Below are 144,179 nucleotides of genomic sequence, written 5' to 3' on the forward strand. Positions count from 1 at the left end.
TATTGAATAATAAAAAAGGTTTATAACTTTTCTTCAGTTGGAAGGGTATACTGGTGAAAGTCTAGCGAAACAAACTTTAAAGTTTCTTACTGCAGACTGTGGTTTAGATATTCAAAATTGTAGAGGACAATAATATGACAACGCATTAAACATTTCCCACATTGAGTTTGAATGAGAATGCGATCTATGTTCCAGGCATGCTTAACCAACGAACCGATATCAATTCGTTACGATAATTAACGTTAAGAACGTCAAATTAACGAAATGATTTTCTTCGTTTTCTGCCATATCAAAACGAAATCAAATCGTTTATGTTGATTATTAATTTCAAACTATGCTGGCAAAACTGATTGATGGCGGAGTCATTAAGGTGAAAGCATTAGCCAAGCTGATTGCAACTTTTCTCATGAATTTTGACAGTACGAACTTATCTCAGAGTATTTTTGACATTACCACCAACGAATTACACAAACAAAATACATGGAGTTTGTGTGTATGTCCGCTCGCTGTTACCACCTTACGGCTTCACCATGGCTATAGCATTGCCAGCACAATTCAAACATGAAATATCACGTTTTTGTTAACGTTTTTAACGTTAACGAAAGCTTTTCGTTTCCGTTAAAAACGAGATACAATTTATCTTGATAATTTCTTTATCGATAATATTGTGTGTAAAAGTGTTTCAACGGAAACGGTGGAAATTTTTTGATAAACGATTAGCTTAACGTTGAGGTGCATCCCTGCTATGTTCCCTGTTCCGCGCATTCCCTTAATTTTGTTGGAGAGCATGCAGTGAAGTGCTGTTTTTATGCAGTAAATTTTTTCGGCATTATGCAGACATTATATAAATTTTTTCCGCATCCACCTATCGTTGGAGCGTATTAAAAAATAAAATAAACAATTAGAAAACTTTGAAGATATTGTCAACTACACGCTGGGAAGCACATTCGAATGCGACGCATGCAGTTTACGATTCATTTGATATCATATTAGACGCTCTATAAATCATTGCTGATGATGAATCACAAAATACTGATACTCGTTATGAGGCGACGTGTATCGCGAATAAAATGCAAAAATTCGAAATTGGTTTCATGTTGATTTTATGGAACTCTATTTTGACTGCTATGCGTTCAGTGAGTAAGTCATTGCAAAGTGAAAAATCAGATTTGCAAATGTGTGGTGTTTTATACGAATTGTTAGAAGAGAGTTTAGTTTCATTCCGTGAAAAGTTCAATGATTTCGAGGAAAAAACAAAACAATTATTACCTCGTGTAGGTTATACAGAAATCGTAAAGGGTACTCGACGTAAAAAAAAACCAACCAATGACGGAAATGCTCCAGAAGTCCAGAAGTATAATTTTTGCCTCGCGATGACTTTAGGACAAAAGGTTTCCTCGAAATTATCGACAATCTTCGCAGTGAAATCAAACAGCGTGCGGAAGTGTATAATGAAGTTTCTCATCAACTTTTCTCTAAGTTATGGAGACCTCCACGAAGCTACAAATAACTTAGTTCGTTTTTATTCTAGACATTTGGAAGAATTTTTTATTGAAACGAAACAATTCTAAAGTTACGTGAACTCCAGATACACTGATGCACAAAAAACTCATAGTCATTTGTATAAGATTCTAATGGAAGATCAATTAGCCGATGTATTTCCTAGCACAGAAATAGCTCTTCGGATTTTTTTAACATTAATGATCACAAATTGTTCTGCCGAGCGATCCTTCTCGCAATTAAAAATAATCAAAGCTGCTCAAAGAGCTACAACGCGAAAAGAGCGACTCGAGGTGTTAGGTATACTTTGCTTTCAGTCAGATTTATTGAACAAAATCGATATTGATGAATTTGCCGAAAACAAATGTAGAAAACGACATGTTTAAATTGTAGATAGTAATTTTATTGATATTATTACATTTTGACAATAAAATTTGTATGAAAGATATAGGGCTGTATTTTTTAATCGAAAAAAGAAGGGAACGGACGTGAAAAAGGGCCCCCAAATTGATGGTTTCCTAGGGCCACGTTGAGGGTTAATCCGGCCCTGGGCCAAGGAAAGTTTTTGTTACATATTTTCATCCGACTTTTTTTATTTTACTGTAATTCGACTATTTTGCGACAGATTTTCAAAATTCATATGCCATTATTTTTACCTTGAAAAACTATATTTCCTTTCAATGTCACCTTGAACTCTGAAGTCTTTTTCATACAGATTTGTCTGCTAAACCAGATGTAGCTCCTTAAGGTATGCTTCTCGGTTCACCAAACTATAATAAGCAACTATGTGAATACGACTGCAGTGTTCAAAAGGGCATTAGAAAAGATAGCATAGCAATTTTCTTGCAAGGAATAAATAAAATTTGAAAAAAAATTTCCGAGACCTTGTCAACATAAGCTTTAAATTTAGGGATGGTCTAGTTTAGAGTCGTCATAAAATCATATAAATTACCTCTAACATTTTTCAAAAATTTCTAATATAACGCTTTTTTCCAAAAATTCTTGGTCCAGGGTAGATAGACGTAAACCTATAACGACTTTCTAGGGAGTTTGACAGTTTTCACTTCACCCACAAGGCTTAAACTAGATTTATAGGCCTAGAGACCGGTTTAAGTTCAGTGGATTTAGAGTTTTTCCTGCTTTCAAAATTTCCATAGTTGAAGAGGAAGGGTGCTTCCCCCAAATTTTTTGGTTTTCTGACGAATTTCCTGAAAAGAAAAATTCAATGAAATTTCCCTTGTTCTTTTTATTTCAAAAATAAAAAGAGTTATAAGGGATTTTAAAATTGTTGGCATCCTTCAATTTTTACATATTTTTATATATTACAAATTCTGAAAAATGCTTTTTCCGTAAATACAATTTTTATACTCAGCTGAGCAGAGCTCACAGAGTATATTAACTTTGTTCGCATAACGGTACGTCGTAAAGGCTTAAACTAATCGAGATAGATATAGACTTCTATATATCAAAATGATCTGGGCGGAAAAAGAAATTCATTTAGCCACGTCCGTCCGTCCGTCTATCCGTAAAGACGATAACTTGAGTAAATTTCGAGGTATCTTAATGAAATTTGGTATGTTGGTTCCTGGGCACTCATCTCAGATCGCTATTTAAAATGAACGAAATCGGACTATAACCACGCCCACTTTTTCGATATCGAAAATTTCGAAAAACCGAAAAAGTGCGATAAATCATTACCAAAGACGGATAAAGCGATGAAACTTGGTATTGAATATCTTTACAGTATATGAGTAAAGTATGTCAAGATTCATCTCTAGTAATGATATGGTGCAACAAAATACAAAAACAAAAGAAAATTTCAAAATGGGCGTGGCTCCGCCCTTTTACATTTAATTCGTCTAGAATACTTTTAACGCCATAAGTCGAACAAAAATTTACCAATCCTTGTGATATTTGGTAGCGGCTTAAATTCTAGGACGATAACTGTTTTCTGTGAAAAAGGGCGAAATCGGTTGAAGCCACGCCCAGTTTTTATACTCAGTCGACCGTCTGTCCTCCCGTTCGGCCTTTAACACGATAACTTGAGCAAAAATCGATATATCTTTACTAAACTCAGTTCACGTACTTATCTGAACTCACTTTATCTTGGTAATAAAAATGGTAGAAATGCGACTATGACCACGCCCACTTTTTCGATATCGAAAATTTCGAAAAATGAAACAAATGCCATAATTCTATGGTTTTTTGACGCAAAATATAACTTTTGAAAAAACTTTGTAAAATGGTAATCAAAACTTATGAGCTTATGTGCGAGAAATTATGAAACATTTTGAAACGTTCTTATGTTCGCATGTATGTATGTATCTACCTTCTTTTACCAAATCTTAGTAAATAAAGTTCAAAATCACAAGTTTTACCTACATTTATTATTACAATTTTAGGCATAGAGCTAAAATCGTCCTTCTTATATTATTTTTACAAAAAAACAGATAAAAAAAAACAGAAACACTCCTTTACATACATACATATGTACCTTTGTAAAAATGAATTTATTTCTCCTCAACAATTTCCCAAACCTTCACGCGCCACCAAAAACGTCACAACGTCACAATTTCTATGTGCCATTGTAAGAGACACTCCAACTCCTATCTCAACGAAACTTCACAACACATATGTACATATGTATCTACGTATATATTTTATAACTAAAAAAGCAAAAAACTATTGTATAAAATAACAAAATTTAAATAATAACAAAAAAACACTTTCAGCTTAATTGTGTATGCAGCATTGAAAACAAAGATGAAATAACAAGCAAAAACAAAAAAATACACAAAAAAAATTTAAATAAATAAATAAGACAAGAAAATAGAAATAGAAATAAATTTGTGGTCGCGGCCCAATGAAATAACTGTATTTAAAGGGGCGTTACCAAACACTACCACTACTCGATATGGCAACAATAACAACAATATGAGCATGAGCATGAGCATTTAACAACAAACAAAGAGTCTACAGCAGCTACAACAAACATTCAATGCTGCCACCGAATAATAATCACTGCCGCAAGCACACAAGCCCATCTGTGCATGTATCTATGCTTGTGTAGGTGAGAGTGAGATAGAGTAAATACGAAATAATAAGGCAGAGAGTAAATTTCTTAACTCATCGGTGTATGCCCTCCTTTAACCGCCCTTCATTTCCACCCACATTCGCTTGCAGCGGCAATCCACGTGCTAACTCCATTTTACCTCATAATTCGTGTGCGCTTACTCCTAATTTTCATTTATACAGGGTTCTTAAAGTGGTATTGATTGTATAATTATATTAGTATTATTATTATGTCATTTTTAGTGGAGCTTGGAATAAATAGCAAATCTTGGAAGCCGATATACATATATACATAGCTATGCATATGTGAGTTTGTATTAAAAATAAAGTTTTTTGTTCAAAGCTACAAAAACAAAGTTTGTTGCATACAATTAGGCGCATTGCATGCTTTTTTACTGTTATTCCCGTTTCTGGTTAAATTGTATCGAAAAATTTAACATTGCTAGTCGGAATATTTATACATATGTATTACGTATGTCAGATTTTTTATATTAATCGGATTCCCCTTAAAAAAAGTAAGTTCTGACAAGCAAATAGTCCTTATTAAGGCCACTAACTTAGACAGACAAATATTGCCGAACACACGGTATTTTCCGTGCTGAAATAGTACGTTCCACAGCGAATTTAATTTTTGATGTAATTATCTACCAGGCGTGTGCCGATTCTTGGGATGGAGCAAGCGCAAAGGTAGAGGTAGAGGTAGGGGTGGAGGTAGAGATCGAAGTAGAGGTTGAAGTAGATGAAGTGAGGTAGATGAGGTAGACGTAGAGGTAAAGGTGAGGTAGAGGTAGAGGTAGAAATGCAAGCATTCACAAATAGGATGTTTTTTATACTCAGTTGAGCAGAGCTCACAGAATATAATAACTTTGATTGGATAACGGTTGGTTGTACAGGTATAAAAGAATCGAGATAGATGTAGACTTCCATATATCAAAATCATCAGTATCGGAAAAAAATTTGATTGAGCCATGTCGGTCCGTCCGTCCGTCCGTTAACACGATAACTTGATTAAATTTTGAAGTATCTTGATGAATTTTGGTATGTAGGTTCCTGGGCACTCATCTCAGATCGCTATTTAAAATGAACGAAATCGGAATATAACCACGCCCACTTTTTCGATATTGAAAATTTCGGAAAACACATAAAGTGCGATAATTCATTACCAAAGACGGATAAAGCGATGAAACATGGTAGGTGAGTTGAACCTATGATGCAGAATATAAAATTAGTAAAATTTTGGACAATGGGCGTGGCAACGCCCACTTTCAAAAGAAGGTAATTTAAAAGTTTTGCAAGCTGTAATTTGGCAGTCGTTGAAGATATCATGATGAAATTCGGCAGGAACGTTACTCCTATTACTATATGTATGTTTAATAAAAATTAGTAAAATCGGAGAACGACCACTCCCACTTAAAAAAAAAAAATTTTTTTAAGTCAAATTTTAACAAAACATTTAATATATTTTCAGTATATAAGTAATTATATTAACATTCAACTCCAGTAATGATATGGTGCAACAAAATACAAAGACAATAGAAAATTTCCAAATGGGAGTAACTCCGCCCTTTTTCATTTAATTCGTCTAGAATACTTTTAATGCCATAAGTCGAACAAAAATTTACCAATCCTTGTGAAATTTGATAGGGACATAGACTCTATGAGGATAATTGTTTTCTGCGAAAATGGGCGAAATCGGTCGAAGCTACGCCCAGTTTTTATACACAGTCGACCGTCTGTCCTTCCGCTCGGCCGTTAACACGATAACTTGAGCAAAAATCGATATATCTTTACTAAACTCAGTTCACGTACTTATCTGAACTCACTTTGTGTTGGTGTAAAAAATGGCCGAAATCCGACTATGACCACGCCCACTTTTTCCATTTCGAAAATTACGAAAAATGAAAAAAAAAATGCCATAATTATATACCAAATACGAAAAAAGGGATGAAGCATGGTAATTGGATTGGTTTATTGACGCAAAATATAACTTTAGAAAAAAAATTTGTAAAATGGGTGTGACTCCTACCATATTAAGTAGAAGAAAATGAAAAAGTTCTGCAGGGCGAAATCAAAAGCCCTTGGAATCATGGCAGGAATACTGTTCGTGGTATTAAATAAATAAATAAATGTAAGGCGCGATAACCTCCGAAGAGATCTAAGACCGAGCTTCTCTTCCAATTTGCGTCGTGCTCCTATTGATTTTCCCTACAAATTGGCCGGACAGGACCTACATGTTTTATGCCGACTCCGAACGGCATCTGCAAGGCAGATGAGTTTTCACTGAGAGCTTTTCATGGCAGAAATACACCCGGAGCGCTTGCCAAACACTGCCGAAGGGCGACCCCGCTTAGAAAAATTTTCTTCTAATTTAAAAACCTTATTTCTAAAATTTTGATGTTGGTTTGTCCGGGGTGCGAACCCAGGGCATACGGTGTGGTAGGCGGAGCACGCTACCATCACACCACGGTGGCCGCCATCGTGGTATTACATATATAAATAAATTAGCGGTATCCAACAGATGATGTTCTGGGTCACCCTGGTCCACATTTTCGTCGATATCTGGAAAACGCGTTCACATATACAACTACCACAACTCCCTTTTAAAACGCTCATTAATACCTTTCATTTGATACCCATATTGTACAAACGCATTCTAGAGTCACCCCTGGTACACCTTTATGGCGATATCCCTAAATGGCGTCCATCTATAGAACTATGGCCCACTCCCTCTTAAAATACTCTTTAACACCTTCCATATGATACCAATGTCATACAAACACATTCCAGGATTACCCTAGGTTCCTTTTACAACATGGTGATTTTCCCTTATTTTGTCTCCATAGCTCTCAACTGAGTATGTAATGTTCGGTTACACCCGAACTTAGCCTTCCTTACTTGTTAATACTGAGTTTTAATTTCCTAGATAAATTTTCTGGTAAATTTTTAGCATGGTATTTGTCGGTCTAAACGGGTTTATGCTGAAATGGATTTCATTGGTGTGGTTCGTCCCGAGTTTTCTTCTTCTTCTTGTAGCAGTTCTTCGCCCATTGAAATAGGGGATATTTCCCCCCCCAAAAGGACGAGAATTCATACATGAATACCGCTTTTATAAAAATAAAACAAAATTTATGAAACTTTTTGATGCCATTTCCTCTCATTATCTGGTTCAAATTGCTGAAGTCTTGATTGCCAGCTATTTTTGTAGTGCTTGTGGTAATATCCCCTAATGAACCTAGGAGGTAGGACCTCATCAAACAGTTGTATGTTAGGATGACTACGTTTCTGAGTATTTAACAGAAACTGTTCAGCATTTTGTTTATCTACTTTATGGGGAGTACACCAGCACCTCTGTGTAGATGATGTTTCGGCGACATAGGAAGACATCCCATGACAGTTCCGCAAGTGCTACCAGCATTTAAGTGCAACTGCGGTTACATTCCATGTCCAATATTTTCAATATTTTTCAGTGATAGTGTAAAGTTACGAGATGCGAAAAAACGTGGGAGACAATGATAACTCCTTGTGGTGTGGAAGGGAGGTTCGACATACAAAAATTAGACAAAACTGGGGATAACACACTACCTTGAGGTAGCCCTTGTTCAACTCTTTTTGGTTTAGATGTTGCGTTCCTGAATTGAAACGACGACTGCCGACCACTTAACTAGTTTGCGGTTATTGCCTGTGTCAAAAGCTTGTACCAACCCTAGCGCTTTTATCAACTCTAGCGCTAATGGCATATAACGCGTTAGCGGTGCTAAGTAATTTCGAAAGGCATGCGGGTGATAGGAAAGTAGCAGGTTTGAGGTGCATACTGGTTGGATACTGGGCCCAGGAGAAATATTGGCGATATGGTTCTCCTTGGCTAGCTAATATCGCAGGCTTTAGTGGCGGAATTTTCGCGTCAAGTGCAGGTAACCCAATACCCCATTGTCAAGGTTTTTAAGTATTAGCATTGCGTGTCCGTGGTAATAGGAGACGTGCTGTGTTTATCCTTATGTGCGCCTTGTTGGCCTGCCGACTGGATTTGTCAAGCGATGAATGCATTACTTATTTTCGGCCAATAGCTCTTTATCGCCGAAGGCGATGTCTATTTTGTAATTATGCCTAGTCGGATTTGAGAGAGACTTAACGGTTGACCATAGCTTACTAACACCGGCAGAGAAGTTACAGTTCTTTAGATGTTCCTCGCATTTTTCCGCCTTGTGTTTATTCACAAGCTGTCTGATGCGCAGGTTTATGTCCCTCATTTGAAGGTCGCGAGGTACTTGCTGTTTCACAAGTTTACGCTCTCCCGTGTAGGTTAAAGCCTCTTTTGAAAAGTTTGCCCGGATTTGCAGAATTATTTTAGTGGAAATAAAGCGAGCTGGTACGGATTCAATGACATTGCGAAAAGCACGTTCCCCAAGAGGGACATCAGTCGGAATTGAGAAAACAGTAAAATGTTGTCTGTCGACCCACTTTCTTTTTTTGAAGTTGATAAAAGTGCGGCGCTAAGGCGTGATAAATTCGGCTGATCGCTCCAGCCTGAGCAGTTGCTGGTCGGATGCTAATGTTAGCATCGGCTGCAAGTTGACACAGTTGAAAAGTCCTGCGCTAACGATGGTGATCTATCGCCTACCTCACGTGTGGGTCCCCGCCGTTCACTGTACAGAACGTCTTGTCCTCTATTTTGTACGCCAACATCTTACCCCGCAGTCAGCGTGCAGATCGTAATACCACAGATTGTGTTGGGCATTAAAAACGCCTAGAATAATATGATTTTCGCTATTGCGAAGAGCCCTGATAACAGGGCGATTACCATCTTCTCACTGTTATCGGGGCTTCAGTCTACAAGACAACATTGTCTAAGCGTGTCATCATTTCACCAACCGACTTCTTCATAACCTTCTCCAACTTCTTAAAATTCTTGATATCTACTTTTATACGTAACTAAAACCCAAACCTTGCGTTCGTAACTCACTTATGTACATTTCTCTGCGCTTACATACATACTACATATGTATGGAAACACATCTGGCCGGGCAGACATCTTCGAGCCGTAAGTGGTAATTGTGGATTTAATAGCGTGTACGTAACATGTAATGAAACGGAAGATACAATTATAAGCAAACTGCTTACACCTATCCTATTTAAAGGAATACCTCTTGTGTCTTATATGGAGGAATGAAGATAAACTTTCAACAATTCAAGCTGGATGGAGCCAAGCAAAGAGTGAATAAAATGGAATTGATAAACGAAAGAGTTTTTCTGATTGTTGTTTGTGTTGCTCATCAAGATTTATCACACAACTAAACTGCGCGTTGCATTGCTGTTTCACGGCTTGATTGAATGCCTCGCTGACTGACCAAAAGGATGCTTTTCGATTGTTGTTGCTTTACTAATATGGCTCTGAGTGTTTGCGTCTGTTACTGATTTGGTAGTAAGACGAAATGCTTAGCTCACTGCTCGTAGCACTCATAGATATTTTGTTAAATATGCAGTTGTATGTACTTATGTAGTGGCTTCTGTTACAACAAATATGTGGTAAGATTGATAGTAATCAATTATTTTTGTAGTTACTAGATACATATTTGTTAAATTACGGCGGCGCGTAAAAGTGGGCGGGCAGTGATCTATGGGAATTTTTTAAAGGTTTGCAACTAGGACAAGGATTGACTAAAGCTAATGATTTGATGCGCTATGATTATTTTTGTTACGCATACTTAAAAAGTATGAAATCAATGAGATATGTAGATATTCAGTAGCTTAGCCAACAAAAAATTGGGTAGGTGATAGAAAGATATAAGGAACACTGCGACAGCGATGCTAGCTTCGTGGATCGATACGCCTTTTGATGAGGTAACTTTAGTCCATTTATATAGGTGTGACAGAGATGACGTGAGGTCAACGTCCATAACAACAATTAAACTTATGACCACTTCTAATGGCCACAAAGTCAATTGAAGCTGTGACCATATGAAATTATCACAAGGTCAATTTTCAAACGGTTATAATGTCAAGATTTTAATGTTATCCTACTTTTCCGAAATGGTCATAAAGTCAATTCTTTTTTTCTCGAGCGGTTCACACCTTCATTTTGTTCAGTTGAACGAAAACATTTTTATTTTTTTTTTTCTTTCGGATACTTCGCTCTTTTCTCTATATTTTGGCCTTATTCTAGTGAAAAATCGGTCCAAAGAGGTCCCTTCTGAGATAAGAACTAGAGCTTATGATTTCTCAAACTTATTCGAGAAGAGATTTCTCACGAGTCTCGGCCTCGCACGTCATTCTCGAATCTCGAAATACTCGTAAAACGCACGAGCGTCTCGACATTCAATTTAATCGGTGCATTGGGTGTTTTATATGGAGCTTACGACTTATTCGGGAGTACAAGCGAAAATTTCCACAATACCAGAAGTAAAAAAAACACCAAAATGCACAGAATACTGTCAATACAGCGACTAACTTCAGATGCTCGCGAGATGTACGAGTATTTCGAGATACGAGGAATGTCGCGAGAAGACGAGTTCTTCACTTCTCGGGTCTCAAAAATCACGCTTGTGTTCGTAAATAAATCGTTAGCTCTAACTAAAACTTATTCAACTGAGAGTTTGGAGAAAATTTAAAATAAAAAAATCGTGCGAGTTTTTGTTCTGCATTTTCGCTTGCTGCGCTACTTATCCTAGCTCTGGTTTCATTACAATCAGATTAAAAGCTGAGCCGTTGAGGACTCATTTGAAATTAAAAGAACACCTAATTGTCTAACGCATCCTGCAGTAGTTTTCAGTCATAAGGTCAATTGATCTTATGTCACCCCACCATTGTCGATAGGAATGCATTCTGGGTCTGGGCCTGCGCAGACTTTGTGTGTTTTTTGTTCGCTGAAAGTGGGTATTACTTGACAATTGTCTACTGCGTCCAAAGTAGTACACGATTGATATTCCCTTTTATTTCTAGTAGGCCAATATCCACCACGGATTTATATTCCTCAAAAGTTACGTGGGTGCCAAATTGTGAATAAGCCGATTCTTTCACTAAAATATATCAGCAGTAACGCGTCTAAAATAAAATTTCCGTTTCCAAATTGTGCGTTAGGCCACTCAAATATTTTTATTCACTGAAAAAGCAGAGTGATCCGGATCTAAACTTTCTAATTAGAGGTGATTTCCGTAATGGTATTTAATCATTGAATCGTAATATATTGCATTGCGAGGGGTGCCTTCTAGATCCATCCTTAGTTGTGTTCAGGCGTCGACTCACGTGCTGAAGGGGTAGGGTGGTGCCTTCAATCTGGCAAGGATGCAAGAAACGGGGTTTGTTGTTATTATTGTTGTAGCAGTGCTTCGCCCAATCCATTAGGTGCGACGGCTCACATATTGCCATCAATATCCTCAAACGGGAGTCCAAGGAAACTTGTAGTTTCAACGGATGGTGGACCAGAGACAGAGGGGTATTAGAGGCGTTGGTTCCACATTGCCATTAAAAAGATGGTTAGTGCCATGTAGGGATACGTTGCAAGCAGGGTATACATTATGTCTGTCAGGTTCGATTATCGATAGATAAGAGTTTAGCCTGTGACAGTATCCAGATCGAAGTTGAGATAGAGGTGATTTAAGGGTATTGTACCGCAAGAACGCGGTTCGCCGCGCAACTCCTGCAATAGAGGTCCGACGCCTTTAGGTGGATATCACTGATGACCTCTTTGTGTTTTCTCCTACGTACGGCTGAGTTCTCAGGTGCCGTGTTTACTCAAAAAGCTTGCGGAGATTACTTCTTAAGTCCTGGGAGGCGGAGACACTTCAATCAGATGTCTGTTGTGATGCACAGGCTTCTGGGTATTCAACAGAAACTGTTTATTTAGCATTTCATTTCCCTCTATATATCGGGGAGTACTCTCGCCCCTTTGTGGTGTTATGGAGACATCTTTATTTTTAGGTACAATTGGGAAAGCATGCTCGCTAAAATGTAGAGCCTGATCGAACGTCACCCTTACTATTTTTGTGTATAAGACAGTCGGTAGCCAAATGCCGTCGATGTGAATGTCCAATATGGGTAAGAAACGGTCTCGGACATATGTGCTGACAACACAAAGTCAATCACTAAATGCAGCAGATATATCAACGATATGGGCTAGCTTTTCAATATCACCAGCGGTCTTACCTAGGAAAAGCGGGAAAGATTAGTGTTCGGGCACCTTTCCCTTACAATAGTAAGGAACGCTTTTATAAAATCACTAAGGCAAGTACTTGTCGGACATTGAGAAAACAGCTTTAAATCAAGTGGTTGATAAGCGCAATACAAAGCTATATCGCAGTAGAGCTTCCGCAACCCAATTGTAAACTTCACCTACGTGGAGAGAATCTTCTTACAAATATGAATGTATCATACACATATTTACCCGGCAAGACCCTGGCGACCCTAAGTTCCTCAAGAAACTAGGGGTGCTTGGCGGGATGGCCTAGAAGGTTTTATGTGGTCATGTTAATCGTTCCCGAGAGGGTCGAGCTAGTACCTTAATGATGCTTTGTTGCCATAACTTACCGTATCTATAGCCGGCAAAGGATCATCAATATCGATAACACTCTCCAAAACCTTCGAGGACTGTCTTTATCTTTAGTAAAACAAAAACAAGAACGATCTTAAATCGTACACTTTCCGAATGAGGTATTTACATATGTACCTGCGGAATTCACTAACCCTTTTTCATTGGGTTACTTACTTGCTGCCATAAACAGCAAACAATTGCAAATGTAACGCCTTAATGCAGGTCAAAAAGCCATTGAGTATATAAAGGGCATTAAAATAGAAAATTGTAAATCGTTTAATTTTTGGAAAGGACGACTCGCGAACATCGCCAAAATCAATAGAAATAAATTGTCACAGGTAGATGGTGCATATCTACATGAACATGAACATATATCTATGTATGAGTGGGTATGTATACATGTGTGGATGCGTGAAGCAAGAGCAAATGACTTTAACCTTCATTATTGTACTCGCACCCATAAAAAATATAAAATTCACACAAATAAGTAAATCTACATAAGTATTGAATATTATAACGGTTTATGTACTTGAAATATTTCTCGAGTTAATCCGGTCAAGTCAAATATTTACCAACGTCACGCGAAAATACCAAACAAATGCTCCTTTGTTTGTGACTTGTGCTCTCCTACTACATTTTAATTTACATACATACATAAGTATACTACTTAGATCTATACATACGTGTGTGTAAAAGTATGAAAGTTTATACTACAGATGCCATTTACCTACTCCTTTCAACTAAACTGAAAAAATAATAATCCTTTTAACATTTTATACTTCATAGATATTTAGATATAGAGGACTTAAACCGCTGCTCATTATAGCGACACCTACACGGGCATAATTGCTGTGGACAGTTCTAGATCAGCGATAGTTCAGGAGCAGGAAATAGGTACCTACAAACGTATTCGTATTTTGGCAAAGAGTAAGGCACATTTAATAGTTGCTAATTTTTTTGATGTATATGGGGTATTCCATCCCATTTTTTTCTTCTTTTTCTAGCTTACGAAAGACATTTCTCAGAATTTTTTCAAATTTTTTCATCCAACTCAAAAAAAGTTATGAATCTTAAAAAAAAACCGTTTTTGTATTCAAAATTCTATAACTTTTTCAAAAATTGAACGTTTGGGATCTTTTTTTCTTTTTTAATTTGTTTTTAAATGTACTTTTCGGAAAAGATCCAAAAAAATTTCGAAAGTTTTTTTTTTTTTGTAATTTTTCAGTTTTTCGAGATTTTTCGAATTTCGCCATTTTTTTTTTTTTTTCTCATAAAAAACTTCAATCAATTCTGCAATCATCCCCACTAATCCCGGAGTGGGCCGATTTTTTTTTTTATTTAATTGACATAAAAACTTTAAAAATTTTTTTGTATTTTTTCCGAAAAGTACATTTAAAAAAAATTTAAAAAAAAAAAGATCCCAAACGGTCAATTTTTGAAAAAGTTATAGAATTTTGAAAACAAAAATGGTGTTTTTTTAAAAATTCATAACTTTTTTTGAGTTGGATGAAAAAATTTGAAAAAAATTCTGAAAAACGTCTTTCGTAAGCTAGAAAATGAAGAAAAACTTTCAGCCAATTCTAAAGAGGTCGGGTTCAAAATTGGTCGAAATGGGATGGAATACCCCATATACATATGAACATCATTACTTACGGTATGGGCGAATCCAGAATGTAAGCTCAAGGTAAATGTAAGCGTAAGCGTGTTCCTCGCAAGTGGTATGCTCTATGGGGGAGTGTAGAATGTAAGCGTGAATGTAGTCACTACGTTGTAGCATAACAGACGTTGTAGAGTTGATACGAGCCAATCAAGGCCAAGGAAAGCAGCAGAAACGGAAGGAGAGTAATGTAAGATAAAAGAAAAGAAGAAAAAAGAAAGTAAAAGAAAAGAAAAGCAAAGAAAAGAAAAGAAAAGAAAAAAAAGAAAAGAAAAGAAAAGAAAAGAAAAAAAGAAAAGAAAGAAAAGAAAGAAAAGAAAAGAAAACAAAAGAAAAGAAAATAAAAACGGAAAGAAATCAAAAGAAAAGCAACGAAAAGAAAACAAGGAAGGATAGGACTGTTTTCGGCTGTGCCGAAGGCTTCAAACCTTTCATGAATGGGGCTCAACAATAATCATATCCCATTTGTAATATCCAAATAATCGGCTGTATAAGATAAGAAGCGATTTTTAAGATAAATATAAAATAGGTAGATATTTTGTGTGAGGCTGCAAAGTTTCACGTTTTTTGTGGACTGCATGAAAAAACTATGACCATGAATCACATATTTCAACAATATATGACGTAAGCGTATGTATTTGATGAAATTTGAAGCTTCTGGCCTTTAAAAAGGGGGTAGAAATGTCAGTTTATATGAGGTATATACCATCAATCTCTATGATTTTTTCAGCCAACAATGAAAGCTCTATACGTAAGCACTCGGTGAAATTTGAAGCCTCTATCTGTTAAAATACGGCAGAAATTACGAAAAGCTTATTATCTGAACAACCGGTTCTGGGGGATACTAGCTATATATACGACCGAACTCATCCATTTTTTCAGACAACAATATGTACAATATACAAAAGCATTTGGTGAAGTTTGAAGCTTCAATGTGATAATTGGGGAAAATATGACAAAAATCCTCTTTTCTGAAAAATCGGTTGTATGGGGGATATATGCCATAGTGGTTAGATCCGGCCGGTTCCGACAAATGTGTAATCGGACACATATGTATACCCGTTCAACAAATTTTGTGAAGATATCTCAAAAATTGAGAGTCTAGTTTGCATACAAACTTACAGACGGATATGGCTAAATTAACTCAGCTTTTTATCCTGATCATTTCGTCATACTTATTGGTGGGTCTATCTCTTTTCCTTCAAGGACTTACAATTTCGAGATTCGTGACAAAATTAATATACCATTTCATTTGCGTGAAAGGTATAAAAAGGAAAGAAATGAAAAAAAAAGAAAAGAAAAGAAAATAAAAGAAAAGAAAAGAAAATGAAAGAAAATAAAACAGAGGAGGGCGGGGAAAGGAAAGATTAGAAGTCAGTACCGAGGCCAGGACCAAACCATTTTTTCGAAGTGTTAACGGTTTGTTATCGATGGTTTATGAGCAAGTCATCCATTTACAAGCGACGATTTCAAGCTTCGTTATAGGTGGGTTATCGGGAAGGTATGGACTGATTATCGATTAAGTGTTATCGATTTGTTATCGATTATCCAACGAAAAATTATCAATATGTTGTCAAAGAGCTCTCGGCATGTTATCGAAAAGTTATTGATGTATAATCAAAAAGTTATCGACGTGTTATCAAAGGGTTATACATTTGTTATACAAATCTATCGATTTTTTATCAATAGGTTATCAGAAAGTTATCGTTTATTTATTGAAAAATTATTCATATATCATCAAAAAGTTATAGATTTGTTATCGAATTTTAACTATCTATATGCAATTGGCTCTCTGTCGATTGGTTACGGAAAAGTTATCGGTTTCACATTGGAGTGCTACCCATTTGTTTACGCGTGTTATCGATTTGTTATGCACGACTTATCCGTTTGTTATGAAACATATACCGATAAAACCAAAATATAAAGCGATGACATATCTATTATCCGTCTGGCCAAATGTATTCCACTCTGAGAATCCATTCACGTCCAGCAATAAGCTTTGACCCTACCACTCGGTAATAAGCAGGTTATTGACAGGGTCGTGCCAACTCATGTCTCGGTTCGAAGCAAGTGGTCACAGGGAACGTGAGTAATTGGTGTCGCCTATCACTCGCTATTTTCCCCGGCTCAATTAGATCTTTAAAAAAATTGGAACTATGAACAGCAGTCATACCAGTGCAACTCAAAAGGGTTTTTGGGGACTTGGAGGTTGTTTTGAGTACAACTATGGCCTCCCGAACGTACTGCGAGGTGCCTGATAAAAGAAAGGTTCAGTCACAGCCATGTGATTCCACTTCTATAACGCCATTACCCCCGTGTCACACTCCTCGATTAACAGAGCGCTGAAATAACATGCTTTCAAGCCCAACGAAATCACCTAAACACTGCCAAATGCGGCCAACTCCACCCTGCTGACGTCACTGATGCAACCAATACATAGTTCTTGATACAGGGTCATACTGTTACGAAGTTTGAATGCAGAGGAACACTACGATCACCTGGCTATACCCACTCGCTTCTACATGAGACAGACTTTGGCAAGCATCATAGCTGGTTTGCTACACGACGTCCGACCGCTGAAAGAAGGTGGATGATACTGCATCGATTCCATTACCAAAGCTAGATTTATATCTGTTGGGGGCATACTCAAGAAAGATTACTTGAACGGGGCTGACAAAGTAATTGAAAAACCTTGCAAAGCTTGCAAAGATTTTGCGCAGCTCGATAGTGCCAAATGTCTATCTATGTCGAAATTTTAGCGTAGGATCCAATGTGACTTACATGCCAGGCGCATCATTTCGACGCTACCACGTTTTTTTTTTTTCGAAGTATTATGAAGGAATACTGCGGGAGAGATTTTACCATGAGAATGTTAACATGGCGGCGAAGAAAGCCTTTGTGTATCCAATCACTTCCTCGGTTCTGGCAAGTACTCGTCCACCCGTTTTTGCGACTGACACTTTAAACAACAGGCACATCTCGATGTCCTGCCGCTGTATGCCACACAAAAATGTGGTTAACTGATGAAGATAAGCGGAGGAAATCTGGCGACCTTACCTTATGTTCTTAGCTCCTGTGCGCCTTACTCCTCCCTTCAGCAACGTCGCCATAACGACATGCTGGACCGGCTGGCTCGAGCTCCTAAGACGCCCTGGAAGGGGGCCAACTTAAGGCACGACCTAGCCGGTATATCAAACTGGTCCAAGTAGCCATCGCTTCGGTCTCAAAAAATCCCTATTTGAAGAAAATGCATGGGAGTTATGGTGTTTTTGAAAAATATTCTGAGATAGTTTTTGAACTGGCAGCCAAGATAGAGTGATATTCCATTCAGCAGTCGATATATTGCCTAGAAACTGAGCTCTGATATATGTAGCTGAATATCTTTGAGTACTCATTGCCTTCAGCAAAGTCGAAGAGATAGGTCCTAGTAGGTAGGTAGTAGGTAGGCTAAAAGCCCCCCCCCCCCCCCCCCCGCCCGTCCAAAGTGAACAAATCAGAACCATCCCAAATTGCTTGCACTTCAGGACTCTTTAGAAGTTAATCAAGGGCAATCGAATTTTTGTATATTTTTTTTTTTTTGTAATTTTATCTTCCATAGATATTTTATGAAAAATATTTAGGTGGAAAAGTGAAAAGATATGCTACGCTGCTTCCATTAACGCAGTTCGTTCAGTGCTTCCGGCAAATATATAACGAATGTCAAAAGCAACAACAGCTAATGTCCTTGGATACGGTCCGCATACATACAAACGTCATAAAACAATGATTAAATAAAGGAAAATATTTTCTGGTATTTACTTTTGTATTGTTTCGTCTACTGTTCGATCGCTATTCGGAAGTCTACAATATAATGACTTTGCACTTTGGTCACTTCATTTATGTGCAACATACCTTTGTTGTTGTTCTTGTAACTTAAGCCTTTCCTTGTGTTAAAATCGAGCCAAATTTTCACGCTGACTCCACCCATGGTCACACTAAGCAGAGGTTAACACCAATAGTTAACAACAATGCACCCAACAGAGTCCGATGGAAGGGTTTTTGCATCGTTATGCAGATTTTATGTTAATTGGATTTGAGAGATTTTCGCGTGTGAGCCATATTCTAGTAGCAAATATTTTGCCACTTTGCAACTCAAACTCAAAAGGAACGAAAGGATTATTTAACTTAAAACATCTTGTAGCAATCTCGGGGTTTTTGACAATTGACTTGCCAAAAACCATGTGGAAGTCATTTGATGATCTTTCTTCATTGAATGAAAATTACTTTGGACTAGCTAAGCATGTGACTTTCGTAGAATTTATCTTTCAAATAGTGCTTGTTTGTTTTAGATTAACCCTTTAAAGTCAAACAGATGATTTTAAACAAAACAAGTATGTTGAAGTTCGGGTGGGTAGAAGGTTATATACCCAGTGGTGGTAAGATCGATTATGACGAAGTCGGAATAGCAATCACCAGATTAAATAATATAAATATAGTTTAAAACAAGTAAGGAAGGTTAAGCTCGGGTGCAACCGATCATTACATACTCAGTTGACAGCTATGGATACAAAATAAGGGAAAATAACCATGTAGGAAAATGAACCGAGGGAAACCCTGGAATGTGTTTGTATGACATGTGTAACAAATGAAAGGCATTAATGGGTATTTTAAAAGGGCGTGGACCTAAGTTCTATAGATGGACGCCTTTTCGAGATATCGCCATAAAGGTGGATCAGGGGTGACTCAAGAATTTGTTTGTACGATATGGGTATCAAATGAAAGGCGTTAATGAGTATTTTAAAAGGGCGTGGGCCTTAGTTCTATAGGTGGATGCCTTTTCGGGATATCGCCATAAACGTGGACCAGGGATGACTCTAGAATATGTTTGTACGATATTGATATCAAATTAAAGGTATTAATGAGAGTTTTAAAAGGGAGTGGTGGTAGTTGTATATGTGAAGGCGTTTTCCAGATATCGACCAAAATGTGGACCAGGGTGACCCAGAACATCATCTGTTGGATACCGCTAATTTATTTATATATGTAATACCTGCCAAGATTTCAAGGGTTTTTTATTTCGCCCTGCAGAACTTTTTCATTTTCTTCTACTTAATATGGTAGGTGTCACAACCATTTTACAAAGTTTTTTCTAAAGTTATATTTCGCGTCAATAAACCAATCCAATTACCATATTTCATCCCTTTTTCGTATTTGGTATAGAATTATGGCATTTTTTTCATTTTTAGAAATTTTCGATATCGAAAAGTGGGCGTAGTCACAGTCGGATTTCGTCCATTTTTATACCAATACAAAATGTGTTCACAGAATTACGTGAACTGAGTTTAGTAAAGATATGTCGATTTTTGCTCAAGTTATCGTGTTAACGACCGATCGGAAGGACAGACGGTTGACTGTGTATAAAAACTGGGCGTGGCTTCAACCGATTTCGCCCTTTTTCACAGAAAACAGTTATAGTCCTAGAATCTAAGCCCCTACCAAATTTCAAAAGGAGTGGTAAATTTTTGTTCGACTTATGGCATTAAATGTATCCTAGACAAATTAAATAAAAAAGGGCGGAGCCACGCCCATTTTGAAATTTTCTTTTATTTTTGTATTTTGTTGCACCATATCATTACTGCAGTTGAATCTTGACATAATTTACTTATATACTGTAAAGATATTAACTTTTTTTTTTAAATTTTACTTTAAAAAATTTCTGTTGTTTAAAGTGGGCGTGGTCGTTCTCCGATTTTGCTAATTTTTATTAAGCATACATATAGTAATAGGAGTAAAGTTCCTGCGAAATTTCATCTTGATATCTTCAACGACTGTCAAATTACAGCTTGCAAAATTTTAAATTACCTTCTTTTTAAAGTGGGCGGTGCCACGCCCATTGTCCAAAATTTTACTAATTTTCTATTATGCGTCATAAGTTCAACCCACCTACCAAGTTTCATCGCTTTATCTGTCTTTGGTAATGAATTATTGCAATTTTTCGGATTTTCGAAATTTTCGATATCGAAAAAGTGGGTGTTGTTATAGTCCGATATCGTTCATTTTAAATAGCGATCTGAGATGAGTGCTCAGTAACCTACATACCAAATTTCATCAAGATACCTCAAAATTTACTCCAGTTATCGTGTTAACGGACGGACGGACATGGCTCAATCAAATTTTTTTTCGATCCTGATGATTTTGATATATGGAAGTCCACATCTATCTCGATTCCTTTATACCTGTACAACCAACCGTTATCCAATCAAAGTTAATATGCAGTGTGCAAAGCACGCTGAGAATAAAAACTAAAAAACACACAAATATGGTGCCGTTTTAGTATCTAGAATCCACTTAGATATTTGATGGTGATAGCACCGTAGCACAGAAGTTCGTGCCTCCGCTATTAAGGACAACTCGTTTTGTAGCGAGTCTTCAATAATTGCCGCTAAATGGGTCTAACTCTCCTTTGCACGCCTAGCCTAGGGAGTTAGAAACAAGCATACATACAAGTGATATATTAGCTTCACGTTAGGGCGTTAAAAGTGTTCTTTGCCCAGTCCACAAGAAAGGGGATACCGCAAATTGCGCCAACTATCGCGGAATCAGCCTTCTTAATATCGCATATAAGGTCCTGTCAAATGTATTGTGCGAAAAATTGAAGCCCACCTTGAATCGGCTGATTGGACATTATCATTGCGGCGTAAGACCTGGTAAATCTACCACCGACCAGATTTTCACAATGCTCCGAATATTGGAAAAAACCCGCGAAAAAAGAATCGACACACATCACCTCTTCGTCAATTATTTAAAGCTGCCTTTGCCAGCACGAAAAGGAGCTGCCCACATGCCGCTATGTCTGAATTTGGTTTCCCCGAAAAACTTATACGGCTGTGCAAAATGACATTGACCAACATCATCAGCTCAGTGAGAATTTGAAGGACCTCTCCGAGCCGTTTGAAACTTATTAATTGGATGCTGGAGAAAATTATACAAGCTGCAGAACTTAACGGCTCTCGAACAATACGCTATAAAAACGTGCAATTACTGACATATGCTGATGACGCTGACATCATCGGTCTGAACACCCGCGCCTAAAGTTCTGCTTACTACAAACTGGAAAAGGAAGCGGTAAAGATGGGTTTGATGGTGATTGAGGACAAAACGAAGTACCTGCTGTCATCGAACAAAGAGTCCGCGCATATGCACCTTGAAAACCATTCTACTGTTGGCAGCCATAATTTCGAAATAGTAAAAGACTTCGTTTATTTGAGAACCAGCTTTAACAATAACAACAACATCAGCCCTGAAATCCAGCGAAGATCACTCTTGCCAATAAATGCTACTTTGTAATAGGTAGACAATTGAAAAGTAAAGTCTTCTCTCGATAAACGAAAACCATGCTCTTCTAGTCACTTGTCGTACCCGTCCTGCTATATGGTGCAGAAGCATGAACCATGACAACATCAGATGAATCGGCTCTGGGAGTGTTCGAGAGAACAGTTATACGAAAGATTTGTGGACCTCTACGTGTTGGCGATGGCGAGTACCGAAGATTTCACGATGAGCTGTACGAGCTATACGCAGACATCAACATAGTCCAGTGAATTAAAACGCAGCGGCTACGCTTGCTAGGCCATGTTACGCGAATCAAAGATGACGCTCCGGCTAAGAAAGTATTTTTATCGGAACCAGCCTATGGAAGCAGAGTAAGAAGGAGGCCCCCACTCTGCTGGAAGGACCAAATGGAAAACGACTTAAACTCCCTTGGTGTGAGCAACTGGCGCCAGTTGGCAGAGCAAAGAAGCGATTGGTGCGCCTTGTTGGACGGCCATAACAGTTTAAACTGTTAAGCGACAATTAATTGGTTATTTACCGGTTCATAAGCAGGATTGCTCAAAGACGATTTTTGGCATATCAAACTTCTGTTATGAGGACGTGTCTACCGAAACAGCTCTTGATTCAATGTTTTAATTCATTGGTTGTACGGTATGGTGGTAAAGTCGGTAGCGATTTGGTCTGGTGGATAGCACTAGACACTTCTTCCACGGTCAAAAGTTGGTGAAGTCTTTGGTGATGATTGGAATAACCGAGACCGCTCGTACAACACCTACACTGGCACTAAACGCGATTCTAAATCTGTACAGCACTACGGCTTTGTGACGCGAGATATTATTAGCTGGTCAATTATGGGCACTCCAATAACTTCAGTTACTTCGACTTCATCCCTGGCAGGACAGGACTGTTCGCCAGCTTCCGCTCTCATATTCTCTCAAAGAATGATTGGAATGGGGAATTTATATGGGACGGGCGTCTGCTGAACCTGTTCACGGATGGGTTAATCTTAGACGGGGAGTTATGATGGATTATTCTGCCATTAGTTCGGTGTTAGCCAGAAGTTTAGGGTGTCATCAAGCATCTCCCAGGCGGAGTTCACCTCTATAAAGCATAAGGTAGATGGAATGTTATCCGCCGCTGTAACTGTTAGGAAATTTTACATCTACCAAGATAGAGCTATGAGGGATTGCTTACCCTCACTTAGGATGGCATCTAAATGATTTTTGATAAAAGTTATCTGGGTGACAGGGCAGAGGGATATCCCTAACGAACTGAACGTGTCTGTCAGTGGAGACTTTGGGATTCCGCTGGCTACTTGGTATCTGCTTCTATACAAGTGGATCTCGAGTCAGCTTAGCAAACGCTTGGCTGACACCTCCACTGCCGTGTGCCGAGGTCCTTTGTAACTCCAATCGCTCGGTGGAAGTATAAGGGTTTACAAAAGCTCATCTATCCATGGTTAATGGAGTGTTGGCAGGGCACTGTACAATGCGAGTTCATGCGGTACGCCATAATACACATAATGGACATCCCCAGCCGTGTTAGCTGTATGGAAGAAGACGAGATGAAATCATCCAGTCACCTTACGCTCAGCTGTTCAGTCTTTGCGGAGACGAGGCGCAAATCGCAACTTTTTTTTGCGCTATCCTAAGTTGTGGTAAAGGCGACAAAGAGATGGCGCTTGTCGATTCTTTTATCATTCATCGGTATACGCCAAAAATTGATATATCGTAAAAATTTAATAGATAATCAGCTCCGTTACCGTTTGTCAGTCTTTCACTAAGATATTAGGAAAGCATATTCGGCGGAAGTTAACCCGGTTAGCATACTTAAATTCCAATCTGCAGGCATACAGGCTTTAAGGTTGGTATATAGCTTCCCGGGAGTTTGTTATTATTTGCTATTCTCAATTCATTATAGATGTGTGGCGGAACGCATGTGAATCATCACAACAGCGCTGTCTAGCAATAAAGAAATGTTCACTCCATAACATATTCACATCATTTACGTCGGTTACCAGCTCACCATAATCATTTCTGCAGAAAACTAGGCATCTTTCATCACCATGATGCGTGATGAGCGTGAATCTATAGCTAGCGGCCTTTTTTTGCGTTGTAGCTCGATATTCCTTATAGTTGTTTTAGCAGGCCCGCTGGAAACCTATAGTGTCCACAGAAATATGTGGTAAGAGAGATTGCTCTCAGAGAGAATGTGTGCTAGCCGATAGGAGTAATCATCAGCTGTTTTTTATCGACGAAAACTTGCATTGTAACATGTGTCCGAGTCTATATTTGCACCCCGTAGAGTGCGACGTCGATCACGAGGTGATAGATTTGGTTATGTGTTCTTCGATTAGCAGCCAGCATAGTAGCTTTACTGTACCATTTTTGCTGGCATATGGTTATGCAGATGAACATTTTTTTTTTTTTTTGCGTGAGGGCTGAAAATTGCCTAATGCACCATAATTGCTGCCATCGCAGCAACCGTGTGTCCGTAGACTAAAAAACAGCCCCGGTTTGGAACCGTCGCCCACCCCGGTACTACATTCGCATTACTTCAGGGTGGCATTCCATACCTCTCTTAAGATCCTACTGTTGTCCCTGCGGCCAGGTTCCCGCTATTTCCTCTGAGTGTCGATTTAATCGCCACTGCTTCGCCTGCGCATTTCCCTGCGCTCCCTCGCAGCATCCATCAGGTGTGTCATGACTATAAATGCTATTTTGCTCACTGCAGTCCAGCACTCTTACCTGATACTAAATTTCTCGTGGTAGGTTCCTCCCCAAAAGCTCTATTTAAGGCGAGTCTTTCCTCGTGGAAACGGGGGCAGTGGAACATGGCGTGTTCTCCGTTTTCTAACTCGTTGACACACATTGGGCAAAGAGGATTTTCCTCTATCCTACGCTTCCATAAATACTCTTTGAAACCGCCATGTCCACTCAGTATCTGCGCGAGATGGTAGCTCAGTTCGCAGTGCTTCCGCACATTCCATTGAGCTACGTTCCAAACTAGCGTGAAGGTCCATATGGCAGCAGAATTTTCCAACTGTAAGACGAAATATGCCTTCCCTGCCCATCCTGAGACAAAAGTCGCCGAACATGATTTCGACGGCGGTTTTGCAAAAAAATCGACTAAACACGATATCTACATAGTAGAATCGAAGAACGTAAGGCAAGTAGTAGATTTTATGATGTCACAGTTTTTTTTTTTTTTTAATCCAACTGTCACGACACAAGCCGGATACCATTTAGCTTATGTCACACATGTTGCAACCGTTTTATTATAGAGTTTCTAAAACGCCCGTCACACCTGCAACACATCGAGTCTGTGCTTCTGAGTATAAGAAATGAGATTTCCAAGGAATTTTCTAGTTTGGTTGCACTGATGCAAATCTCGATTAAAGACAATTACGAAAATTAAGAGGCAAAAGATATAATACAACAATACATAATATATGTAGATATGTGTGTATGTACATATGCACATAAATAAAAAAAGAGTCAATACCAAAATGACATCAAAACGTTAAATGGCCTCAAAACGTTTTTTTTTTTAAATCGTGCATGTATTGGTGTTTTTCTGGTGACGTACTACACTCATAAATTGGGTCAAAAACAATTGAAAAGGCGTACAATAAATTTCAATAATACACATTACATTGTCTATTGGTCTTCTATGGCCGTCCAGAAATTTTAATTTATTACCAGCCATCATGAACTGTGAGCGCACTGTGGCAAATACAAGCCAAATAAGACTATAAAATAAATATTAAAACGGCAAATTGAAATGCCCATAAAAAAAGAATACACATAAACAATACCAATACATATGTATTAAAGATATATCCATGCAAAAAATGCGATTAGTCTAGGATGAATCCGGGATGAGTCGCAAAGGAGTATGCGACTAAAGCCAGTTTTGATCTCTTTGTATGCGTTGAACTGTTCCCTTTTGTTTAAGCATGTCCTATGATCGATAGGACCAATCCCCTTTGCACCCATATGATACACTTAGAAGACTAGTCCCTTTTCGATTCAATAAGGACTCAAATAGTGTCCAGTCGCATTTTTCATCAAATCTACTTGATTTACGTTGTTCCGCCTACTTTCCAAAGTGGAATAAAAAAGATTATTCGAAAATTTAACCCTAACTCCGGCGTAGTCGTTAAGTCCTAGTAATTTAGGTTCGCTATAGTGCTCCGCATTTTTCTTAAATAATACGATTCAATCACCTGTAATCTTTTTTATTTTACTCATTGTGTTGCAGTTTTTTTATATTTCTTAAAATGGGCTACATAAATCCCAACTGTACCCGAAAGGGACTACAGGGGATCAATTATGCCCAGATGTAGACGAAAGAGATCAATCGGAGATCAATCTCTCGCACGATTTGAAATTTTTTGCTAACATTCGAATTGCTAAACTGTTGAATAAATGACTCCAATATTCAGTATTACAAACTAGTCTTTATTAGAGTACTTTGGGCGTAGTACTTCACAATTAAACTTCAAAACCAATAACGTGCTTAAATTAAAACTCATTAATCATTCCTCAGCTTGCGCTGTTTTTATACTCTCTATTGCCTCGTACGCATATTTCTAGTAAGGTCTAGACGTTTCGCCTTCTAAAACTGTTGTATCTCCTGCTTGGTAATTGAGCTATATGCGTGTGCATGTGTGAGTAACACTTCGGCTGATGACTACACGTGAGTGATGTGTTCATATACGCAAGTGTAGCTTGCGTTAATGTTTTTTTTTTTGTTGTGCCTTTATTCACTAACAGCTTAGTGATGCTAAAATTCGGCACAATATGATGGCTGTGCTGCATCCACCGCTGATTGCACATCGTCATTATTGATTGCTTATCATCATCAAAAGGTTGATTTGGTCTTTTAGAAGCAAGGTACCAAAGGAGGCCAACTCTTTCTTCAGTTGTTTTGTCCAACTCTGTGGATATCTTCCCCGTTTCTTTGCCGCCAAAGTCAGAGGTCGATAAGTACACCTACATAATAGCCTGAACTTGCGCCGTGCTACTTTTTAATTTTTCCTACATATTCCCACACATTTCATGCCGACTCTGAATGGCGGAAATACACTCGAAGTTTTTGCCAAACTACTGCAGAGAGGCGATCCCGCTTTAACAAAAGCGTGTTTTCAAAAAACTGTTTCTAAATTTTTGTCAAAATTTTGCTTTGCCCTAGACTTGAACCCAGACGACCAATCGACGACTAAACGGAACCCCACAATTAGATACCGGGACTTATGTTATAAAATAACTACGCCCTCTTGGCAAATAATAGTAGTTTTATAGGACTTGATGCTTATATATCTGATAGCTGTGCCACTCCTAGTAGCTATAGTCTTAGCCTGGTGAGCGCATTATATGAACACGGAGTTTGCTTAAACGTTTTTTTCTTGCAGCTCATACTTCCTATATCTGCTGTTACTGGAGAGGCTTAACTTATAAGAATATGACGCTAGAAGGCAGTGTCCGGCTAATATGCCCATCATGAGCCTTAAGTCTTCTCTTCTTAGGGACATAAGAGCTTTGTAAATCTAATATCGTTGATATGCGTGTGATCTTAGAATTTTTGCAGCTCGTGCTTCTATTTACGCCTTTCCTTCTTGATAGCTAATATGAAACTCTTGTCTAATTTTAATTTCTCGCAGGCAGACTGGGATGTCTACCGACGATTCATCGAGTGCTGTATACGCCTTCGCCAACTCAGTGGCCTATTCGTTACCTTTGAATGTATGGTCCGGTCCGAGTGAAATGTCTCCAATGCTTGTTTTCATTTTTTTTTGTCACTCCTTCATGAAGTACTGTGTGAGATTATTGCCCTAATGGCCGCCAGACTATCTATATATATGTTGACGTGACTGCAACTTAAGAACGTTTCCTCCAGGACTCCCGCTACTTTCTTTACGGCTTCAATTTCCACATGATGCATGTGACCATACAGTCTCTTCGATTTATATTTGACGACGCTATACTGCTATGGCCATACCCGAGGCCTTAAACCCTGTTACAATTGTTAACGCTATATTCCTGCAGGCGTTAATACCCAAGAGGAGAGTGAGGGTGAATGGGGCCTTGTCCATCTTATCATCCTCTATCATGCTTGCAGTGCTGCGGAGGCTTTCTTCTCATGGAGTTTCTATCTAGTATAATTCCTAGATATTTTGTGCTGTACTTTTTAAAATGTAACGCAAAACGAAAAGTTGAGGCACTGTTAACTGATGGGGCGATGTCAAAGTGCTGAAGCAAAGCCTCGCGGCAATGATCTATGTATATGTGACAAGTGGCAAAGGAGAAATTGTTGTTGTTGTTGGTAAGTTGTTGCACCTAAATAGGCACATCAGAATTGAATTTTGATATTATTTTCTTTCTATTAAAGCAGCAAAACACAGAGGCGTGTTTAAGGAGTAACTTTGGGGCTTTGGACCGCTCTTGACCGATATGTCAAATGTTCGTACTTGATATTATTTTACACAGAAGAATGGGGAAGAAAAATTGCATGAAGACTAGGGTGCAGCATATTAATCGTAAGCCAAAAGAGAAATCCAGTGAAGTAAAAATTGCTGCAGATGAGCCTACTAAAACTTTTTCGCCACTAACGACCCTGCAGCACCAGAACAAAGTAAAGTAAAAATGTGCAATAAAATTCTACTGACGCGCTTATGTCTGCATAGCTCATCTGGGTACCTACGTACCTAGAACTACTCATGCAACAAGTGCAAGAAAACAACAACACAAAAGTACATGAAGAAAATTGCCAACTGTTGAACGCCGATTGAGGATGACATAATTTCTGTTTTGTTGCCGCTGCATTGTCTGAGCCTTGCAGCACGCCTTTGATTGTGCCGCACCCAGCGTTGTCGGTAGCAGCGCCCCGCAGTAGTCCGACAGTTGCCTTTGTCAACTACGACTTGTTAAAAAAAAGGACACAAATGTAATCGAAGCAATCCAATTGTTTCCAGCTATGTATTAAGGCTGATCATTGTCCTGCATTGAAGTCCTTTCGTACCCAATTTAACTGTGCGAAAAATGCATTCGATGCATCGATTTGTTTTCAATATCGCAGAGCAATTCTTAAGATGGTAAAGATTTTTAACATTTTTATTACTCAGACGAACTGGCGCGCTATTATGCAGAAATTAAAAAACTTGACTCTCACAACAGTTGGGTATAAGCACTGGAAAGACCTTTATTTAATGGGCATCTCACTGACATCTGATTGAAAGGGCTAGGAGATATACCTGCAAGCAAGAGATCCGGCGCATCAGAACTCAGCTATGCCGTTAAATGCCAGGTGAACCCCGTTCTCAGGGTCCAATACCCAATACTCGCATTTAAGGAAATCAGACTCCCCAGGGAGATGCGTATCACTCTTCACACACAGCTTCGATTTGAACACTGTAATATGTTAAAATCTTAAATAAATAAATGCAAGGCGCGATATGCCTCCGACGAAATTAAGGCCGAGCTCCCTTCCAATTTGCAACGTGCTAGTTTAAATTTTTCCTACGAATTGGCCCATAAGGCCCACATATTTTACGCCGGCTGCGAACGGCATCTGCAAGGCAGACGAATTTTCACTGAGAGGCTTTTCATTACAGAAATACACTCGAGGTGTTTGCCGAGGCGCGACTCCGCTTAGAAAACTATTTTTCTAATTGAAAAAACTTATGTATAGATTTTTGAGGTTGCTTTGGCCAGAACTTGAACCCAGGATCTTTGGTGAGGTAGGCGAAGCACGCTACCGACTCAGAGTTTCGCAGCATCATGAATTCGACTTCGGCATACTTTTTTCGAGCTTTTAGATTACAGAATACTAAATATATGTACGTCTGAACTTCCTAGCTGTAACCGTAGCCTAAATCGAGTGCGATCAGCATACGATATCAGCAAATCAGCCCGCCAACCGCAAAAGCTTTGTCAAACTCGACAAAACATAACGACAAGATATAAACTGCAGTGGATGACAGAGTCTTTTCGGATCCGTAGAAATAAGCGAGCGCTTTTTACCGACAGTTAGTACCTCCTCCTTCGGGGTGCCTATTACTAAAACCACCTCATATCATAATCTCTTTGTGTTTCCTAAAAACTGAAAACAAGCAAGGACGGTACGGCTTCTAAAACCAGGAAAACCATCTAGGTGAAACGGTCATTATCATTCCTCTCGCCATTACCGCCCATTCCTTTCCCTTATTACATTGCATTTGCATTTACTAAGTTTTCGGATGGTTACGCTACGGACATTCAGACGTCCTAAAATCTAAAGGTAAGGTTCAATAGTAATCTTAGCTTTAATTCACTTGCAACAAGAATCATCTGTAAAGTATTAAGTAGCATCCTTAAGTCTCTTGCTGGTACGCCTTCAAGCAATCGTGACTGATGTTCGTCACGGGGAGCGTGCTTTCCGCAAGGTTATTGAATCCGCCATACTTCCAACGAAGGCCGCAACATTAGCCAGAGCGTGGACCTTGTAAGACAGCATGACCCTGGCGACCCCAAATAAGCGACATAAACTAAGCACAACTACAAAATATCTATCGGCGATAGTGTAATGCATTCCTCGGTCGACGAATTCAAATGGCAGGCCATCAAACACGCACATAAATACAAACATAGCGCGTCTCCTAGGCCCACCGCTATAGTGGTTGAAAAAGCCATCAAACGTGCTAAAACATCTAAGGCAGTAGGGCCTAGAGGTATTGCCATGCCGATGCTTAAAAACCTCAGCAATGAGAGATTAAAATATCTAGCACACATCTTCAACCTGTCTTCGTCTACCGTAGTCATCCCCGAGAATGGAAAATGGCGTGGGTGGTACCGCTACTAGGGCCTGGGAAACCAGCTAGCGTAGGAGACTCATATCGTCTGATATCTCTGCTTCCACCAGAAGGGAAGACACTTGACGCCATTCTGCGCGCCTATTTCACAGCAAACCTGCAACTTGCCAATCATCAGCATGGCTTTCGAAAACTACATAGCACCATCACCGCGCTTTACCCCATAAACACACAGATTAATTGCGGATTGAATCAAGAACCCCTCAACAGAACAGCAGTCGTAGTGCTAGACTTATAAAAAGCTTTTTATACAGTAAATCACGGCTGCACGTTACTGCAAGACTTGGAAGGGTCCTTCCCTCCTAATAATCTCAAAAGCTGGACTGCAAATTAACTGTCTGAACGGTAGGCATCGGTGCAATTCAGGAACGTAACATCTGAACCCAGAAGGGGTGCCACAGGGTGGTGTCCTATCATTTTAAATTCTATGTATCGAAGCTGCCTTCGTACTTCGTTGCGAGAGTACTCCCCATTAGAGAGTGAAATGAAATGCTGAACAGTTTCTTTTGAACAGCAAAGGGCTTGTGCATCCCAACAGACATCTGATTTAAGAGGCCCCACCTCCCAGGTTGAGCCATATATAGAGAAATACGCAAAGGGTTCCTCAGTGATATCCACAAGAAGGCGACCTTTATTAAAAGAATGGCCCGGCGTACCTCGTTCTTAAAGTCAAATATCCTGAACTCCCTGGGTAGATGCCCGACACTCTAGCTTAACTTTGATCTGGATACTGTAAAATATTTAACTCTTACATATTCAGGATCAACCCCGACATACATACATAATGTACATACAATGTACGTCCTGCTTATAACGTGTCTCCAAATGATACCAACTATCTTTTCAATTGCAACGTGGAACCAACGCCTCTAACACCCCTTTATCTCTGGTCCACTGCAAGTTTCCTCGGACTCCCGTTAGAGGATATTGATGACAGTTTTTGCACCTATTGCATAGGGCGAAGCACAGCTACCACAACAACAACTTGGAGCAAAGAGAAAATAGTACTATGTATGAAAGGATGCCGCATCCGCAAAGGTGTTCCTACAGAGCCGGTAAATTTCTTTGTCATTTCATGCCTTGTAAACCCCACTAAAGCAGACTGCTTATGGAGACACGTGGTAATTCTTTTTCACAGACATAGATCCGGTACGTTCTAAGCTCGACCATCTCGGAAACGATTTAATATATTTTTGTAATACCAATCCAGCTTAAGTAATTCAAAAAAATGTTAATTTCTTTGTAAGAACCACTAAAGTAGATTTCAGTTTTTTGCTTTTCTTTTGGAATAGTGACCTATTTTAAATTTTCATCCTATTTCCCCAAATGATGTTAATTCCGCACGTCTTGCTTTTCACCATAGTACTGTTTCCCAAAGACGTCTTGCTTTTCACCATGTGGCAGAAAAGCTTAAGTTCAACTGGTATTTGAAAATCTCAAACAAACGTTTTGAAACAAAAGCCAAAGTTTATCTTTTATTATATATCTTCCAATTATGTTGTAGGACGGCTGTGTTAGGAATTCACCACCCCATTTGCTATGCTGTCCGCCTCAGCATAGCTGATTTTTTAAGGCTGTATAACTCTGTAATTTATTTTGCCTTTGGAAAAATGACCTATTTGAAAATAAGCTGGCTGAAAAATATTGACATAACAGCTTAAGTTAAATCAATAATTGAAAATTTCAGCCAAGCGATTTATAAAAAAAGCTAATTTGGCTATTTGTTTCTTATTTGCTCGATATAAGGTGTGTTAGAGCTGCAGCAGTGTTACTTTTTATGACATAGCATAACGTTCTTCAGCAAAATTTTAACAGATGTGGCAATTTCGCGCGTCCGTTGAACGAAATATTGACAATCTATTGATCATCGCTAGGAAATTAGCGACATTCCATCAACTAAGCACTAAGCAACAGCACTTTAGCAATAATACTGTTATTATTTGGCTGCTCAACCACACCCATATTAATTGTGCATTAAATCTAAGATATAAAACTCAAAAATGACTCCGGTTGTTATGTCCGCAGCATTTATTTGGTTCAAAGTCACAACCAATAATAGCAAAAGCCATAATAATTTACATGGGCCATCTATGCCTTCTCTGATTGAAAAGCTGAACTACCAGCGCTGCCGTCATCAGCTCAGTGTCATCATTGCCCGTAGCGCCACTAACACCAATCTCGTGCCTGACACACAAAAATCATTTCACTCAAGTTATAAGTCTTCCAATTATGTATGTATGTATATTAATTTGACTTACTTATGATGATATGAAACAGCCAACTAAACTAAAACCTGTTTAGTTTCTTTCATATTGAGTGCGATAAACTTCAAGTTCATCGTCTCAAGACCCTGGCTTCAGGGAACCAGATTGACCCGGGAAATTTGTCAACAATGACTTTGGTTGTTACCGCTTATATTAGACAATTTCCATTTAAAAATTTTTTTCTTTGACAAAGGTGAAATTGTAATTTCACCTCTTTGGTTTTCACCATGTTTATTTTGTGGGAGAAAATTGGCTAGTCACTTGTTTTGGACACAACAGATGTCGCAGAATGTAGTCTTATCATTTTTAATTGCAAGCAACTGCAGATGTCGCACAAGCAAACAAGATGTTTAAAAGATGGCGCCTTCGTTGTTAAACTACCTCCTCTTAAGGCGATGTTATAGCGTTGCTGGCATCATCGCTGGCGATGCAAAGCGATAAACGTCAAAATTACAAACAGCCTCGGTCACCTGATGCAAATCTCAGGTCTATAGTTGCATTTTTGGTACTAAGAGTACTTTAAGCTGAGTTGCATTTCATAGTTTAATAAAAGTTTGTAGTAATTACAGATGAAATAGATGCATATATTTCCACGGGAATATAAATAATGGAACATTGCAGCCTCCAACAATGCGGAAACATACGGAAAGCAAAATTTAATTAAATTAGAGTCAAAAACGTCTAGAGAAAATTAACAAAATATAAAGCGCCACAGGTGTAACATTGTTGTTTTTTCATTTAACAATACTGTTGCAAGATTCTTGGGTACAGAAATTCAGAAATCCTAGAAAATAGTTTACCGATATACTTTGTTGTTGTGTTTTCTATGTTTTTTACACTTAGAGGAGTAACATCATGTAATAAATTAAATTTTTAATGAAAATCAATAACTCTGAACTGAATAATTTTCGCCATGATATAAAATTAAAATGCTGTGTAACAGGAGCAACACTTTTGTGACTACATAAACCCTGTTTCAATCTTTTACGTCCCTGCACAGAACCCTAAATGACCGTATTCAACCGAAAGAACAATGGCAACCCAGATTTTACCATTATGCTAACTTAAGCGCATAACGGAACGATACAAGGTGGCAGCATGGTGACATACCTACAAACATAAAACAAAATCCCATGTACTTTGTTTTTGTAAATTCGATGGACAAATGTCAAAATCGTACTGCGCCGGAAATTGATTTATCAAATCAAATAAAAAAACTTTATAATCAGCTGTTCCATGCTGCCACCTTGTATCGTTCCGCCTTGCTTAAGCGAGTGCCTCCCTGCAAAAATTGTTGGATTACGTGTTCCATTTTCTTCATGTTGGAGTACTCTAACAATACTCCTTTGCAATGCGTTTGCGAACCACCATCAGCCGATCATTGCTCGTTTTTTAACGACCGTGATCACGACACGATGACTATCGAACAGAGTTGCCAAAAGTAAAATATTGCATACAAATAACTGATAATAAAATTTTACTATGGCAACTCTGATACAATGCAGCCGCGCACTGGTTTTATGTATACATACTATAGTATATAGAAATATTAGTTTCTTTATTCACGCAAATGCTAAATAACATAAGAATATTCGTAGTGAAAAATATAAAAGTTGCATTACCCCTCTTCATTTATTTTCATTTCAAATTAAATTCACTCCGATAATTCTTTCCGACACAATTCCTTTTTAGTACTTTGGCATATGATCCTCTGTGGGTGCTCCATGGAGTACTACAGTGAAAGGACTTTGGAAAGTACTCTCACGTATGTACTCTATGGAATGCTCACAAACAAAGCGAGAGTGGGATCACCTACTCCTCTCCTAGGACATCGCAATGTTAATTGGAGCACATTTTTTGTATGGATACAGATTAGTTTTGGAACACTCCTATACTCCCAAAGGAGTATTCCTTACATTATTTATGGAGTACTCGCGTTTTTTGAAGGGCTGTCAGAAAGAAGCATAGCGAAACAATACAAGGTGGCAGCATGGGACAGCTGATTTTAAACTTTTTTTATTTGATTTGATACATCAACTTCCGGCGCAGTACGATTTTGACATTTGTCCATCGAATTTACAAAAACAAAGTACATGAAATTTTTATTTATGTTTGTAGGTATCTCACCATGCTGCCACCTTGTATCGTTCCGCTATGGAAGGAAGTCAACAAACTTGTACTTATCCACAATGAAGACGTTGCTAGTGGAGACAATAGCTGTGTTTTCTTTTTTCACATCTATATACGTTTACGCTTAAACTTTATATGGAATGCTAAGCGACAAACTTTAAATACACCTCTGAAATTGCTACGCATAAAATTAGTAGTGTGATGGTAGCGTGCTCCGCCTATTACACCGTATGCCCTGGGTTCAACTCCCGGGCAAAGCAACATCAAAATTTTAGAAATAAGATTTTTCAATTAGAAGAAAATTTTTCTAAGCGGGGTCGCCCCTCGGCAGTGTCTGGCAAGCGCTCCGATTGTATTTCTGCCATGAAAAGCTCTCAGTGAAAACTCATCTGCCTTGCAGATGCCGTTCGGAGTCGGCATAAAACATGTAGGTCCCGTCCGGCCAATTTGTAGGGAAAAATCAAGAGGAGCACGACGCAAATTGGAAGAGAAGCTCGGCCTTAGATCTCTTCGGAGGTTATCGCGCCTTACATTTATTTTTTTTTTTATTTAAATTTCAATACGCATTATACTCAGATGTAACTGAAATATGTGTCTTGGTTTCACCCTCTGCACTAATTCTATGTATTCTATGCGCGTCCACTATTTATCACAACTGATTCAGCTACATGTTATATACAGAAATACAACAGAGGGTTGTGTCTCCGCTTTTCGGTACACCCTGTGCTGTAGCTAGTTGTTTAACCACTGCCGCTAGATGGGTCTCCTAAGCATTATCTAAGCGAGGATAGGCGTTTTTTTTTTCCACGCGCAAACGAAACTTTTACGCGTGTAAAAAAACACGGCTAATAGTGTGAGAGAATTTTCAGGGTAGGCATGTGTTGTTTGTGCGCGAGTGTCTCATGGGGTAGCTATCTGCTACTGTTGCTCGTGTGTACGAAGTCAACGCTTGGACTTCGCCATATGGTAAAAAACGAAATGATATTATTTCGTTTATTAACGTTAAAAATCTGAATCGTTTCCACAGAAACCATTGATTTTTTGATAAACGTTACGATGCATCCTTGCTGTAAATCCGCCTCAACTTTTAGTCGGTTAAAAACCAGGGATAACAGTGACTATAGATATGTTTGTGAATGGAATTTACAGTTCTGTTTCAGCACGACTGTCCCTTTGTCTTTTTTGGAGTACTCTCTTTCACTTAAGTGCCTTTTCATTTCTGAATCTGATTTTTGTGTCTTGCAAATAAATGCTTGGCACAATTTACTTCCGAAGAGCTTTTAGGCCGAGCTTCTCTTCCACTTTGCGTGAAACAGGATTCGCCACGGGTAGGTGAGGTTGACAATTGGACTGGAAAAGCTATAAATTGGGCTAAGCAGTCCTCAAATCATTTGGATATTTTAGTCGCCTCTTACGACAGGCATACTTACCACGGGTATATTCTAACCCCCTTGTTAAAACTTAGTTCTTAAATTTGAAGAACAGTACCAACGAGTGGGAAAAATAATCGCACATGCAAGTTTGAAACATATATGTATATCGCTACTACTGAACTGTGCAGCCTGTCAAACATTACAGTACAGATATACAACGAGAGAAGGAGGCAAAATCTCAAAGCTGTTGTTAAATTTTTGTAAAAAAGGGACTTAAATATATGTATATTTCAACAAGCCGTCTTGCTTGTCTCAATATGGTACATTAGCTATTTCGTTCTCCAAATGAAAAAGTAAGCTTTTGTTTTCCATTAGTATTATAGCAGAATAGCATTACCGATTTGTGCTGAGCGTGCAGATATACGTATGTAAATGAGCCCTTAGCCTCGTTTGTTTTTTGCAACGAAAAAAAGCACGGACGAAAAAGGGTATGTTAGAAAAAAATTTACAAAATTGATATTATTTCAACACCAACAGCAGCCTGCCCAGTACCTACTCATATTTTGTTTACTTCATCAAAAATTTACTTCATTAGAACACTCAAAATAAGCAAAAATTTTGAAAACGTTTATATATCATTTGTTCAAGCTAATTCACTTTAAATTATTTTTAAAAACGTTTAAAGAAATGCTTGTTGGGATGTATGTATAAGTATATTTTTATACATGTATATTTGAATTTTTTTCATTTCAAAAATACGAATTCTTCGCTTTGTTTTTATACTCAGTTGAGCAGAGCTCACAGAGTATATTAAGTTTGATTGGATAACGGTTGGTTGTACATATATAAAGGAATCGAGATAGATATAGACTTCCATATATCAAAATAATCAGGATCGAAAAAAAAATTGATTGAGCCATGTCCGTCCGTCCGTTAACACGATAACTTGAGTAAATTTTGAGGTATCTTAATGAAATTTGGTATGTAGGTTCCTGAGCACTCATCTCAGATCGCTATTTAAAACGAACGATATCGGACTATAACCACACCCACTTTTTCGATATCGAAAATTTCGAAAAACTGAAAAAGTGCGATAATTCATTACCAAATACAGATAAAGCGACGAAACTTGGTAAATGAGTTGAATTTATGACGCAGAATAGGAAATTAGTAAAATTTTGGACAATGGGCGTGGCACCGCCCACTTTTAAAAGAAGGTAATTTAAAATTTTTGCAAGCTGTACTTTGTCAGTCGTTGAAGATATCATGATAAAATTTGGCAGGGACGTTACTCCTATTACTATATGTACGCCTAATAAAAATTAGCAAAATCGGAGAAGGACCACGCCCACTTTTAAAAAAAATTTTTTTTTAAGTAAAATTTTAACAAAAAATTTAATATCTTTACAGTATATAAGTAAATTATGTCAAGATTCAACTCCAGTAATGATATGGTGCAACAAAATACAAAAATAAAAGAAAATTTCAAAATGGGCGTGGCTCCGCCCTTTTTCTTTTAATTTGTCTAGGATACTTTTAACGCCATAAGTCGAACAAAAATTAACCAATCCTTTTGAAATTTGGTAGGGGCATAGATTTTATGATGTTAACTGTTTTCTGTGAAAACGGGCGAAATCGGTTGATGCCACGCCCAGTTTTTGTACACAGTCGTTCGTCTGTCCTTCCGCATGGCCGTTAACACGATAACTTGAGCAAAAATCGACGCATCTTTAATGAACTTAGTTCACGTACTTACTTGAACTCACTTTATCTTGGTATGAAAAATGAACTAAATCCGACAATGACCACGCCCACTTTTTCGATATCGAAAATTACGAAAAATGAAAAAAATGCCATAATTCTATACCAAATACGAAAAAAAGGATGAAACATGGTAATTGGATTAGTTTATTGACGCGAATTATAACTATAGAAAAAACTTTATAAAATGGTTGTGGCACCTACCATATTAAGTAGAAGAAAATGAAAAAGATCTGCAGGGCGAAATAAAAAACCCTTAAAATCTTGACAGGTATTACATATATAAATAAATTAGCGGTATCCAACAGATGAAGTTCTGGGTCACCCTGGTCCACATTTTGGTCGATATCTGGAAAACGCCTTGACATATACAACTACCACCACTCCCTTTTAAAACTCTCATTAATACCTTTAATTTAAATACTCATTAACACCTTTCATTTGATACACATATCGTACAAACGAATTCTAGAGTCACCCCTGGTCCACCTTTATGGCGGTATCTCGAAACGGCGTCCACCTATGGAACTAAGGATTACTCCCTTTTAAAATACTCATTAACACCTTTCTTTTGATACCCATATTGTACAAACAAATTCTAGGGTCACCCCTGGTCCACCTTTATTCCGATATCTCGGAACGGCGTCCACCTATGGAACTAAGGATTACTCGCTTTTAAAATACTCATTAACACCTTTTTCTTGATACCCATATTGTACAAACAAATTCTAGGGTCACCCCGGCGTCGACCTATGGAACTAAGGATTACTCCCTTTTAAAATACTCATTAACACCTTTCATTTGATACCCATATCGTACAAACGCATTCTAGAGTCAACCCTGATCCACCTTTATGCCGATATCTCGGAACGGCGTCCACCTATGGAACTAAGGATTACTCGCTTTTAAAATACTCATTAACACCTTTCATTTGATACCCATATCATACAAACGCATTCTAGAGTCACCCCTGGTCGACCTTTATGGCGATATCTCGAAAAGGCGACCACCTATACAACAACCACCACTCCCTTTTAAAACCCTCATTAATACCTTTAATTTGATACCCATATCGTACAAACACATTCTAGAGTCAACCCTGATCCACATTTATGGCGATATTTCGAAACGGCGTCCACCTATAGAACTAAGGTCCACTCCCTTTTAAAATACTCATTAACACCATTCGTTTGATGCCCATATTGTACAGACAAATTCTAGGGTCACCCCTGGTCCACCTTTGTGGCGATATATCGAAACGGCGTCCACCTATGGAACTAAGAATTACTCCCTTTTAAAATACTCATTAACACCTTTCTTTTGATACCCATATTGTACAAACAAATTCTAGGGTCACCCCTGGTCCACCTTTATGCCGATATCTCGGAACGGCGTCCACCTATGGAACTAAGGATTACTCCCTTTTAAAATACTCATTAACACCTTTCATTTGATACCCATATCGTACAAACGCATTCTAGAGTCAACCCTGATCCACCTATATGGCTATATCCCTAAATGGCGTCCACCTATAGAACTATGGCCCACTCCCTCATAAAATACTCTTTAATGACTTTCATTTGATACACATGTCATACAAACACATTTCAGGGTTTCCCTCGGTTCATTTTCCTACATGGTTATTTTCCCTTATGTTGTCACCAAAGCTCTCAACTGAGTATGTAATGTTCGGTTACACCCGAAATTAACCTTCCTTACTTGTTTTCTTTACTATTTATGTAAATAATGTACTTTGTATGGCTGCAGCCCATGCTTAAATAATAAATACATCAAGCCTTGTATTGTATTTGTTGGCCTTTTCATTGTTTAATCGACTAAACTAAGATTTTATTACAATTAGTATGCAGAAGTTGGGTAAAGGGGATAGTGACCCGTTGAATCCCTTTCATACTTTTTTTACGCACGCTACTACAATTCACTAACACTAGCAAAGCCCGCGCATGCGCAGAACATACATTTGCACAGTTTCAGCAAATAATGATTGACAGAAAATTTGCACATTAGGAAGATAGGAAGGTATTGATATAGAAGTGTTATATATATGGTTTGAAAGCACTCCTAGCCAAACCAAATGTCAAATTCTTCTTCTTTTGCTTTGCTTGCAACAAAAGTGGAAAGTTGGCTACTTTTGCATGTTAGATGGCGCGTTTGGTGACCTATTTGGCGCTCCTCATGCAAATACATGCAATCTACTCATCTGCCAGCGCACTATGCTGCATCAAAAATGCTATATGTCGGGCCCAAACACATCTTTGTTGCTATGTTCTTAAAGCTGGAGACATTGGTGCTTTATCGGTAACCGTATCGGTAACCTTTTAACAGCTGATTCGACCAACCTTATGAGAATCAATGCAATCGATTATTGGTGCCGCTAAGGTCGTAACCGTATAGTAGCCAACCAATTGGTTTTTGGTTTACCATCGTAACGATAAACAGCTGATTACGTTAGGGATACGGATACAGCGATACGACATACGGCACCAATGACTCCGGCTTAATCCATAGCCAACGCAACGGCACGCCAAAGCGACACAAAAAGAATTCAAGCACTTACGTTGTGCTAGCGTTGTCAATTAGTTTTTAAAATCTCTTGATATGAAAAATCTTTCAGTTTCCTATGCCATTCAATTCAATGTTAAACATAATTTTGTATACATATTAAAAAAAATTTGATGATGATTTGAAAATGATTTTTTTTTATTTTCCCATCATGACGAAAAAAGAGAATGTGATTTTTTCTTCTGCGTTTTTTCTTCAACGTATGTTACTTCCAAGGGACGCCAGCGCCAAACCGACGCATGAGTCGAATGTGTTTGGGTCTTTAGGCGGGTTTACATAAACGTTCGGAAGCGTTGACAGCACCCTAAGACAACAATGATATCTGATAGAACTGTCAACTTAACGATCAGCGCTCCCAACGAACTTTGTGTCACAAACTTAAGGGGACTCGCCAAATCTGATGTAAACTGTGCACATATGTATGTATATATGGGGTTTTGTCTCCCTTGTATATCCTAAAAGGTCTACATATAAGATATAGTGCCTGACACATGAACTATTAGAACTAACAAATAATTTATTTTACTGGCTTTGTTTTTGTTATAGCAGTGCTTCGCCCCATCCAATACGCGCGACCGATCACAAATTGTCATCAATATCCTCTAACGAGAGTTCAAGGAAACTTGCAGTTATAGTTTCAACAGGGGCGGACCATATTGAGAGGGGTTTTAGAGGCGTTGGTTCCACATTGCAATCGAAGGGTGGTTGGTGTCATGGAGAGGGTGAGTTCCTCTTCTGCGAGTTCTGGGAATTTTTCTTTAAGATCTGGGTTTGCCGGGCAATTCCTGGCTGTTGTTGTTGTTTTAAGCGATAAAGACACTCCCCGAAGGTTTTGGGGAGTGTTATCGATGTTGATGGTCCTTTGCCGGATATAGATCCGGTTCGTTCCGGTAACAAAGCACCATAAAGGTGTTCTCAGGTGCCGTATTTCAGCATAATGCTTACGGATTTGACCTATTAAGTCCCTGTGAAGTGTGACCTCTTCAATCAGCTGTCTGTTGAGATCCTAGGTTTCCAGGTATTAAACAGAAACTCTTTGTTCAGCATTTCATTTCTCACCCTAATGGGGAGTCCACTCGCAACATTGTGCGGTTGTTGTTCTGGGGACGTAGGAAATTAGCCTGTAGCGGTGTTTTTGGGGGCCTGTATTTTCTTCCAGTGCGCAACTTTTAAGCTCGGCAACCATATCGGGGACGTCATATATGTAATACTCCTATATTGCTAATAGAAAATGCTCGCAATGAGAATGTGATTTTTTCTTCTTCGTTTTTTCTTCAACGTATGTTACTTCCAAGGGACGCCAGCGCCAAACCGACGCATGAGTCGAATGTGTTTGGGTCTTTAGGCGGGTTTACATAAACGTTCGGAAGCGTTGACAGCACCCTAAGACAACAATGACATCTGATAGAACTGTCAACTTAACGATCAGCGCTCCCAACGAACTTTGTGTCACAAACTTAAGGGGACTCGCCAAATCTGATGTAAACTGTGCACATATGTATGTATATATGGGGTTTTGTCTCCCTCGTATATCCTAAAAGGTCTACATATAAGATATAGTGCCTGACACATGAACTATTAGAACTAACAAATAATTTTACATATAAGATATAGTGCCTGACACATGAACTATTAGAACTAACAAATAATTTATTTTACTGGCTTTGTTTTTGTTATAGCAGTGCTTCGCCCCATCCAATACGCGCGACCGATCACAAATTGTCATCAATATCCTCTAACGAGAGTTCAAGGAAACTTGCAGTTGTAGTTTCAACAGGGGCGGACCATATTGAGAGGGGTTTTAGAGGCGTTGGTTCCACATTGCAATCGAAGAGATGGTTGGTGTCATGGAGAGGGTGAGTTCCTCTTCTGCGAGTTCTGGGAATTTTTCTTTAAGATCTGCGTTTGCCGGGCAATTCCTGGCTGTTGTTGTTGTTTTAAGCGATAAAGACACTCCCCGAAGGTTTTGGGGAGTGTTATCGATGTTGATGGTCCTTTGCCGGATATATATCCGGTTCGTTCCGGTAACAAAGCACCATAAAGGTACTAGCCCGACCATCTCGGGACCGATGAATATGACCTAATTAAATCGTCTAGGCCATAACCTCACATGTGTATGAGGTGACGTTGACAATTCTGTTGAGGAAGCTATAAAGCTTTCTATTGCGCTTATCAATTCCTGGCATAGGGGTCTGAGTCTCTTTGTGTTTTTTTACTTCAATCTGCTGTGTTCTCAGGTGCCGTATTTCAGCATAATGCTTACGGATTTGGCCTATTAAGTCCCTGTGAAGTGTGACCTCTTCAATTAGCTGTCTGTTGAGATCCTAGGTTTCCAGGTATTAAACAGAAACTCTTTGTTCAGCATTTCATTTCTCACCCTAATGGGGAGTCCACTCGCAACATTGTGTGGTTGTTGTTCTGGGGACGTAGGAAATTAGCCTGTAGCGGTGTTTTTGGAGGCCTGTATTTTCTTCCAGTGCGCAACCTTTAAGCTCGGCAACCATATCGGGTACGTCATATATGTAATACTCCTATATTGCTAATAGAAAATGCTCGCAATGAGTTTTGAATTCGAAATCAAAACAAGACAGCCTACAAAATTTTTGTGATTCTAGCAGCGTTATTGGGCTACCGCAGGAATCAGTATTGGCACTGCTATTGTTTAAAATATATATTAACGATATTAAAGAATGCTTGAAATATTGCAATATTCGACTATTTGCGGATGATGCATTGATAACCATTAGTGAAAGAAGTGCGGGCTTTGCGGTATCGAAAATGCAAGAAGACTTAGACTCCCTTTACAAATGGCTATGCCATAGAAAGTTGAAAGTGAACGTGGATAAAACCAAAAGTACGATATTTTGCAAAAATCAAAGCATTATGGGTGCCAATAACCTTAGCAATATTACTCTGAAGATAAGAAATGTTGAAATTCAGCAAGTAGACAAGATCAAATACCTAGGAGTCTGGATCGACAAAAACCTTAGATTTGGAGAACACATAAGTTATTTAGAAAACAAAATTGCAAAAAAAATTGGTTTTATGTACAGAACTTGTAAATATATTAGTCACTTAATTAATAAGCTATAGATGGTCGGTCAGGATTTAAGTCCGAATTTGCGAAATAAGAAAATAAGATTTGCTTGAAATTACTTTTGTTTAGCTTACCCCTAACGGAGGCAGGTATGGAATTCCATGTATTATAGTGTTGACAAAGAACAACCTCGCAGATGCTATGAAATTAAAGGTAGGGACAATTAAATCACTGGTACGCTCAGACCTCGTGAAAACAAGTTTGTCAAACAGGTAAGAGGGAGTCTTACAATACATAAGACGAAACAGAAAAATACAGCTTCTGACTTTACCGTACTGGAAAATAACACATCCCAAAAGTTTATTTCTCCAGCTGGAGATGTGATCATATCTCTTAAGATCATAAACATACCGAGTAATATGATTGTATAACACATGAATTTGGGGGGCAGATTGTGAATCCAACTTATTATAGACTAATTCGGAGTATGAAATTATAGGTATTAGTAGTTGAATAGCGAGTCTCCGCCTAACGACTAAAGGTCTAAAAGCACCAGTCAGTCTCAGACTTCTTAAGGAGGCATACACTTTATATACAACTGAATTTGTGTGATCAGCACAGGATAAGTTAGAACTAATCACGAAGCCAAGGTTAGTAGTTTTACTAACAACCTGCAAAGGCATCATGTTCAAGTACAGCCGGGGCAAGGTAACATATTTAAATCGTGTGTTTAATATCACAGAATCACCGCTGTCAATTAAAGGCATGGTATGTTAGGTTAGGTTAAAGTGGCTGCCTCCGCTGTCCGAGCGGAGACTCACGTAGGCCGTTGTGGCCCGTTGTGCTACCACCCGGGGGCCCCTATTTCCTGTTACTCTACTTTCGAAGATGAAGAAAGTTTAGACCCCAGTGAGGCTAAACCATCGCGTTTGCCTAATGAAACGCAAGATGTCGTTTGGGTTTGTAGATTCAAGCTCCGCAAGGCACCCAAAAGAGTGTCTGTGGAGGCATTGGTACCTGGTTTTTAACAGTGCGGGACAGTGGCACAGACAGTGCTCAACGCTTTCTATCTCCTCCTCGTCCCTACAGCTGCGGCAGAAGTAATTTGTCTGCAGGCCCATATAGGCGCCGTGACTGGCCATGAGACAGTGACCTTTAAGAAGGCCCACTAGTGGGCTTATAGAGATACGGTTTAACAATATCACCGATCGCGATCTCTTTTCATCCAGCTTAGGCCAGATTTGCTTGGATATACTACATCTAGGTTCCCTCGCCCACCTGGCGTTTGCCTGATCCGTGAAAAGAGATCGCAGCTGGTATTTGCAAGTGTTTAGAGGAGGGCTGGCCCAACCAGCGGAGGTTATTGTTTGCAAGTTGGTGCCTCCCCTAGCTAGCTCATCCGCGGCGCAGTTTCCTGTGATGTCACAGTGGCCAGGAACCCATAGTATGCTTAGGTTGCAATCTTCAGCTAGTTTGTTGATGGTTTCTCTGCACTTCAATGCCACTAGTGACGAGGTGTTACTGCATTGCAGGGATTTTATGGCAGCTTGGCTGTCAGAGAAAATTGAAATAGAATTGGTTACCTGCAGGTTAGCAAGATAGCGGGCTGCTTCCCAGATAGCTATGAGTTCAGCCTGAAAAACACTGCAGTGATCGGGTAGGCGAAAGCTCTCGCTTAGATTGAGCTTCTCCGAGAATATTCCGCTGCCGACTCTGTTGTTTAGTTTAGAGCCATCTGTAAAAACGGAGATTTCGTGTGATCCCGGCTCCACGTCGTTTGCCCACTCGTTCCTCTCTGGGATTCTTGTGGAAAATTTGTTGTCCCAGCAAGGGGTCGATGTTGTATGGTCCAATTTCAAGAAGGTTTCGGGGACTTGCTTCAGGATCCGGGTGTGACCAAACCTGCAGTCCCTCCATGGTTCGATAGCGTTGAGCCTTGCCGCGTTGCAGGAGGCACAGTATCTACCTTAAAGATCAGTTGGGAGAAGGAATAATATGGTTTCAAGAGCTTTGGGGGGAGTGGAGGGAAGGGCACCGCTGGTGAGCATTGCCGCCATCCTCTGCACTCTCGTTACTTTACTCTTGTTAGATTCGATATCGAGTGCCGTCCACCATACGGTGACGGCGTAGAAGAGTATGGGTCTCACCACTGCCGTATAGATCCAATGGACTATTCGTGGCTGGAGACCCCACCTTTTTCCGATTGCCGACTTACAAGCGTAGGGAGCCATTGTGACTTTCCTGGATCGTTCCTCCAAATTTCGCTTCCAGTCAAGCTTCCTGTCTAGATTAACTCCGAGATATTTAACCTCGGTAGATAGTTTAATTTCCTTCCCGTTTAGGGACGGGAGGGTAAATTCCGGTATACTGCGTTTGCGGGTAAAAAGCACAATCTCAGTTTTTTCACTGCTGATGCTGAGTCCGCATTCCATAGACCAAGTGTTTGTTAGATTAAGAGCATTTTGCAAGAGTTCGCCAAGCAGCGGAAGGTGTTTGCCGGTAACTGTCAAGGCTATGTCGTCGGCATATGCAATGACTTGGCATCCGGTTGGCTGTAGTATAGATAACAGAGCGTTCACCGTCACGTTCCATAGTAGAGGAGAAAGAACGCCCCCCCTGGGGGGTTCCTCTATTGGTATACCATATTAACGGTGAGCTGCCCAGCTCAGAGGTAATGATTCTCTTGTTTAGAAGGAGCTCGACGAATTTCACAAGAGGCTCTTCCACCCCTAGTGAACGTAGAGATTTTGTGACCGCTGCTGGGAGAACGTGGTTCTATGTCGAGAAAGATACCCAGCGTAAATTCTTTAAAGGCAAGACCCTTCTCTATCTTAGTAGTGATAGCATGTAGAGCTGTCTCTACGGATTTGCCCTTAGAGTAGGCGTGTTGGTTGTTGGAGATTAGTGCCTTATTTGCCGATCGTCTAATGTAGGCGTTCAGCAATCGGTCTAGAACATTTAGGAGGAAGGAGGTCAGACTTATTGGTCTGAAATCCCTTGGACTGTTGCCCGATATCCTGCCTCCTTTGGGTATGAAGACTACCTTTGCCTTGGTCCGTTCCGTGGGGATATAGACCAGGTTGAGGCAAGCCTTGTAAATTTTAGCTAGCAGCGGGCTTATAAGATCGCTTGCAGCTTGCAATTCAGCGGGAAATATTCCATCCGTTCCCGGAGATATGAAGGGTTTAAAGGACTTGATTGCCCAGATAACTCCTTTTTCGCTTACAATGTGGTCCAGGGGTTGAAATGGCCCTGGGTTAGATTGCGTGTTTAAGATGTATGGTTGAGATCTGCAGCCTGGAAAGTGAGTGCTGATCAGGGTTTCCAGAATTTTCGTACTAGAAGTGGCCCATTCTCCGCTCGTTGTGCGAATGCAGCTTGGAGGTATGGGGTTTATGGAGAGGACCATTCGTAGGCGATTGGCCTCTGGGGCTTCTTCGATGTCATTGTTGAAGTTCTTCCAGGAGTCCCTTTTGGCCTTCTGGATTAACTTCTTAAAAGATTTTAAGGCATCCCTATAAAGGGACCAGATTCCTGTGCCCTTAGCCTCGTTAAAGAGTTTATTGCTGTTTTTCCTCTGCTCGGAGATTTCTTGGTTCCACCAATAGGGTTTCTTCTTACCCCTCACCTTAATCTCCGGGCAGGCAACTGTGAAGGCAGCGTTACAAGATTTGGTGATAAGATCTACTGCTTCTTCTATTTTTGACGATGAGTCTAGCTCACCGAGAGAAGCAAATGTTGTGTCTAAAGGAGGCGCTTCATCAGTTGTTACCGGTAGTCTCGGCCTACTGTGAGAAGCGTTCTTTAGGAGAGTAGAGGATAGGACTTTTTTTATAAAGGTTCCAGTCCGTACGTCTCCTATTCCTGTAAGCCACCCTAGGCGGTGTACGCAAGAGCAGAGTGAAAATGATATACATATGATCAGAAAAAGGCATGGTAATTCTTCACTTTAGCTCACAACTGGTAAAACTCGGCCAAAAATATCGGGAGAGGTTTCAAAAGACGTGCTTTGGACCCAGGACCACGAATCCGAAAGCGGAAACTGGTAAAATATGGTGAAGAAGTGGTTTGCGGATATAGTTTTGATCTCCAAGCCAGTGTTGGGTAATTTTTTATGATTGTGACTGAAGGCCGTCAAAGCAGTATGGATCCAACTCCCAAATTCGGATCGGTTTGAGGTCATTTTTCGTTTTATTTTAATATCTTTTGACAGAAATAAAATTTTCAATTTCCGCTTTCGGTCCTGGGTCCAAAGCGCTTCTTTTGACACCTCTTCCAATATTTTTGGACGAGTTTTGGCAGTTGTCAGCTAAATTTAAGGATTATCAAATGTGAGATTGTGCTGTGAAAATAAAACCAGCCTTTCCTATGAGGTGTTTAGTTCATGTTTCCTTTGATTTTTGACACAGTGGGAAGGCTTGTAATATTCTCTTATATGGACATCTCTGTTCTACTTGCGGCTAGCAGACAGTAAGTAGATCCGCCATTTTGTTTGTGTGTGCGCGAAGATGGTCGTGGCATTGCTGTGGAAGTTGTGATAGTGGTCAGATAATTTGTTCCAACTACGTGTTTGAATTAGTTATAATTAGTATTGACAAAATTCTGTATTTGCCTTGCCCAATACAGACTGTTAAGTAATATCAACACAGTAGAATTTTTGCAAAATTTTGTCGTGCTCTGTTACAGTTTTGGTTCGATTTTCTCTCGGGCGAGTTCGTATAAGTGCATAGTTAATTCGTCGTAATTTTTCCCGACTCGGTGGGAAACCCGATTTCTAATTAATTTTTGTCCTTTAATTTGTTTTGCTCATGGGGATTTTTGTTGTTTTAAAATAATTGAAGGTATAATAACGCATTTTAAGCCACTATATTGGTTAAGAAATCGACTATTTCAGTGTTAAAATTGTATTAAGACATATTTTGTTACTCGCTGGATTATTTCTTCGCATATTTATATATATATAAGCGAGTATAATTTGCATAGAAATTCGTGTAGTGAGACTCGTTGTTCGCTTATTTATGTCAAAAGCGAGAAAAGTAGATGGTTAAAGTGATGTGAAAAATGAAAGAGAATTAAAAATAAGTGCATTAGAGAGATCCGACTATACATTGAATTTCTTTCTAACATGGTGAACTGACTCAATCGCTCAAGTATCATCTCTTTTTTATGTGAGTTGAGTGTGCTCAAAAGCCGATTGTATACGATGTTTGTATCCATTTTTTCTACACTTGCTTTGCGGCAAGATGTGATGTTAACGAATGAAATTCATTCATTTTGGGCATGGGGAAGTTTACTTCCCTGTTTCTGATGGGATGGTAGCATAAAATATATACGTTTTAATTAAGGTAGTAATTAAACTGAAACTGCTAAAAACTCTCAAAAAAATATCGTGAGAGATGTCAAACGACGCGTCTTCACATCAGTATTAGTAATCCGAAAGCAAATTTTAAGGAACATTTTTACTCGTCAAAATATATTAAAGAAAAGAAGGCCCGTATTTCGGTGGGTGGTACCATAACCTGCACAATTACCAAAATAACCCCGGTTTTTGCGAGGAACACGTTTCTGCGTTGGCGGGCTCCGGCCGCGCTTATAAAACATTACCCTTGCCGGTCCACCTATGGTAGTATCAAAATTAAATCGGTGCACAATCCTTTTGTACACAAATTCTTTTCTGTGTACAACAACCACATGTAAATTTCGGTAGTAGTGCAGTTTACGGTACCCACCCTAAAGTTGGGCCAAAATTTTCGAGTGAGGTATCAAAAGACGCGTATTAATCTCGAGAACAATAATCCGAATTTGCCACGGATAGGTCAGGTTGACAATTGAGTTTAGAGAAGCTATATATTGCGCTAGCAACCTGAAAGGGTTGCGCTACACAGCCCCTTGAATAAATTTCCGCTATCGTGGTATTGGGTCCAAAGCGCGTCACTTGACACCTCTCCCCATATTTTTGCCGACGTTTTAGCAGTTGTGAGTTAAAGTAAGGAATTGCCAAATAAAGAGTGTTTTACCGTCCAAATTGCAGAAATTGCAAAACTAAAGATCTCCGGAAAATAGAAACTTTAGCTTGGCATCTAGGAGGATGACTCTAACAACTTATTTATATTTATCGTCAAAGATCGGTATACTAAGGAAAATCTTACAACAAATTTTAAATACATACAATCAAAGTCATCCTTCCTTAAAATTAAATGACGGAAATTTTCAAAGGTGGGTAATAATTTTCAACAATAGTAGAGTGCCTATTACACTTCCAAAAATGTTGACACAGATTTCAAAAGACGAGGTTTGACCAATGTAAAAATCCGAACACCGAAATAAAGTTGTTTTCTTTAATCAAAAGATATACATATGTATATGTACAAAAAATTTCAAAATTACCCCTTGGCCATTGTGAATTCATATAAGTGAAGAATCTTTCTATTCCTCCATTGCCACACCTACCTGTCAAATAATTGCTGACAGCGAGAACGGCTGTCGAGATTGGCCAGAGAATGGAAGAAAGGTTTGTTTTTTGCTCAGGATTACATGCCATGTATTGCCCATATGTGTTTTAAATCAGCTTTTCTTTAAAATGTGTATAAAGAAAATCAGTTTACATATTAATATTCGTTTCTAAAATCCAGTTAATAGATTGAATTTCAGCAGCCCTTTAAGCAAACATTTTAAAATATGTAAATAATGCAATATACAAGTCGTCTACAAAAATGTTTGAAAAACAGTATTGAGCAAATGATTTTAGTAATCGAACAGCGATTGAACAGGTGATGTTTTTGTTGTTGTTGTTGTAGCGATAAGGTTGCTCCCCGAAGGCTTTGGGGAGTTTTATCGATGTGATGGTCCTTTGCCGGATACAGTTCCGGTACGCTCCGGTACCACAGCACCATTAAGGTTCCAGCCCGACTATCTCGGGAACGATTTATGTGGCCACATTAAACCTTCAGGCCATCCCCTCCCTCCCCACCACCAAGTTCCATGAGGACCTTGGGGTCGCCAGAGCCTCGTCTGTTAGTGAAACAGGATTCGCCGCGGATAGGTGAGGTTGACAATTAGGTTTGGAGAAGCTATATATTGCGCTGGCAACCTGAAGGGTTGCGCTACACACCCCTTGAATCTGGTATTTTAGTCGCCTCTTACGACAGGCATACCTACCGCGGGTATATTCTTACCCCCTTACCCGCTGGGGGTATTGAACAGGTGATCGAGGCTGTTAACTATTGTGAACGTTTAAGTCAAACATTCGCCACTTGTATGAATTCACAATGCCCTTGACGCTTGGAGGAATAAGGAATATCAAAAAACGCAGCTCCATCAAAATTTTTTTGCACAGAGTTCTACTGAATTGGCGGCTTTCCGCAGCGATAAAAAAAAATAACTGCGTTTGGGGATCAAACTTGTGTCCCCCAAAACTCCTTGCTGAATTGGTGTGGTCGTGCACAACAACCACATGAAAAATTCCACCGGGTTTCGTTAATACACATTGAGAGATTCTTAAATTTACAGGAAATATTCGTCTTTTGATACTCACGTTTTTGATAAAAAGAAGAACAACAACAACAACATAAAAAGAAGTGGTGCGCTAATACGCTACCTTTCTCTGATGGTTTTGATTAGGTGAAAAATGACTGACATAATAAAAAGAAGATACAAAACTTTTAAGGCGCTATAACTTCTGAAGAAATTTTGGGCTGAGGGGCGACACAGCTTAGAAAAACTTTCTTCTAATTGGATAAACTTGTTTCTAAAATTATGATGCTGCTTTGCCCGATGGTAAAGGTGGAGGAGGGCACAATGACGGACTTAGGTAAAGATTATATTGAAAGCCTATTTATTGCACTCCACCTTTATATTTCTGTTGCTCATACAAATTTTTACAGTGCTGATGTTAAAATTTGAATATGAAAGTTCAACATCATGGCTTTGTTTAAAACCATATTTTTGGTTTTTTCTAGTCCATTTATATAAAAGAAGAAGTACTTAAAAGTTGTTTATCTTCCTTTTATTGCATTGTCAAGGAGACCTTAACTTAAAGTATCGAAGATTATGTGCAAGTCTTGCAAACTTAGACTAACAAAGTTGCTTCTATCATTAAAAAGAGAGGCCTGTAGACTTAGACTGGACATTACCTTCTGGCGTCACATGCTTTTAAATTAGGCTTGGTCAGTGATAGCCGATGTAGGAAGTGCGAGTAGGAGGGGAAAACCATCGAGCACGTTTTGTACTCGTGCCCTGTGCTTGCCAGGATAAGACTCCAGCTATTAGGAGTGATACAGTTGTCAGATCTTGAAGCAGCAAGTGGCTTAGGTCCTAGAAAGCTTCTAGTATTTGCCAAAAGGACGCAGTTATTTTATATCATAGGTCGTGGTTTTTGATAGGGTTTCTCAGTTTTCAGTCTATGTGAAGTCCTCATGGACCGGCCAGTTCAACCTAACCTAACCTTACTTTACAATCTTTTGACTCCTTTTTTAATTCGAAAAAATTACATGGAGAACTAGCACAGCATACTTCGAATTGTGTTGGCTTCGCAATGACGCTTTTGCTGTGCACTTCTACCTGAGCTAAGTTCAAGTAAGGGGCTTTGGAGCCACTGCGCTAATACATAGCGTCGAGATTAGATAAACTAGAAGACGTCATTAGATCAGAAGACGGAATGCTGTTTGACTATATGTAAGGTTTTATGTTTCTAGCTCAATGCGAAGGTACATAAAAATTGATCGCAAGATTCCACAAATCTAAATGGGCTTTTTAATACCTTTGATCTATTGAAATCAGTTCAATCTATAAAACTCTTATCCTAAATAGTACAACCTAATAAATCCCGAAGTTTCATTCAAAATTTCAGTTCTCTGCGTTATCGGGAACTTCCCTTAAAATCGAAGGCAAAATTTAAAGTTCGAAAGATCTTAATAATTTTGACTATCTCGACCAGCTAGCGAAAGCTTTTTTCCGAGAAAACTTAATGTTTCAACAGAGTTGGACAAAACAGATAAGGACGTTGGCGGCGGTTCCACATTGCAATTGAAAATGTGGTTGGTGTCATGTTGGGATATGTTACAAGCAGTACATACATTGGGTACGTCGGGGTTAATTCTAGATAATTAAGGGTTTAACTTACTGCAATATGCAGATCGATTTGCCAACATGTTTGCAAATTAAACTTAAATGTCATATCTCTCATGCCGTTGGGCAATATATTCTCTTGTCAGTTTAATTGTAACTTTGTAGTCAGAACGGGCAACGAACGCATTTGACGTTGTATGACAGGTCGCTTTCATTGCTATTGCCAAGTTGGTGGCCAAATTTGATCTAGTGAAAACCAAAGCTCCAAGGCGATGTAGTTACGAGCTTACGATTTTGTAAACTAAAGACTATTTTTAAATTTAACCACCGTGACAACTTTTTTTTGTTTATTTCAATGAAAAAAAGTCGATTCTCGGTAAAAGAAATTAATTGAAAAATTATTTGGTAAAAGTCTAGAACTGCGGGGTGGTGTCCATATACCTCTATGTATATTTCGAAGCGGGAAAAAAATTGTTCTATCAAAGATATTTTCAAAACACTGAAAAATGAATGTTGTAAATGATTTCCTTACATTTTTAGTTTAATTAATTTTGCTTATATTTTTTAAGTTTGCTCAAAAACTTATATAACAAAGAACGGTTCTACCTTGAAACTGTTTTTATCATATGAAAAATGCGTTTAAAAGTAATTAGATCAAGTGCCGATCGGTTGTTTAAAAAAATCCCTTGTATACTAACGCAAAAAAACTGCAACATTGTTCGCCGAATATCACTAATCGAACTCGATTCTTTTAACTTGAGTCTTTCTTCCTAGTTCTGTCGCTACTCGTTCGCGAAATCAGTTGAGTTTTTGCTGTTGCGGAGCAAACGGACTGGAATTTTGTTTTATTATTGCAAAACGAATTTCAATTAATTGTAAAACTTATTAAAAAAATGTGAAAAATAAATGAATTAAAAACGAAATAACAAAAAATTGTGAACTTTAATTGAAAATTAATTTGCGCAAAAAAGCCAATGTTTTTTTTATAAGTACAAAATGAGAAATATTCAAATGTTTAATTTTGTAATAAAGTACGATTTTTTCTTTAATTTCGATTTTTTTCAAAATAATTTTGTGATTTTTTCTTAACATACAAATTTTAAAAAACAAAAATTCTGCACATAGAAATTTTCGATACGACATGAAAACTAGCGACAAAAAATTTCAGTCATTGCTTGTCTGTTTTTCTTTCTTTTTCCAATACTGCTCGCACTTACTAAAATTGCGGTGAGGTGTTCGTTCGTTTTGCAAGTGTAGTAGAAGTTGTTCGTATCTACAACGTTTTGAGCGATTTGTTCGGCTCTATGCAAGAGTAGCAAGCAAGTATAGGCAATCTCTGTTAGAGTCAAAAGTGCAGCAGTCATATGTCGAATAGTTAAGAAAGAAACAAACGAGTATGCTTGATGAAAACAGCGAGTAGTTTGACAGCAATATGATTATGCTCTTCGCACACTTAAGGGTACTTGTACGAATGAAACAAAGCTCATATACATATTTACGCTTCAACTAGCAATAAATGTGTTGGTCGAAAGAACGAAAAAAGTGACACGAATGTGTGAAAAGTCTCTCGGTCCCATCATTACAGATGAACGAGTAGAAGAGAAAATCCTCAATGTTTCCCATTAGGCTGTGGTCCATTGTTGGTTAGTGAATTTCATCAAAGAATATATAACTGCCATACATATATGTAAGGCTGGGGAGTGCAAAAATTCTGAATATAAACAAAACTTTTATCACGATGTTGCAGAAATAGATACTCAAACTTTCAAATCCTCTAGCAGCAAATAAAAGGGGCTAATTATCAAAAAAGTAGATAGTACACATAATGCGAGAGTATTGTGTAAAGTGAAATTTAAATGCTAGTTTGTAAAGTAATGCTTTGCTTTCTACTTCATTTACAGTTGAGGTGCAGTTAATTAAAACCTGAGATTTTCTATAAATGCAAAAAAGGCACAAAAAACATTTATAAATATATATATCTATATATAAAGATAAACAATGCTGGACGCAAAAGATGTTGATGGTGATAAACGTCGGCGTTTAAAATTGTTTCCTAAGTCAACACTGCAAAAGCAGCAGCAGCAAAGTGTCAAGTGCTAATAAAATTAAAAATGAATGAAAATGAAATATAAAGGTAATAAAATGAACTAAAATTTTGTTGACTCTCAAATTAGTTCAACAGACACATGAAAAGTATGAAAAAACAACAAAACCAACATTTCTAAAGAGAGAATCATACTTAAACCAGCTTAATAAAGGAAGGTGTAAAAGCCGAAAGTCGTTAGCGCGGCGCGGCGGGTATACGACCTTTGACACGAAATGCACTCTATAACTAAGCTGGAATATATATTAATTGTGGGAAAACGATTTCAAAAAGTGCATATATTTCTAAATAATCTACGAGAATTAGAAAGATATATTAAGCAACGTACGTTGACTTCGGAAATATTCAAGCATTCCGATAATGTCAACTCGGCATCAAGAAAATTAAAAACACTGGTGTTAGATGGATCTATTATGAAAATCAAACCAATTGCGGCTAAATATTTAGCCTTATTGACAAATGCAGCAATACATAATTCTTTGTACATTGTTATACGTTTTCGTCGTTTATAAAACATTCAAAGTACACTTTCTTATTTCGTAAATCCATTAACAATTAAAAAAAAAAACAAATTTATTTTAATAACAAGTTAACGTAAGGGGCAGACTCTACTACTGAAATATCATAAACAACAATAATAACAACGATATCTTAATGATGGCGGATCATATGGACGAACCGCCGCAAAAGCGGACTAAAATGGATCCTAGTAAGACACATGAAAACTATTTTTAATAAATTTTGATGTGCAATTTAATGATATTAACTTTTCTTATCTTCTACTAATTTTTAGCGGACTATGTTTCTGTGTTAGAAGATGATCTGCCCGATGAATTGGTTACAGGCAACAGTAATTGGCCAGATCCACTAGGTGGTGGTGGCGGACCTGGAGGTCCCGGTTCTGCTCTGGGTGTTAATGTGGTTGGTGGTCCAAATAAACCACCAGCACAAGGTCCCGGTCCAGGTGGTCCACAAATGAATGGCGATGATGCCTCTGGAGTGGGTGGAAACCAAGTAGGTGGAGGTGGTAACACTCTAAGACAAATGCAACATCATCAACATCTACAACAACTTTTGCAACAACATGTAAATATTTGCTACATTGTTAGTTTGAATCATAACTATAATCATGTATATCCTTTTATTTGCAGAGTAATAAAAATGCTGGTATGATTGGTAATGCTATGGGTGGTGGTGGTATGAATCAATTGGGTAGCAAATCACCAAACCTACAATCACCTAATGCGGCTGGCATGCAAGTGGTCGGCGGTCAAATGGGCATGGTCAACTCAATGTCAATGTCAATCTCTAATAATGTTAATCAAGGAATAAATTCAATGCCAGGTAGAAATTATATAACCCTATCTACATGCATTTTAAAAATTAATTAGAAAATGTAGTTAAAAAATTCGTTGATTCAGAAAAAAAATGTTACTGTATTCACTTCCATAGTCTTTTCCTGTAAGCCGAGTATCAAAACAACTAACCTGATCGGCCGTCATTAGTTTAGGTAGCAAAAAATACCATAGAACCCTTATTGAAGCATTTAGATAATAATTAAATAAACTCATCCTCTAAATTTTTGGCCTTTATTAACTTTCGTCAGATGGTTTACATCTGCATTTAAACCACAGTGTTGGGTTAGGGGTCTAGTTTTTACCTTGCTAATGCTAGCATTTGAAGCTCTGTTACTGAATAAATCTAACTACTAACCGCCTGTTTTTTCGTATTAGCCGATATAGAAGTATCGGTTGATCAGTTAAAGCCGCCACATATCTGTAGGCATGGAAGTTGCTACCATCCAGATGCCAGTTTGGTAATCCTTGGCTCTTCTAAAAATCAATAAAAATTGTTTTTTGTCGCTACTCAATCACATAAACAATGGTTCAAAAACGCGATATTTCGAATTTTAAGCTGGAAATATTATTTAGCTACATATGTATATCGACTCTTAAGCGACGTAGTGGATATATATTTCTTTTTAAACTGTAACATCTTTCAAACAAAATTCTCTATATATAAAATGCCGGCAATAAAATAGGTAGTATTTAAAAGCTAAAAAAAAACGGTTAAACATCCGTAACAAGTGGCACTCCACATATAATTTTCATATAAGGCTTTAATAAGTTGTCCTATTTTCATGAGGTTTTTTTGTACTTCGCTTTACGGGTATGTTTATATTTTCTTTTATTCACTCCTAAAAATAAGTCCTGCGCCTGCCACACCGAAGATCATAGGTTCAAGTCCCGGGCGAAGCAACATCAAAAATTTAGAAGCAGTAGATTTTTCAATAAGAAAAAAAATCGTCTAAGCGGGGTTGTTGTTGTTGTAGCGATAAGGTTGCTACCCGAAGGCTTTGGGGAGTGTTATCGATGTGATGGTCCTTTGCCGGATACAGATCCGGTACGCTCCGGTAACAGCACCATTAAGGTGCTAGCCCGACCATCTCGGGAACGATTTATATGACCAACCTTCAGGCCATCCTTCCCTCCCCACCCCACCCCCAACTTCCATGAGGAGCTTGGGGTCGCCAGAGCCTCGTCTGTTAGTGAAACAGGATTCGCCGCGGATAGGTGAGGTTGACAATGGGGTTTGGAGAAGATATATATTGCGCTGGCAACCTGAAGGGTTGCGCTACACAACCCCTTGAATCTGGTATTTTAGTCGCCGTTTACGACAGGCATACCTACCGTGGGTATATTCTGACCCCCTAACCCGCTGGGGAATCTAATCGGGGTCGCCCTCGGTAGTGATTTGGCAAACACTCCAGAGTGTTGTCTGCCATGAAAGACTTCTAAATGAAAACTCATCTGAATTCCAGATGCCTTTCGGACTCTGTGTAAAACATGCAGCTCTCGTCCCGGCTGTTTATAGAAAAAATTAAAAGGAGCACGACGCAAATTGGAAGGGAAGATCGGCCTCAAATCACTTCGGAGATTATCGCACCTTGTAGTTATTTAAAATTTTTTTTTTCTCGCCGTTCTTAAACTATACTTATAATTATAATTTCCTTTTAAAACTACTCCGTTTAATTTATAACTGAAATCTTATAAATCCAAACATCATTTTTACAGGCATGAATACGATTGCTCAGGGCAATATTGGAGGTATGGTGATTACCAATAGCAATTTGGGTGCTTTGGGTGGTAATGCTGGAATGGTAAATACATTAAAACAACAAATAGGCGGGGGAGCTGGTGGTATTATGAGTGCTGGCCCAGGCGGTGTGGGTCCAGTTGGAAATATGGGCCCGGTTGGTGGTCCAAATCAAGGGATGCATTTAGGTGGTAGCCCCGGTCATCCACAGGGGCTACAAAATGGTCCAATGATGGGCAGAATGGTTGGTCAGCATATGTTACGAGGTCCCAGTCCACATTTAATGGCAGGTAATGGGCCCGGGGTTGGCCCTGGCGGTGGTCCACGAATGCAGAATCCAAATATGCAAATGGGTAAGTGCTATATTTACTACTTTTTTGTTACTTTCGACCTGTCACGACCCAAAAATGATATCCAAAAACCTAGCGACAACCGACTTAAGAAATTCGGCGTTGGTGCTAGCCTTTCAGTTGAAGATCCAGTACAATTCACTAAAACTGGAAATACTTTACTCGCCATGGTGTGGAAGTAGTGCGCTTGCTTACCATGCCGGAACTTTTAGGTTCATATCTTGGGCAAGCATAATCAGAAATGAAATTATTTAAAAATTTGTTTTCGAAACATGCTTTTGAAGATGTTCGGGCAAAAATACGTCTGTATAACACTTCTGTTACTAGAAAATTCACTCCAATAGCTGTTCCCTATTTAACTTTTTTCCTTTACTCAATAATTATAATAATGACTTACGAAGTTTAGAAAGGTCAATGCAGAAGGGCATTCTAAGTATTTTGATGTCACTTTTACCTAGGCTTAAGTCTCAAAAAAAAGTTAAAATTTTCCCGAATAGCGCCAGTAGGACATCATTCAATGGCAGACATTATATTTAATAATTTTGCCTTCCGTTGTTTAAGCGGGTGAAAATATTAATCACATATTAAAATTTAATGAGCTTTAGTAAATAGCACGCTAAAAATGGATTTTTTATCTCAAAATTGACTATATTTTTTCAAAACCAATGTGATTATACCCAGTTAAAGCTGGCCAGAATGTAGCCCGGCAGTTTTAGATACCTTGGGTCGCTTTTCAAGTGCGATTTTGAACTGCGATTGTAGTTAGGCTCAGGTTAACTTTGCCTCTTTGGCAGTTTATATAAAATTCTCTGCTCATCTCTGTTTCGGAGGTATGGTTTAAGTCAATTTAACTTAAACTCGCACTGAAAAATCTACCCATCAGAGTGTCGCAACTTGCATTTGGAAAACCACTGATCTACACAAACACTAGCACTAGAAAATATGCACACATGAATATGACAGCATTTTTGAGAGCCATAACTCGAAAAATAGTTGATGTAGTGTAACAAAATTTGGTACAGCTATTTTTTTGTACACATGGTATTATAACTTTGATTGGACAACGGTTGGTTGTACATGTATAAAGGAATCGAGATAGATATAGACTTCCATATATCAAAATCATCAGAATCGAAACAAAATTTGATTGAGCCATGTCCGATAACTTTAGCAAATATTGGGATATCTTCAACAAATTTTGTACACGAGCTTATCTGGACCCAGAATAGATTGGTATTGAAAGTGAGCGATATCGGATGATAACCACGCCCACTTTTTATATATATAACATTTTGGAAAACACAAATAAGCTGTTTATTTAGTAAATAATACACCTAGAATGTTGAAACTTGACGTGTGGACTGACATTGAGACTCCTGATAAAAATTTGAAAAAATGTTTAAAATGGGCGTGGCAGTCCCCACTTGTGATAAAATCAATCATATATATTATTTCCAATTGTTGTTTTTATGTACGGGTGCCTTTTTTGCTCTTATTTGGAATCCAAATCTATAAATAAAGTTTTGGTTGTAAAGGTGGAGATTCGGGGTATTAGCGAGCTTTGGGCAATTTTGGTCGTAAAACCTTTGTTTAGCTGTATTTTATTAAAATAATTTGTTAAAAATAAACGATTGTGTGCACATAAAGAAATCTATTTGTACTATGGCACTATTGTGAATATTTGCACTACATTACTGGCAGTTGCTATCATACGCTAGATGGCAGCGCAACCTGTAAGTTTTAATTGATTGATAGAACAGCTGAGTTTTGTTGATATTTGATAAGAGACTTTAATATTGACTGCGCAAGATGCGCACGGGTCCGGCTCGTTTTACAAATATTACTAATCATAAATCAAAAATTAAACCTATCGTAACAAAATTCGGCAGAGAGGTTGCCTTTAATATAAGGAATGCTTTGAAGAAAATTAACGAAATCGGTTAAGGACCACGCCCACTTTTATATACAATATTTTTAAAAGGGTCATGGACGAATAAAAATAAGCTATATCTTAGCGCAAAAGAGGTTTGTATCAATAGAATTTTACTTTCTAAATTGAATTATAACATTAAATTGGAAAACACTAAAATTTTTGAAAATGTGTGTGGCACCACCCCTTTTTTGTCTAAGCAATTTTCAATGTTTCGGTAGCCATAACTCGATGAAAAATTTCGTCGAATTGTTCAGTGAGTCGATGCGATCCAATAGTTCTGGCCGAAGATGTATACTAGACCTGGTCGAAAAACAAAGTTGCTAATGTCCGCCCCTAAATTTTAAGATTATGTTGAGAGGGTTTCGGATAATTTATTTTTATTTTTTTTTAACCTTCGAAATACAGCCGAAAAGGTTTTTTTGTTGTTACTTGGTTATTTGACGTCAAATTTTTAAAATTGATATGTCATTATTATGGCCTTGAGAAGCTTCACATTTCCGTTTAATGTTCTTTTAAGCTATGAAGTCGTTTTCACATGATTAGGTCAGCTAACAAAAATTTTTTTTGGGCATTGGACAAAACCCACTTTTTTGTAGAGATTGAGGGTTAAGTAAACAAAGTACTATCTCCGTTTTTCGAACTTAGCCTCCAAAAATAGATATTGGCTTACGAATTTCGAAGTTCGAAACATTTCGAAATTTTATTTTTTTGTTAACGCGTTCAGCAAATTGAAAAAGTAAAGGTGAAAAGTCAGAAGTCAGAGTCTGACTGTAGTCAGAAGTCTGACTTTTCACCTCGTAAAACAGCTGTTATACTAAATTTCTCAAAAAAAGAATTCAGCCCTTCAAATTTCATTTCATTTCATTTCATTTATTTATTACGGCATAAAAGCCTAATTCATAAATTAAATTATATTACAATTTACTATCTTATTGCTAAGGTTTTACAAAATTCATAAAGTTTTGCTTTAAAAGCTCCGATTTCATTACAACTTTTTATATATATAGGCAGTTCATTGAAAATTTTTAGACCTTTATAAAAAATATTTTGCTGATCTATTTCAGTTCTGAATAAAGGCAGTTTGAAATTGTGTTTATTCCTTGTATTAATGTTATGTGTTTGCTTAACTAATACTACGTTTTTACTTAGATATTCAGGTACATTTTCACTTTTAATACTAAATATACAAACTTCATAGCGTGAAAAAAAATCTTTTGCTTGACACTTAACCAGTTCAAACTTCTCAGCATATCAGCCGTACGAGTATCTCTAGGTTTTTTAAGAATAAATCTCATACATCTGTTTTGCATCTTTTGAAGTTTATCTATTTCTTTGTCTGACACAATGAATAGAATAGATGGGCAGTTTACAAAGTGCGTCTATAATGGACTTATATATAATTATTTTGTACTTTTTTTGAATATATTTGGATGTTCTCTGCATAACCCCAATTTTTTTCGCAACTTTCTGGACTGTGTAGTTTATATGTTCTTCAAACTTGAGTTTGTTATCAATTATAATTCCCAAATATTTTATACTGTCAACTTTTTGTATGCCTTCATCATTTATTTTTAAACCAATTATATCCTCATTAACGTTCCTCATTGTTATTATCATAAATTTCGTTTTATTTATATTAAGTTTCAGTCTATTTCCGCACAACCATTTATACAGGTTATTCAGTTCATGTTGTATTTTAGAAAGTGCAGAATTAATATTATTCTCACTAATCATTATTAATGCATCATCAGCGAATAGTTTAATTTCACAACCTTCAATAGCGTTTACTATATCATTAATATAAATTAAGAACAGTATCGGTGCCAAAACTGAGCCTTGTGGTAACCCTATGGGTACTTCCAATTCATCAGACATCACGGTATGTATAACCGTTTTCTGTCTCCTCTGCTTCAAATAGCTGCGAAACCAGTCAAGTTCTATACCAGTTATACCAATACGTTCCATTTTTTTGATTAAGATCTCCCTATCCACTGTATCAAAATCTCGTTTGAGGTCTAGGAAGACTGAAACAACCACTTTTTTTTATTTAACTCTTCTTTCCAGTCATGTATCACCAAATTAAGAGCTGTCTCACATGAATGTTTCTTTCTAAAGCCTGACTGTTGGTGGGCTAGTATATTATTATCTTCAAGGTATTTCGTTAACTGGTTCTTAACATAAGCTTCAAGTATTTTACAATCACTAGGCAGGGTGTTTATGGGTCTAAGTTCTTCAGGTTTTACTGTCTTTTTAACTTTTCCCACTGGTATCACCGTTGACGTTTTCCACTTTTCTGGTACAAGACCCTCTTCTAGGCTGTTATTGATTATTTGTGCGTAGAAATATCCTGTATACGATATACAGTCTTTAAGTACTCCATCAGATAAAAGTTTTCTGCCACCTATTTTATATTTGAACTCTTTCAGGATATTAATAACTTCATCTGTTGTTATTTTGGCAAACTTTAATCTAGAATTGACTTGTACATCACTTAGTGCTACACGCCAAGGTTCTATGATGTTATTAATTTCTATTACGCTATTTATAAAGAACCTATTTAGACCATTTGCCAGCTCAGTTTCATTTTCTACCATCATACCATTTATTATCGCCTTTTTAATCCCTTCGTTATCTCTCGTTAAGCAAACCGCTTGCTTAAGATGTTTCCACATTTCTCTGGCGTTATTTTCATTCATTTCGACTTTATTTTCCATATATTTAACTTTCTTTATTTTTACTAGCTTTTTGTAGATACGATTTATATTTTTATATTCGTTCCAATCACCTGTTTGTATCGCAAGCTTATAATTATTATATTTGCATTTATTCATTTGCGCCAGTTCTCTGTCGTACCATTTATTCATAAGCTTGATATGAACTTCTTTTTCATACGTTAAACTTTCCATAGCTTGCATTCTTATGTTGTTCACTAATTCGACTTTCTCATCAATTAGTAGGTTTTCATTTATGTTGAAGTTACATGATCTCAGGATGCTTATTAAGATTTCACTATTATATTTATCCCAAGCTGTGATTTTCTTGTTCATTCTCATCTGGTATGATTTAGACGTTTTAATATTGAACATTATTGTTTCGTGATCTGAAATTTTGTATGCAGGCAAATTATTGCACTGTATTTCATCTGAATTTGAATATAATAAATCAATTTTAGATGCACTTGCATCTGTAATTCGAGTATTAAATTCTACTTTTTGGGTCATACCCATCACAGAAAATATCTCATTCAATTTTGTACTATATGTTGAAAGCCTCAATCTCTACAAAAAAGCGGGTTGTGTCCAATACCAATACAGTATTTAAAACAAAATTATATCAATATTGTAAAACCTTAGCTATAAGATAAAAAAAAACTAAGATATTCTAATTTACGAATTAGGCTTCTGGCCGTAATAAATAAATAATCTAATCTAATCATACCCAGAAAAAAAGTTGATTTTGTCGCATAGTGTTATTATTATAAATACGAAACAACAGATTTGACTCACTTATTTACTTTGACTTCCCCTATTTATGATAATTGGCATATCTTTATTAACTTTTCAATGCAAACCCTAATAATAATTTTTCCTCCAAAAATATCATGAGTTTCAGGTCTAAGTATAATAAGAATCAGGTAAAATAACAGTTGCAATAAATATTGAAAGTGCTATAACTTCTTTGTTTATTATTTTAGTAATATGGTTTGGAAGCAAAATTTTGTTGAATTTTTAAGTTCTTTCGTCTGGTTAGGAAAAAAGGATACCTTGTGGAGGGGGGGGGGGGGGGGGCTATTCATGTGAAAACGACTTAATATCTTAAAAGGACATTAAACGGAAATGTGAAGCTTCTCAAGGCCAAAATAATGACATCAATTTTAAAAATCGGACTTCAAATAACCAAGTAACAACAAAAAAAACCTTTTCGGGTGTATTTCGACGGATTAAAAAAAAAAAATTCCGAAACCCTCTTAACATAATCTTTAAATTTAGGGGCGGACATTAGTAAATTTTTTTTTTGTATGGGGACCAACCCAGTCTAATGTATACCATCCGTTGTATACCATCTTTGTACTTTGATGATCTCCATGCAGATAACGAAGGGATTAAAAAGGCGATAATAGATGGTATGATGGTAGAAAATGAAACTGAGCTGGCAAATGGTCTAAATAGGTTCTTTATAAATAGCGTAATAGAAATTAATAAGATCATAGAACCTTGCCGTGTAGCACTAAGTGATGTACAAGTCAATTCTAGATTAAAGTTTGCCAAAATAACAACAGATGAAGTTATTAATATTCTGAAAGAGTTCAAATATAAAATAGGCTGCAGAAAACTTTTATCTGATGGAGTACTTAAAGACTGTATATCGTATACAGGATATTTCTACGCACAAATAATCAATAACAGCCTAGAAGAGGGTCTTGTACCAGAAAAGTGGAAAACGTCAACGGTGATACCAGTGGAAAAAGTTAAAAAGACAGTAAAACCTGAAGAACTTAGACCCATAAACACCCTGCCTAGTGATTGTAAAATACTTGAAGCTTATGTTAAGAATCAGTTAACGAAATACCTTGAAGATAATAATATACTAGCCCACCAACAGTCAGGCTTTAGAAAGAAACGTTCATGTGAGACAGCTCTTAATTTGGTGATACATGACTGGAAAGAAGAGTTAAATAACAAAAAAGTGGTTGTTTCAGTCTTCCTAGACCTCAAACGAGCTTTTGAAACAGTGGACGGGGAGATCTTAATCAAAAAAATGCAACGTATTGGTATAACTGGTATAGAACTTGACTGGTTTCGCAGCTATTTGAAGCAGAGGAGACAGAAAACGGTTATAAATACCGTGATGTCTGATGAATTGGAAGTACCTATAGGGTTACCACAAGGCTCAGTTTTGGCACCGATACTGTTTTTAATTTATATTAATGATATAGTTAACGCTATTGAAGGTTGTGAAATTAAAATATTCGCTGATGATGCATTAATAATGATTAGTGAGAATAATATTAATTCTGCACTTTCTAAAATACAACATGAACTGAATAACCTGTATAAATGGTTGTGCGGAAATAGACTGTAACTTAATATAAATAAAACGAAATTTATGATAATAACAAGGAGGAACGTTAATGAGGATATAATTGGTTTAAAAATAAATGATGAAAGCATACAAAAAGTTGACAGTATAAAATATTTGGGAATTATAATTGATAACAAACTCAAGTTTGAAGAACATATAAACTACACAGTCCAGAAAGTTGCGAAAAAAATTGGGGTTATGCAGAGAACATCTAAATATATTCAAAAAAAGTACAAAATAATTATATATAAGTCCATTATAGAACCGCACTTTGTAAACTGCCCATTTATTCTATTCATTGTGTCAGACAAAGAAATAGATAAACTTCAAAAGATGCAAAACAGATGTATGAGATTTATTCTTAAAAAACCTAGAGATACTCGTACGGCTGATATGCTGAAAAGTTTGAACTGGTTAAGTGTCAAGCAAAAGATTTTTTTTCACGCTATGAAGTTTATATTTAATATTAAAAGTGAAAATGTACCTGAATATCTAAGTAAAACGTAGTATTAGTTAAGCAAACACATAACATTAGTACAAGGAATAAACACAATTTCAAACTGCCTTTATTCAGAACTGAAATAGATCAGCAAAATATTTTTTATAAAGGTCTAAAAAGTTTCAATGAACTGCCTATATATATAAAAAGTTGTAATGAAATCGTAGTTTTAAAGCAAAACTTTATGAATATTGTAAAACCTTAGCAATAAGATAGTAAATTGTAATATAATTTAATTTATAAAGTAGGCTTTTTTGCCGTAATAAATAAATGAAATGAAATGAAAAATGCACCGGAGCTTAGAACTATTAGGAATGTGTGTTCTGGCCGGTTTGTTTTCAGGAAGGCTAATCTGTCTGTGCTTATTGATGAGGTTTCCAAAATGTCTTGGCCCGCCTATGATGGAGATATCGAAAGGAGTTGTACACACCTTAACAATGCTTTGTATGCGATATTTCACAAATCTAACACCTCTTCAGCAGTTCCAACTTCTGCTTGGAGCTCTAAAGAACTCAAGTATCATAAAAATCGGAAAAACGTTTCTTTTAAGAGATTCAAATTATCCGGATCAAGAAGTGACTATGCGGCATACACTATTCTGCGCCATGGTACAATAGGCTACAGAGAAGATGTTATGCGGATTACTTAAAAAATATTAAGTACAAAATTTCCTCTAATCCAAAGTCGTTTTATTCGTTCGTCAGCTCGAAAAGAAAAATCAAAAGGTTTCCAACCGTACTGAAGTTTAAAGCTCTAATAATATAATATATAATGAAATTGCCAATATGTTTGCCACCTTCTTTAAATCTAATTACTCCTCTGCCTATGACTCCCCGCCATTGAACTATCCATTCAAACTGTCATCGTTTAATTCAGCATTTGTTCCGTATATTCATACGGAAGACGTACTAACACATCTGGAAAACCTAAACATATCCTATTCTAGCGGACCTGATGAAATTCCATCTTTTGTGCTAAAAACGTGTGCTGAATTCCTGTATAAACCTCCTACATGTCTTTTTAACGCATCCCTAACTAAAGCAAGGGATATTTCCCAGAAAGTGGAAAGAGTTTTATAATACCATTTTATAAAAATGGGAATAGATCATGTGTTTCAAATTACCGAGGAATAGCAAAGCTTAGTGCTATTCCCAAACTCTTTGAATCGATCGTCACAAAGCAACTAGATCATAGGGTATCCTCAACCATTAACTTGTGTCAACATGGTTTTTGCTCGGGTAAATCTACCGTGACTAACTTGCTTGAGTTCACAACTGTGCTGAACGGATTTAAGGTTAAAGCGAAATTGATGTAGTTTATACTCATTTTAGTAAAGCTTTTGATAAAGTTTCCCATTAACTTCTTCTGTTCAAACTCGATCGTTTTGGCTTCCCGCCTTTGTTTCTATCTTGGATATCTTCATACTTGATGGATAGAAAACAAACAGCCACCTTGGCCCAGTGCTGTTTCTGCTGTTCATTAACAACCTTCCAAATGTTTCGAAATACTGCACGCCGCTAATCTACGCTGATGATGTCAAACTACTTATGCCTATCCGCTCACCTGTGGATAGATCAAATCTACAATCGGATCTGAATAGCCTAGTCGAATGTTGTAGTGTAAATATATGTCACTAAACCTACCGAAATGCAAGTTCATGTGCTTTACAAGGAAATCATACCAATCCTACGAGTATATGATTGATGATTACACAATTAACCAAGTCATTAGTTTTGTAGACCGTGGCGTTACGGTGGATCCTAAACTAAATTGCATATAGAAGGTTGCGTGAACAGAGCCAAAGTAACTTTGGCGTTCGTCAAGCGATGGTCTAAAGAATTCGATGATCCATATATTACTAAAACTCTCTTTATATATTTGGTGAGTCCAATATTAGAATACGCTTCGATAATCTAGAACCCTCGTTACCAGACGTACTGCGACAATTTAGAGCCCGTTCAAAAGCAATTCCTGATTTTTACGCTAAGGGACTTACCATGGCACCCCTCAAGGATTCCTCCACCATACTCCTGCCGTTTAAAACTTATTCAGCTCCCTACGTTACGGAGTAGTAGGGAGATGATGGTAGGTGTGTTATTTGTATTAAGGCTTATTAGAGGGATGGTAAATAGCCTTATCTGCTTGGTGAACTTTTATTTAATGTTCCCTTTAGGCCATCTAGACATTTTCAACCGCTTCATATAAGCATATGCAGATCGAATTTTGAAATCCACGAACCTCTTCGTTATCTGTGTACTGACTTCAATGAGCACTGCAAAAACATTGATACGTGTGACTCACTCTATTTAATAAAAAAAAAACCTGCTGACTACCTTAAATACGCAATGCTTTGGGTGGGTGGCTTGGAATCACGTCGTTTCCAACCCCCCACTCTTATCACCATCTCCAGTAACTTTGGACGGGTGGCTTGGAATCACGTCCTTTCCAACCTCCCATCTGCTGCTCTACTTGTTGTGTGTCAAATATAATATAAAAATCGCCGCTAGGTGGCGCCAGGATGGATATATTCACAAAAATCGTATTTGTGGTCCGATTTGGCTTATATTTGGAACACATAATACATACAAGAATAGAAAGCGACCTATGAAAAATTCGCCGCTAGGTGGCGCAAAGGTCGAGATATTCAAAAAAATCGTATTTCTTGTCCGATTTGGCTCATATTTAGAACATTTGATTTTCATCTCATTTATTTATTACGGCAAAAAGCCTTATTCATAAATTAAATTATATTACAATTTACTATCTTATTGCTAAGGTTTTACAATATTCATAAAGTTTTGCTTTAAAACTACGATTTCATTACAACTTTTTATATATATAGGCAGTTCATTGAAACTTTTTAGACCTTTATAAAAAATATTTTGCTGATCTATTTCAGTTCTGAATAAAGGCAGTTTGAAATTGTGTTTATTCCTTGTACTAATGTTATGTGTTTGCTTAACTAATACTACGTTTTACTTAGATATTCAGGTACATTTTCACTTTTAATATTAAATATAAACTTCATAGCGTGAAAAAAAATCTTTTGCTTGACACTTAACCAGTTCAAACTTCTCAGTATATCAGCCGTACGAGTATCTCTAGGTTTTTTAAGAATAAATCTCATACATCTGTTTTGCATCTTTTGAAGTTTATCTATTTCTTTGCCTGACACAATGAATAGAATAGATGGGCAGTTTACAAAGTGCCGTTCTATAATGGACTTATATATAATTATTTTGTACTTTTTTTGAATATATTTGGATGTTCTCTGCATAACCCCAATTTTTTCGCAACTTTCTGGACTGTGTAGTTTATATGTTCTTCAAACTTGAGTTTGTTATCAATTATAATTCCCAAATATTTTATACTGTCAACTTTTTGCATGCTTCCATCATTTATTTTTAAACCAATTATATCCTCATTAACGTTCCTCCTTGTTATTATCATAAATTTCGTTTTATTTGTATTAAGTTTCAGTCTTTCCGCACAACCATTTATACAGGTTATTCAGTTCATGTTGTATTTTAGAAAGTGCAGAATTAATATTATTCTCACTAATCATTATTAATGCATCATCAGCGAATAGTTTAATTTCACAACCGTCAATAGCGTTAACTATATCATTAATATAAATTAAAAACAGTATCGGTGCCAAAACTGAGCCTTGTGGTAACCCTATGGGTACTTCCAATTCATCAGACATCACGGTATTTATAACCGTTTTCTGTCTCTTCTGCTTTAAATAGCTGCGAAACCAGTCAAGTTCTATACCAGTTATACCAATACGTTGCATTTTTTTCATTAAGATCTCACCGTCCACTGTTTCAAAAGCTCGTTTAAGGTCTAGGAAGACTGAAACAACCACTTTTTTGTTATTTAACTCTTCTTTCCAGTCATGTATCACCAAATTAAGAGCTGTCTCACATGAATGTTTCTTTCTAAAGCCTGACTGTTGGTGGGCTAGTATATTATTATCTTCAAGGTATTTCGTTAACTGATTCTTAACATAAGCTTCAAGTATTTTACAATCACTAGGCAGGGTGTTTATGGGTCTAAGTTCTTCAGGTTTTACTGTCTTTTTAACTTTTTCCACTGGTATCACCGTTGACGTTTTCCACTTCTCTGGTACAAGACCCTCTTCTAGGCTGTTATTGATTATTTGTGCGTAGAAATATCCTGTATACGATATACAGTCTTTAAGTACTCCATCAGATAAAAGTTTTCTGTCGCCTATTTTATATTTGAACTCTTTCAGAATACATACAAGAATAGAAAGCGACCTATGAAGAAAAAATCGCCGCTAGGTGGTGCAAGGATCGAGATATTCACAAAAATTGTATTTGTGGCCCGATTTGGCTCATATTTTGAACACATAATACATACATGAATAGAAAGCGACCTATGATGTCCGATTTGGCTCATATTTTCAACAAATATTACATATAGTCCGGTAGAAGGACATCAAAATATTTTGGAGCTGGGGCAGGGACACGCATACGTGGCACAGAGTCGAGTAAAGTCTTTGGAAGGATTATGTATTGAGGACTTAGATTGTAACAAATTGTCAGGAAAGAGTCCTTGTAATAATGAGCCACTAAATGAACTAAATAGAATGAGAATAAAGACTAAAAACTTGAAAATAAAATAATTAAAAAAATTTTTTTAAGTTAAACGGTTTTATTGGAAACAATACTTACATGAAGTAATAATAATATTAAAAGCTAGAAAATAGGTAGGTCCGAGGTACTAGTCCTCACACTCCTCATCAATCTAGGGCGTTGATCAGACAATCAAAAGCGTTGGACGCGTCAAATTTCTATTGATAACCATAAGTAAGACCAACTGAACCTTAATCAGGTTATGCTACGCCTAACATTTTTAAAAATTTCACGCATTTCAAGTGTACAGCTGGGTATGTAATTTCGGTTTCACCCGAATTTAGACGGCCTTGTTTTTTTTTTTTTGTAATTAGAAATGAAGAAATATCTGATGCTGCTGCGATTAATCAATCCATGCCATTCAAATTTGGAAAGTTTTCAAAGTTTTCTACGTTTTTATACCCATCTGTAGTTGAATAGTAAATTTATAAGCTGTATATTAGTATGTAGTTGAATTATAGAGCAAGATCTACCATAACGCCCTGTAATAATTGAGAAAATCACTATTGATTAAGTGCATCAAACAAAAACTATTTAAAACAAAAAAATTTTTAACATAACATGAGCCGGTTTCTTTTGAAAGTGGCACAAGTCCACTTTTTTACTTATCGAGACATTTGTAAAAAGGAATTGAAGTTTTTTCGTCAGACTATATAAATGTTAAATTTTGCTAAGCAAATAAGTTTATATAACTTTTTCAAATAAGGTAATGTTTATATCGCTCCAAAGTTTTTAAAGTTTCAATAACAATAACAAATTGCAGTGCTTGTATGTCCGAGAAAGGTGTTCATTTTTTAAATTTGACAGGTAAGATATCAGAGAAAAAAAATAAAAAAATAGGAACTAAAAATAAAAAGATGATAAAAATTTTAAGGACTACCTTTATATAAATGGACCAAAAATAGAAGGCAATTTTTCCTTTAATACAGACATAGTCTTGTTGAATTTTGACTAAAAACTTTAACAATAGCTCTTGTAAAAGAATTTTGGGACTTAAAACTATAAAGGTGGAGCGCAATCTTTCAATTTAAGGCAAACCATGTACTTGGGATTAACTAATTGATTATTTAAAATTTAAACACGCGCTCTACCTTTATAATTTTAAATCCCAAAATTCTTTTAAAAGAGCTATTGTTAAAGTTCTTTAGTCAAAATTCAACAAGACTAAATATGTATTAAAGGAAAAATTACCTTCTATTTTTTGGTCCATTTTTATAAAGGTAGTCCTTAAAATTTTTTTATCATCTTTTTATTTTAAATTTTTTAGTACTGCCTACAAAAAGGCAATTGCAACCTTGATTAGTAATTTAAGCAATTCCTAAGTGAAAATTCTGATCTGTGTGGTGTGATGGTAGCGTGATCCGCCTACCACACCGTATGCCCTGGGTTCGCACCCCGGGCAAAGAAACATCAAAATTTTAGAAATAAAGTTTTTAAATTAGAAGACAATTTTTCTAAGCGGGGTCGCCCCTCGGCAGTGATTGGCAAGCGCTCAGGGTGTATTTCTGCCATGAAAAGCTCTCAGTGAAAACTCATCTGCCTTGCAGATGCCGTTCGAAGTCGGCATAAAACATGTAGGTCCCGTCCGGCCAATTTGTAGGGAAAATCAAGAGGAGCACGACGCAAATTGGAAGAGAAGCTCGGCCTTAGATCTCTTCGGAGGTTATCGCGCCTTACATTTATTATTTTTTTTTTATTTATTTGTTCAAAACAGCAAGATTTAATAGAAGTAGTGTGATTTTCGCTGGCAACACTGGCGAAAACAACAGAATTCCACCTCGCATCACAACAAGAGGATTCCACCTCGTTTGTTAGCCACTTAATTTGAGCTGAAATTCGTGGTGAAATTCGCATACGCCTGAAAGTCTGAAAGAATCGTGGTGAAAGTCGCCTAAAAGTATGCAAGGATGTGCATTGAGTAGGGCCTTCAACGAGGTGGAATTCTGCAAGCCTGCAACACTCAGTAGGCTAGCCATGAAGGTATGGCCTAATTTTCTAAATAGTTCGACTTGTGCGTTGCGTAGCTCAAATTCTTTGATCAAACATTGCACTGTCACCGAGTTTTAAACTATATTTCAGGTTTCATGTCTCTAGAAGGAAGTTAGTTAAAAATCGATTGCAAGATTCCCAATTTAAAACTAGTTTCGCAATATCTCGATCCATGCGCCATCTAGCGGAATTTTTTGATAAAATATTGCATTGGCACCGGGTTCTGACTTACGGCCCAAGTTTCATTTCTCTAGCTCATTGGGAAGTTACTCGAAAATCGATCGCAAGATTCCCCCGTTTTTAAAGGATTTGCAGTTATCTTGACTAGCGCGCCACCTAGCGGAACTTTGTTTTCTATAAGTTGTATTGACACCAGGCCTCTAACTAAGGGCCAAATTTCAAGTCTCTAGGTAACCGGGTAGTTAGTTAAAAATGGATAGAAAGATTCCAAAATTAAAATTTGTTTTCTTACTATCTCGATCCGCGTTAGGTGGCATTTTTTTTATCAAATGTTGCATCGTCACCGGGTTCTGACACACGGCCCAAGTTTCAAGTCCCTAGCTCATCGGCAAGTTATCAAAAATCGATCGCAAGATTCCCCTCGTTTTTAAGGGACTTGTAGTTATCTCAATTAGCACGCCACCTAGCGGAACTTTGTTTTCTGTAAGTTGTATTGTCACCAGGCCTCTAACTAAGTGCCAAATTTCAAGTCTCTAGGTAACCGAGAAGTTAGTTAGAAATGGATCGAAAGATTCCCAAATTAAAATTAATTTTCCTAATATCTCGATCCATGCGCCACCTAGCGGACTTTTTATACTCAGCTGAGCAGAGCTCACAGAGCATATTAACTTTGTTGGCATAACGGTAATCCGTAACGGCATAAACTAATCCAGATAGATATACACTTCTATATATCAAAATGATCTGGGTGAAAAAAGAAATTCATTTAGCCATGACCGTCCGTCCGTCTGTAAACACGATAACTTGAGTAAATTTTGAGATAGAGTGTGTAGGTTCCTGGGCGCTCATCTCAGATCGCTATTTAAAATGAACGAAATCGGACTACAACCACGTCCACTTTTTCGATATCGAAAATTTCGAAAAACCGAAAAAGTGCGATAATTCATTACCAAAGACGGATAAAGCGATGAAACTTGGTAGGTGCGTTGACCTTATGACGCAAAATAGAAAATTAGAAAAATTTTGGACAATGGGCGTGGCACCGCCCACTTTTAAAAGAAGGTAATTTAAAAGTTTTGCAAGCTGTAATTTGGCAGTCGTTGAAGATATCATGATGAAATTTGGTAGGCACGTTACTCCTATTACTATATGTGTGCTAAATAAAAATTAGCGAAATCGATGACGAACACGCCGACTTTTAAAAAAAATTTTTTTTTTAAGTCAAATTTTAACAAAAAATTTAATATCTACAGTATAAAAGTCAATTATGTCAAACTCGACTCCATTAATGATATGGTGCAACAAAATACAAAGATAAAAGAAAATTTCAAAATGGGCGTAACTCCGCCCTTTTTCATTTAATTCGTCTAGAATACTTTTAATGCCATAAGTCGAACAAAAACTTACCAGTCCTTGTGAAATTTGGTAGGGACATAGATTCTATGACGATAACTGTTTTCTGTGAAAATGGGCGAAATCGGTTGAAGCCACGCCCAGTTTTTATACACAGTCGACCGTCTGTCCTTCCGTTCGGCCGTTAACACGATAACTTGCGCAAAAACGATATATCTTAACTAAACTTAGTTCACGTACTTATCTGAAGTCACTTTATCTTGGTATAAAATATGGCCGAAATCCGACTATGACCACGCCCACTTTTCCGATATCGAAAATTACGAAAAATGAAAAAAATGCCATAATTCTGTACCAAATATGAAAAAAGAGATGAAACATTGTAATTGGATTGGTTTTTTGACCCAAAATATAACTTTAGAAAAAACATTGTAAAATGGGTGTGAACCTACCATATTAAGTAGAAGAAAATGTAAAAGTTCTGCAGGGCGAAATCAAAAGCCCTTGAAATCTTGGCAGGAATACTGTTCGTGGTATGACATATATAAATAAATTAGCGGTACCCGACAGAAGATGTTCTGGGTCACCCTGGTCAACATTTTCGATATCCCGAAAACGCCTTCACATATACAACTAAGGGCTACTCCCTTTTAAACCCCTCATTAATACTTTTAATTTGATACCCATAACGTACAAACACATTCTAGAGTCACCCCTGGTCCACCCTTATTGCGATATCTCGAAAAGGCGTCCACCTATAGAACTGAGGCCCACTACGTTTTAAATAATCATTAACACCTTTTATTTGATACACATGTCATACAAACACATTCCAGGGTTACCCTAAGTTCATTTTTCTAAATGGTGATTGTCCCTTATTTTGTCTCCATAGCTCTCGGCTGAGTATGTAATTTTCGGTTACACCCGAACTTAGCTTTCCTTACTTGTTCTGATAAAATATTGCATTGTCACCGGGTGCTGACTCATGGCCCAAGTTTCAAGTCTCTAGCTCACCGGCAAGTTACTCAAAAATCGATCGCAAGATCCCTCGTTTTTCAGGGATTTGTAGTTATCTCAATTACCACGGCACTTAGCGGAACTTTGTTTTCTATAAATTGTATTGTCACCGGGTCTCGAACTGTGTGCTAAGTTACAAGTCTCTAGATAACCGGAAAGTTAGTTAAAAATGGATTGAAAGATTCCCAAATTAAAATTAATTTTCCTAATATATCAATCCATGTGCCACCTAGCGAAATTTTTTTGATAAAATATTGCATTGTCACCGGGTTCTGACTTACGGCTCAAGTTTCATATCTCCAGCTCACCGGGAAGTTACTCAAAAATCGATGGCAAGATTCCCTGCGTTTTTTCAGGGATTTTCGTTTATCTCGATTCGTCTGCCACCTGGCGGCATTTTGTTTTCTACGAATTGTAGTGCCAACGACTCGCAAACTATATGCTAACTTTCAAGTCTCTGGATCACCGAGAAGAAAGTTAAAAGTCGATCGTAAAATTTCCATTTTAAAATTAATTTTCTGTGTATCTCGATCCGTGCGCCACCTAGCGTATTTTTTGTCACTTGCATTGTAATGTCTCTCAGATCTCAACTATGTTCTAAGTATCAAGTGTCTATCTCAACGGGAAGTTACCGAAAAAGACTTCCGTGGGTTAAAAATTCGTATGGAAATGAGGGGACAAACATGAAAGCGTAAAAAAAATTATAAAGAAACTAAAAATAAAAAACCTAGAAAAAAAAGAAGCAATCAAAAAGAATTAAAAAACAAATAAAATAGTCAAAAGAAATTAAAAAAAAAAAAACAAATATAATTAAAAATAAATCAAAGCATGAAAATGCAAAAACAAGAAGGAAAGTTAAAGTAAAATGTGTAAAGAAAATAAAAAAGTAAAAATAAAATATATAAACAAATAAGAAAAAAAAAAAAAAATAAACAGAACACAAATAAAAAGATTGGAAAACTTTGAAAGAAAAACAGAAAAGTAGAAGGAAACAAATTAGTAAAATAGTAAATAAAGAGAATAAATAACCATTAAAAAACTAAAAAAAAAGTCCAGTATTTCCTTATTTTTTTTTTTTGATATTTTTGAAAAAGGTCCGAAAAAAAAAGAATGTATGATTCGTCGGGATCCCATAAACTTTAACTTAGAACAATTTTTTGACCCGGATTTTTTAGCCTCAAAAAAAAAACAACTAAAAATGGAGTATCGCTTTGTTTCCATTTTTCAATATCGAAAAAATTGGCCTGGTTATAATGCATATTTTCCATACATCTCTATTCTGCGCTCAGATAAGCCAGTATGGATACTAAACGTAAAGATTTTTTTTTTTTAATTTTTACTCATGTTATTGTGTTAACGGACGGAAGGCCATGGCTAAATCAAACTTTTTGTTGATGCTGATAATTTTAATGTGAAGAGTTAAGTTCCTTTATCAAGGTGAGGTGTACAATTTGACTGTTTCAAAAAATCTGAATCTTAAAAATTTTCATGGAAGACGAATCCAGTTTCAAATCAAACAATTCTCAGGGTCTACATAAGTAATTCGTAGTTATACCAAAACAAGTATATCAAAAGACAGTGTTATAATAATACAACCTATACTCGTCCCGAGTATCTGTTTCCTAATTTCAAATCATTATTGATTTCTTCGTCACTGCGAAACTTGTCCTCATCATTATCACAGCTCCATTGTTTCTGTGGCTCAGAAGTCCTTCGGCCTAGTTAAATACCTGTCATTTCGTAGACATGTTAGACTTTGATAGGGTCCAGTGAACATATGCATGAATTTCAGCCGTGGCCCTTGATGTGTACATTTTATGACGTTTTCGTTTCCTCTCAAAACTTCATTTACTTTCTGCTTGAAGACGTAAAATGTTTTCTCATGCGGCTGAAGTCTTGTGTCGCTTCTTTCTTTACCAAATCATCCATTCCCCAACAGCGGCATTAACTTTTGATCATCATTGAAGTATGCTTCAACACCGAACATAAGTTTGAAAAGAGTTGCACTAGTACTTCGATGTGTACTCGTATTTAGCAAGACGCTTTGCCAAGATGTTTTAGTACTCTTGTGGCTTTGGTGCAAATACATAACTTTGAAAGAAGTCCAATTTACCCTTTCTATTTGTACGTTACCTCGGGGTATAAAAGTTGTTTGTTAGTATATGCTGAATCTGTTCTTCTGTGCAATAGCTAACAAATTCTTTCGACGAAAATGCAGTGCCTCTATCGCTAACAACGGACCTAGGATTTGTGAATATATTTGCTTGACGAAGCAGTTTCTCAATAACCTCTACTAAGGAGTCGACTTAGTTGCATAAATCCAAACCACCTACCACAACAAAAGTATGAGCATACAATTTCTTTGTTGATGGCAATTGACCCATTATGATCAACGTGAAAAGTGTGAACAGGAGTAATTCCCTAATCTACTGAATGTAAAAACCCTTCTAACTTGTTTTTGTGGTTGTTGTATTAAAGACACTCCTCGACGATTCCGGTAACAAGCACCATAAAGGTACTAGCCCGACCATCTCGGGAACGATTTGGAATGACCACAAGAAATATTCTAGGCCATACCGTCGCCAGAGCCTCGGCTGTTAATGAAATACGATTCGCCACGGGTAGGTGAGGTTGGCAATTGGGTTGGAGAAGCTATTGTAACGAATTTAGGGAAATTCCGATTATTCCAAATATTCTGCTAACGTTCGAATCGCTAAACTGTTGAATAAATAACTCCAATATTCAATAATGAAAAAATGGTCTTTATTAGACTACTTGAAAGTACTTCACAATTACACTTAACTTCACAACCAATAGCGTGCTTAATTCAAACTGGTCCAGAGTACTCAGCTTTCGCTGCTTTTATACTCTGTGCCCAAATGTCTAGACTTTTCTTCTGCTAGAATTTTCTACTTGGTTACCAGCTATAAACTTGCTAGCTATAAACTACAGATGCCATATGCGCGTGTGTATGTGAGAACTACTACACAGCCCCTTGAATCAGTTTGGTTTTTTAGACGCTTACGATAGGCATACCTAGCGCGAGTATATTCTAAGCCCCCTAACCACTGGGGCGCCTAACCTCTCTCTCTCACGCCTTCCTAGTTCCATTTCATGTCGGCGTCTTCGCAATACCAGTTTATATTCCCGTATTTTCAGTTGCAATTCACTGCCGTCATGGCTTCTAACGGCATTGTTATCATCCATTATTTCACTATCATTACCCCTCCTTCGTCAACTGCTGCACAGACCAATCGCTTGCACCCATGTAATAACAGATGGAAAAAAAGTAAATTTAATAAAGATTAAGTAAAAGATTCAAGGTTAATAACAATAATTATCATTAGAAAAAAATTAGTGTTCTGGCCTTGAGCTCGAATTTATCAATAGGCCGATAAAAACAAAAACAATTGGTATAAGTAAAAGTTAAAGTAAATGAAATATGTACTTAAATAATAAAAAAAAATAAAAATTAAATATGATAACAAAAAAATAAAATAAAATGAATAAAAAAAGGGGGAAAAGAATAAATAAATAAAAAAGTAAAAAAACACAAATCGGCGGGACGGGACGTACATGTTTTACGCCAACTCTGAAGGCAAATGAGTTTTCACTGAGAAGCTGGGTTTGCGCCATATTCATAACCTATAAATATTTCATTTAGTCAATTCGTCAACTTTTTGGATATTTTTTTTATTTCGATCACTTAGTTGATTTAGTGATTTTATTACGTTATTGTTGATCGTGCATTGACATTGCCTCTGATGCATAACTCTTCCGGACGAATAAGAATAAGAAAAAAATTATTAATCTGGCATCCACCCCTGTTGAAACAGCATGTTTCCTTGGACTCCCGTTAGAGGATATTGATGACAATTTGTGATCGGTCGCACCTATTGGATGGGGCGAAGCACTGCTACAACAAAAACAACAAGGGTTTGAAATTGTTTATTTGGGAAACTATACAATAGCGTCTGAAATGTTAATTGTGATTTCACAATTCATCCTTCAACACCAAAGTCTCCATGTTGGACATTTCCTAAAGTTGGCGGCCATATCCAAAATTAGTCCCTTGGAGTGAATCACATTGATTATAGTCTATCAACCAAGTTTTAATATCACCTACGCCTTACGGCTCCTTTTACAAATGTGAATACGTAGGCACATACTCAAGGCACATATACAAGAACACTCAAAGTGGTGAAGCAAAAGCTTTGCCAAGACAGTCGAACTTTATTTTTAAAAGTCCGAGTTTAACTAGTTCTATTGGACTCAAAAAATAAAAATCCGAAAATAATTTTTATCTTGATCCAAATATATTTAAAGTCCAAAATTAATAGTTTTGCAAGGACTTATATTATAAAAGGAATAACAGTTTCAGCCCTTGGTATTAGCCACAAATGATTTAAAAAAATTGTGTTCGCGACGATTATTAGGTGAGACTACGCTTTGCACGATAGATATACAGACAAAAGTGTGACCATTTTATGTATCTCTATTTCTTTTCAGCAGACGCAGCAGTACCAATTCCAAAGACCGGGGTTAGGTTCGAAGCCTCTCTAGAGTAAGCGAACGAGCAAGAGCTACTCCTGAAAATTTTTGAACGGTCTTCGAGATCTTAAAGCAAAAACCCCGGATCTTTCCGAAATGGCCAACACGTTGATTTCCTTAAATACATACAAACAAAACCTTTCCTAGTTATTATTTTTTTATAACAATTATTTATAACAACAAAATTTTTTTTTTTTTTCAAAGAAAAATCAAGCTTTTTAAAGTAAGAACACCGGCCTACGCCGCCGCCGACGATAAAGTGATCGGCGTAAACCTCTAATACACACATACGAAGTCATAACCTAAGGTAGGGGTGCGGGATTAGAAATCTGACAACTCGGGTTCGATCTCAGCTCGGGAAGAAGCAATATCTAATAAAAAAAATAATACAAAGGCATATTTTGAAATCTTTGGCAGGAATAGCTATACTGTCATAATAATTAAATATTTAAACAAATTATCATAAAAGACGTCTATAACTCATTAAAATTTACAAATGTAAAAGAAACAAAAATCAAAAAAAAAAATAATAAAAACTAAAAAAAAAAATAAAAACTAAAAAAACAAAAATAATAAAAAAATTCAAATAATAATTAAAGAAAATAATGAAATTAAAAAAAATATTTAAAAATAATATTAATTAAAAAAAATAAGAATATAAAAAAAATTATAAAAATTAAAAAAAAAATAATAATGATTAAAAAAATAATATAAATTATAAAAAAAAATATAAAAAATTGCAAAAATAATAGAACAAAAATATTTTAATTATAACCGGTAATTTAAGTATTGATTTTTGAAGCCTTATTCATGGGTGATAAAAAGTCAAAACGTACGACCGTTTTTGAATGTGGAATAAAGCATTCTATGTATTTCAAAAAAAAAATCAAAAAATTGCAATAGCAATGTTTAATGTAACCCTCTCCTTTGATATGTGGCGAAGCTTTGCTAGTTTAAATGCTTGATTTTACATCTAACAAGTAAGGAAGGCTAAGTTCGGGTGTAACCGAACAATACATACTCAGCTGCCAAATTACAGCTTGCAAAAGTTTTAAATTACCATCTTTTAAAAATGGGCCCATTGTCCAAAATTTTACAAATTTTCTATTCTGCGTCATAAGGTCAACCCATCTACCAAGTTTCATCGCTTAATCCGTCTTTGGTAATGAATTATCGCACTTTTTCGAAATTTTCGATATCGAAAAAGTGGACGTGGTTATAGTCCGATTTCATTCATTTTAAATAGCGATCTGAGATGAATGCCAAACTTACATACCAAATTTCATTAAGATACCTCAAAATTTACTCAAGTTATCGTGTTTACGGACAGACTGACGGACGGACATGGCTAAATGAATTTCTTTTTTCGCCCAGATCATTTTGATATATAGAAGTCTATATCTATCCCGATTAGTTTATGCCGTTACGGGGTACCGTTATGCGAACAAAATTAATATAATCTGTGAACTCTGCTCAGCTGAGTATAAAAATAGTAAGGGCTATCACAACGGGTCAAAGTTAACGTCTAGCATCTTTTCCCCATGTATCTTGCACAGCTAATTACATATACTCAGCGTGCTTTGCACACAAAGTATATTAACTTTGATTGGATAACGGTTGGTTGTACAGGTATAAAGGAATCGAGATAGATATATACTTCCATATATCAAAATCATCGGCATCGAAAAAAAATTTGATTGAACCATGTCCGTCCGTCTGTCCGTTAACACTATAACTTGAGTAAATATTGAGATATCTTCACCAAATTTGGTACACGAGCTTATCTGGACCCAGAATAGATTGGTATTGAAAATGAGCGTAATCGGATGATAACCACGCCCACTTTTTATATATATAAAATTTTGGAAAACAAAAAACCTGATTATTTAGTAAATAATACACCTAGAATGCTGAAATTTTACGTGTGGACTGATATTGAGACTAGATAAAAATTTGAAAATTTTTTTAAAATGGGCGTGGCACCGCCCATTTGTGATAAAGCAATTTTACAAATATTATTAATCATAAATCAAAAATAGATAAACCTATCGTAACAAAATTCGGCAGAGAGGTTGCCTTTACTATAAGGACCACGCCCACTTTTATATGAAAGATTTTAAAAGGGTCTTGGACGAATAAAATAAGCTATATCTTCGCAAAAAACAGCTTTATATCAATGGTAGTTCATTTCCCAAGTGGATTTATAACAATAAATAGGAAAATTTAAAAAAATGGGAGTGGCACCACCCCTGTTATCACCAAGCAATTTTCTATGTTCGGGAGCCATAACTCGAAGAAGAATGAACGGATCGTAATAAAATTGGGTATGCAAATTTTTCCTATAGCAGGAAATATTTATAGAAAAAATGAACGAGATCGGTTAAAGACCACGCCCACTTTTATATAAAAGATTTTTAAAAGGGTCGTAGAGGAAAATAATAAGCTATATCTTAGCGAAAAGAGCTTTCTATCAATAGAATTTTACTTTCTAAATTGAGTTATAACATTAAATTGGAAAACACTAAAATTTTTGAAAATGGGTGTGGTCCCGCCCCTTTTATGACTAAGCAATTTTCTATGTTTCGGGAGCCATAAAAAAATAAAAATAATTGTAAGGCGCGATAACCTCCGAATAGATCTAAGGCCCAGCTTCTCTTCCAATTTGCGTCGTGCTCCTCTTGATTTTCCTTACAAATTGGCCGGACGTGACCTACATGTTTTTTGCCGACTCCGAACGGCATCTGCAAGGCAGATGAGTTTTCACTGAGAGCTTTTCATGGCAGAAATACACCCGGAGCGCTTGCCAAACACTGCCGAGGGGCGATCCCGCTTAGAAAAATTTTCTCCTAATTGAAAAATCTTATTTCTAAAATTTTGATGTTGCTTTGTCCGGGGTGCGAACCCATGGCATACGGTGTGGTAGGCGGAGCACGCTACCATCACACCACGGTGGCTGCCATAACTCTCAGAAAAATTAACGGATCGTAACGAAATTGGGTACACAAATTTTCCTTATAGCAGAAAATATTTCTAGTAAAAATGGACGGGATCGGTTAAAGGCGATGGCAACTTAGATAGAAAACAAGTTTTAAAGGGTGGTAGACTAGAATAATAAGCTATAAATTAAAAAAAAAAAGCTTTAAATCAATAATATTTCACTTATCAAGTTTTATTGTAAGAGGAAGTGGGGAGACATTTTTTTAAACGAGCGGTGCCACGTGTTATGTAGAAAAGTAATTTATCTGAAATGAAATGTACAATTGAAGCTCACGCTGAGTATATAACGTTCGGTTACACCCGAACTTAGACACCTTTACTTGTTTTTGTGTAAATTTAAAATCGTTAACTTCTTAAATGAGGAAACGAAGAACTCTCAAATTTTCTGTGTAGCAAAAGCGTTTTGAATTTGCCGCCCATAGATTCTTTTTGTGTTAATTGTATTTTTATACCTTTCATGAAAATGAAATGGTATATTAATTTCGTCACGAAACCGAAAATTGTAAGTCCTTAAAGGAAAATAGATAGACCCCCACCATTAAGTATACCGACATAATCAGGTTGAAGAGCTGAGTTGATTTAGCCACGTCCGTCTGTCCGTCTGTCTGTTTTTATGCAAACTAGTCCCTCAATTATTGAGATATCTTGATAAAATTTGGTGAGCGGGTGTCCGATTAGACATTTGTCGGAACCGACCGGATCGGACCACTATAGCATATATCCTCCATACAACCGATTTTTCAGAAAAAGAGGATTTTTGTAATATCTTACCCAATTTAACAGATTGAAGCTTCAAATTTCACCGAATACTTACGTATATAGCATATATTGTTGTCTGAAAAAAACATAGAGATCGGTTGTATATATAGTATATATCTCATACAACCGATTGTTCAGATAAGAAACTTTGCGCAATTTCTTCCCCATTTTAACAGCTAGAAACTTCAAATTTCACCAAATGAAAAAATCATAGAGATCGGTGGTACATATATTATATACCCCATATAAACTGTATTTTTTTGACCCTTTTTTACGGCTAGAAGCTTCAAAATTCAAAACATTTCATCAAATAGTTACGTTTACGTCATATATTGTTGAAATACGTGATTCGTAGTCATAGTTTTTACACGCAGACCACAAAAAACCTGAAACTTTGCATCCTCACACAAAGTATCTACCTATTTTTTATTTTATATTTATCTTAAAAATCGTTTAGGTATGTAGATCTGTTCACTAGATATTTCTTATCTTATACATCCGATTATTCGGAGATTACGAACGGGATAAGTTTATTGTTCAGCCCCATTCATGAAAGGTATGAAGTCTTCGGCATAGCCGAAGACAGTCCCGTCCTTACTTGTTCATATTCAGATGGTATGTCGTCCCGGAAGAAAGCCACAATTTCCTTCTGCACCCTATCGCCCCACTTCCGATTATGCGCTTTTCGTAATCGCTACAATTTCAGCTGAAAGTATAAAAAAAGAAGATATGTAATTAAATAAATAAAAATCGAACTTCTTTTTCAACAAATCATATTTTTCGGCGCGAAGTAAAATGAGCTAAGCCGAGATGCCAGCTTAACATAAGGCTGAGCGAGTAAAAAACATAGAAAGTTAACAGTTGGAAGAGTTAAGGGCAACTGCGATTACCCCAAGTATTACTGTAACATACTAAAATTCTTCTCCGACAGTGGATTTTTGTCGCTTTTTTTAAATACAAAAACTTCAATTTTAATTATTGTTCATTTTTTACATATACATACATACATACATATTCATTTCAACAAATTTAATTTTATCCTCGTATTTGTATTATAAAACATGCACAGCGCGAGCAGATGTTTTGAATGGCAATCTTACGTACGGTGGTCCAGCTCAAATGGCAAACATGGTTGGCGGCAATGTTGCTGTTGGGCCTAATGGACCCTATGGAAACGCGGTTGGCAATTATGGTGGACCTGGTGGTCCACAAGGTGGACTCAATGTTAATCCAAATAATCCACAACAACAACTATTAGCCCAGCAAATGGCACAACGTGGCGGCGTTCACCCCATGCAGCAGGGTAATCGTCCGGGTGTACCTATAGGAATGGCTGGCGTAGGTAATGATGGTGCCCCAAGCGGGTTGGTAGGTGGCCCACAACAACAACAGCAACAACAAATGGGTCCAAATCAACAGCAAAATGCACAAGGTGGAGTAATGGGAGGACCAAACATGGGGCCACGCCCTACCCAGCCTGGACAACAACCAAATCAGTTACTTCATCAGCAACAGCAACAACAACAGCAACCAGGCACTTCACAACAAGCTGGTGGTAGTGGGGCTGGTGGAAGTGGCAGTGGTAGTGCTGGCAGTGGTTCCGGTAGTAGCGGAGGCGGTGGCGGCGGTCAACATCTCTCCGAAGAACGCAAGAAACACATACAACAACAACTGGTGCTACTGCTACATGCGCACAAATGCAATCGGCGCGAATCGCTCAATCCAAATCGTGAAAAATGCATAGTTCCCTATTGTAAGTCCATGCAAGATGTGTTGGCGCATATGGCCAATTGTAAACAAAGTAAAGAGTGTAGCGTACAACATTGCACCTCGTCTCGTCAAATTTTACTGCATTACAAGACTTGCACTCGTTCAGATTGTATTATTTGCTTTCCGTTCAGACAACAACAAAATTTTCATAACAATGCCAGTGGCGGTAATGCGAATGCAAACCCAAACCAGCCTTTGCAAGGTATTATTAAACAACAACAACAACAAGCCCAGCAACAGCAATCCGACGGCAATTCGGTTGGTGGAGGTGGACCACAAAATTCTGGTATGCCACAGCAGAATCCTGGTGGACCTAATATCAATACCGGTCCTGGCGGTCAAACCGGTATGGCAGGTGTGCCAAACCAACAGCAAATGGGTATGAAAACGAATGTAGAAGCGCAACAAATGCAACAACAAAATGCACAAAATCCAAATCAAGAGATACGTCGTTTTGATAGTTTGGGTATGCAGGGTGCAGTTTCCAACGCAGGACCAGGTGCCAACATGCTGCAAAATAATGCAGTGAATACACAACAACAATTGCAAGGTATACGCATGCCGGGAGGTGGGCCGCCTGTGCGAGTTATGTCTGCAGCGGTTGGTGTGCCGGGTGGGCCTAACGCTACTCTTATGGGCAATAACATGATGATTGGCGGTAATAACGGAGCGGATGGTGGCATGCAGCAACAACAACAAAATGCACAACAACAAGTACTTTTGCAGGGCGGTGCTAGTGGCGGTCATAATAATAATAATCCACAATTGGCAGGCTTAATTGGCGGTCCGAATGTCAATAATGTCGGGCAACAACAACAAAATACTGCACAACCACAACAACAATCAAACATTCCACTTTCAGTGAACGTGCATAACTTTAATAATAGTGCGACATTCACCAATTCACAATTAGGCGGTGGTGGCACTGTCAACACAGGCGACTTAGGCGGTGGTGGGGGAAATTTACCACCACAACCTAGATTTTTTGTTAGCGCCCATGAGTTAAAAATGAAACTGCAATCACAAAATGTTCCAATGGCAAATGCTACGGTTGTAACTGGCACCGCAAGTGGCGGGCCAGGTGGTGTTGTAGGTAGTGGTGGAAATGCAGGTGGTCCAGGTGTTGGTACAAGTGCTAGCAGCGGAAACAACATGGTTGCCAATCAAGGTGCTCCCGGTAATAATGCGCCGGGCTGCTCAACTTCCTCCTCACAAGTTGGCAATGGGGGCACAAACAATAGTGCAGGCACTGAAGAAAGAGACTGGCGCGAATCAGTAACTGCTGATTTGCGTAAACATCTTGTTCACAAACTTGTACAAGCAATCTTCCCAACATCGGATCCTACAACCATGGCCGATAAACGAATGGCAAATTTAGTTTCCTATGCTGAAAAAGTAGAGAAAGATATGTACGAGGCAGCTAAATCACGTTCAGAATATTATCATTTACTTGCCGAAAAAATCTACAAGATTCAAAAGGAGCTGGAAGAGAAACGAATCAAACGAAAAGAACAACAAATGTTAATAATGCAACAGCAGCAACAAGGCACAGGAGGGGCGGCGACAGGACAAGTGCCAGGACCGAGTAATGTTGGGCCAGTTGGGCAACAGCCTCCACCTGGGCATCCACAAGCGCAGCAACAAACGCAAATCCGACCAATGATTAGTCCTATAAGTGGTGGAAGTGGGCAGGGTGTGCCATTAGGTGCGGCTGGTATGATGGCGCAACAATTGCGAGCACAAGGACCTGTTAACGTTGGTATGATGCCTGGACAGGCTGGCCAAAATATCGTACGTACCCACTCGCCTGGAGGTAACTTGCTCGCCATGCATCAGCAGCAACAACAACAACAGCGTATGCAATTTCCACAACAACAGCAAGGTAATTTATTGGTTGGTCCACCGGGACCCAGTCCTAACAGCGGTATGGGTGTTATGCCAACTTCTACGCAACAAAATATGGTCGTGCAAAATCCCGTTTTATCACCATTTGGTGTTCAAGGAATGCAACCTGGCCAAGCAGGTGCTGGTGGCGGTGTCGTTAATGTGTTGACAAGCCCTGTATCGGGTCAACAACAGTTTATCAACGCAAATAGCGCTAATGGTACACAAAACCCGCAACAACTTACGGAAATTATGAAACAAAGGCTGCTGCAACAACAACAACAACAAGCGCAGCAGCAGCAGCAGCAGCAACAAAGTGGTATGCTATTGCCACAATCACCCTATAATAATGCCGCTGCACAAATGCAGCAGCAACAACAACAAGCGCAGCAACAGCAGGCACAACAGAACCCTTTCCCTTCACCTATGTCGCAACAGCAACAACAAACACCACAACACCAACAACAAAAACAAAGTGTCGCTTCAGTCGGTAATATGCCGCCAACACCCACAAGTCTTGATTCATTAGTCGGCGCTAGTGCGGGTGGTGTAAATACTACAACTGGAGGTTGCAACACAACAACCGGCAGCAGCATGGTTGCAGCTCCAAGCCCATCACCTAATTTTGTAACAAACGGCCCAATTGGTACGCCTTCTAATAATCCGCCCTCAGTGACATCACTAATGCAACCATTGAGTGAGCGCGCAAGCAGTACACCTCCCATTATGGCACCATCTCCAGCATCGGCGACAACAACTGGTGCTGGTAGTACATCGGTTTCGGTTAATGTTACTGTTGCGTCAACTGGTGGTGGCGTACAAATAAGCAACACTGGAAAAACAATTCCAACAACATCAGCAACTACTCTTAGTATACCAATATCAGCGAGTACATCTTCCAATACAGTCACCAATAATAGTAGCAATGGTCCGACGACACTATCACAGCAGCAACAACAACAAATATCGATAGGTAAAGACGGTAACAGTAGCAATAATAGCTCCGCAGCAGCCACAACTACCTCAACATCTACTGTGATGAGTTCACGCCCTTTGCCCAGTAGCAATCTTTCATCACAAATGGCCGCATTAGAAGCAGCGGCACGTGATAACGATGAAACACCACCCTCACCTAGTGTGGATTCTGGTGGTGAGTGTGGTAATGCTTCTAAAGGTAAACTCGATTCAATCAAACAAGAAGATGATATCAAAAAAGAATATATGGAAGATGGTAGTGGTGGTGCTGGCGACAATTCCCAAATGGACACACAATCTTCGGCAGGTGTTGGTAAAAATGTAAATAATGATGGCACTAATGTGAAAGTGGAAATAAAGACTGAAGATGGCGATGTTTTGATTAAAACTGAACCCATGGACACTGATGACAATAGCGGTGCAAATGGTGTGGGTGGAAATGCTGGTACATCCGATAATAAAGATGATGCAAAATCAAGTGCTGATGGCGATACTAAAGTAAAGTCTGAAACCAAACCTGTTGTGCCAGAACCGTTGATGCCGAATGCTGGTGATAAAAAGAAGAAATGTGGTAAGTTGAGCATGACTAATTTTATTTCCAATTAAGATGCATATAATAATACACCTGTGTGTAAAAATATTACAAAAATGATTTGCAAATATTCTCAGTTATTTTCTTTCTTTTCGCTTGGTTAAAAAATGCTGCATTTACTCAGGAAAGATATGTAAATATATTTTGAACATTTTTGGAAAGAATTTGAAAATTAAAGTTTCCAATCGGATGTTTTTAATAAATTTTATATAAATAACTCCAAAATATTATAAATAAAAATTAATAACTCACGCTTTGTATGGATGAAAACCTGAAACATCCTTCGTAAAAATGGTCACACATCAACGGAAATTTTGAGACTGAATTGAACTACAGAAATGCTTCTCAAAAAGCTTTCTAAAACTAAAAATAAAAATTTGAAATTTTCAAACTTATCGCATTTTCGAGTTTTTTCGTTATTTATTTAATTAAAAAAATTAAATAGGTGACAAAATTTTCAAATAAATTTTTCTGCTTATTTTTATTATGCTATAAAAGACCGCATATCTTATTATGCTAATTTCGTTGCAATAAATAAATAAAATAAAACAAGAAAATAAGCAAAATTTATTATCAAATTTTATCATTTTTTTTCAGCTTTTTTTATTTTTGTTAATTCTAGCAAAAGTTTGAAGGAATTAAGTGTATACAAAATTTGAGATGATTTAAAAATCTGCATAGACGTTTCAAATTTTTTTTTAAGAATTTTCGAAATTTTTTTGGAATGATCTTGTAATCCAATTTTAGTTTAACACGAGCATAAATTTGAAGTCATTGAAAACTCACATAGACTTTTGTTAATTTTTTTCATGTGATGTTTTAGTTTTTATTCCATATAGAAAAGAAACCACCTTGAAAAAACAAAAAAATGCTAAGCATTAATGCAAATTGAAGAGATTTCAAACTTACACTTTGTTAGACTCGAATGATGGATTGAAAAAAAAAGAACTTCAAAACTGATAAACTTGCAAATCATTTTTGCTGCTGTTTTTGTTACTCGCAGGTGTATGCCCCTGTATGGTATGTGTAATAAACTCATTTCAAATCCATTCCAGTATTTAATCCCGAAGAGCTAAAACAAGCATTGTTACCAACATTGGATAAATTGATACGCCATGAACCGGAATCTGCACCATTCCGTTGTCCAGTGGATCCGCAAATGCTTGGTATACCAGACTATTTTGATATTGTTAAGAAGCCTATGGATTTAGGTACCGTACGAAACAATCTCATGAGTGGCAAATACAATGATCCATGGGAATATGTCGATGATGTGTGGCTTATGTTTGATAACGCTTGGCTGTACAATCGTAAGACTTCGCGTGTTTATCGTTACTGTACAAAGGTAAATATCTGCACAGCTTGCCATCAGAATTTAAAAACTTATTTTATGAAAATTTTATCTATAGCTATCCGAAGTATTTGAACAAGAAATTGACCCAGTTATGCAAGCTTTAGGATACTGCTGTGGACGAAAATACACCTTTAATCCACAGGTGCTATGTTGCTATGGAAAGCAACTTTGCACCATACCACGTGACGCCAAGTATTACAGCTACCAAAATAGGTATGTAAAAGTTGTAATTATGTTTAAAAAAAAAAGAAATAATTGAATGTTTGTTCATATACATCGACGCTACCACAACCAAAAGAGATGTTTTTTAGTTACTTTTGAGAACTTTTGGCAGTGTATTTTTTTTGCACAACTTCCAGTATACAATAAAATTTTGCGTAAGAAAAAAATAACCATAAAATATTTGTTTTTGTTGCCGCAGCGTCAATATTTATTTGTAGTATTGCAAGCAGAGAAAAGTAAAGAGAGATGAATTGTCTTCTAATTTTAGAAATTATAGTGTATTTAAAGCAGAAAGTTTGGCTATATTTTATATGTCATTATAAACTTTTTTCTCCTGGAACGGTGGTTTGTAATGGTATAAAGGCAAAAAATCAATTAAGCTCACTCTATGTTAACCCAAATAAAACTGTAATAAATAATAGTGTTTCGAAAAAATTTTAAAAGTTGAAAGTTGATTGCACTAACTTTAACAATGCGTTTTTCGCCCAGCTCAGAAAACTTCCTCTTTCAGAATTTGTTTCATAAACGCCCTATTTCAGAATTCGGTCGGAGAACGGCATATCTCAGGATTTGTTTCATAAATACCCAAGTGTCAAAATGTATGCCCCTATTACGGTTAACAACTCACCTTAGTTGGGTTGTAATTAAAACAACTCAACTCCTGTTTGGTATTACGAAGTACAACTTATTTCAGTTGAAGTTGAATTGATGGTGCCAACTTAAGAAAGTGATGATTTGACAGATAAATGCAGATGATCAATTTGTGACGAAAATTTAAGCATTTGCATAAGTGATTTTGTAATTAAAAGCAAAACGGATATTATATCAAATCTAAATAATGACAAAAATGTTGATGATTGATATGTCGCGAATACGAAAAACATTCGCGTGATCATTCCAATCCCTTGGAACTACCAAGCACCAAGTAACATAATGTTCAAGTGACAAATGATGAGCTTCCAATGAAGTTATTTCGCAGATTTGAAAGGAAGCATTTTGCTCATTACTAAACACAATTAAGGACCATTTCCGCAAACGCGTTCGAGGGAAGGCTTTACCCCTATTTTAAAATTATGCGCCACACTCAGATTCCTTGCTGATGGCAGCTATCAAAATGCTGTGGTAATGATTTTGGTGTTGGGCTGGTTTTAGATATTATTGAGGAGCATATTTGTGCGAATTGGATTAAAACCGAAACAGCAAAAATTATATTTTACTCTAACACAGGATTCCTAGGAGTAGTGATTAGTATCAATGGGACTCACGTTCACATAATTTGACCTATTTTGGCTGCATCCGAACTGCGACCAGCCTCGTCCAACTTCGGAATGTCGCTCCATAAAGTCAAAAAGTTATTCAATTTAATCCTTCGTTTAAACGTTGTTTTTTTCTATATATGTGTACAAAATTGTTGATTATTGTTTGATTAAAAAAGGTTTAACTACCGGTTTTAAATTTTTTGTTTTTTTTTTCGGTAACATTTTATGAGACCGTGCACCATCTAACTCTTATCAAAGGTGGTATCGAAAGACATGTTTCCATCTCCGTTTTTAGGATTCGAAAGCGGAAATTAAAAATTTTATTTCTGTCGAAAATTATTTACAAAAACACACAAAATGGCCCCGAGAGGTTCTGAAATATGAGGCCCGATCCATAGTTTTTTTGCACAGAACATCTTTCAGCGTTGGCGGCCTTCGGCTGCGATTTGTAAAAATAACCCTGGGTGCATCCAACGCCTTTCTGCATTAGTGTGTACAAAAAAACAGGCAAAATACAACAACCACATGGAAATTTGAGCAGAAATGAGATGACAGAAATTAAATTTTTAATTATTATTTTCGGATTCTAAAATCGGAGGTCGAAACGTGTCTTTTGATACCAACTTTGAAAATTTTTGTTAAAAATTAGGTGGTGGACCGTCTTGTAAAACGTTACCTTTTTTCAAAACAACAGCAAAATTGTATGAGACAACTGCTAGTAATCAGTTGTAAGATTTTGACGTCTTTGACAAATACACCAACACAAGGTTGTAAACGGTAATGCCACTAAAAGTTGTTAGACTACACAACTTAACCGACATTTTTTTTGACAGGTTGAGTTGTAATCTGTAATACCAAATTGCGAAATTTCAACCCAACCAAAGTTGAGTTGTAAACGGTAATAGGGGCAGTATTGAATTCTGAAATAGGGCGTTATTCAAACGTTTTCTGAGATATGTCGTTTTCGAAACGGCAGCCGAGAAAAGATGATATTCCACTCAGCACAGTGGATTTTTTTTAAATGTTATTGTTCTATATTCCTACTACATACTTCTTACACTCGCAAACATCAGAGTGTCGATATATTGAGGATAAATGTTTTTGTTTTCGATAAGGTAATGTGAACCCAATTGTCATTTTATTCTTGCCACAATGATTTTTCCGCGATATTTGATTTCTATAGCTATATAGGATTATGACATAGCGTCGGTCCAATGCCAAAGGCACGATTGTGCATATTTGATGTGTTGAGAAAAACGCGTAAGACATTGTTAAAAGTAGAGATTTAATTCATAGAGATTTAATTTTGCATTTTCCAACCACTATTGGAAGGTTTACTTTTGTAAACCACTGAGTAATGTTAATTGAAACATGATTTTTAATTTTTTTTTTTTTTCAAAAAAATGCACATTTGTTGTTTCGGCTTTGCAAAATTTGACATATATAATATTTCGTTAAACAAAAATGGTACATTCGTGACTTTGGCATTGTACCGAAAATATATGAATTCGACTGTTTTTTGAAATAAGATAACTTGCCGTTCTGAAAGTGGGCCTTACAATATTAACCTGTTATATGAAAAGAAAATAAAATTACTATACCACCAAAATAAGAAATAATATAAATAAAAAAAAACTAAAAAACACGCAAATATGGTGTCGTTTTAGTATCTACAATCCACTAAGACATTTGATGTTGATAGCACCGTAGCACAGAGGTCCGTGTCTCCGCTATTAAGCACAACTCGTTTTGTAGCGAGTTATTTAACCACTCCAATGATTGGCGCCTAGCCTGGAGAGTTACAGATAAGCTACATACAAGTGAAGCTAATATAAGCGGCAGCATTTTTCATTTTTTTATACTCAGCGTGCTTTGCACACAGAGTATATTAACTTTGATTGGATAACGGTTGGTTGTAAAGGTATAAAAGAAACGAGTTAGATATAGATAGATATATCAAAATCATCAGTATCGAAAAAAAATTTGATTTAGCCATGTCCGTCCGTCCGTCTGTCCGTTACCACGATAACTTGAGTAAATATTGAGAAATCTTCGCCAAATTTAGTACATGAGCTTATCTGGACCCAGAATAGATTGGTATTGAAAATGAGCGAAATGGGATGATAACCACGCCCACTTTTTATATATATAACATTTTGGAAAACACAAAAGACCTGAATATTTAGTAAATTATACACCTAGAATGTTGAAATTTAACGTGTGAACTGATATTGAGACTCTTGATAAAAATGAGAAAAAAAAAATTTTAAATGGGCGCGGAAGCCCACTTGTGATAAAATCAATTTTACAAACATTATTAATCAGAAATCAAAAATCGTTAAACCTATCGTAGCAAAATTCGGCAGAGAGGTTGCCTTTACTATAAGGAATGTTTTGAAGAAAACTTAACGAAATCGGTTAAGGACCACGCCCACTTTTATATAAAAGATTTTTAAAAGGGTCCTGGACGAAAATAATAAGCTATATCTTTGCAAAAAAGAGCTTTATATCAATGGCATTTCATTCCCCAAGTGCATTTATAACAATAAATGGGAAAAAACTGGAAATTTAAAAAATGGGTGTGGCACCGCCCCTTTTATGACTAAGCAATTTTCTATGTTTCGGGAGCCATAACTCGAAGAAAAATTAACGGATCGTAATAAAATTGGGTGCACAGATTTTCCCTATAGTAGAAAATATTTCTAGTAAAAATGGACGATATCGGTTAAGGATCACGCCCGCTTTTATATAAAAGATTTTTAAAAGGGTCGTGGACGAATAAAATAAGCTATAACTTAGCAAAAAATAGTCTTGAATCAATGATATTTCACTTATCAAGTTTTATTTAAGAGGAAATGGGGAGACATTTTTTTAAACGGGTGGTGCCACGTATTATGTAGAAAAGTAATTTATCTGAAATGAAATGTGCAATTGAAGCTCACGTTGAGTATATAAAGTTCGGTTACACCCGAACTTAGACACCTTTACTTGCTAGTTTTTAAGTTCAATAAATAAAAAATTTTATGAAGTCCCATGTCGAACTTTGGAAGCACTCAGCCATCTCTTGAAGGTTAACCTCGAAAAACGAGGAAATTATTTTTTTGCTTATGGATCAACAATGTCTTTTGCAGTTAAACTTGGTTAGATTTTAACCCTGCAATTTTTGATGCTTCCCATCTCACTTAAAGCAGCAAAAGCGGCCGGTTTAAACTCTAGTTAACTTAAACTCGCACTGGAAAACCATTTCATAAACCTAAGTTTATTAAAAGTCGTGATTTATACTGCTACAAACTACCGAAAAACACAGCTGAGCATAAAATTATTTAACTGTTAAGTTTAAATCCCTTAAAATAAATACGTATTACTTACCGCCTTAGCCTTAAATAAAAAATGCCTGCATGCACTTTAAAGCTTAATAAACCAAGCCAATTAGTAAATAGAGATATAAATTTATAAATCATAACATGATTTTTGTTTAAGTTTATTCTCAAGAATCTAGCAGCAGCTGCACATAAAAACATACATGCATACATAATTATTTTTTATACGGTTGCTATTTATATTTTGAGCCTAATAATGAAAAGACAGTAATTTATTCTCGAAAATGGCTTTATTGTTTTTCTAAGTATTCTCCATGATAATCAATACGCTTTTGCATGCGTTCAAACCAATTTTCATCGCACTATTTCCACATCGATTGAGGTATCTCCAAAACATGGTTTTTGAATGCATCAACGGCTTCTTCAGAAAAACGTTGGCCACGCAATTTATTCTTGATTTGCGAAAATAAAAAGAAAACATTTGGCGCCAAATCAGGGCTGTACGGAGGGTGACTCATTAATTCGACGTTTTGGACAGTCAAATATACGGTTGTTTCAGCCGATGTGTGAGAGTTGGCATTGTCATGATGAAGAATGATCCTTCGCTGCCGCTTCTTCTTCCGTATTTCACCAAACACTACTGGCAAACAAATGGTTGTGTACTATTCGGAATTCACCGTTCTTCGTTGCTCTAATGGCACGGTAACCACATGTCTAGTTATTGCGAAGAAACAGGCCATCATTTTCTTCGAAGTGCTTCGCGCACGAATCACTTTTGTCGGATTTGGCTCATCTTGGAAGACCCATATAGTGGATTGCTGTTTTGTTTCGGGCTCATACGCATAGATCCAAGATTCGTCAACTGTGTAGATGTTATATACAACTTTGGATGCACCGCGATTGTATTTCTTTGCACCAATTGACACGAGCATCTTTTTGAGCTTTTGTCAAATTATGCAGGATACAACGCGAACAAATTTTTTTTCGCAGCTAAATAAATGTTCATGCAATATGTTATTGATGCTCGTCATACTAATGCCCAGAGATGCCTCAATCTCACGTTAAGTCGTATGACGATCTTGCAATATAAGTTTGCGCACAGCGTCAATGTTTTGTTGCACAACAACTGATTTTGGACGACCTGCACGAATTTCGTCCCTGAGCGAACGGCGGCCACGATGGAATTCGTTATACCAGCGTTTCACAGTGGCAAAGGATGGGGGGCTTCATCGTCAAAAGTGGAAGTAAGTTGTTCAAAGCACTCCTGTTTTGATAATCCACGTCGAAAGTCGTAAAAAATCATCGCACAAAAATTTTCACGAGTTAATTCCATTTTTTCGCTGAGATAAAATTTTTAAGTTACTGTTAGCAACGCAAGTTGTGCTCAAATTGCCAAATTTTCTGAAGAAGCTTATGCTTAAAAACGTCAAACTTTCAATTGAAAACGTCAGATGGCGCCGGCAAACAATTAGGTTGGCAAGGCTCAAAATATAAATAGCAACCGTCGTACATATGTAGAGTTGTTTAGTAGTAAAATTTTCTTTGATTATAGTTTGTAACAAAATAATTCTAATATGAACCTTGTTGTTTTTTGTTTTCTTCTATTCCTTTGCATAATCCATAAAAAAATATAAAATTCTTGTGGTATTGGTTTTTTGTGTGCGTCTATATAACGTTCTTTAACAAAAAAAAAAAAAAAATCAAAACGCTATTCTAATTAAAAAAACCAAAATCAATTAAATAAAAAAAAATCGACCAACCACCAACTTAAACCATCCATCAACATCCACATCGACCAATTTAAAATCATCATGCTCGTATAAATCTGCTTATGTGTAATAACAACAAAAACCAAAATTTTTTCATAACCACGCTGTCGCTGTTGCCGTATTGTTAAATGCTGATCGCTTACTATTTCAATCTAACAACTCGAAACTTGCTGTCTGCCAAATAATTGCTTATCCAAACGCCTTATTATTCACCACCCTTTGTTTGTGCTATTACTTACAATTTACTTATGGACATGCACATAACTCTTGCAATTGTTATACAAAAATTTATTGGACACGATTACACACATTCTCCATGTAAAAACACAAAATACTCTTAAAATTTAACATGGCGCCTGGGATGCGATAAATTACATTTGTACAACAACCACACGATATAAATATATATATATATATATATATATCTATTATATATTTATTTTTAAAACTCATAAAATTGTTGGTTTTGTAAATACTAAAGTCTAAAGGATTATGGTGTTGCCTCAAACAGATATACGTTCTGCCAAAAATGCTTCAACGATATACAAGGAGACACAGTTACTTTGGGTGATGATCCGCAGCAGTCGCAAACGTAAGTAAAATATATATAAATATTCGATAATTAGTAGGGACCGAAAACAATAGTTACTTCTCAAAATTGTATTCAAAGAGTGAATTAGCGGCTTCCATATGATGCTGGTGGTAGTGTGTTTGCCTACCATTTCCAAGGCACCGGTAAAAAAGTTTGGGAAGATATCGAAATTCTCGAACCTCGAAGTGTCCGGAGCATAAAAGAAAAACCTCGGTCCTAAACTCCTCGGAGCTATATTGTATCATAGTTATTGTTTATATTAAAGATGTTAATTCCTTTTTAAGTAATTATACTCAGCGTGCTTTGCACACAGAGTATATTAACTTTGATTAGATAACGGTTGGTTGTACAGACATAAAGGAATCGAGCCCTGCAAAAATCGTTGGATCATGTGGTCCACTGGAGTACTTACCATTATACTCCACTGTAATGCAGCAATGGACCAACTCATGTTTCTACACGATCATATTGTAAGCCGATCATTGCTCGTTTTTAACGATTGTAATCACTACACGATGTTTATTGGACTGTGGGTACTCCATGGATTACTCTGATGTAATGCGGAGCTGGAGTGTATGGTCCTGTCCTAGGACATCGCAATGTTAATTGGACCATATTTTTTGTATGAATTGTGGTTAATTTTGGAGCACTCGGTTAGTCCATAGCGAGTACTCAATACATGCATGCATGGAGTACTCGCGATTTTTGCAGGGAGATACATATAGACTTCCATATATCAAAATCATCAGTATCGAAAAAAAATTTGATTGAGCCATGTCCGTCCGTCCGTCTGTCCGTTAACACGATAACTTTAGTAAATATTGTGATATCTTCACCAAATTTGGTACACTAGCTTATCTGGGCCCAGAATAGATTGGTATTGAAAAAGATCGAAATCGGATGATAACCACGCCCACTTTTTATATATATAACATTTTGGAAAACACGAAAAACCTGATTATTTAGTAAATAATACACCTAGAATGTTGAAATTTGACACGTGGACTGACATTGAGACTTGGAAAAAATTTGAAACATTTTTTAAATTATGCGTGGCACCGCCCACTTGTGATAAAATCAATTTTATAAATATTATTATTCATAACTCAAAAATTGTTAAACCTATCGTAACAAAATTTGGCAGAGAGGTTACTTTTACTATAAGGAATGATTTGAAGAAGAAAAATTAACGAAATCGCTTAAGGACCACGCCCACTTTTATATACAAGATTTTTAAAAGGGTCGTGGACGAATAAAATAAGCTATATCTTTGCAAAAAAAGAGCTTTATATCACTGGTAATTCAATTCCCAATTGGATTTATAATAATAAATAGGAACATTTCAAATTTAAAAAATGGGCGCGGCACCGCCCCTTTTATAACTAAGCAATTTTCTATGTTTCGGGACCCATAACTCGAAGAAAAATTAACGGATCGTAATAAAATTGGGTACACATCCTTATAGTAGAAAATATTTCTAGTAAAAATGGACGGGATCGGTTAAAGACCACGGCAACTTAGATATAAAACAAGTTTAAAAGAGTCGTAGACTAGAATAATAAGCTATAACTTAGTAAAAAATAGTTTTGAATCAATGAATCAAGTTTTATTGTAAGAGGAAATGGGTAGACCTTTTTTTTTAAATGGGCGTTGCCACGTGTTATGTAGAAAAGTAATTTATCTGAAATGAAATGTACAATTGAAGCTCACGCTGAGTATATAAAGTTCGATTACACCTGAACTTAGACACCTTTACTTGTTTTTAAATATTTTTTGTTCACAGCTCTATATTAGAGGAAAATAGTTAAGTCACTCCTACAATGACAGTTTTATGTAGGAGTTCTTGAATTATACCGATGTGAAGTATTCAAAGTGGAGCTGACGCAAAGTACCACAGTAAAGGTCGCGTTAGTTTAAGAGTACCCTTTAATTTTTTGATTGACAAGGCAAATGCCATAATGCAACATTGCTGCTTTGACATTCTTCCTTAAAATCAGAAAATCTTTTACTTTGTAATTTAATTGCTGCTTAACCGTTTAAATGGCTTTCAGAAGCATTCGGTTCCTGATAGTTACATTTTTAGGTATATTAATAGCAACAGAAAGCGTTAACAATGTATGACCATTTAACCTTTTTTTTATTTATATACACATCTGCTTTAAAAAAAACCAGTACAAATTATGTAAATTCTTTTTTTGCAATTAAAAAAAAACTAATTGTAAATCCTGAACCATGGTGGAATCACCAGGTGAAGTAAATAAAAAAAGAAGATATACGGTATCTGAGACGGTAGGGATGTATTTTCGACGGTTAGAAGAAGGTAAAGTTTTTACCCGCTTTGAAAAAATATGAGTAGAAAAATAAAAATACCTTGCTACGAAAGCCATTGCAGAAACTGCTTTTTTCAGCATATCAACCTAACGCCAATGAAAAATTGAATACAAAGGACCAGTGCGAGTTTACATTACTTTTAGGATCGAATAAAAATAAAAAACTTAATTTGAGCCCTTAAACTGTGATGAGCAGCAAAATTTGATGGATTCGGCCAAAGTAAACTGACCTCAACTTCAGCTGCATTTGAAACTTTCATTGAAAAACCGGACGTAAGAGAAAGATGTGTTATTCATATATAGTACGTATATATGTACGTCAGTTATTTAGTTGAACTTTTCTGCCTTTTGCGGAACTTAAATGGGTTTAGGGTTCGATGAAAAGTTTTACAGTCACATTTGGAAGTGATCGTGATACTGTGAAATGTGTTTCCATCCCTTAAAATTAATTGACATGTTCATCTGCTTTGTTGATTTGTCGTTAAGAGTCGGTAGTAAAACATATATTATTCTTCTCTTAATCAGAAGATCCCCAAAAAACTCTTCACAGTTGAATTCATGATGTATTACTAATTGTAGTACTAATTACCAAAATATGCCCTTGAACCAGAAGATGCTGATCCGAAGCGAGTTGGATTCATATATTCTAAATATCAATCCTTAAGTGTAACATTACGCTCATCTTAGTGGTATGATTTTTAAGGCAAAACAGCAACAGTGACTTACAATTTATTGGATATTTAGAATACCACTGTTTTAGCGATTTTTTTTCAAAATATGGTATAATAGTTACGACAATTTTGGAGTTCTTGTAGGAATAAGAAAAACATTCTTTGAAAATCTTTAGTAGCACTGTACAGGCGAAGATCCTTGGTTGAATATGACTTGAATGCAAATAGTTTGTTTTAACAACCTGTCTTAATTTTTTTGGGAACAAATTCAACATATATAATGAAAACATCAAAAATATGGACGTATTACCTTAGCACGGCCTTACTTATGGGAGCCAGCACCAGAGATACCCAAATTATGAATCTCTGAAATTAAATCCAGTAAAGGTCCATCGATATTCACCTAATAGTTTATGTGAAAAAGTACTAAAGGTGACATATTTTACTCCTGGAAAATACAAAAAGTAACACTTTTCGGGGACAACATTGGTGAAAATTTTTCAGATAGCCGAATGACAGAACAAAGAAGAATTTAGAGCAAGACAACTGACGGCTTACTTCACCTGGTTATTCCACCATGATCCTGAACTAAGAAACCGATTCAAAATAATTCATGTGAATTTCAATTTTACACACTTTGTATCACATATGTATGTAATACTTCTATATTGCTACAAAAGGCTAGGTACATTCCCAAACATCAGAGTGCCGATATATTGCTGTTTAAACGTTTTTGTTTTTATATTCAATAACCGAATGTACCTAAATTTGAATTTTTTCTTGTCACACTTATGCTGCTACAATCACAAAAATTTTATAGGCTCTCTTTTTTTGATTTCGAATTCAAAACACATTGCGAGCATTTTCTATTAGCAATATAGGAGTATTACATACATATATGCTTTGTATGGAAGATAAGCCCCGGGAAAATTTTTCAGAAATCAAATTCGAATTTTGCTAATTGCTATTGTCTTAAATATTACATTTGTAATTTGCGTAGTTTTATAAATTTCTTAAACAAATTTGTTAACTTTTATGAAGATTTTTAAAAACACCTCTAATTTTTTGAAAATGTTTTCGCCATTGGTTTACATAGTTTTCATCATAACAATTGTACACAGAAGTTTGGAATCAGTTTTGTTTGTTAAGGTAATAACTAATATTTCCTTTACTCACAGGGCCACTTGTTTTATTAAGGGCCGTTTTCCCCCATCATCAGTTTGAGTCGGTTTCATCATCTTCAGTTAGTCTTTAAGTTATAGAAATTTTCGTTTTCTCCATGCTCTTCGCGTCTCAGTTAAGTCCAAGAAAACATTTTAAACAAAATTCAGCTGTTTGGCTAGTTTTCGTGTATTCACAATAGATTTTTGCGATTTGTTTTACAAAATATTCACAATTATCGATTTAACTAAGGGATAGTCAACCTGTGCTCGTTAAAACGAAAATGCCAAACGAAACTATCTGATAGATTGCTATCCTCTAGGTAAGATCGGACTTAACTGGATATGGTGGAAACAGCTGTGTAGGTTGAAACCCGGTTATGCATTTAAAATTAATTATACTCAGCTGAGCAGAGCTCACAGAGTATATTAATTTTGTTCGCATAACGGTACCCCGTAACGGCATAAACTAATCGAGATAGATATAGACTTCTATATATCAAAATGATCTGGGCGAAAAAAGAAATTCATTTAGCCATGTCCGTCCGTCCGTCTGTCTGTCCGTGAACACGATAACTTGAGTAAATTTTGAGGTATCTTAATGAAATTTGGTATGTAATTTCCTGGGCACTCATCTCAGATCGCTATTTAAAATGAACGAAATCGGACTATAACCACGCCCACTTTTTCGATATCGAAAATTTCGAAAAACCGAAAAAGTGCAATAATTTATTACCAAAGGATAAAGCGATGAAACTTGGCAGGTGGGTTGAACTTATGACGCAGAATAGAAAATTAGTAAAATTTTGGACAACGGGAGTGGCACCGCCCACTTTTTTAATAGGAGGTAATTTACATGTTTTGCAAGCTGTAATTTGGCTTGGCAGTCGTTGAAGATATCATGATGAAATTTGGCAGGATCGTTACTCCTATTACTATATGTGTTCTTAATAAAAATTAGCAAAATCGGATGACGAACACGCCCAATTTAAAAAAATTTTAAAAGTAAAATTTTAACAAAAAATTGAATGTCTTTACAGTGTTTACGAAAATTATATCAACATTCAACTCCAGTAATGACTAGCACTGTAAAATAATTTTTGTCAAATTGTTGTGCTGGGATGAATTGCCTAATAAATACAAATACAAATATGGTGCAACAAAATACAAAAATAAAAGAAAATTTCAAGTTGATCCGCCCTTTTTCATTTAATTTGTCTAGAATACTTTTAATGCCATAAGTCGAACAAAAATTCACCAATCCTTGTGAAATTTGGTAAGGGCATAGCTTATATTACGATAACTGTTTTCTGAGAAAATGGTAAAAGCCACGCCTTGTTTTTATACACAGTCGACCGTCTATCTTTCCTCTCGGCCGTTAACACAATAACTCGAGCAAAAATCGATATATCTTTACTAAACTTCGTTCACGTATTTATCTAAACTCACTTTATCTTGGTATTAAAAATGAGCGAAATCACTATAACCATGTCCACTTTTTCGATATCGAAAATTAAAAAAATAAAAAAAAATAAAAATAATTCTATACCAAATACGAAAAAAGGGATGAAACATTGCGATTTGATTGGTTTTTTGACGCAAAATATAACTTTAGAAAAAATGAAGAAAATGAAAAAGTTCTGCAGGGCGAAATCAAAAGCCCTTCGAATCTTGGCAGGAATACTGTTCGTGGTATTATCTACATCTATATAAATCTTATAAAATAAAGTCGCTAAATGCGATGGATGCACATAACTTCACACAGAATGCTCCGATTTTAAAACGGTTTTTTGCATTTGAAAGCTTAGCTACGTGAGATGGTACAGTTAATATAATTTGAAGATATATATTATAGGGGCGTGGCAAACTACCAAAATGTAGAAAAAATCATAAAATTTTTGTTTAAACAGCTATAACTCATAAACGGAAGCATGGATTTGAAAAATTCTACTTTTCAGTAAAACTGAAATATTTACCGTCGTTCTGCATGAAAAAAAATACTTGATTCCTTTCTTATATCAGCCAAATTGTTTAAACAAAAGTAACATTTTTACCAAAAAATTCGTGTGTGTGATTGTTCGGTGTCAACTGTGGAGCAAATTGCTTTTGAGTGAGGCATGATGCGACACATACGTACATACATAGAATTCTCTGCGTTATTTAACTTCGGGAATACATTTATATGTATGGATGCATGTATGTATTTTCATATCATATCAGCTTGACATATTTATGCGTTGTTGCCAAGTTAATGCAACATAAATGGTTAAGAATGCATACATCTCTTGAAAAATACTCTTTCGTTAAAAATATTGAACATTTCCTTAAAATTCTTAAACAAAAGTTTAATTTTTTGGTATTTTTGCATGTATCACTATCAGTACATAGTATAAAACAAAGTCGTTTTTTCTATCCCTATGTCCCTTTGAATACTTAAACTTTTAAAATTACGCAACGGATTTTGATGCGCTTTTTTTTTAATAGATAGAGTGATTGAAGAGGAAGTTTTGTATGTATAATAACATCCATTAAATAGTGGAGAAATACTGTTATTTTTGAAGTCTCTAATGTGATGTAATTATACATATATATAAAAGAAAGTGGTGTTAGTTACACTCTTTATAACTCAAGAACGGATGAACAGATTTGGCTGAAAATTGTTGGAGGGGTAGCTTAGAACCAGGAGACAGACATAGGATACTTTTTATCCCGTAGATGAAGCGAAAAAGACGGAGGGAGGAGTGAATAAAAGGATAAAGAAAAAGTGAAGCGGGGGGAGGGCAGAGTTAGACGGAAAAAGCTTATTAAAATGTATGGAGATAGATCAAATTTAGGGCAGAACAACGTCTGACGGGTCTGCTAGTATATAAATAAATTAGCGGTACCCGACAGATGATGTTCTTGGTCACCCTGGTCCACAGTTTGGTCAATATCTCGAAAACGTATTCACATATTCAACTAAGGGCTCCCTTAAAACCCTCATTAACACCTTTCATTTGATACCCATATCGTACAAACACATTATAGAGTCACCCCTTGTCCACCTATTTGGCGATATCTCGAAAAGGCTCCACCTATAGAACTAAGGGCCACTCCGTTTTAAAATACTAATTAACACCTTTCATTTGATACCCATGTCATACAAACTCATTCCAGGGTTACCCCAAAGTTAATTTTCCTACATGGTGATTTTCCCTTATTTGACAAAGAATGAAGGAATATCGTTCCAAAAAACGTCACCCTTGGTCTACACTTTGGTCAATATTTCCCAATCGTGTGTGATATGGAATTAAAAATCACTTCTAAACCATCTACGAAACCCTACGAAACCAACGCAGCGTAGCTCTCAGCTGAGTATGTAATGTTCGGTTACAATACGTTTGAAATAAAACGTTAGACAATCAAAAGTGAACGTTGGTTATAAGCTTATAACTGTATAAAATTGTAAAAGAAAAAACATTTACGTTTTGTATTTAAAGTTAAGACTATCAAAGAATATTAAACTAAATTTAATATTGAAAGCGCTTATACTCCGCTTATTATATGAGCTTTACTTTTAAAAACCATTTACAGAAATTCCTGTGGTTAAATGAAATACCTACATATACAAACTGATTAAATTAAATTGAAAGTGGTATTACGTTTATGTTGATTTTAAAATGCTCTTAGAGAATATCTATCAGCAGACCTAAAAAATATCTTTTTTATAAAAAGTGGTTAAAATGCAAAGCAGATTTCTCTCTCCTTTTTATACTCGGCGTGATTTGTACACAGAGTATATTAACTTTGATTGGATAACGGTTGGTTGTACAGGCATAAAGGAATCGAGATTGATATAGACTTCCATATATCAAAATCATCAGTATCGAAAACAAATTCGATTGAGCCATGTCCGTCCGTCTGTCCGTTAACACGATAACTTGAGTAAATATTGTGTATAATTTGGTACACTATCTTATCTGCACCCAGAATATATTGGTATTGAAAATGAGCGAAATCGGATGATAACCACGCCCACTTTTTATATATATAAAATTTTGGAAAACACAAAAAACCTGATAATTTAGTTAATAATACACCAAGAATGATGAAATTTGATATGTGGACTGATATTGAGACTCTTGAAAAAAATTTGGAAACATTTTTTTTAAATGGGCGTGGCACCGCCCACTTGTGATTAAATCAATTTTACAAATATTATTAATCATAAATCAGAAAATGTTAAACCTATCGTAACAAAATTCGCAGAGAGGTTGCCTTTACTATTACGAAATCGGTTAAGGACCACGCCCACTTTTATATAAAAGATTTTTAAAAGGGTCCTGGACGAAAATAATAAGCTATATCTTAGCGAAAAAGAGCTTTATATCAATGGTATTTCATTTCCCAAGTGGATTTTTAACAATAAATAGGAAAAATTTCAAATTTAAAAAAATGGGCGTCGCACCGCCCCTTTTATGACTAAGCAATTTTCTATGTTTCGGGAGCCATAATTCGAAGAAAAATTAACGGATCGTAATAAAATTGGGTACACAAACTTTCCTATAACAGAAAATATTTCTAGTAAAAATGGACGGGATCGGTTAAAGACCACGCCCACCTTTATATAAAAGATTTTTAAAAGGGTCGTAGACGAAAATAATACGCTATATCTTAGCGAAAAAGAGCTTTGTGTCAATAGAATTTTACTTTCTAAATTGAATTATAACATTAAATTGGAAAACACTAAAATTTTTGAAAATGGGTGTGGCACCGCCCCTTTTATGACTAAGCAATTTTCTGTTTCGGGAGCCATAACTTGAAGAAAAATTAACGGATCGTAATAAAATTGGGTACACAAATTTTCCTTATAGCAGAAAATATTTCTAGTAGAAATGGACGGGATCTGTTAAATACCACGGCAACTTAGATATAAAACAAGTTTAAAAGGGTTGTAGGCTAGAATAATAAGCTATAACTTAGCAAAAAATAGTTTTGAATGAATGATATTTCACTTATCAAGTTTTATTCTAAGAGGAAATGGGGAGACGGCCACCGTGGTGTGATGGTAGCGTGCTCCGCCTACCACACCGAATGCTCTGGGTTCACACCCCGGGCAAAGCAACATCAAAATTTTAGAAATAAGGTTTTTCAATTAGTAGAAAATTTTTCTAAGCGGGGTCACCCCTCGGCAGTGTTTGGTAAGTACTCAGAGTGTATTTCTGTCATGAAAAGCTCTCAGTGAAAACTCATCTGCCTCGCAGATGCCGTTCGCAGTCGGCATAAAACAAGTAGGTCCCGTCGGGCCAATTTGTAGGAAAAATTAAAAAGGAGCACGACGCAAATTGGAAGAGAAGTTCGACCTAAAATCTCTTCGGAGGTTACATTACATAAACTTTTTTTTTTTTAATGGGGAGACCTTTTTTAGATAAACGGGCAGTGCCACGTGTTATTTAGAAAAGTAATTTATCTGAAATGAAATGTACAATTGAAGCTCACGCTGAGTATATAAAGTTCGGTTACACCCGAACTTAGACACCTTTACTTGTTAACTCTGGAGATGATATACATACCAAATATGTGCTTGTTCTTCCTCTGCTGCCAAACCCGGCACAAATATTTTTTTTTTGCATTTTTTAAGTGTTTTTTTTTTTTATAATTCATTTTTGATTGCCAATGTCCATTGTCTATTGCATGCAATAATGAAAAAATTAACAATTTGTATTTTGTATGGCAGAATTGATTTCAATTAGCCCTTTAATGAAGAAAACTTGACTAATTATTTGATTAGCTTTATGTGTGAAATTGGTACATATTAAAAATTTTTTTCTTTTAATTAAGCAAAATAAAAAATAAAATATCATAAATCGGGCAAATAAAATGTTTATGCCTTTTTTAACTCAGGGATAATTCCTCAAAATTGAATAGTTTTATTTTGAAATTAAGGTACGACAGTACAGACAATTCCATGTTTTGTTACCAATAACAATCCATGTACGAGAACACAAAAGTACTAAGTTAACAAAGAGGACCCGTATTTTTGCAGACATTTCATTGAAAAAAAGAAGTTTTATTTTGAATTTCCTATACTTTTTGCATCTTATTATTTTACCAATGCTGATATTAACTCAAATTAAATATTTACTATAAAAAATGTATTTAAATGTACATTTCCATGCAACGCACCATCAACAGTCAAATACGTAAAGATCAATTTAGAGAAATGAAAAATGATCATTTAGAATTGGAGCCATTTGTCGATTGTCAGGAATGCGGTCGTAAACAACATCAAATTTGTGTACTCTGGTTGGATACGATTTGGCCGGGTGGCTTTGTCTGTGACAATTGTTTGAAGAAAAAGAATTCTAAAAGAAAGGAAAATAAATTTAATGCCAAGCGTTTGCCTACCACAAAACTTGGCATTTACATTGAAACGCGTGTAAATAATTTTTTGAAGAAAAAGGAAGCAGGTGCTGGTGAGGTGCACATACGTGTTGTATCATCGTCGGACAAATGTGTAGAAGTAAAACCAGGTATGCGGCGTCGATTTGTTGAAAATGCTGAAATGTCATCGGAATTTCCATATCGTGCGAAAGCGTTATTCGCCTTTGAGGAGGTGGATGGTGTTGATGTTTGCTTCTTTGGTATGCACGTACAAGAATATGGCTCTGAGTGTCCACAACCAAATACGCGACGTGTATATATTGCCTACTTAGATTCGGTGCATTTCTTTAGACCGCGCCAATATCGTACCGCAGTATATCATGAAATAATATTGGGCTATATGGATTATGTAAAACAGTTGGGTTATACAATGGCGCATATTTGGGCATGTCCACCATCCGAAGGCGACGATTATATTTTTCATTGTCATCCTACAGAACAGAAAATACCAAAACCTAAACGTTTGCAGGAATGGTATAAAAAGATGTTGGATAAGGGTATGATTGAGCGCACCATACAAGATTATAAGGATATTTTGAAGCAAGCAATGGAAGATAAACTAACTTCAGCGGCTGAGTTGCCCTATTTTGAAGGTGATTTTTGGCCTAATGTTCTAGAAGAAAGTATCAAAGAATTGGATCAAGAAGAAGAGGAAAAACGCAAACAAGCTGAAGCGGCAGAAGCGGCAGCAGCAGCCAATGTAAGATTTTTTTTTTTTTAATTTACTCATGTCAAAGAGTTAATGCATTAATTTATTGAAACATGTTTTTTTGTGTGCAACTTTTAATCTCTTGTCATAGATATTCTCCATTGAAGATGCTGAAGTAAGTGGTGATGGTAAGAAAAAAGGTCAAAAGAAAGCCAAAAAATCTAATAAATCTAAGGCTGCACAACGCAAAAATAACAAGAAAAGCAATGAGCAGCAGACAGGCAACGATCTTTCCGCTAAGATCTATGCCACAATGGAGAAGCATAAGGAGGTTTTCTTTGTGATACGTTTGCATTCGGCGCAATCAGCTGCAAGTTTGGCGGTACGTATACTCAAAGGGTTTTACTGAAATAAGATGAATGAATGATGCCTTACTGCGTACAGTTGGACAGCTCCGTCCGACCGCCGCTGAGTTGTCTGCTAGGGAGAATCGACGAATATGAGAACAGGGCAACGGACTTGCTATGGGCCAATAGGGTTGACTGCGAAGTCTCAAGGTCATTATGGCCATGCTTGGTTAGGAAGAGCACCAGCTTCCTTCTCAAACTGAACAAATCTGCGGTGAAGGTACTTTCGGGTGTCATCACAGGTCATTGTGCTATCGCACCAATGCTCCGACGGTGGCGAATACCAACAAGCTCCCTCTGCAGAAGCTGTCAGGATGAGGAGGAAGAGGAGTCGATCTACCACTTTCTCTGGCGATGCCCGGCGCTTCAAAGGAGAAGGCTCATATTTCTGGGCTCACGCTTCTTCGACAGCCTGGCAGAGGTTGGGAAGGTGGACGTCTCGCTTCTTCTTTGGTTCATCAGGGAAAGCAAGTGGGTTGAGGACCGCTAGGAGGTAATGGGGCTAAACGAATTTGCCGCCACCCTGTACTTACTGAGGACACTCACAATGGACAAAAATGTCTCCGAGTGGAAGTGTGGGTATCGCCCGGGCACGCCCTCTTAACCTAACCTAACCTACTACGTACAAGAATTTCTTGGGCATTTCTTCAAAGGTCCAAGAAATGCTCAAGAAATACATATATCCAGGCTTAAATTTATAGTTGCAACACCCATCTCGGAAGCAATTTTATAAAGAAAATGAATAATAAACTAAGAAGCATTGGTCACCTCGATATAAGACCCAGATACCAAATTTTATTAGGCTTAGTGAAAAAGGCGGTGATAAGGTTCGCATGGCCATGACTTTGCGTAGAATATTGTCGGTGTGTCGTTATTGGTGTGCCTTCTTATCAGTAAATTTCTGAACTTTATAGCATACTTTGTTTTTCTCCTACAGCCGATACAAGATCCAGATCCATTATTAGCCTGTGATTTGATGGATGGGCGCGATGCGTTCTTAACTCTGGCGCGCGATAAACACTATGAGTTCTCATCGTTACGACGCGCACAATTCTCCACGCTCTGCATGCTGTACGAATTGCACAACCAAGGCCAAGACAAGTTTGTTTACACTTGCAACAATTGTAAAACGGCAGTTGAAACCAGATATCACTGCACCGTTTGTGATGTGAGTTAAACGTATTCATAAATATATTCTGCTTGTTATAATCGTGTTTTTTTTTTTGTGTATAATTATACATCTTTGTTAATGCTCTTGCAGGATTTTGATCTCTGTTCGGTATGTAAAGAGAAAGTCGGACATCCACATAAAATGGAAAAGCTTGGCCTGGATATCGATGATGGCTCATCTCCAGCTGATCTCAAACAAGCCAATCCACAAGAGGCACGCAAACAATCTATTCAACGTTGCATACAGTCATTGGTGCATGCGTGTCAATGTCGCGATGCCAATTGTCGTCTGCCTTCGTGTCAAAAGATGAAACGTGTTGTGCAGCATACGAAGAATTGCAAAAGAAAGACCAATGGTGGTTGTCCAATTTGCAAGCAACTTATTGCTCTTTGCTGTTATCATGCTAAACACTGCCAAGAGCAGAAATGTCCAGTGCCCTTCTGTCCTAATATCAAACACAAGCTCAAGCAACAGCAATTGCAGCAAAAGTATGTTGTTTATTTTATTTTTGTATGAACTTTGATTTGTTAATTTTCGCTTAAATTACAGATTACAACAGCAACAGCTATTGCGTCGTCGCATGGCGCTTATGACACGTACAGTAACTACACCAGCTGCGTTACCCGGTGCTCCTGGTGGTGTTTCAACTGGTCCAGTTGTAGGGCAGGCCGGTGTTGTTGGACCTGGTGGGATTGGTGTGGGTGTTGGTGTAGGTGTCGGTGTAGGTGTTGGTGTGGGTGTTACACAACCGAATATGCCCGGTCAACCAAGCTTAATGTCAGCAACAGGCGCTGGTGGCATGAGCCCTTCAACGGTGGCAGTACCATCCCCTGTATCGGCACCGATGGGAGGCATGACATCACCACATCCGCATCAGCCAGGCATTGGCATGAAGCCGGGTGGTGGGCATTCACCTTCACCGAATGTGTTGCAGGTGGTAAAACAAGTGAGTATTTGATGAATTATTTTCCATTTAAATACATATGTTTACAAATAAACGATTTCATATTTTGACGAATGATTATTTTTTAAATTAAATTTATACTTACTAACTTTTTGTTCACAGGTTCAAGAAGAAGCCGCACGACAACAAGGAGGCCCAATGCCTCCCCCTGTAATGCAACGTCATATGGGAGGCATGCCCAATCAGGGTAACCCTGGTGGGGGTATGATTGGTAGTAATGTTGGGGCTGGTGTTGGTGGCGTTGGTGTGGGAGTTGGTCAAATGGGACCTGGTGGGGTAAATGCCGTTATGGGTAATAGTATGCCAATGGATCAGTGGTGTGGAGGAAATCGATATCAAGGCAATGTAGCCCAGGGTATGCGGCAACCAAACCAAGCACAAGTGCAGATGCAGCAGAATGCAATGCAACCGGTAAGGAATAATAAAATACAAAACCGATATTGTATTGGTTTCTATATACTTAACCTTTGTGTTATATTCTTCCATACATATAGAATATGATGGGTGGTATGGTTGGCGCTGGTGGATCCAATCAAATGCTTGGCGGTCCCGTGGGTAATATGGGCGCTGGAAATGTTGGTGGTAACATGAGTGGCGCTGCTGGTGTAGGCATGAATAGTCCCGGCGGAGGCATGAGTGGTATGGTAGGTGGTGGTGGTCCAGTTGGTGGACCTGGTGGCGGTATACGACCACAAGGAGGGCAGCATGGCCCTGCAGTTGGTAGTGGTCAAACTCTAAACGAAGCACAATTAGCGCTAATCATGCAAAAAATTAAAAACAATCCCTCGCATGATAACCAACAGATATTGCAAGTGCTCAAACGTAATCCGCAAATTATGGCTGCCATTATAAAACAACGACAACAAAGCCAACCAAATGCCAGTGGAAGCGGTGGCAACGGGCCAACAGGTAATGGACCACAGCAACAACAGCAGCAGCAACAACAAGTAATGCAACAAAACCAACAGTTGCAACATATGATGAATCAGCAACAACAACAAATGTCACAAGCAAATCAACAGCAAGTTGTAATGCAGCCGCAACAACAACAACCAGGCCCACCACATCAGCGTATGCCCGGTATGCAAAATCCCATGATGATGCAACAACAACAGCAAGTGCCTGGAGGTATGCAGCAGCAAGCACCGGTGAGTTAGTAAAACAATAATTGTATACGACTGAACATTTATTTATTATGTATGTACATAAACTGAGTGTAACTTTTGCTAAATTGGCGTTTAACTTTATTTATTCGTAGATGTCTAATGTGCAGTGGTTTAAAGCACGTCAAATGACAATGCCCAACTACCCGCCACCTTATCCACAACGCCAACGTGGACCGCCACAAATGGGTGGCGGTGGTGGACAACAATTTTCTGGTGGAAACTTTGGTCCTGGTGGACCAGGTGATCAATATGCGGCCGCGGCAGCAGCAATGCAACAAGGTCTGAAGCCACCAAATCAACAACAAATGGGCGGCATGCCTGGTACAGTTCCGCAACAACAACAACAACAGCAAATGATGCAAGGCGGCGGTATTGTAGGTGGTCCCGGTGTTGGAATGGTAGGTGGTCCTCATGTAATGGGTCCTCCCACACCACATACGCTACAACAACAACTAATGCAAACAGCAGCTCGGTCGTCACCACCAATAAGATCACCTCAACCCACACCATCCCCTCGTTCAGCGCCATCGCCGCGCGCTGGTGGTCCTGGGGCATCACCCCGCGCTCAACCTTCGCCACATCATGTAATGAGCCATTCACCCGCTCCACAAGGCCCACCACATGATGGTGGATTACATAATCACGTTGGTGGTATGCATGCGCCACATCAATCACCACTGCCTGGCGGTGTATCACAAGATGTAGGGGTTGGTGGTGTTGTTGGAGGCGTAGTTGGTGGTGGTGTTGGTGGTTCTGGTGCAGGTCAAGCAGTTACTGATGCATCTGATCAATTGACCAAATTTGTGGAACAACTCTAGTGTAGCAATTAACAGTTACAAGCACCGCCTGCATACCCCAACAATAATAAAATGTACCCGCGTTATTACTGAGTTTAACAAATCTTTCTATATAACTAATTATTTACTTTCTCATATACATACATACATATGGATATGTTAATTATTTTTGGCAACGGTAATGAAGTTTATTGATTTTCAATGAGCTCTTCAGCAACTGTTAGGATTATGATTTGATTTAAGTTTTTTTTTATAAGCCTAGTAATAATGATAGAGAATTGTGCAGCCATTGCCACGCGTTCCATTGCGATAACATATATATGTATTTTAATGCTAAAAACACTCTTAGAGAGAAAGTAGTGTTTGTGGAGCATTGTACCTAGTACGTATATCTAGTATCCGATCAAATAAGCAGACTAATATTTTGCCTAGTGTATTCTATTTAATTTAAAAATAACAAAGACGTTTTTTGTTTGTCGTCGACGTATCAATAATATATGAGAACTAGTAAATTAGTGTATGTAAATATTAAAACAAGAAACAAAAATTATCAATTCCAATGAAAGTTTGTGAAGTCAACTCAAGCTATATGTTTTTATCTTTAATTACTAATTATTTGAGAGCATTATTTGCAGTGGCCCCCATTCGCCTAGCACTAAAATTACACTATTTTGATTTTATTGTTTACTTGATTATACTCAACTTTAAATATGCGAGCGGAACATTTTCCATATGCACAGTATATATACATACATACATCTATAGTTATCACCATGAATGTAATTTAAATAATAATCTTAACAATAATCATAGGTATATATGTGTATGTAAATTTAGTGTAAGGTAAAAAAGTTTATTTTAACACTTTGCGAACTGTAAAATGAATAATAAACTGTAAAATTAAAACAAAAAGAAGAGTTTTGTATGAAACTAAAAAAAAAAACAAAAAAAATTGATTAACATGAATTGGTGAAACCATAAGTATACTTGTATAACCAGGAAGCATATATGCACATTTTGTAAATATGTATTTTTAAATAAAAAATATAAAAATGGGTTTTTAGCAAATTACAACATACATAAACAAAACGTCTACAAATTGAAGTTGTAAGCAACCTTTATAACAAAAAGCTTCATCGAAGTTCATTGTGTTTTTATGTGCGCGGATCTTTATTACTCAAAAAAAAAAAAAACAAAAAAAAAAGCCATAGCCATGCTTTCAATGGCCTAAAACGTACTGTATTGACTTCCTTGAATTGTATAATTTAGTAAAACTTACTCTTCATACCGAATCTACGCTTACAGTTATTGTCATTAATTTTACAAACAAAAAACCAAACAATCAACATTTTGTTCGCAATTTGTTTTTGTTTTGATTAAAAATGTATTGAAATATTTTATAGACATGTCTAGCTTGTTCTTGCGATTTCCCCAGCCAAGTCTGGTAACTCAGCATGCCAGCTAAACGAAATAACGCAAATTATCTTTTGATTTGAAATGCTGAAGAGCATCGAATCACTTTGCAATCACCTTGTATAGATTCGCCTTGCTCTAATTACCAATAACAAGTAAGAATGATAAAGAAATAATATCGTGATTATTGCCCGCTGTAAAAACATTTTAAAGTTCTTGATAATTGCTAATTGATTAATTTCGTTTGCGTTAAATCTTCTTATCAGCACTGATGTATTTCAATTATGTCGAACCCCTAAATAGCGCTATCCCAAATATTATGATAATGTATTAAAAAAAAGGTAAACTTTATCAAACTCCTGTAACTCGTTTCGCTTAAAATATACTATTCAGTGTTAAAATATTCGGGCCTTCCACAGAAAATTATTTAAAAAAAACAAGCACTGTCTCACTTTAAAATACTTTTCCCTTTGTCGTAGTTTGACTAGCCTATTTGAATGTTGTTCGATTCTCATCTCCTACTTTGAAAATTGGTTGCGCTATGTTATTCTCACACTCTTGCAAATTATTGACTCGTATACAATATGACATTCATATGCGACATGCATAAATAACAATATTATGTGTGCCTTTTCAGTATTTATACTTTTTATGTTAATAACATTTCATTATGCTGTTTATTTTCGTAATAAAAAAATGCGTTTTTGGTGATCGGCCCATCACAAAAAATGGTTCCAAACAAAAAAATTTACAAAATGCAGACGAGAGCACCCAGTAAAAAGTTAAATTTTTTAACTGTAAGATATACTAATTAAGACATAATTTCCTAGAATAATTCGTGTAAAGGCGTTGTGGAAAATGTATATCTACGAATCTAATTTTGAAATTTACACGAATCGGTAGAAAATGGGTATTGCGAAGAATTTTGCCGTAAAGTCTAATATCTCAGTGAGCGACTGAGCAGAGCAAAACAAAAAACTAGCTTAAAGTTTACATTTTGCCGTATATGACAAAAGTATCTTAGGCCTTCTTGCAGAATTTGAACCCGTATTACGTTTTACGATGCGTAATCGAAACTCATGTTTTAAAACACAATAGCTCTGAAATGGTGGATCGGATTAATGGGATTTTAGGGCGAGCTTCTCTTCCAATTTGCGTCGTGTTCCTTTTAATGTTCTCTACAAATTGGCGGAAAGGGACCTCTACATGTTTGCGCCGACTCCGAACGGCATCTGCAAGGCAGATAAGTTTTTACTGAGAAGCTTTTCGTAGCAGAAATACGCACGGAGTTTTTGCCAAATCACCAATCGAAAAACTTTTTCTTAATTTTGATGTTACTTTGCGCGGGAGTTGAACTCAGTTACGAGCCCTGCTTAACTCAGAGTGAATTTTAAAATGTGCAAAATTTATACAAGATTCCTTTCATTAAACTATGACTTGTAAACCCTTCATAATACAAAGTTTGTTTCAAGGTTTTTGCCCGTTTTTCGATTTTTTGTATGCAGAAAAGTGGGCGTGCCTATCTGCCGATTTCGCATATATTCGGGGCTAATCTGTTCTAGGAATAAATAAAGCCGAACATCAAATACAGTTAAAAAAAAAACCACATGCTGTCTCCGAAATTGTTTGAAGAACATCCTGTTTTCGTTTTTTTCTTATGAAAGGATTCTGCGTTAAAGCGTTTTGCAATAAATTCTGCGGTAAGCCGTTCTTCAATCAAATTCCGAGATAGGCGGTCTTAGAAGAAAAAAAAAACTGCTTAGGAGTGGGTTTTTTTGAAAAAGAATTCTCATTGGTCGGGATGTGTTTGAACTGGCAGCAGACATAAGAGATTATTTTTATCAAATATTTTCTTTTACTATCGTTAATTAAAACAAAAACGAACGAGTTGTATAAGGAGAATAAAAAACTAAAAACGTTTTCGAAAATTCGAAAAGAATGTAAAAATCATGAAAGTTTTGAAATTTTTAAGTCTCCTGTTTTAAGTACAATTCATTTTAGTCTGAAAATTTTGAATTTTGAACTGTATAACGAGAACTATGCAAACCAATTTCAAAAAAGTTTTCGTAAAAATTCTCCAATAAAATTTCCAAATTTAGAATTTAAGGACCATAAATAAAAAAAAACCAATTTCAAAAACGAAAAAATCTGAAAATTCGATAAGTTTTGAAAAATATTCATTGAAATATAGTTTTTTATTTAGTTTTCTTCACTAAAATTTGCAAATTGTAATAAGAGCCTTAAAAACTTTGAGAAAAGTAAAATCTATATAAACTAGTTTCAAATGTTTTCGAAAAAATGGGAGTTTTTAAAAATCTTCAATAAAATTTTTCAGTTTTTATTTTAAATTTTACTTTCTAACTGTGCAGTTATGCAGCCCAATCAAGTTTAGTCTAATAACTACTGTTTTTAAACAAATTTGAAACATGTTATAGAGAAAATTCGGACACATCGAAAAAAAAAGTTGCCAAAAATTAATGCGAATGTTAGGAAGCCTCGAATTTGTTGACTAAAATTTATTGGCTTTCAAAACTTCAGTTTCCCGATAAAAATTTCCATTAAAACTTCTAGAATTTTCGGATTTTTGTTGTTGTTTTTGTTGTTGTAGCAGTGCTTCGCCCCATACAATAGGTGCGAGCGATAACAAATTGTTATCAATATCCTCTGAGGGGAGTCCAAGGAAACTTGCTGTTTGAACAGGGGGGAACATAATGAGAAGGGTGTTAGAGGCATTGGTTCCACATTACAATTAAAGAGATGGTTGGTGGCATGTGGGTACACGTTACAAGCAGGATATATGTTTTGTATGTCGGGGTTGATTCAGGATAGGTAAGAGTTTAACCTGTTACAGTATTCAGATTGCAGAGCTAGAGTGATGCGCGTCTCCCTAGGGAGTGTGCGTTCCTCTTCTGCAAGTTTTGGGTATTGTTTTTTTAGTACAGGATTCACCGGGCAATTCCTGCATAGAGGTCCGACGCCTGTTGGTGAAGTTCACTGAGGAAATTAAAACCGAAAATTAATTTAATTTCATTTTCGTATTTTTCTCGATAAGGCTTTCGACATTTTTTTTTTATAGTATTCTCTATAGGATTCACATAAGTTTTCAAAAATGAACGAAAATAAATAAAAGAAGACACAACCAGATAAAATGAGTTATAATTTTTGAGAAATTGAGAACGAAAAAAATTTACACTTCAAAACTTTTCCGAACTTTTTTTGGGTGTTTACTTAAATTCGATCTTGCTGATATTAACAACACAGCGTTTGATTGAGTGCTCTAGCTTTATCCATTGGTGAGCGTTTTGATCCGCCAAAAAACTCTGTGAGATGTATAAAATAGATAACATTTATTTATTTTTATTATATTTAAATGATATAAGTGAACTCACGACTCATATATGTATGTATGCCTGTACTTTAGTATATGTATATTCGTTAAAAGAAACTTCTGTCGCAAATAATGAAGAATATTCACTTAAAAATTTAATTTAATATTTAAATAGTTTTGAATAACTTGTAAAAAATTTAAAACAATAAAAAACTTCATATTAATTTATAACTAAATAATCAGTGGCAGTGCATATATTTGTATGTGTAATATGTATGTTTAGTTTTATTTTGTGATAGCTTTTTATTTTCTAAACATTAGTTTTAATTTGAGTTAATGTTGTTTAATATTTGAAAATATTTTTTTTTTATATTAACAATATTTTCTTACCTTTCAATAGTGTTAGCATTTTGTAAAAAGAGAGAAAGGCGCGTAGGATTATTAGATTTTATTATGTATTTGTATACAACATAGTGAAACACACACACACACAATAGCACATGCGCGTATGCTTTGTATTTATTTGGCTGGCTATGAAATGCGCATTAATGCACGTTCACACATGCATACAAAATATATATGTATATGTACCGTATCTCATTGTGTATAAAGCTATTTTATTTTAATGAAATTATTTAATAAAATTAAAACGTTATAAATTGCACCATTATTTTTTTAAGATTCAATTTAACTGTTGGTTAACTTCCTGGCATCGATTTATAACATACATACATATGTACATACATATAACCCATAGTTGTAAAGTTGAAAATAAAATAAATAATTATTACATATTGAATAATAAATTTATAATTTTGCGTGCTGTGTGCGTCTAAAGCAACATACACACACTTATTTACATGAATACGTGTATATGTATAAGTAGGTCCACGCAGTGTCAATCAACCACCTTTTTAAGACGTTTTTGGTTTAACTGATTTTTTAAATAAATTTCATATGCAGAAATAGCTGTACTACCAATTGTGTCTGGGCTGTGATTATATTAAAGAAAAAATATTCTGAGTTAGGGAATTTTTCAACCGAGCTATTAACATCTTTTTTTAGTTATTTTTTTTTTTTACTTTTGTCAGTTTTAGAAGCAATTATTCATACAAGTATTAAAGTTTTTTTGATATTAATCACTTAAAAATTATACTGATATTTCAATTTCAAGTGATTGCTTCGAAAAAACTGTTCACTAATTTTATGCATATGACTCAATTTAAATAAATTCTAAGCCGAAAACTATGCACGAAAAATTAAAAATGGATTTTGAAAAAATTCGAAGATTCTAGAAGTGTTTCAAAAACTGCATGAAATTTCAAATCAAATTGATTGTACTACAAAACTGCGTACACAAAAAGTTTCTGAAAACTTCCAAACAAACTTTAAAGCTTTGACGAAAGCGATTTTGAAATTGGTATGTATAGTCTGCGTTATACCATTCATTGCAGTCTTTTGTAAAATTAACGAAAATAAATCAAAGAAGAAAATTACTGACAAAATGTGATAAAATTTTGTTAGCTTTTTTCGGGCTCACAACTGTAAATGCTTCCTTCTATTAGCAATACATTTAGTGACTAAATTAGTGACCTTTAATTGATTGTTTAAATGTGATTAGTATCACTCCAACGGCCGCCGTGGTGTGATGGTAGCGTGCTCCGCCTACCACACCGAAGATCATGGGTTCACGCCCCGGAAAAAGCAACATCAAAAACTTTAGAAATAGAAACAAGTTTTTTCAATTAAAAGAACATTTTTCTAAGCGGGTTCGCCCCTCGGCAGTGTTTGGCAAGCAGCATCCGAGTGTATTGAAAAGCTTTCAGTGAAAACTCATCTGCCTTGCAGATGCCGTTCGGAGTCGGCATTAAACAAGTAGGTCCCATCCCGCCAATTTGTAGGAAAAAAATAGGAGCACGACGCAAATTGGAAGAGAAGCTAAGTCTTAGATCTCTTCGGAGGTTATCGCGCCTTACATTTACTTTTTGTTATCACTCCAATTTTTGGGAATTTCTTTTTTAAGTCTACGTAACTCAATACTTAATTTTATAATGATAGTTTAGGGGTAAAGGTGTATACGATTTGATTGAGGCTGAGTTTCTGCTTGAATTTGTGCTTTGCTAGGCAAGTTTAAACTGGTCATAAAATAACAACTCTGTCCTCTTGGCTTCCTAAAGGAGCAAAAAAGAAAAAGTGATTCAAAGCTGAAATATTTCGAATTAAGTAAAAGTTCTGCCCTCAATATATGTGACCCGGACTATGAAAAGGTGGCTTATGACTCAAAAAAAAATTGCGAGAAACAGCTGTTAACAGCGGTTTTTTTTTTTAGTCAAACCACCTTTTCATAGACCGGGTCACATATGCTGTAACGTTTAAGACGAAGAGCTGAACCACACTCAAATAGACGCTTAGTTATGAATGTAAAATATATATTTAAACAAATTTTAATTGAAGGGCTTATCCAACAAAGTTATTGAGTTGACATGGCATGACCTATGTGGTAAATACATCATATAAATAATGAAGTCAAATAAATTTACACAAAAGCATACTACGTCCGCCTAAGAAGTATGCTCATTTGTAATTTAAAAAACATTAACATATTAATTAAAAAATAAATAAAAACATTAATATAAGCATAATTTAAATAAATAAGTAATCTATATTCTGTTTAGACTTTCTGGGCTGCACAATTTTGCGATGGGATAAATATTTTCGCTGACGTCCGACCGCCAATCCGACCGCCAGCCCTTCAACCGCTTACAGTGAAAAGAAAATCTTTAGCGAAATTGTTGTAGCGCACAAAGAATCATGATAAATTTAAAAAAGTTATCAATATAATTTTACATTGTATATATAAAGTAGCGCGAATATTAAAAAAGAAAATAATACAAAAAAAAAAAAAAACAAAAAAAAAACTAAGCAAATTAAAACAAAAGTTGCAGCCTAAGTTACTTATTCAATAAATAATACTAATCGTATCGAACATTAGATTTTTAATATACACATACATACATACCACGTTACGTGTTTATTACTTATGTATATTTGTAATAATATTCATAAATGTAAATACATACATACATACATCTATACGCATATTTACCTAAATTTAGTAGATAAATATGTTTGTTTATTAGCGTCATCATATATAAGTTAATTTGTAAGCGTATTGAAAATATTAATAAAAAAGCACGAAAAATTGATTAACAAACAATGTTTTTTATTTTTTGTGTTTAAATAAGCGGTAAATACAAAAAGCTATGTGATTTGCAAAATACATGCAAATGTTCATCACCACTTATGTAGACCAAAACAGCGATCAACTTAAAGAATCGCAATGTTCAGAAAAGCCGAAGAAGCAAATGCCTGTCCCATATGCGCCAATATAATTTTTATACGCAGTGTGCACACAGAGTATATTAACTTTGATTGGATAACGGTTGGTTGTACAGGTATAAAGAAATCGAGATAGATATAGATTTCCATATATCAAAATCATCAGTATCGAAAAAAAATTTGATTGAGCCATGTCCGTCCGTCCGTTGAAACGATAACTTGAGTAAATATTGAGATATCTTCACCAAATTTGGTACACGAGCTTATCTGAACCCAGAATAGATTGGTATTGAAAATGAGCGAAATCGGATGATAACCACGCCCACTTTTTATATATTTAACATTTTGGAAAACACAAAAAACCTGATTATTTAGTAAATAATACACCTAAACTGTTGAAATTTGACGTGTGGACTGATATCGAGACTTGATAAAAATTTGAAAAAAAAAAATTTGAAAATGGGTGTGGCACCGCCCACTTGTTATAAAATTAATTTTACAAATATTATTAATCATAAATCAAAAATAGATAAACCTATCGTAACAAAATTCGCAGAGAGGTTGCCTTTACTATAAGGAATGATTTGAAGAAAAATTAACGAAATCGGTTGAGGACCACGCCCACTTTTATATAAAAGATTTTTAAAAGGGTCGTGGTCGAATAAAATAAGATATATCTTTGCAAAAAAGAGCTTTACATCAATGGCATTTCAATTCCCAAGTGGATTTATAACAATAAATAGGAAAAACTTCAAATTTAGAAAAATGGGCGTGGCCCACCGCCCCTTTTATGACTGAGGAATTTTCTATGTTTCGGGAGCCATAACTCGAAGAAAAGTTAACGGATCGTAATAAAATTGGGTATACAGGTTTTCCCTGTAACAGGAAATATTTCTAGAAAAAATGGACGAGATCGGTTAAAGACCACGTCAACTTAGATGTAAAACAAGCTTAAGAGGGTCGTAGACTAGAATAATAAGCTATAAATTAGCAAAAAATAGTTTTGGATCAATGATATTTCACTTATCAAGTTTTAGTGTTAGAGCAAATGGGGAGACTTTTTTTTTTTGAGGGGCGGTGCCACGTGTTATGTGGAAAAGTAATTTATCTGAAATGAAATTTACAAATAAAGTTCACGCTGAGTATATAATTTTCGGTTACACCTGAACTTCACACTTTTACTTGTTTTATTTTATATTTATCTTAAAAATCGCTTAGGTATGTATGTATACTATATATACTTATCTTATACAACCGATTTGGATATTACGATAAGATTATTGTTCAGCCCCATTCATGAAAGGTATGAAGTCAGTCCCGTCCTTACTTGTGTTTTCTTATTGTTGACGAGTGTGTGTATGTAAGAATGTGCATTAGAGCGTATCATCAAAAAAGTTGGAAGTGCGTTCGATTAGATCTTTTGTTAAGATTTTTAAAATAAAAGAAATTTGTTATAATTTCTTTATTTGATCTTTGATTTTCTCTGTGATGAGTGATATGTTGTTGCACAGATGTTCAGCCAAAGTATTTTTTGGCTGTAGAAGTTATTAACCTTTCTGGCCCACTCCAATTTTTATCTAGAGATGCGGCTCCCGATAAGGTAAGTATTCAAATCAAAGCGAAACAATAAACTTCTCTTTGCATCATGATACGTCTAATATGCATACATATTTATATTCATAATGTTTGTAGGTATAACAAGTAAGGAAGGCTAAGTTCGGATGTAACCGAACATTACATACTCAGCTGAGATTTTTGGAGACAAAATAAGGGAAAATCACCACGTAGGAAAATGAACCTAGGGTAACCCTAGAATGTGTTTGTATGACATGGGTATCAAATTAAAGGTATTAATGAGGGTTTTAAAAAGGAGTGGCCCTTATTTGTATATGTGAAGACGTTTTCGAGATATCGACCAACATGTGGACCAGGGTGACCCAGAACATCATCTGTCGAGTACCGCTAATTTATTTATATATGTAGATTAGGGCGGGTCGATTTAAAAATCGCTCATTGCTCTGTGAATATCGTATTCTAGGGATCAAAATAAGAAATTTTGCCGAAGGTACGTAATAATAAAATGTTACGTATACGCAGTGGTACACCGCTTTTCAGTTGGTATGGATATGTTTGTGCTGATTTTTTCTTGTAAAGTGCAAAACCGGCGATTTTTTGAAATGTTTGTATGGTGAACCCCCAGGGGGGTTCCAGGGGGTGTGCCACTGGCATCGGTGGGTCGGGCCTCCAAAGTTAGTGGGGGTCTGTCATACATTTGGACTCGATTGGAGCTCTCTAAATGGGTCAAAGTGGGATTTTCCAAAATTTGCCCCTACCCAAAAGTTCGACCCAAATTGGGGGACACCAGAATTCGTTTTAGAGGTATGGTTCCTTCGACAAAGTTTCTTATTTTGATCCCTAGAATATGATTTTCACAGAGCAATGGGCGATTTTTTTGCCTCCCCACAAATCGACCCGGCCTAATGTAGATAATACCATGAACAGTATTCCCGCCATGATTCAAAGGGCTTTTGATTTCGCACTGCAGAACGTTTTCATTTTCTTCTGCTTAATAATGGTAGGTGCCACACCCATTTTATAAAGTTTTTTCTAAAGTTATATTTTACGTCAAAAAACCAATCCAATCGCAATGTTTCATCCCTTTATTCGTATTTGGTATAGAATTATGGCATTTTTTTTCATTTTCTGGAATTTTCGATATCGAATAAGTGGGCGTGGTCATAGTCGGATTTTGCCTATTTTTAATAGCAAGATAAAATGAGTTCAGATAAATTTGTGAACTAAGTTTAGTAAAGATGTATCGATTTTTGCTTAAGTTATCGTGTTAACGGCCAAAAGGAAGGACATGTGTATAAAAACTGGGATCGGCTTCAACCGATTTCACCCATTTTCACAGAAAACAGTTATCGTCATAGAAGCTATGCCCTTACCTTTCACAAGGATTGGTAAATTTTTGTTGGACTTATGACATTAAAAGTATTCTAGACAAATTAAATGAAAAAGGGCGGAGCCACGCCCATTTTAAAATTTTCTTTTATTTTTTTATTCTGTTGCAACATATTACTGGAGTTTAATCTTGACATAATTTACTTATATACTGTAAAGTAAAAAAGTTTTTCCAAGCTGGGTCGTGTCAGCTTCTCACTGAAAACTCGTCTGCCTTGTAGATGCCGTTCGGAGTCGGCGTTAAACATGTAGGTAGAAATATTAAAGGAGCAATACGCAAATTGGAAAAGAAGGTCGTCCCAAAATTCCTCCGGAGGTTATACCTATTTTTTAACAGTGCTTATTTAATAATCCAATCAAATCAATTTATAAATGTAACTAGCCTTTACCCGCGGCCCCGTCCGCAAGGAGAAAATAAAATACATATATGTGCTATTCACGTTAGCCTGCTTATCAAGTTGTCTGTTTAAAAATTTTTTCTGTCAATGTATTTTATTTTTTAATACAGTAAAAAAAAAAAGAACTAACTGAGCTGATGGGCACGCTTACATGAATAGTACAATACACTTTTTTCGAATTAAAAAAAATACATTTTGTTTCTAAGTTACATTAATTGATATGACAGGGGTGAAAGAATTACTACTCATAGAACAAAGGAGTGAAACTACAATTAGCTAAAACCAAAAAGAAGTTTTTAAATGAAAGCAGTGTTGCTTTTTCGGGTATTTAGTTGGTTAAAATATTACAAAAATTTTAATTATAGTTGTAATAGTTCGTTACAGGATTCATTTAAAAATAGAACGAAAAAGCTGTGATATATTAAAGATAAAACATACCGAATTTTAATTACGAATAATTTGCCGTAAATCCACGGCCATGTGTGCTGAATTACCGGTTTCGAAGAGACCTAAATCCCGGAAGTGTCCCTAAATGACACCAAATAGTCACGAAATGATGCCGACGGGATCCTGGACAAATCTCGAAAACTATCCAGAAATGATGCCGGAAGGGTCCCAAAATAATCCCGAAGTAGTCACGAAAAGTCCCGAAATGACCCTGATGGGATCCCGGACGGATCCCGAAAACCATCCAGATTTGATTCCTGAACGGTCCGCAAATGATCCCGATATAGTCCGAAAAAGTCCCGAAAAAACTCTGACGGGATCCCGGACAAATCCCGAAAATCGCCCAGAAATTATCCCGGAGGAGTCCCAAAATGATTCCGAAATAGTAGTCACGAAAAAGGCCCGAAATGACCCTGACGGGATCCCGAAAACCATCCAGAAATGACTCTGGAGGGATCCCCAAATGATCCCGGAAAAGTCCACAAACCATCCAGAATTGATCTCTGAAGGTTTCGCAAATGATCCCGAAATAGTCCCGAAAGTCACGAAAAACTCAGACCCATCCCGAAGATCATGAAGAAATTATCCTGGAAGGGTCCCAAAATTACCCCGAAATAACTCTGACGGGATCCCGGACAGATCCCGAAAATCATCCAGAACTGAGCTCTGAAACGTCCCCAAATAATCCAGAAATAGTCCGGAAAAAGTCCCGAAAAAACTCCGTCGGGATCCCGGACAGATCCCGAAAATCACCCAGAAATTATGCCGGAGGGGTCCCAAAATGATTCCGAAATAGTCCCGAAAAAGTCCCGAAATGACCTTGAGGGGATCCCAGACCGATACCGAAAACCATCCAGAATTGATCTCTAAAGGGTCCGCAATTTATCGCAGATAAAGTCGCGAAAAAACTACGAAGGGATCCCGAACAGATCCCGAAAATCATAGAGAAATTATCCCGGAAGGGTCCCAAAATGATCCCGAAATAGTCCCGAAATGGCGCGAAATAACCCTGACGGGATCCCGGACGGATCCCGAAAACCACCCAGAAATGATCTTTAAGGGCAACTGACCCCGAAATAGTCGTGAAAAAGTCCCGAAATTACCCCGACGGGATCCCGAAAGCCATCCAGAAATTATCCCTGAAGGATCCCCAAATGATCCAAGAACAGTCTCGAAACTCCCTGACATTTTCCCGAAAAAGTAAAAAATAAACCCGACGGGATCTCGGACGGATCCCGAAAACGATCCAGAAATGATGCCGGAAGGGACCCCAAATGATCCCGAAAAATTCCCGAAATTCCCCCGATGGGATCCCGGACGGATCCCGGACCATCCAGAAATGATGCCGGCTGGTACCCCAAAATGTTCCCGAAATAGGCCAGAAATGACCCCGTCGGGATCCCGGACGGATACCCAAAAGTATACAGAAATGATGCTGGAAGGTGAAATGATCCCCTTAAAGAAAGATGAAAAATGAAATGATCCCCTTATAGTTCCGAAATGATCCTGACGGGATTCCCGACGGATCCCGGAAACTATCCAGAAATGATGCCGGAAAGGTTCCCAAGTTATCCCCAAATAGTCCCGAAATTACCCTGACGGTATCCCGGACGGATCACGAAAACCATCCGGAAATGATGGCGAAAGGGTCCCCAAATGATCCCGCATTAGTCGCGGGTTCCCAAATGACCCTGACGGGATCCCCGAAGGATCCCGGAAACTATCCAGAAATGATGCCGGAAAGGTTCCCAAGTTATCCCCAAATAGTCCCGAAATTACCCTGACGGTATCCCGGACGGATACCGAAAACCATCTAGAAAAGTGGCCGGAAGATACCCCAAATGATCCCGAAAAAGTCCTGAAATGATCCAGACGGGATCCCGGACGGATCCCGAAAACCATCTAGAATTGATACCGGAAGGTATCCCAAATGATGCCGAAATAGTCCCGAAATGACATCGACGGGATCCCGGACGGATCCCGAAAACCATCCAGAAATGATGCCGGAATGGACCCCAAATGATCCCGCAAAAGTCCCAAAATGACCCCGACAGGATCCCGGACGGATCCCGAAAACCATCCAGAAATGATGCCGGAATGGACCCCAAATGGTCCCGCAAAAGTCCCAAAATGACACCGACAGGATCCCGGACGGATCCCGAAAACCATCCAGAAATGATGCCGGAATGGACCCCAAATGGTCCCGAAATGACACCGACGGGATCCCGGACGGATACCGAAAACCATCCAGAAATGATGCCGGCAGGTACTCCAAATTATCCCGAAATAGTCCCGAAGTGACCCTGACGGGATCGCGGACGGATTCCGAAAACCATCCAGAAATGATGCCGATAAGGTCCCCAAATGATCCTGTATTAGTCGAGAAAAAATTCCGAAATGACTCCGACGGGATCCCGGACGGATCCCGAAAACCATCTAGAATTGATACCGGAAGGTACCCCAAATGATGCCGAAATAGTCCCGAAATGACATCGACGGGATCCCGGACGGATCCCGAAAACCATCCAGAAATGATGCCGGAGGAGACCCCAAATGATCCCGCTAAAGACCCAAAATGACCCCGATAGGGTCCCGGATGGATTCCGTAAACCATCCAGAAATGATGCCGGAAGAGACCCCAAATGATCCCGCAAAAGTCCCAAAATGGCCCCGACAGGATCCCGGACGGATCCCGTAAACCATCCAGAAATGTTGTCGGAAGAGACCCCAAAAGATCCCGCAAAAGTCCCAAAATGACCCCGACAGGATCCCGGACGGATCCCGAAAACCATCCAGAAATGATGCCGGGAGAGACCCCAAATGATCCCGCAAAAGTCCCAAAATAACCCCGACAGGATCCCGGACGGATCCCGTAAACCATCCAGAAATGATGCCGGAGGAGACCCCAAATGATCCCGCTAAATTCCCAAAATGACCCCGACAGGGTCCCGGACGGATCCCGTAAACCATCCAGAAATGATGCCGGAAGAGACCCCAAATGATCCCGCAAAAGTCCCAAAATGACCCCGACAGGATCCCGGACGGATCCCGTAAGCCATCCAGAAATGATGCCGGAAGAGACCCCAAATGATCCCGCAAAAGTCCCAAAATGACCCCGACAGGATCCCGGACGGATCCCGTAAACCATCCAGAAATGATGCCGGAGGAGACCCCAAATGATCCCGCAAAAGTCCCAAAATGACCGCGACAGCATCCCGGACGGATCCCGTAAACCATCCAGAAATGATGCCGGAAGAGACCCCAAATGATCCCGCAAAAGTCCCAAAATGACCGCGACAGGATCCCGGACGGATCCCAAAAACCATCCAGAAATGATGCCGGAGGAGACCCCAAATGATCCCGCAAAAGTCTCAAAATGACCCCGACAGGATCCCGGACGGATCCCGAAAACCATCCAGAAATGATGCTGGAAGAGACCCCAAATGATCCCACAAAAGTCCCAAAATTACCCCGACAGGATCCCGGAAGGATCCCGTAAACCATCCAGAAATGATGCCGGAAGAGACCCCAAATGATCCCGCAAAAGTCCCAAAAATTACGCCGACGGGATCCCGGACGGATCCCGGAAACCATCCAGAAATGATGCCGGAGGAGACCCCAAATGATCCCGCAAAATTCTCAAAATGACCCCGACAGGATCCCGTACGGATCCCGAAAACCATCCAGAAATGATGCTGGAAGAGACCCCAAATGATCCCGCAAAAGTCCCAAAATGACCCCGACAGGATCCCGGACGGATCCCGTAAACCATCCAGAAATGATGCCGGAAGAGACCCAAAATGATCCCGCAAAAATCCCAAAATGACCGCGACAGGATCCCGGACGGATCCCGTAAAGCATCCAGAAATGATGCCGGAAGAGACCCCAAATGATCCCGCAAAAGTCCCAAAATGACCCCGACAAGATCCCGGACGGATCCCGTAAACCATCCAGAAATGATGCCGGAGGAGACCCCAAATGATCCCGCTAAAGTCCCAAAATGACCCCGACAGGGTCCCGGACGGATCCCGTAAACCATCCAGAAATGATGCCGGAAGAGACCCCAAATGATCCCGCAAAAGTCCCAAAATGACCCCGACAGGATCCCGGACGGATCCCGTAAACCATCCAGAAATGATGCCGGAAGAGACCCCAAATGATCCCGCAAACGTCCCAAAATGACCGCGACAGGATCCCGGACGGATCCCGTAAACCATCCAGAAATGATGCCGGAAGAGACCACAAATGATCCCGCAAAAGTCCCAAAATGACCCCGACAGGATCCCGGACGGATCCCGTAAACCATCCAGAAATGATGCCGGAGGAGACCCCAAATGATCCCGCAAAAGTCTCAAAATGACCCCGACAGGATCCCGGACGGATCCCGAAAAGCATCCAGAAATGATGCCGGAGGAGACCCCAAATGATCCCGCAAAAGTCCCAAAATGACCCCGACAGGATCCCGGACGGATCCCGTAAACCATCCAGAAATGATGCCGGAGGAGACCCCAAATGATCCGGCTAAAGTCCCAAAATGACCCCGACAGGGTCCCGGACGGAGCCCGTAAACCATCCAGAAATGATGCCGGAAGAGACCCCAAATGATCCCGCAAAAGTCCCAAAATGACCCCGACAGGATTCCGGACGGATCCCGTAAACCATCCAGAAATGATGCCGAAAGAGACCCCAAATGATCCCGCAAAAGTCCCAAAATGACGCCGACGGGATCCCGGACGGATCCCGTAAACTATCCAGAAATGATGCCGGAAGAGACCCCAAATGATCCCGCAAAAGTCCCAAAATGACCCCGACAGGATCCCGTAAACCATCCAGAAATGATGCCGGAAGAGACCCCAAATGATCCCGCAAATGTCCCAAAATGACCCCGACAGGATCCCGGACGGATACCGTAAACCATCCAGAAATGATGCCGGAAGAGACCCCAAATGATCCCGCAAAAGTCCCAAAATAACGCCGACGGGATCCCGGACGGATCCCGTAAACCATCCAGAAATGATGCCGGAAGAGACCCCAAATGATCCCGCAAAAGTCCCAAAATGACGCCGACGGGATCCCGGACGGATCCCGAAAACCATCCAGAAATGATGCCGGAAGGGTCCCCAAATGATCGCGAAATAGTCCCGAGATGATTCCGGAATAGTCCCGAAAATGTCCCAAAATAACCCCGACGGGATCCCGGACCGATCCCGAAAACTATACAGAAATGATCCCGGAAGGGTCCCAAAATGATCCCGAAATAGTCCCGAAAAAGTCCCGAAATTACCCCGGCGTAATCCCGGACCGATCCCGAAAACCATCCAGAAATGATCCCGGAGGGTCTCGATATGACCCTTACGGGATTACAAATAAGGTGAAGCTAATTATAAAACCATGTTAATAAGGCAGCAGGCGCATTGGAGCGAATAAAAAGTTACATAGAAACATACAGGTAAAGCTAATAAAAGCGTGCTAATAAAAACAATTGATGGAGGGCGGATGGAGGGAGTAGAGGAGAGGACCACTGATCGTTCCTCCAAAATTGTCTAGATCTCGTTCTGTATGTACCAGATACCAAAAACTATTGATTTAGGAGAAAATTTATATTGAGTTATAACAATTTATAGATTTTACACCAGAGGGGGAGATAAAGGGGGGGGGGGGGGGGTGGGCGGGCGGAGGGTGTCACTGCTTACTTTGTAAGCCCTCGACTTATTTGACCCCTTGAGTCTGTGATATTGGTGAAGGCCAGTATACGTAAAGTTATAATGTGTAAAAATTATTGAAAAATAATTTCTCGAAGGGGTCGTGGGACCCCCACCCCTCTTTCCATGTTCGAAAAAAATTTCGCTAGTAGACTACTGTCTGTGTCCCAAATTTCATCAAAATCCGTGTAGCCATTCTGGCGTGATTCAGTCGCAAAGACGAAAAAATATAATAATTAAATTATAACTGTTCCTAGGGGGCGGGGACCACGCCCCTTTTGAAAAATATATAGCTAGTAGATCCTTCTAGACTATTGGCTATATGTGTGCAAAATTTCATCCAAATCGGTCCAGCCGTTCTTGCGTGATTGAGTCACAAAGACAAACGTCTGGACAAACATCCAAACATCCAAACATCCAAACATCCAAACATCTTCACATCCAAACTTTCCCATTTATAATATACTAGCCTTTACCCGCGGCCCCGTCCGCAAGGAGAAAATAAAATATATGTGCTATTCACGTTAGCCTGCTTATCAAGTTGTCTGTTTAAAAATTTTTTCTGTCAATGTATTTTATTTTTTAATACAGTAAAAAAAAGAACTAACTGAGCTGATGGGCACGCTTACATGAATAGTACAATACACTTTTTTCGAATTAAAAAAAATACATTTTGTTTCTAAGTTAAACTAATTGATATGACAGGGGTGAAAGAATTACTACTCATAGAACAAAGGAGTGAAACTACAATTAGCTAAAACCAAAAAGAAGTTTTTAAATGAAAGCAGAGTTGCTTTTTCGGGTATTTAGTTGGTTAAAATATTACAAAAATTTTAATTATAATTGTAATAGTTCGTTACAGGATTCATTTAAAAATAGAACGAAAAAGCTGTGATATATTAAAGATAAAACATACCAAATTTTAATTACGAATAATTTGCCGTAAATCCACGGCCATGTGTGCTGAATTACCGGTTTCGAAGAGACCTAAAATGATCCCGGAAGTGTCCCTAAATGACACCAAATAGTCACGAAATGATGCCGACGGGATCCTGGACAAATCTCGAAAACTTTCCAGAAATGATGCCGGAAGGGTCCCAAAATAATCCCGAAGTAGTCACGAAAAGTCCCGAAATGACCCTGACGGGATCCCGGACGGATTCCGAAAACCATCCAGATTTGATTCCTGAACGGTCCGCAAATGATCCCGATATAGTCCGAAAAAGTCCCGAAAAAACTCTGACGGGATCCCGGACAAATCCCGAAAATCGCCCAGAAATTATCCCGGAGGAGTCCCAAAATGATTCCGAAATAGTAGTCACGAAAAAGGCCCGAAATGACCCTGACGGGATCCCGAAAACCATCCAGAAATGACTCTGGAGGGATCCCCAAATGATCCCGGAAAAGTCCACAAACCATCCAGAATTGATCTCTGAAGGTTTCGCAAATGATCCCGAAATAGTCCCGAAAGTCACGAAAAACTCAGACCCATCCCGAAAATCATGAAGAAATTATCCTGGAAGGGTCCCAAAATTACCCCGAAATAACTCTGACGGGATCCCGGACAGATCCCGAAAATCATCCAGAACTGAGCTCTGAAACGTCCACAAATAATCCAGAAATAGTCCGGAAAAATTCCCGAAAAACTTCGTCGGGATCCCGAACAGATCCCGAAAATCACCCAGAAATTATGCCGGAGGGGTCCCAAAATGATTCCGAAATAGTCCCGAAAAAGTCCCGAAATGACCTTGAGGGGATCCCAGACCGATACCGAAAACCATCCAGAATTGATCTCTAAAGGGTCCGCAATTTATCCCAGATAAAGTCGCGAAAAAACTACGAAGGGATCCCGAACAGATCCCGAAAATCATAGAGAAATTATCCCGTAAGGGTCACAAAATGATCCCGAAATAGTCCCGAAAAGGCGCGAAATAAACCTGACGGGATCCCGCACGGATCCCGAATACCACCCAGAAATGATCTTTAAGGGCAACTGACCCCGAAATAGTCGTGAAAAAGTCCCGAAATTACCCCGACGGGATCCCGAAAACCATCCAGAAATTATCCCTGAAGGATCCCCAAATGATCCAAGAACAGTCTCGAAACTCCCTGACATTTTCCCGAAAAAGTAAAAAAATAAACCCGACGGGATCTCGGACGGATCCCGAAAACGATCCAGAAATGATGCCGGAAGGGACCCCAAATGATCCCGAAAAATTCCCGAAATTCCCCCGATGGGATCGCGGACGGATCCCGGACCATCCAGAAATGATGCCGGTTGGTACCCCAAAATGATCCCGAAATAGGCCAGAAATGACCCCGTCGGGATCCCGGACGGATCCCCAAAAGTATACAGAAATGATGCTGGAAGGTGAAATGATCCCCTTAAAGAAAGATGAAAAATGAAATGATCCCCTTATAGTTCCGAAATGATCCTGACGGGATTCCCGACGGATCCCGGAAACGATCCAGAAATGACGCCGGAGGAGACCCCAAATGATCCCGCTAAAGACCCAAAATGACCCCGACAGGGTCCCGGACGGATCCCGTAAACCATCCAGAAATGATGCCGGAAGAGACCCCAAATGATCCCGCAAAAGTCCCAAAATGACCCCAACAGGATCCCGGACGGATCCCGTAAACCATCCAGAAATGATGTCAGAAGAGACCCCAAATGATCCCGCAAAAGTCCCAAAATGACCCCGACAGGATCCCGGACGGATTCCGAAAACCATCCAGAAATGATGCCGGGAGAGACCCCAAATGATCCCGCAAAAGTCCCAAAATGACCCCTACTGGATCCCGGACGGATCCCGTAAACCATCCAGAAATGATGCCGGAGGAGACCCCAAATGATCCCGCTAAAGTCCCAAAATGACCCCGACAGGGTCCCGGACGGATCCCGTAAACCATCCAGAAATTATGCCGGAAGAGACCCCAAATGATCCCGCAAAAGTCCCAAAATGACCCCGACAGGATCCCGGACGGATCCCGTAAACCATCCAGAAATGATGCCGGAAGAGACCCCAAATGATCCCGCAAAAGTCCCAAAATGACCCCGACAGGATCCCGGACGGATCCCGTAAACCATCCAGAAATGATGCTGGAAGAGACCCCAAATGATCCCGCAAAAGTCCCAAAATGACCCCGACAGGATCCCGGACGGATCCCGTAAACCATCCAGAAATGATGCCGGAAGAGACCCCAAATGATCCCGCAAAAGTCCCAAAATGACCGCGACAGGATCCCGGACGGATCCCGTAAAGCATCCAAAAATGATGCCGGAAGAGACCCCAAATGATCCCGCAAAAGTCCCAAATTGACCCCGACAGGATTCCGGACGGATCCCGTAAACCATCCAGAAATGATGCCGGAGGAGACCCCAAATGATCCTGCTAAAGTCCCAAAATGACCCCGACAGGGTCCCGGACGGATCCCGTAAACCATCCAGAAATGATGCCGGAAGAGACCCCAAATAATCCCGCAAAAGTCCCAAAATGACCCCGACAGGATCCCGGACGGATCCCGTAAACCATCCAGAAATGATGCCGGAAGATACCCCAAATGATCCCGCAAAAGTCCCAAAATGACCGCGACAGGATCCCGGACGGATCCCGTAAACCATCCAGAAATGATGCCGGAAGAGACCCCAAATGATCCCGCAAAAGTCCCAAAATGACCCCGACAGGATCCCGGACGGATCCCGTAAACCATCCAGAAATGATGCCGAAGGAGACCCCAAATGATCCCGCAAAAGTCTCAAAATGACCCCGACAGGATTCCGGACGGATCCCGAAAACCATCCAGAAATGATGACGGAAGAGACCCCAAATGATCCCGCAAAAGTCCCAAAATGACCCCGACAGGATCCCGGACGGATCCCGTAAACCATCCAGAAATGATGCCGGAGGAGACCCCAAATGATCCCGCTAAAGTCCCAAAATGACCCCGACAGGGTCCCGGACGGAGCCCGTAAACCATCCAGAAATGATGCCGGAAGAGACCCCAAATGATCCCGCAAAAGTCCCAAAATGACCCCGACAGGATCCCGGACGGATCCCGTAAACCATCCAGAAATGATGCCGGAAGAGACCCCAAATGATCCCGCAAAAGTCCCCAAATGACGCCGACGGGATCCCGGACAGATCCCGTAAACCATCCAGAAATGATGCCGGAAGAGACCCCAAATGATCCCGCAAAAGTCCCAAAATGACCCCGACAGGATCCCGGACGGATCCCGTAAACCATCCAGAAATGATGCCGGAAGAGACCCCAAATGATCCCGCAAAAGTCCCAAAATGACCCCGACAGGATCCCAGACGGATCCCGTAAACCATCCAGAAATGATGCCGGAAGAGACCCCAAAGGATCCCGCAAAAGTCCCAAAATGACGCCGACGGGATCCCGGACAGATCCCGTAAACCATCCAGAAATGATGCCGGAAGAGACCCCAAATGATCCCGCAAAAGTCCCAAAATGACGCCGACGGGATCCCGGACGGATCCCTAAAACCATCCAGGAATGATTACGGAAAGGACCCAAACTGACCCCGAAAAAGTCCCGTAATGATCCCGGAAACCATCAAGAATTTATCTCTCGAAGGTACGCAAATGATCCCGAAAGTACCCCGACGGGATCCCGGACGGATCCCGAAAACCATCCAGAAATGATGCCGGAAGGGTCCCCAAATGATCGCGAAATAGTCCCGAAATGATTCCGGAATAGTCCCGAAAATGTCCCAAAATAACCCCGACGGGATCCCGGACGGATCCCGAAAACTATACAGAAATGATCCCGGAAGGGTCCCAAAATGATCCCGAAATAGTCCCGAAAAAGTCCCGAAATTACCCCGGCGTAATCCCGGACCGATCCCGAAAACCATCCAGAAATGATCCCGGAGGGTCTCGATATGACCCTTACGGGATTACAAATAAGGTGAAGCTAATTATAAAACCATGTTAATAAGGCAGCAGGGGCATTGGAGCGAATAAAAAGTTACATAGAAACATACAGGTAAAGCTAATAAAAGCGTGCTAATAAAAACAATTGATGGAGGGCGGATGGTGGGAGTAGAGGAGAGGACCACTGATCGTTCCTCCAAAATTGTCTAGATCTCGTTCTGTATGTACCAGATACCAAAAACTATTGATTTAGGAGAAAATTTATATTGAGTTATAACAATTTATAGATTTTACACCAGAGGGTGAGATAAAGGGGGGTGGGCGGGCGGAGGGTGTCACTGTTTACTTTGTAAGCCCTGGACTTATTTGACCCCTTGAGTCTGTGATATTGGTGAAGGCCAGTATACGTAAAGTTATAATGTGTAAAAATTATTGAAAAATAATTTCTCGAAGGGGTCGTGGGACCCCCACCCCTCTTTCCATGTTCGAAAAAAATTTCGCTAGTAGACTACTGTCTGTGTCCCAAATTTCATCAAAATCCGTGTAGCCATTCTGGCGTGATTCAGTCGCAAAGACGAAAAAATATAATAATTAAATTATAACTGTTCCTAGGTGGCGGGGACCACGCCCCTTTTCAAAAATATATAGTTAGTAGATCCTTCTAGACTATTGGCTATATGTGTGCAAAATTTCATCCAAATCGGTCCAGCCGTTCTTGCGCGATTGAGTCACAAAGACAAACGTCTGGACAAACATCCAAACATCCAAACATCTTCACATCCAAACTTTGCCATTTATAATATATACTAGCCTTTACCCGCGGCCCCGTCCGCAAGGAGAAAATAAAATATATGTGCTATTCACGTTAGCGTGCTTATCAAGTTGTCTGTTTAAAAATTTTTTCTGTCAATGTATTTTATTTTTTAATACAGTAAAAAAAAAGAACTAACTGAGCTGATGGGCACGCTTACATGAATAGTACAATACACTTTTTTCGAATTAAAAAAAATACATTTTGTTTCTAAGTTAAATTAATTGATATGACAGGGGTGAAAGAATTACTACTCATAGAACAAAGGAGTGAAACTACAATTAGCTAAAACCAAAAAGAAGTTTTTAAATGAAAGCAGAGTTGCTTTTTCGGGTATTTAGTTGGTTAAAATATTACAAAAATTTTAATTATAGTTGTAATAGTTCGTTACAGGATTCATTTAAAAATAGAACGAAAAAGCTGTGATATATTAAAGATAAAACATACCAAATTTTAATTACGAATAATTTGCCGTAAATCCACGGCCATGTGTGCTGAATTACCGGTTTCGAAGAGACCTAAAATGATCCCGGAAGTGTCCCTAAATGACACCAAATAGTCACGAAATGATGCCGACGGGATCCTGGACAAATCTCGAAAACTTTCCAGAAATGATGCCGGAAGGGTCCCAAAATAATCCCGAAGTAGTCACGAAAAGTCCCGAAATGACCCTGACGGGATCCCGGACGGATTCCGAAAACCATCCAGATTTGATTCCTGAACGGTCCGCAAATGATCCCGATATAGTCCGAAAAAGTCCCGAAAAAACTCTGACGGGATCCCGGACAAATCCCGAAAATCGCCCAGAAATTATCCCGGAGGAGTCCCAAAATGATTCCGAAATAGTAGTCACGAAAAAGGCCCGAAATGACCCTGACGGGATCCCGAAAACCATCCAGAAATGACTCTGGAGGGATCCCCAAATGATCCCGGAAAAGTCCACAAACCATCCAGAATTGATCTCTGAAGGTTTCGCAAATGATCCCGAAATAGTCCCGAAAGTCACGAAAAACTCAGACCCATCCCGAAAATCATGAAGAAATTATCCTGGAAGGGTCCCAAAATTACCCCGAAATAACTCTGACGGGATCCCGGACAGATCCCGAAAATCATCCAGAACTGAGCTCTGAAACGTCCACAAATAATCCAGAAATAGTCCGGAAAAATTCCCGAAAAACTCCGTCGGGATCCCGAACAGATCCCGAAAATCACCCAGAAATTATGCCGGAGGGTCCCAAAATGATTCCGAAATAGTCCCGAAAAAGTCCCGAAATGACCTTGAGGGGAACCCAGACCGATACCGAAAACCATCCAGAATTGATCTCTAAAGGGTCCGCAATTTATCCCAGATAAAGTCGCGAAAAAACTACGAAGGGATCCCGAACAGATCCCGAAAATCATAGAGAAATTATCCCGGAAGGGTCACAAAATGATCCCGAAATAGTCCCGAAAAGGCGCGAAATAAACCTGACGGGATCCCGCACGGATCCCGAATACCACCCAGAAATGATCTTTAAGGGCAACTGACCCCGAAATAGTCGTGAAAAAGTCCCGAAATTACCCCGACGGGATCCCGAAAACCATCCAGAAATTATCCCTGAAGGATCCCCAAATGATCCAAGAACAGTCTCGAAACTCCCTGACATTTTCCCGAAAAAGTAAAAAAATAAACCCGACGGGATCTCGGACGGATCCCGAAAACGATCCAGAAATGATGCCGGAAGGGACCCCAAATGATCCCGAAAAATTCCCGAAATTCCCCCGATGGGATCCCGGACGGATCCCGGACCATTCAGAAATGATGCCGGTTGGTACCCCAAAATGATCCCGAAATAGGCCAGAAATGACCCCGTCGGGATCCCGGACGGATCCCCAAAAGTATACAGAAATGATGCTGGAAGGTGAAATGATCCCCTTAAAGAAAGATGAAAAATGAAATGATCCCCTTATAGTTCCGAAATGATCCTGACGGGATTCCCGACGGATCCCGGAAACGATCCAGAAATGACGCCGGAGGAGACCCCAAATGATCCCGCTAAAGACCCAAAATGACCCCGACAGGGTCCCGGACGGATCCCGTAAACCATCCAGAAATGATGCCGGAAGAGACCCCAAATGATCCCGCAAAAGTCCCAAAATGACCCCAACAGGATCCCGGACGGATCCCGTAAACCATCCAGAAATGATGTCAGAAGAGACCCCAAATGATCCCGCAAAAGTCCCAAAATGACCCCGACAGGATCCCGGACGGATTCCGAAAACCATCCAGAAATGATGCCGGGAGAGACCCCAAATGATCCCGCAAAAGTCCCAAAATGACCCCTACTGGATCCCGGACGGATCCCGTAAACCATCCAGAAATGATGCCGGAGGAGACCCCAAATGATCCCGCTAAAGTCCCAAAATGACCCCGACAGGGTCCCGGACGGATCCCGTAAACCATCCAGAAATTATGCCGGAAGAGACCCCAAATGATCCCGCAAAAGTCCCAAAATGACCCCGACAGGATCCCGGACGGATCCCGTAAACCATCCAAAAATGATGCCGGAAGAGACCCCAAATGATCCCGCAAAAGTCCCAAAATTACCACGACAGGATCCCGGACGGATCCCGTAAACCATCCAGAAATGATGCCGGAGGATACCCCAAATGATCCCGCAAAAGTCCCAAAATGACCCCAACAGGATCCCGGACGGATCCCGAAAACCATCCAGAAATGATGCTGGAAGAGACCCCAAATGATCCCGCAAAAGTCCCAAAATGACCCCGCAGGATCCCGGACGGATCCCGTAAACCATCCAGAAATGATGCCGGAGGAGACCCCAAATGATCCCGCAAAAGTCTCAAAATGACCCCGACAGGATCCCGAAAACCATCCAGAAATGATGCTGGAAGAGACCCCAAATGATCCCGCAAAAGTCCCAAAATGACCCCGACAGGATCCCGGACGGATCCCGTAAACCATCCAGAAATGATGCCGGAAGAGACCCCAAATGATCCCGCAAAAGTCCCAAAATGACCGCGACAGGATCCCGGACGGATCCCGTAAAGCATCCAGAAATGATGCCGGAAGAGACCCCAAATGATCCCGCAAAAGTCCCAAAATGACCCCGACAGGATTGCGGACGGATCCCGTAAACCATCCAGAAATGATGCCGGAAGAGACCCCAAATGATCCCGCAAAAGTCCCAAAATGACCGCGACAGGATCCCGGACGGATCCCGTAAACCATCCAGAAATGATGCCGAAAGAGACCCCAAATAATCCCGCTAAAGACCCAAAATGACCCCGACAGGGTCCCGGACGGATCCCGTAAACAATCCAGAAATGATGCCGGAAGAGACCCCAAATAATCCCGCAAAAGTCCCAAAATGACCCCGACAGGATCCCGGACGGATCCCGTAAACCATCCAGAAATGATGCCGGAAGAGACCCCAAATGATCCCGCAAAAGTCCCAAAATGACCGCGACAGGATCCCGGACGGATCCCGTAAACCATCCAGAAATGATGCCGGAAGAGACCCCAAATAATCCCGCTAAAGACCCAAAATGACCCCGACAGGGTCCCGGACGGATCCCGTAAACCATCCAGAAATGATGCCGGAAGAGACCCCAAATGATCCCGCAAAAGTCCCAAAATGACCCCGACAGGATCCCGGACGGATCCCGTAAACCATCCAGAAATGATGCTGGAAGAGACCCCAAATGATCCCGCAAAAGTCCCAAAATGACCCCGACAGGATCCCGGACGGATCCCGTAAACCATCCAGAAATGATGCCGGAAGAGACCCCAAATGATCCCGCAAAAGTCCCAAAATGACCGCGACAGGATCCCGGACGGATCCCGTAAAGCATCCAGAAATGATGCCGGAGGAGACCCCAAATGATCCTGCTAAAGTCCCAAAATGACCCCGACAGGGTCCCGGACGGATCCCGTAAACCATCCAGAAATGATGCCGGAAGAGACCCCAAATAATCCCGCAAAAGTCCCAAAATGACCCCGACAGGATCCCGGACGGATCCCGTAAACCATCCAGAAATGATGCCGGAAGATACCCCAAATGATCCCGCAAAAGTCCCAAAATGACCGCGACAGGATCCCGGACGGATCCCGTAAACCATCCAGAAATGATGCCGGAAGAGACCCCAAATGATCCCGCAAAAGTCCCAAAATGACCCCGACAGGATCCCGGACGGATCCCGTAAACCATCCAGAAATGATGCCGAAGGAGACCCCAAATGATCCCGCAAAAGTCTCAAAATGACCCCGACAGGATTCCGGACAGATCCCGTAAACCATCCAGAAATGATGCCGGAAGAGACCCCAAATGATCCCGCAAAAGTCCCAAAATGACCCCGACAGGATCCCGGACGGATCCCGTAAACCATCCAGAAATGATGCCGGAAGAGACCCCAAATGATCCCGCAAAAGTCCCAAAATGACCCCGACAGGATCCCAGACGGATCCCGTAAACCATCCAGAAATGATGCCGGAAGAGACCCCAAATGATCCCGCAAAAGTCCCAAAATGACCCCGACAGGATCCCGGACGGATCCCGTAAACCATCCAGAAATGATGCCGGAAGAGACCCCAAATGATCCCGCAAAAGTCCCAAAATGACGCCGACGGGATCCCGGACAGATCCCGTAAACCATCCAGAAATGATGCCGGAAGAGACCCCAAATGATCCCGCAAAAGTCCCAAAATGACGCCGACGGGATCCCGGACGGATCCCTAAAACCATCCAGGAATGATTACGGAAAGGACCCAAACTGACCCCGAAAAAGTCCCGTAATGATCCCGGAAACCATCAAGAATTTATCTCTCGAAGGTACGCAAATGATCCCGAAAGTACCCCGACGGGATCCCGGACGGATCCCGAAAACCATCCAGAAATGATGCCGGAAGGGTCCCCAAATGATCGCGAAATAGTCCCGAAATGATTCCGGAATAGTCCCGAAAATGTCCCAAAATAACCCCGACGGGATCCCGGACGGATCCCGAAAACTATACAGAAATGATCCCGGAAGGGTCCCAAAATGATCCCGAAATAGTCCCGAAAAAGTCCCGAAATTACCCCGGCGTAATCCCGGACCGATCCCGAAAACCATCCAGAAATGATCCCGGAGGGTCTCGATATGACCCTTACGGGATTACAAATAAGGTGAAGCTAATTATAAAACCATGTTAATAAGGCAGCAGGGGCATTGGAGCGAATAAAAAGTTACATAGAAACATACAGGTAAAGCTAATAAAAGCGTGCTAATAAAAACAATTGATGGAGGGCGGATGGCGGGAGTAGAGGAGAGGACCACTGATCGTTCCTCCAAAATTGTCTAGATCTCGTTCTGTATGTACCAGATACCAAAAACTATTGATTTAGGAGAAAATTTATATTGAGTTATAACAATTTATAGATTTTACACCAGAGGGTGAGATAAAGGGGGGTGGGCGGGCGGAGGGTGTCACTGTTTACTTTGTAAGCCCTGGACTTATTTGACCCCTTGAGTCTGTGATATTGGTGAAGGCCAGTATACGTAAAGTTATAATGTGTAAAAATTATTGAAAAATAATTTCTCGAAGGGGTCGTGGGACCCCCACCCCTCTTTCCATGTTCGAAAAAAATTTCGCTAGTAGACTACTGTTTGTGTCCCAAATTTCATCAAAATCCGTGTAGCCATTCTGGCGTGATTCAGTCGCAAAGACGAAAAAATATAATAATTAAATTATAACTGTTCCTAGGTGGCGGGGACCACGCCCCTTTTCAAAAATATATAGTTAGTAGATCCTTCTAGACTATTGGCTATATGTGTGCAAAATTTCATCCAAATCGGTCCAGCCGTTCTTGCGTGATTGAGTCACAAAGACAAACGTCTGGACAAACATCCAAACATCCAAACATCCAAACATCTTCACATCCAAACTTTGCCATTTATAATATATATTAGATTAGATATTAGATAGAGACGTACATATGTATAGTATTGTAACGATTTTACTGAAATTTCGTTTATTTGCAACCTGCTTACGTTCGCATCGCGAAAATGTTGAACAAAACACTCCAATATTCTGTATTACAAAATGGTCTTTATTAGACTACTTTGAAATTAATTCGCAATTAAACTTCACTTCGCAACTGATAGCGTGCTTAAATCAAACTGATTACGGACTAAGCTTCTGCTGCTTCATTCGCATATTTCCACTACAGTCTAGACGTTTCGCCTGCTAGAACTGCTGTACATATCTCCTACTTAGTAATTAGCTATATACATGTATATTTGTAGTTTATGCGTTTCTCATAGTCATATGCGTGTATATGTATGTGTAGCAACTTCGTGCCTTATATAGATGGGTGTAAATGACGATTGATATGTTTATGTACATAGTGTGGCTCGCTTCAATGTTTTTGTGTTGGGAGTTTATTACTAGTCATGGTAATATTCGTCACAGTATACTATAGTATAAAAGTACGACAGGCGTCTTTTAACATTAGACTATTTTTCTAACAATTACACCTATTATAGCTCCCCATTCTATATTTTTGCAATCACTCTGATTTTCATAAAACAATCGTATAGCATGACAAAACGCACATTTGTTTTTTTGGCAAAAGGGCAATGAATTAGTAAGACTTTATCACCATCAAAATTAATTGACGCTTAACTAAGTGCCTAAGCGATAACTGACGCTAATTGGGGATACCAATGGAGATCAAGTTTTCCTCTGCTTGCGTCTTCCAAGTTAGCCGATGTTGTCCCCATCTGCTGACGTACATAGGTCGCGATAGAAATACTTTCTGAGCCGAAGCTTCTTCATCCATTCGCATAACATGACCTAACCAGCGACACCCTTGGGGTAATATTCGTTGCAATATGTTAATTTCTGTCTAAAACTCATAGATCTCATCACTGAACCTACTTCGATACACGCCGTTAACATCACGGCAGGACCGAAAATCCTCCGAGGATTGGTTCTCCTATAGTCATCCCTCCTCTCAATATCGTCAATGACCCATACATCAGGACAGGTCTAGTTAGAGTATTGTAGTGTGTGATTTTTGTTCTTCAAGAGAGGAATATGGCCTTGTGTTGTCTACTCAGTTTAAAATAGCACTTATTGGCAAGAGTGATTCTGCGTAGGATTTCCAGGCTGATATTGCTTCCCTGCTAATACTTCCGTTTAAAGAAATATGAACGACACTTTGTGAACTCCCTAACTATGTACATGTATACGATAAGAATCTGCTAAATTTTAAATGCAATGTGCTATCTACATATGTACATATGTGCATGGTAGGGAGGGTCGATTTAAAAATCGCTCATTGCTCTGTGAAAATCGTATTCTAGGGATCAAACTATGAAACTTTGCCGAAGGAACCATACCTCTAAAACGAATTCTGGTGTCCCCCAATTTGGGTCGAACTTTTGGGTAGGGGCAAATTTTGAAAAATCCCACTTTGACCCATTTAGAGTGCTCCAATCGAGTCCAAATGTATGACCGACCCCCACTAACTTTGGAGGCCCGACCCACCGATGCCAGTGGCACACCCCCTGGAACCCCCCTGGGGGTTCTCCATACAAACATTTCAAAAAATCGCCGGTTTTGCACTTTACATGAAAAAATCAGCGAAATGCCTATGTTTTTTCTTTTTGGAGTTTATTTTTCTCTTTAGAAATTTAAAAAAAAAATTAAAAAAAATTATT

At 38.1% G+C, this 144,179-nt stretch overlaps 1 protein-coding gene across 6 annotated transcripts; it reads left to right on the top strand.

The window, feature by feature from the left end:
* Positions 1 to 48,566: 48,566 nt before the first annotated feature.
* nej (nejire) lies at positions 48,567 to 120,538 on the top strand. Of its 6 annotated transcripts, none has more exons than XM_067785852.1 (17): positions 48,567 to 48,901; positions 55,028 to 55,939; positions 56,024 to 56,316; positions 56,382 to 56,574; positions 58,305 to 58,679; positions 84,767 to 88,897; positions 89,974 to 90,263; positions 90,328 to 90,485; positions 97,324 to 97,434; positions 107,770 to 108,718; positions 108,819 to 109,049; positions 110,012 to 110,242; positions 110,336 to 110,733; positions 110,795 to 111,191; positions 111,312 to 111,620; positions 111,704 to 112,357; positions 112,468 to 120,538. In XM_067785852.1, exons 2-17 carry the CDS (start codon positions 55,885 to 55,887, stop codon positions 113,191 to 113,193), a joined length of 9,501 nt encoding a protein of 3,166 aa, XP_067641953.1. In that variant the 5' UTR covers positions 48,567 to 48,901; positions 55,028 to 55,884; the 3' UTR covers positions 113,194 to 120,538. The 6 variants fall into 6 exon arrangements, with proteins under 6 accessions (XP_067641953.1, XP_067641956.1, XP_067641952.1 ...); XM_067785855.1 differs by having other exon boundaries at positions 48,585 to 48,603; XM_067785851.1 differs by lacking the exon at positions 48,567 to 48,901 and adding an exon at positions 53,903 to 54,157.
* The last annotated feature ends 23,641 nt before the right edge of the window (positions 120,539 to 144,179 follow it).

Source organism: Eurosta solidaginis, chromosome 4 (assembly GCF_040869045.1).
Source record: "Eurosta solidaginis isolate ZX-2024a chromosome 4, ASM4086904v1, whole genome shotgun sequence".
Taxonomy (NCBI): Eukaryota; Metazoa; Arthropoda; class Insecta; order Diptera; family Tephritidae; genus Eurosta; species Eurosta solidaginis.

Coding starts and splice junctions, on each gene's coding strand:
- nej (XM_067785852.1), top strand. CDS start 55,885: ATGATGGCGGATCATATGGACGAACCGCCGCAAAAGCGGACTAAAATG. Junction 110,243..110,335: donor ATCACTGCACCGTTTGTGAT/GTGAGTTAAACG, acceptor ATGCTCTTGCAG/GATTTTGATCTCTGTTCGGT. Junction 112,358..112,467: donor GTATGCAGCAGCAAGCACCG/GTGAGTTAGTAA, acceptor ATTTATTCGTAG/ATGTCTAATGTGCAGTGGTT.